At 48.5% G+C, this 116,224-nt stretch overlaps 1 protein-coding gene across 1 annotated transcript; it reads right to left on the bottom strand.

Annotated features, from left to right (window-relative positions):
* Positions 1 to 22,501: 22,501 nt before the first annotated feature.
* On the bottom strand, positions 22,502 to 115,861 carry PDIA5 (protein disulfide isomerase family A member 5). The gene is made up of 17 exons (XM_072725135.1): positions 115,787 to 115,861; positions 95,915 to 96,041; positions 92,894 to 92,981; positions 82,830 to 82,913; positions 82,517 to 82,562; positions 78,156 to 78,248; positions 73,634 to 73,694; positions 65,444 to 65,511; positions 57,303 to 57,394; positions 57,137 to 57,208; positions 50,526 to 50,662; positions 37,847 to 37,917; positions 37,151 to 37,311; positions 34,041 to 34,171; positions 29,570 to 29,640; positions 23,089 to 23,223; positions 22,502 to 22,734 (listed from the first exon to the last, which is right to left on the bottom strand). Exons 1-17 carry the CDS (start codon positions 115,826 to 115,828, stop codon positions 22,654 to 22,656), a joined length of 1,560 nt encoding a protein of 519 aa, XP_072581236.1. The 5' UTR covers positions 115,829 to 115,861; the 3' UTR covers positions 22,502 to 22,653.
* Between the last annotated feature and the right edge of the window lie 363 nt (positions 115,862 to 116,224).

The following is a 116,224-nucleotide window of genomic DNA, read 5'->3' as shown; positions in this document are numbered from 1 at the left end:
AAATAGCAATCATAGTCATAATCATAATAAAATTTGAGATATTTTATTGTGAAAAAAAACTGAAAAAAAAACTGGGCAGAGAATCTGAATAAGTATTTTTCCAAAAAAAAACATACAGATGGCCAACAGACACATGAAAAGATGCTCAACCTCACTAATTACCAGGGAAATAGAAAACAAAACTGCAATGAGATATCACTTCACACTGGTCAGGATGGCCAGTATCAAAAAGACAAGAAATAACAAGAATTGGCAAGGATGCGGAGGAAATGGAACCCTCATGCACTGTTGGTGGGAATGTAAATTGGTGTAGTCACTGTGGAAAATAGGATAAAGGTTCCTTGAAAAATTAAAGATAGGATCCATATGATCCAGGAATTTGACTATTGGGTGTTTTCCCAAAGAAAATGAAAACATTAATTTGAAACATCTGGGTGGCTCAGTGGTTGAGCGTCTGCCTTTGGCCCGGGCGTGATCCTAGAGTCCTGGGATTGTGTCCCATGTCAGGCTCCCCGCAGGAGCCTGCTTCTCCCTCTGCCTATGTCTCTGCCTCTCTGTGTTTCTCATGAATAAATAAATAAAATCTTAACAAAAAAAAGAAAAGATCTATGCATCCCTATGTTTATTGTAGCATTATTTACAACAGCCAAGACATGGAAGCAGCCTGTGTCCATTGCCAGATGAATGGATAAAGCTGCCACAGACACACACACACACACACACACACACACACACACACACAGAGGAATATTACTCAGCTATAAAAAAGAATGAAATCTTGCTACCTGTGACAACATGGATGGAGCTAGATGGCAGAGAAGGACAAAAACTATATCACTTCACTTATGTGCAGAGTCTAAAAAACAAAACAAATGAATAAATAGACAAAAAGCAGAAACAGGCGGGGGGTGGGGGCGGGCACTGAGGGGGGCACTTGACGGGATGAGCACTGGGTGTTATTCTGTATGTTGGCAAATTGAACACCAATAAAAAATAAATTTATTGGGATCCCTGAGTGGCGCAGCGGTTTGGCGCCTGCCTTTGGCCCAGGGCACGATCCTGGAGACCCGGGATCGAATCCCACGTCAGGCTCCCGGTGCATGGAGCCTGCTTCTCCCTCTGCCTGTGTCTCTGCCTCTCTCTCTCCTTCTCTCTGTGTGTGTGACTATCATAAATAAATAAAAATTAAAAAAAAAAATAAATAAAATAAAATTAAAAAAAAAATAAATTTATTATTTAAAAAAAAAGCAGAAACAGATCCATAAATACAGAGATGGAATGATGGTTGCCAGAGGGGAGGGGGGATGGGGATTCGGGTGAAATGGGTGCAGGGGAGAGGGAGATAGAAGCTTCCAGTTCTGGAACGAACAAGTCACAGGATTAAAAAGCCGAGCCTGAAGAATAGAATCAGTGGTATTAGGATGGCATCATATGGTGACAGGTGGTGAGCTACGCTGCAGTGAGCAGAGCCTAACACAGAGTTGTCCAATCACTATGTCGCCCACCTGACACTAATGTAACATTGTGTGACAACTATACTTCAGTTTTAAAAAGTGTGTGGCTTAATGGAATTAAGTGATTTGGTGGTAGAGAGGTGCCCAATGATGAAGGTGAACAAAAAGAAAGAGGGTGATTGAAGCTGGTGGCAAAAAGGGTCATGGTGACAGAGAGGAGGACGTTGGTGGAGGTGGGCCTGGCAGGAGAGAGAGTCCTGGCGGCAAAGATGAGAAAACTGGGGACAGGGGGAAACAAGGATATGTGAAAAATAAATAAGCCTGGTGGCAGAGGAAATAGGACATGGGTAGGAGGGGAACAAAGGTTGGTCGGTAGGGGCCCATGGCAGCGAGGTGGCAAGGAGGACAGTGCCAGGTGCAGGGAGTGCATGGAGGGTGAAGTCGGATGCCTTGAGAGAAGCAGAGAGACGGGGGAGCGTGAAGAGGTCAGAGCTGAGATCAGTGCCATGCCCAAAGCTGATGACAGGCCAGTGTGCAGAGGGGCTCCCGTGGAGGGCTGCTGACTGCTCCCCCGGAGGCTGTGGGTGAGAGCCTGGGTGCTGGAATTAGAGAGGGTACAGTCACAGCAACTGTGGAGGGCGAGGAGGACCAGAGGGAGCACTCAGCCACTGACATGGGGCTGCCCTCATCAGAGCATTTGCCCCAGTGGCTGCAAGACACAGAGGAGAGAGCTGCACCAGGAGTGGGCTGAGTGAGGAGGGCCAGGCAGGCCTGCAGGCAAGGAGCACCAGAAACCAGCATCTCACCTCCCAACAGCCACTCTGAGAAATCCCCTCGTGTACAGAAGAGGACGTGCTCAAGAATGCGCACGTCAGCATTGCTTGTCAAAGCAAAAATAAACTTTAGTCATGCAATAAAACAGGTGGCAGTAGAATTTAAATGCATTAGAACCACATATATTAACAACGAGGAAAAACCTCCAAAAAAGGTAAATAAAAAAGTTATAAAAGGCTACTAAGGGTATGATCTCATTGATACAAAATTTCAAATCTGCAAAATATTATTGCTGTTTTGGATGCATATGGAAGTAGTAAAGGCATAAAGGCTTCCATGAGAGTGACACATAAGATGCAAAATAATGGTGATTTTAGGGATGGAAGGATGGATGGGAATTGGATCAGGAACTTGCCTTCAATTTTATTTGTAAGATCTAAAGCTGAGGAATGGACACAGTGGTGCTCTTTATATTCTTTTAGTCCCTTTTAATGTATCTGAAATACATTATTTTCTAAAGAAGAAATTCAGTGGCATGTGGTTTATTATTCTCTCTGCTTTTCTGGAATTTGAAGGCTTTTTTCAAATTAATAAAATCCTGTATTTTATTTTATTTTATTATTTTTTTTTCAAATTTATTTATGATAGTCACACACAGAGGGAGAAAGAGGCAGAGACACAGGCAGAGGGAGAAGCAGGCTCCATGCACCGGGAGCCTGATGTGGGATTCGATCCCGGGTCTCCAGGATCGTGCCCTGGGCCAAAGGAAGGCACTAAACCACTGCGCCACCCAGGGATCCCTAAAATCCTGTATTTTAATAATACTCTGCACAACTCCCCCTCTTTTGTCACCTGTATTTTACCACTCAAATGAATTGAGGGGAAGATGGAATGAGGCAGTGACATTATTTTGAAAGTAGTGAGCCAAGGCCTCCTCTACTGAGACTCAGAACTTGAAATAAATTAGGTTTGAGTCAGTCTGGAGTATTAATAGGATTTAATTATTTATAAGCTAAGTATCGTAAGGGTCCACGATCCTTAAAAGACCTAATCACATTTCAAAGGGCATTGAAAACCCTATAAATATAATAAAGGTGCATAGTCTAATCATCAGCTTGTTACCTGAAAGTCTGTGGAGGAAGTGGTTTACTTACTTACATTCTAGAAGCCAGCCCAGAGTTTGCACCAGATTTTTAATATCCATGGAAATGAAACAAAGATTTTACACACACACACACACACACACACACACACACACACACCATATTTGAAAAGGATATATACATATTTAACAACATATATCAGATACATTGGTGGGTGACTATCAGAGTGAATGGGTAGAAATAAAATAAAATCATATAAAACTAGAAAGGGGCCTTATGTGGAGTGATAATGATAATTTGCTATGAATCAGGAGTAAGATTAACCCAACTCTCAGGACTTAAGATTAAAAACAAAACAAAATGGAGATCCCTGGGTGGCTCAGTGGTTTAGCGCTTACCTTTGGTCCAGGGTGTGATCCTGGGGTCCCGGGATCAAGTCCCACGTCGGGCTCCCTGCATGGAGCCTGCTTCTCCCTCTGCCTGTGTCTCTGCCTCTCTCTGTCTCTGTATCTTTCATGAATAAATAAATAAAATCTTTAAAAAAAATAAAAATAAAAACAAAAGAAAACACCCCCCCCCCCAGCCTGGTTCCTTAACTGTAAGGTGCTTATGAATTAGTGGGGGAGATTTTTGCAATATAAACGTGATGGCTTATAAAATACAAAGAACTTCTGGATTCTTAGGAAGAGAGGCGGTATGCTAATCTCTCTAATTAGTAATTTGGTTACCAAACATTTTTTTTTTTCCAAAAGGGGAAAAAGACTATCATCCTGTGTTCAGGGGAAGGTATTTCGTAGAGTACACCCTTTTTCATGCACTCAACCCTTTTGAACTGTTGCACTTGGCTACAGTGAAGGACCAGTGAGTGCCGGTTGCAGAGAGAAGCCCATAGAGAGAGAAAAGAGAGCTCCGGTGAAGGGTGTCACATCCCTGGCATGGGCAAGCACAAGCCCTCTTTCATGTGGGAGGCAAAAGAACATAAAGGACATAAAGAACAAAAAGAACATAAATATCCAGATGCCACGTGTCACATGTAAGGACACGGGCCTCATGAACGTCTGATCCTACTTAGTATGTTACTAAACCCAAATTAATATCATGTGGCACCAACCCTGTTATGGGAGAATTTGAGGGGTTCTGTGTTAAAATGCAGTTTGTTTTAGATGAGACAGGATAGGCTTAAGATACTAAATAAAGGTCTTTATTTATCACTCATGTCACAATCTGGTGTCGGCGGGCTGCTCCCTTGGCAGCTCCTCTCCAAAGAGGGACTCAGGAATCTTGGCTCTTTCATCTCGAACACATGGCAAGTGGGGAAGAGAGAGCCAGAGGATCACACAGGTTTTAAGAGCCAAACTGAAGGGGGCTTACTTTGCTTCCCTATATTTCACGTGATAAAGGCCGCAGACATCCATACCTGGGAGAGAGGCTGGGAACGTCGTCTTCCTGAGGGCCCAAGAAGAGCAAACAGGATGAGGAATGCATTGTGCTGCCTCTACCAGACACCGGTATCAGGAAAATTCTTGACGGAGTAAAAAATTGCTAGCTTTTGATGCACGTGACCATAGTATGTGGCCACTTATTTAGAGAAACAACTAATCCCGACTTTTCACACTCATCTCAACAGCAAATCCAAGTATAAAAAGAGCAAAAATCCAGCCTAATTTCTCCCTCGTTGGGTAAAAGCTCAGTACAATTGTAGAATTTATGCTGACAGAAGAGATCTGATAGTGTTAAATAAATCTTCCATCCCATTAAGGTCTATTACTTTATATCTCCCAAAGTATTGTTTTTTGAATCTGAGGAGGTAATTTCATTTCAATGAAGGAGAAATTCGAATTCAATCATTTGGATGTGAGTTTTGAAAAGAAGAAAGGGAACAATTAATTGTACAGAGCAGCAAAACTAGGGATGCTCAGAGGGCTCAGTGGTTGAGCATCTGCCTTCGGCTCGGGGCATGATCCTGGGGTCCTGGGATTGAGTTCTGCATCAGGTTCCCTGCAGGGAGCCTGCTTCTCCCTCTGCCCCTGTCTGTGCGCCTCTCTCCGTGTCTCTCATGAACAAATAAATCTTTAAAAATACAAAAACAAACAAAAAGCAGCAAAACTTAAAAAAAAAAAAAAAAAAGCACTCTGCCTCTGAGCTGGCTTCCCTCTGGGCTCCACAAGCTCAGAGAAAAAAAAAAAAAAAAAAAAAAAACACAAAAACCAGTATTAGTAATTCAAAATGCCCAAAAACCCAAAAGGAGGCTTCTCTCAACATTTTCTGCAAAAGCCCTGGGAGTTGGGGAGATGCCCTCCTTGCCCTCCTCACTTACAATAGCTGACCGACCTGCAGGGAGAGGGCCTTGCAACTGAGCGTGGACGTTCTTAATTTTCTCTTGGCAGTGTGGGCCTCTTATCAGTACTGCCACTAGCATTACAGCCACCAAGGTTCTCCTCCTGTGACTCCTCTCACTAACCTGCAGTTACTGAGTTTTCCACAGGCCACGCACCGTGCTGTGCACTTACACAAACTTTCTATGTTGTTGCTTAAAACAGCCCAGGACGGAGAAATAATCATCATGTCTTGTGCGCAGAAGTGGTTGGGTGACTTGTCCAACATCGCACGACTAGGTAATAGCAGCCTTGAGCAAGGATAGTGGTCTGGTCCCTAAGGGAAGTGTTTAGCAGCTCTGCCTCACTGGCCCTCTGATAATACCTAGTTATTGATAGGAATACTGGTTAACACCAAAAATAGGAGACAAATGAAAATTACCTATCATTCTAGAGGTTACATCAAGAGGTAACTGTTATTAATTTATTGCTGTATTTCCTTTCATCCTTTCTTTGCACACCCTTGGGTCAAAATAGAGGTGACATTATTTCTTTTTCAACTGCTTTGTTGAAATATACTTCACATACCACATAAGTGGCCCATTTAACGCGTGCGGATTCATGGTTCTTAGTAGCTGCAAGGAGGTGTGCCATCATCACCACCACCTAATTTTAGATTATTTTCATCACTCCAAAAAGCAGCTCCATATCCACTCCCCCACGCTCTTACCTCCCAGCTCTGGGCAATCGCTAATGCACTTTCTATCCCTATGGATTTGCCTACTCTGGACACTTCATATAAATAGAATCATACAATATGTGGTCTTTTATGATGACTGGCTTGTATCACTTGGGATGGAGCTTTCTGAGTTGATCCATGCTGCAGCACTTACCAGAACCTCATTCCATGGAATAATATTCCATGGTATGTATATAGCACCTTTTCTTTATGCAACTCTTGATGGACAATTGGGCTCTTTGCTCTTCTTGGCTATTAAATACGGCTGTTTTAAAGATTCACATATAAGGTTTTGTGTGGATATACATTTTCATTTCTCCTAGGAGTGGAATTATTGGCTCACGTGACAACCCTGTTTAATGTTTTTGAGGAACTTCCAAATCGTTTTCCAAAGCAGGTGCACCATGTCACATTCCCACCAGGATGAATGAGTTTCTCTTGCTCCACATCCTCGCCAAAACTAGTTGTCTGTCTTTTCGATTATAGCCAGCCTAGTGGGTGTGAAGTTGTACCTCACTGTGCTTTCAATTTGCATTTCCCTAATGACTAGTAATATTGAGCATCTTCCATGTGTTTCTCGGCCATCTGTGTATCTTTGGAGAATGTCTATGTAAATCTTTTGTCTACTTGAAAGATCGGATTACTTGTCTTTTTATTGTTGAGTTATAAATTCATTGCATATTTTTGATACAAATCCCTCATAAGATATCTGATTTACAAATATTTTCTTCCACTCTGCAGTTGTCTTTTCACTTAAAAAAAATAAGATTTGATTAATTTATTTATGACAGAGTGAGCACGAGCGGGGTTAGCAGAGGGAGAAGGACAAGTGGACATGCAGCTCAAAGCGGGGCCTGACACAGGGCCCAATCCCACAATCCTGAGATCATGACCTCAACTGAAACCAAGAGTCGGTCGCTCAACCAACTGAGCCACCCAGCTGCCCCATCTTTCCACTTTCTCAGTAGTGTCCTTTGAAGAACAAGTTTTTAAATTAGATGAAATCCAATTTATCTATTTTCCCTTTGTTGCTTGTGATTTTCATGTCATATATAAGAAGGTCAAGGCTTTTTTTCTGAAAAAAGATTTATTTATTTATTCATGAGAGAGAGAGAAAGAGAGGGGAGGGGCTAAAGGAGAAGGAGAGAGAGAATCTCAAGCAGAATCTGAGCCAAGTGTGGAGCCCCACTCAGGGCATCATCCTAGGACCCTGAGATCACGACCTGAGCCAAAACCAAGAATGTGGTACTTAACCAAATGAGCCAACCAGACACCTCAGCCAATGCTTATTTTTAATAAAAAAAATTTTAAAAATAGGAATCATACTAGATTAAACATTTGTCTCCATACATATTTTTTACATTTTTCATTATGAGCATTTCATCTGTAATTTACCTAAGAATTTTCCCCAGAATTTTACTTTAAGGCTATACTATCTAATTTTATTAAGCCTTCAGAGAAATAGTGGAATTGGAGAATATGCTAGAAAAACATTGCAAAAAAACAAAAAAATAAAAAAAACACACACCAGCAAATCCCCAGTCCAAAATTTTAATAACATGTTCATTTTTAAAATAATATAATCACATCACAAAAATGCAGAAAGTAGAGGAAAAGAATAAAAGTGCCCACACTCTGATCACCCTAGTAACCCCATCATTATCATCTTCATGTACTTACTTCTGGTTCTTTTTTTTTTTTAGCATATCTTTGAAGAATTGCGGTCATACAGTATATATAAATTTGCATTCTGTTGTTAAATTTAGCATACCATAAGATTACCATGTTTCTCCCTAGTTTTCATAACTAGCATTTTATCAGCTGCAGAATATATCAAACGAATGTACCATAGTTCACATTAACTATTCTTTTATTAAATATTTGGTATTTTTCCACAAAATTCTCTCTCCTTTTTTTTTTTCTTCCGTATCATGAGTAATGCATAGGTGAATATTTTCTTTGCTTATAGCTGTTTCCATGCTTGGGGTTATTTCCTTGGGATACATTCCTAGAACTAGAATTGCTAAATTGAAAGTTATAATTTTCTCCATACATATTGCCAGATTACTTTCCAAAAGGTTTGATTCACTTTAAAATGCCGTCGGTGATGATTGATGATGGTGTTTTGGGTACCATCATTTAAAAAAATACTTCGTTAATTTAAGTGAAGAAAAAAAGCTCCTTGTTTTAATTTGCATTTCATTTTATAAGTGCTTAAATTCAACATCTTTTGTAGGTGCAACATCCTAGTTTTATTTCCTTTAATTATTATTGTGAGAAACATGGTCAGATCTGTCATATATTAAATATGTACCTATCTATAGCTATAGATATATGAATTTGAATATATAGCTCAGGGGATCTTTCAAATTTTATTTCGATAGTAAATTTATGTTTATAACTTTGTCATAGAGATACAACTCCAGTAAATTTCTTCTGTACCTGCTGAACCAGGGTCTGTATATAAGTGAGGTTTTGGGGTTTTTTTCCCCTAGGCAGAAGGGCAAGTGAGGTGAACAGATAGACTAGTAAAAAAACATATTCATTTAGGTAAGGTATTATCATGCCTTGATATTGCTCATGTTAAAATTTTATAGCCAAGTTCCCATCATTTTATAGACCTCTTTTAGTATGTAATTATTTTAAATATAGCTGATTATTTTAATTATCTCTAATTAAAAGCACTTTCACATATCAATGTGTATTCTAATAAAAAGGAACTCTGAATTTCTTTCCATTTTATAATACAGTCCCCTACTTCTCTCTTTAAAGTAATTTTATATGTAGGCAGTAAGTCTCAGGGAGTTCCTTTAGAAAAGCTATGAATTTTAAAACTAACACATTTTTATTTTATTATGCTACAAAAATAATGTTAAAGGACTTTTCACTAAGTGTTTTTGTGCCTTCAGTAAGTACTTTTCTTTTATCTGATTATTCACATGCTGCTTTCATGAATGTTAACTACTTATATTTGGGATTTTATTTCACAGTGAGAAGGTGGATTCACCATGTCCTAATTATCATTATTATTCTCTCACCCTGGTAGTCTTAGGAGACCACAAGAATGTGTCCTGTTATTTGCAGTTATGGTCAATCATCACCATTGAAATTAATGCACAATTGGGTCGAGTCATGAATATCCTGACTCAGATGCCTCTTTTGAAAAACTGGAGTTAAGGCTTTGGGGCAATTTCAAAATGTATTTTTTTCTTCACTGCTCTTTTAAAAAGTCCATCAGAAGTTTACAAAATAATGTCCATTTACTTACCACTTAACTTTGGATTTTTCCAAAATTTAGGAAGCTCTGATGGCAGGCATATATTTGAATCAAATGAAGGAAAGCACAACTTACTTAATGTGAAGGCTTTTGTTCCATTTCTCCTTCTCCATCATCATATTCATCCCTCCCTCTAGTTGGTTTCTTCTTTCTTTTCTTATTACTATTTTACCTTAATCTCATCAAGCTCTAAATTCCCACATTATTCCCTCCTTTTGGGTGCCCTTCTTTTTGTCTTCCCCTGTCCTTTCTTTGACCACCACCAAATATGTAGCTGCATCTCTAGTTAAGGAGACCTCATTTTTTTTATAACTTCTGGGTTTTTTTCTTAATATTTCTTAAGACATTTTCTTACTATTTGTCTTAATTTTTGTAGGTTTTCAAAGTAATTAATGCTCATTATAAAAACTGCAAAAACACAAAAAAAGTAAGGAGAAATGAAAACTTCCTGTTATTCCAACTTCCAAAAGTAACTACTATTTATTTATTGTTGTATTTACTTTGAGTCCTTTTTTTTTTTTTTAACACAAAACAAACCCAAAACCTGAATAAATCAGGATCAAAGAGGGGCAGAGGGAAAGGAAGAAGCAGGCTCCCCACTGAGCAGAAAACCCAAAGCGGCCTCGATCCCAGAACCCCAGGATCCAGATCTGAGCTGAAGGCAAATGCTTAATCAACTGAGCCACTGAGGTGCCCCTTTATTAGATACATCTTATATCTAGCTTTTCTCACTTAACATTTCATCATCAGTAACTTACATCTAATTTACCTAAAATTTGTAACACCTCATTGAAAAGAAATTGGAATATCTACGAAAGCAGGATAAAGGAAATGAAAATCACCCATAATTTTATCATCTAGATATAATCACTTTTAATATTTTGACTTACTTATTTCTATTCTCCTTTCCTAGCATATTCTTATGCATATTATTACAAAAACTGGATCATACTCTACATATAGTTTGTAAAATATTGAATTCATGCAAAAATTTCCAAACTACTCAATGGATACCCTTTGAGCACTGACCACATTCTGAGTGTTGGAGCAATATGGAAAAGTAGACATAAAATGTCTTTGCCCTCCCAGACCTTACATTCCAGTGAGGAAGAGAGACAACAAGCAAACAAATAATAATAGACATGACATCTCAAGAGACATGTGCTATCGAATATAAGAAAGCAAGGTAAGTGATGGAGACTAATGGGAAAGGAGCTGGCTCCTTTGCATGAGGTGGTGAGAGAGGAGGGCTCCCTGAAGAGATGATAGTTGAGCAGATTCCATAATTAATTAATTGATTAATTAATTAATGAAAATGTAGTATTTTTTTCTGGATGTTATTTCTGGTATATTTCAGCTTTTTAGGTGTTTTATTTGTGATTTCTCCTTTTCATTCTGAATAAACATTCATCTTTGTCACTGGTTTTGTATTCTTTTCCTTAAAGCGGCCCCCTAAATTGTATAAACCCTAAGCCTAACCCTAACCTTAACCCTAACTCCTAACCCTAACCCTAACCTCTAACCGTTACCCCTAACACTAACCTTAACCCCTAACCCCTAACCCTAAACCTAAACCTAACCCCTAACCCTAACCCTAACCCTAACCCTAACCCTAACCCTCACACATGGTGGATCCAGGGCCGGCAGCACCCTCTGTAAGGGAGTCTGGGAGATGTACCTCTTCACAATGGTTTTGGGCACTGACCCATCATCTCCGCCAGTGGTGGGTGGTCACTGGCTCGGCTGATCCAAAGCCCAGCGCCGCAGAGGAAAAGCCCAGAAGCAGATTCACAGTACAGGACTCTGGGCAGGTTTAGGATTTGGGGGCCCCAGGTACACCCAAAAGTGAGGCTGCAAACAAGAGGGTGGGTGTAATACACACAGCGCCAAAGGGACGCCCCCAGATTCCGCTGCCCCCTCATGTGGCTGCCCGGCCTTCCCTCTCACCCTGGCTGATGAGCTTGGTTTACTCCAATTCGTTTGCAGAGTTACGGCTATCAGCAATTTACCTTCTTCAGACCCCTCTTATTTCCCAACGTGTCAAAGACTTCTGAACCCCAGTGTCTGCTTGCATTCAGATAAGCCCCTCTACGCTTTCACATGTTAGTTTATTTCTTGATAGAAGAATTTTGAAGCCCAGACCAATTTCTTTCCTCGGTGCAGAAAGTGGAAGGTTTGCAAGCAGTCGGATGATGACAGGAATTAAAGTCTTCGTCTGCGGAGACTTCAACATCCTGTTAGAGGAGACATTTGCTTGGCAGTCTCCCAGCCTACTTGCCAGGCTGATCGCCCAGTGATGTGGCAACGTTTGAAATGTCAGGTTCTGCATGTCCTGCTCACTCTACGGTCTGCGCAAATAGAGTGGTGGTGTTACCATCACTTACTTGGCTTCCCTGGAGTCCTAGAGCCAAGGTATTTTAGCTGCATGGATCTGCACTGCATTGATAATGGGGACAGATTTACATATACAGCTTCCTAGTGAGTGTTGCTTTAGAATCAATTTTCAGGACACTTAAAGGTAGCAATAGACTACAAGCAACTTAATTACTTAATCATAATGAAAAATCTCCATCTTTGCAGAATAATCTCAGAAAAAATGTCTTTCCCTTGATTTTCCCAAATTCCCCTAGCCTTGCTTCCCTTATGTGTAAGCTTGGTCATGCACACGAGTGAAGCCTGCAGGACTCAACACACCGGTTCTGAACTTCAACTGTACATTAGAACAACCTAGAGATCCATTAACACACACCAATGCCGGGGACCCATTCCCGGAGATTCTGATTCAGTGGTTTTGGGGTGGGACCCTGGCCCTGAGAGTGTTGCAAGGTCTCCACACGATTAATCATGAGGCCAGGATTGAGAACCACTGTACCTGGGAAGAAGTGGGCAAGAACGTCAATCTATCCTTTTCCCAAGGAGTGAAGTAGCAGAAAATTCTGGAGATCTCAGAGAATTCAACCCTTGGGGTTACTGATTTCCAAAGATGAAATGCTGGTGGGATCTCTTCCTTCCTTTTCCTCATTGCGAGGGACTGAGAGCTCCAGAGAGGAGGGGGCGTCTGAGGTCCAGGGGGCATAACCCTCAGCTCAGGTCGTGAGGTGCTGTCATTGAAAGAATGCCTTTCCGCTAAACTGACATACTTGGAGGAGGAGATGAGGCTGGAAGGATGAAAACATTCCTGAAAATGCGTGTTGACTTTACAATTGGCAATGATCTCAGCGAAAAGAAAAGGAGGACACACGGGGAAGAACCCAGCAGGGGTTGTGCTAGGAGGCAGCTCAATCAGAAAGCAACAGGGAACAAAGAGGGCATATAAGGAGATCTGGAAGGGGTTCCTGGGAAACCCAGCCAGCCGACGTTTGCAACAAAGAGCTATGGACAAGACAAGGGGTTGCTGTAATGAAGTCAAGAGTGAGAGGTTTGAGGAAGGAAACCTGGGCTCACTGCTTGGATCCAACTGCATCATGTCGATGGATGAGGAAGAAAAGTGAAATGCCACAACTGTTGTCTGCTTACTCTGTCAAAAAGAACAATCACTGTTCTGAAAGGGATAGGATGATCTCTGATGATAAGGAACTGGGATCGAAGACAGAAAGTTTACCTGAAAAAAGACTTGCAAAACAGCCAGGGGAATTCTAAAACTAAAAAAGTAATTAGAATGGGATTTTAAAAAATAAAATGAAATGAAAATGGATAAGGTAGTGGGACGGGGCACTCAAATAGATTTTGAAATTTACTATTGATAAAATGTTATTTCGGTGGGGAAAAGATTTGTTCAAAACGGCGTTGGGGCAAATGGCTAGCCATTTTGGGGGAAAAAGGCTGGGTTTTGATTCTTTAAAATGAAATAAATTTGAGATGTCCTTTAAAATACCAGGAAAAATACAAATGAATGTATACAGTTGACCCCTGAGCAACATGGACTTGAACTGTGCAAATCCACTTAAACATGGACTTTGTTGATAAATATAGTACTGTGAAATGTTTTCTCTTCCTTATGATTTTAAAATATTTTTCTCTAGCTTTATTATTAAAGTACAGTATATAATGTATATAACGTATCAAATATTTGTGAATTGACTTAATATGTCTTCAGTAAGGCTTCTGGTCAATAGTAGGCTATTGGCAACTAAGTTTTTGGGGAGTTACAATTTACATGCAGAGTTTTGATTGCATGGGGGTTGGTGCCCCTAATCCTTACATTGTTCAAGGGCCAACTGTATGTGATCTTGGTGGAAATGAATTTTCTGAATCTGTGTTTCTACATACACGTACATATTCATGCATATATGTACACATATATGTGTACACACACACATAAAAAGCATACTATGTGTTCATTTATGAGCCAAAAAAAGAAAACAAATTTTTGGCAGGATACACATCAAACTTGACAGCAATCATTTTTGGAGCATGAAACTGGAAGACAATAAACAGTTTCTCTCTCTCTCCCTCTTTCTCTCAGTCTCTCTTTCTCTTTCTCTCTCTCTCCCTATATATGTTTTATATATATATATACACATATATATATACACAATTACACATATGTGTATATATAATTTGGTTATTTTTTAAAAAGATTTTATTTATTTATTCATGAAAGACACACAGAGAGAGGCAGAGACACAGGCAGAGGGAGAAGCAGGTTCCATGCAGGGAGCCTGATGTTGGACTTGATCCTGTAACCCTGGGATCATGCCCTGAGTCGAAGGCAGATGCTCAACCACTGAGCCATATAATTTGGTTATTAACTTAGTGTGCATATATAAAAATATATACATTTCAAAAAATATATTTCTCTATATAAACATACACATATACATATACACATACATATAAAAATATATAAATACATATACAAAAATATAGGCACACTAAGTTAATAACTAAATACGTATTTTATGTATAATATAAATATATCATATACATTTAATGTATTTTTAAGTATTAGGTATTAATTGATTTAGTTTTGCAGAGAAGATAGAGAAAATAAAGACAAATCTGTAAAAGGTCAACCCTGGTTGAGAGTTTGAAGAAGAGCACTTGCTTGCTCTAAATAATTTCAAATATTTTGGCCCAGACAAATCTCCCCATCGGGTCCTGAAAATATGTGAGACGTGGCGATGTCATAGTCCAGGAAAGGGAAGTCGTACTAAGCAGCATTATGCTGGTAAGTTCAGTAAAGACTAGTGGCTGTTGGAAAGGAAGCAATAGCCACTAGAAAGAAGCATCACGAACTGAAAGTCCTGTTGGTTATGGGGGAGAGAAAGGGCCCCTGCATTGCTTCTGAGCTCAGCTACTCACCACTGCTGTGAACTTGGACAAGTTGCCTCACCTCATCTGGCCTCCTGGAGCCTCGGCCTCTTCATCACAACACCATGGAAAGGTGTGAGCGCTGGATGAAATGGGGAAGCTAAAGATGTTTCCAAACTGTAAGGCGTTGTGCACAGATGAAGGCTTATTGTTCTTTCATAGGGTTATTAGATTGATTGAGCAGAGGAGTGTGGTAGACACAGTATTATCCAGACCTCAACAAAACATTTGATGACAGTTTTCATTGTATTTTTCAGGAAAAGCTGGAAAATTGGAGTTGGAGGCTGGGACAACTGGGTGGGTTAGGAACTAGTTAAATGGGGAGGATGCTGCCTATAGATGCTGAACTAACGGATTGACAGGAAATTTCTACTGGCCTGTTACAACATCCTAGGCTCTACTCTATCTTTCACATTTTAATTCTTATCAAATTTGCAAGTGACATGAAGTTAAGGATAGAAAGCTTGTCAGGGACAAAAACAGAATCTAAAACATCCTGGTAGGCTAAAACAAAGATGGATTTTCGAGATAAATGTAACCAGAATAATTTTGTCTTATAATTGTATCAAAAATATAATTTGCAAAGATCTTTAAAAATTATAATTTCCAGCATTAGCCAGAATTTTGTTTGTTTTTGTTTTTGTTTTTTTAAAACAGTTAATTTTATATACTCTTGGTAAGAGTACAAATAGGCATACCATGGAAGGAAAGTTGACAGTACCTATCACAGGTCTTAAAAATTTCATTTATGTGTGATTTTAAAAAAATTGGAAAATGGGGGTGCTCAGTTGATTGAGCATCTTACTCTTGATTTTGGCTCAAGCTGTGATCTTGGGGTAGTAGGATTGAGCCCTTGGGTAGGACTCTGTGCTCAGGGCAGTCTGCTTGTCCCGCTCCCTCTGCAAGCCCTCTCTATCTCATAGATAGATGATAGAGAGAGAGAGAGAGAGAGAACCTTTTAAAAAATTGGAAGACAGTATACCAACATATTGAATAACAGAGGAGTAGCAAGTCTGAGTGATTTAAATTTTCTCCTGCATGCTTTTCTGCATTTTTCAAAGTTTCTTGTAACACATGTACATGTATTACCTTGAAGATCAATGAAGGAAAAAATTCAGTGAAAATGAACTATCAGGGATTGGTCTTCTCTGTGAACAGTATGAAAAAGTTTTGATGGATTTGTTGACAGTGAGCCTGTAATCTTGTACTAGATTAGCCAAGATATGTCTTACAAGATCTGGAATGTGGGATTCATGGTGCTTTCCCCTTTGCTGGCCATTTCTCACCTGGACTTATTTGTTCAGTACTGGACACTACAATCAGAAATGGAGGTGCTGTGTGTTTGCAGAGTGCCTACTCATGCAGAGAAAAATGTATGTGGGTGTGTTTTCCTATTACTTGATCTAGTAGAAGTAGTGATCTCAGTCTGATCCAATAAGCTGAAAATTCTCTTTGGGTAACTGGAGGATGACTCCCTAGGCAAACTTCCAGAGTCTCCTTCCTCTACAAGGGTGCAGACAAACCTTCACTTTGCCCTCAAGACAGCCAAGGAGGGACCTAGATCCACAGCAGGTCCTGCAGATCCTTGCATCCCCTGCTGGTCAACACTTCTGAGGGGCAGCTGGGTCTGCTTTGGGGTATTCCGTGGCTGTTTGCCTCTGAAACCTGGGCTGCATGCACTCTCCTTCCTTCTCCAGTCCTGGCTGGGTACCTCCTCGTTCCTGCTGGTGCTGTGACCCCTTGAGGCTGGCCTGTGATCTCACTGAGGTGACTCCCTCTAGCAAACTTAGCCAGATTCAGCCAAGTTCTGTAGTCTGTGGGAGCACAGGGGCAACTCTGGGTCCTGGCTACACAGAAAGTATGACTGCCTAGAGAGAGTTAAACTCAGGCCCTCCCTGCTGAACTGGGTCGTTGAGTTTATATAATGAGGTCAGGCCTTTTTTTTTCCATGTATAATCTTTTTTTTTTTTTTCTTCCAGGGGCCGGGATGGGGAGCACTTTTTATTTTGATGAAATTTCAAACTTCTAAAAAGGTCACCTATACCCTTTGCCTAAGATTCACCCAGTTACTTAAATTTTGGGTCTTTGGCTTTATCTTTCTCTCTCTGTGTGTATATATATGTACATATCAATAAACAGATCTATGTATTTTTTTTCCCTGAATCATCTGAAAGGATACAATCCCAGAAAAAAATTTGATATAGGCAAGATATTCTAAAGTTTATATGGAAGGGGTGCTTGTGTATCTCAGTCAGTTAGGTGCTTGACTCTAGGTTTTGGGTCAGGTCATGAGGTTGTGTGATGGAGCCCCGCCTCAGGCTCTATGTTCAGTGGGGACTCTGCTTGAAGATTCTTTCCCTCTGCCCCTCTCCCCATGCACACTTGCTCTCTCTAAAAGTGATAAATAAATCTGAAAAAAATAAGTAAAATGTACATGGAAGAGGAACTGCAACAGCTAAAACAATTTTCAGAAAAAAAAGGTAATGCGAGAAATCATTCTACTTGATTTCAAGACTTACTGTATAACAAGTACATTATGTAAGCATAATATTATATAATTATATATATCATATATATTGTATATAATCAATAGGACAGAGAATCCAGAAATAGACCTCTGTAAATACAGCCAATTGCTTTTTGACAAAGGTGCAAAAGCAATGCAGTAGAGGAAAGATAGTTTATAGCAAATAGTGCTGAACAACTGGACATCCACAGACATAATCTAAGTCTCATCCCTTGTACAGAAATTAACTCAAAATAGATCATATATTTAAATGTAAAACTTAAGAAAAAAACATAGAATTAAAACTGTAGGACCTGGGGCTTGGTGATGAGTTCTTAAATATGACACCAAAAGCATGACCCATGAAAAAAATTAATTCTGTCAAAATTAAAAACTTTTGTTCTCTGAAAGATCCTGTTAAGATTAAAAAACATGCTACAGATGAGAGAAAATATTTATAAGTCACATATCTGGCAAAGGATTAGTATCTAGAATATATAAAGAACTTTCAAAATTCAACAGTAAAAAATAATCCAGTTAGAAAATGAACAAAAGACATGAACAGGCATCTCACAGAAGAGGCTATACAGATGGCAAATAAACACATGAAAAAATATCCAACAATACTAATTATTGGGGAAATGTACAGTAAGACCATGATGATATATTACTATACACCTATTAGAACAGCTGAAATTTAAAAAATAATGATAATACCAAATATTGGGCAGGATATGGAGAAACTGGATCTCTCATACATTGTTGGTAAGAAAGCAAATGGTACAACCACTCTGGAAAAGTTTGGCAATTTCCTTAAAAGCTAAACACATTCTTTTTTTTTTTTTTTAAGATTTTTATTTATTTACTCCTGAGAGACAGAGAGAGAGAAAGGCAGAGACACAGACAGAGGGAGAAGCAGGCTCCATGCAGGGAGCCCGACGTAGGACTTGATCCTGGGTCCCCAGGATCATGCCCTGGACTGAAGGCAGGTGCTAAATCGCTGAGCCACCCGGGCTGCCCGCTAAACACATTCTTAAGGTATGACCCAACAGTCATATTCCTGGGTATTTACTCCAGAGAAATAAAAATTTACATCTAAACAGAAGGCAGCTTTATTTGTAATGGTCTCAAACTGGAAACAACCAAAATGTCCCCTACTTAGTTAAACTGTGGTACATCCGACCATACCATGGAATACTATTGCTCAGCAAGAAAAAGGGACAAAATATTGACACCTACAATATGGATGGATCTCAAGGACGTTACACAGAATGAAAAAATCTATCTTAAGAGATTACTTATTGTATGATTCCCTTTATCTAACATTCTCCAAATGAGCAAAGTATATAGAGATGGAAAACAAGTTGCTGGCCGCCAGTGTTGGTGAAGAGAAAGAAGAGAGAACAGGTTTGAAGATAAAGGAACACAGAAGAAATCTCTGTAGTGACGGAATAGTTCTGCATTTTGAAAGTTGTTTGAAAAGTTATACACATGATTTTTGAAAGTTATACACATGATTAATGGCGTCAACATGTGGAATTTCAAGGGATCTTGAACAGCCAAAATAATCTTGAAAAAGAATGAGCACTGGGTGTTATTCTGTATGTTGGTAAATTGAACACCAATAAAAAATAAATTTATTATTAAAAAAAAGAAAAAAGAGAAAAGAAAAAAAAAGAAAAAGAATGAGTTAGAAGAATCTTCCTTACTAATTTCAAAACTTATTACAAATCTACAGTAATCCAAACTGTGGCTCTGGCATAAAGACAGACATAGAGACCAATGCAATAGACTAGAGAGCCCAGAAATAAACCCTCACATATATGGTGAAATGATTTTTGACTAGGGTACCAAGGCTATTCAATGAGGGAAGAATGGTGGTGGCGAAGCTGAATAGCCATATCTAGTTTCTAGCCAAACAATGAAGCTGGACCCTTACTTTACACTGAACTCAAAATGGATCAAAGTTCTAAACATAAGACCTAAAACTATAAAACTCTTAGAGGGAAATATAGGAGAAAAACTTTGGACATTGGATTTGGTAATGACTTGTTGTATATCACACAAAAAGCACAGGCAACAAAAGAAAAAAAAGTAAACTGGACTTTATCAAAATTAAAAACTTGTGTGCATCAAGGAACATTATTAAGAAAGTGGAAAGATAACCCACAGAATGCCAGAAAATATTTGCATATCACAGATCAGATAAGGGATTCATACCTAGAAGATATACAGAACTCCCGTAAGACACCAAAGACAAAAAACAAACAACCCATTTGGCAAATGGGCAAAAGACAAAAATGGCCAAAAAGCACTGAAAAGATGTTCAATAGTACTAATCATTAAGGAAATGCAAATCAAAATAACAATGAGATACCCCCCACACCCCCAACACACCACTTCTTAAACTCAGAGCATCACCTTCCTGTGCCCGGCATAGAAGTTTCTGGAAGCCAAACACCTCTTGAAAGGAAGGCAGTAGCATGGGAAGGATGAGAAGGGTTGGGGGACCAGCCCTGAAAGCTTCAGTTAGGCAGCGATGGGGAATCACTGGTGGGCGAGAGGTATGGGGGATGCAGAGTAAGGCGGGAAACTAAGGCAAACCAGTGGGGAGGGGAAACAGCAGCAGTAGCCCAAAGGAGAGATAGTGAGGTGAAGCTCATGCCAAAGCCCAGAAAGAAGATTAGGAACCAACTCTCTCCTAACCCACATACTTCCTGCAGAGAAATGAACTCCAAATGAAACAGTGTGGCCACAAGGAATGGAACTCACTAGATGCCATGATACTGGCTTCATCTGCACGGAGCTCCAGAATTGGAGAATAGGGTGAAGGGTGGGAGAGAGAGTGTGCAGACGAGGGTGGGGGTATGGAGTGCAGCTCTGTCCATAGAGGCCACGGCCCAAAGCTGAGGTGAACTTGCTCAGCTCATGCCCAAAGTCATGGCAAACACTAGACATTTTTTTTTTTAAGATTTTATTTATTTGAGAGAAAGAGAGAGTGCATGAGGGGGGTGAGGAGCAGAGGGAGAAGCAGACTCCTCATTGAGCAGGGAGCCCAATGTGGGGCTCGATCCCAGACTTGAGGATCATGACCTTAGCCAAAGGCAGACGCTTAACTGACTGAGCCACCCAGGTGCCCCAACACTAGACATTCGGCCAAAGCCTTGTAATTATCAAATCCTGCAAACAGAGAAGTGAAGAGGTTACCATTTCCCGGTGCTTTTGAGCCCTTCCCAAGAAGCCAGGCCAGGCACATCTGACCTTGGAGCTACGGGATGGACAAAGACAAAGCCGCACACCTTGACCATGAGGACAGTGGTCCTCAGTCAGGAAGTGGCTTTTGTCAGGTAGTGTTCTAAAGATGCAGTTAAAAAATTTTTTTGAAGACATAAGAAAATACGTTCCTCCCACAAAACCTCCAGATCACCATTAAGGAAAAGCATGTCTGTGCACACTCATGCTCCCAGGAGCCCCTTGCTCAAATGGGTGCACTACACAGGGTCAGGATGACGTGGCTTTTTGTGCAACAGCATGCAGTACCCAGCAGGAGCTCAGTACATGTGTTTAAATGTAAGCTTGCTTCTTTCAGGTTCACTCACCTGGGGCAAGACCAGGGCTACTGCTGAGGAAATGCGTGCTTAGAAAAAAAAAAAAAAAAAAAGCAAGGCTGAAGTGGCAGGGGGTGGACTGGGGAGCTAGGACCCTCCGATGTGGCCTAACGGAGCAGTGGCACCTGTCAGCACAGCCATGAGGGGCTCTGCGGTTCCTGACTATTGGTCCTCTCCTCAGTGGACCCAACAGCAGGAAGGACAGGGGCCACAGAGAGGGGGCTGGTCTTGGAAACAAAGCTGTTCCTGAAGGTCGAGTCGCCAACAAAACCACCCAAGTGAGCAGCTAAGCACTGCAGCCAGCTAAGGCAACCCCCCTCTGGACCGCCCAAATCCAAGGCCAGGATTATAACTAATCCCTGCTTATAACAAAAGTTGAGGCAGAGAGAGCGGGGCTGTCCTCCTCCCTGGGGAGAAGTACCAGTGAGTGGAAGGACAAGACCCATCCCAGGGTTCTCCGGCTCCGCTGGCACTGCCAGGCACAGGGCTGGTGCTAAGTCACCCAGCGATGCAGAAAGCACGACAGGTGCGAAAGCCGGTCAGGAGATGTCATGCAGGAAGGAGGCAGAGCAGGAACCTGGATGGGACCCATCCGTGGAGGACACGGAGGTGACATTCGGAGGTTACTGTGGTGGGGGGGACGGGGGCCTGACCCAGCACCTGCATGCCTACGGACAATATGCCACCCACGTCTGTCCCTTCCAGACAGAGTGCAGAGCAAGCAGCAGCCCAAAGCTCCCTCCCCTATCCCGTTCTAGATGCCCCCTTGAGCCTGGGCTTGACCACGGGGCTCATCCCCAAATTGGAGACTCAGCTTTCCTGTGACAGGACAGCAGGCAGGGACTGGAGAGAGGAAAAGAGAAGACAGGGGCGCCTGGGTGGCTCAGTGGTTGATCCCGGGGTCCTGGGATCGAGTCCCACCTCAGGCTCCCAGCAGGAAGCCTGCTTCTCCCTCTGCCTGTGTCTCTGCCTCTTTGCGTCTCTTATGAATAAATAAATAAATAAGATCTTAAAAAAAAAAAAAAAAAAGGAAGAGAGAAGACAGAAATAGTTGAAGAAAGAGAAACATGTAAATGAGTTCCAGGAAAACAGCCCAAACTGAACCAATCCAGAAAGACAAAGCCGCACACCCTGACGGTGTGCTAGTAGTACTTGAGCTAGTACTTGGTCGCCACCGTTAGCTTCAGCATCCCATTTTCCCTCATTATTGACACATATTTCCTCCCCAAAGCGGTCACTGCCAACAGGATATCCTGTGGTCTGCTCTCCCCTGGCCAAGGGGGCAGCGGCCCTGCCACCCTCCTCACGCCGACTGCTGCCCTCACGAGTCTGTCCGCCTCCCAGAAGATGCGGGACCACACGAGTGTCCATCTCCGTCAGTGCAAGCTCTGCGGAAACAGCCCACAACACCAAACAATTGGTTTACTTTTATTTCAAAATTGTACAAAATGGCCATAAGCGGCTATAAAAATTTTTGTTTTCAGAACACGTGGAAATTCAGAAAGAACAACAAAGCAGGTTATCATTTCACAGTGTAATGGAAAAGCTCTCTCTGAGGCAGGAATCACAACTCTTCCTTCTTCTTCCCCAGTCTCTCGTGGTCTCCTTCCCGGAGCGCTCGAATGAAACTGGTAAACCCCGATTCCTGTAGGGAAGGGGAAGGGGAAGAGGAGGAGAAAACAACTTCAGCCCTTAAGCGGATTTGCACCCTCCCTTGCCCCCCCCCCACCTCCTTCCCTACCCCTCCATGTGTTCACGCCTCCAGAAGGCCTGGGGGGCAGCTGGCCCTGTGGGGAGAGTCGGCCTGGCCAGAGGAGCCGTGGCCGACACCCTGGAATCCACCCAGGCTCCAAGCTGGGCCCTGGGACCACCTCTGGGGTGGCACATATTTCCAGCCAGGCCTGTAGCCCCTGCCTTCCCCGTCCCTCGGCTGCCCTTCTCAGTAGCCGTCTCCCGGCCCCCACAGAAAGCTCAGGGCGGACGCCTCTCCCCAGCTTACCGTCCGATCGCTGTCATACTTCTCTGCAAACTTCCCATAATGGTAGTAGTGGAACGTGGGGTAGGCCTTGACAGCCTCCTGCTGACACAGGTCCTGGTTCTTCTCTTTGACGCAGTCAACAGCAGCACAGGCAATCTGTGGGCCCCAAGAAAGGGTGGGTCAGCACAGGGGGCCCTCCCATGGGGGACTCGAGGCCCGGATCCTCTGTACTTCAGTGTCGTGGGCTTTCTCTGATTTTTCTCAATACCAAGGGTGAGCTGAACCAGAGCCTCCCCAGTTCAGAGCTCCACTGAGACTGGTGGTGCTGGTTTCCAATTCTCAAGGCAGATGGCCAAGGCTAGGGGACTCGGATGCGGTGCCCTCAGACCACCCTTGAAAATCAAGAGCGTGGTGGCCACAAAGGGAATCATGGCTTGAAAGCATCTGTAAACACCGCAGGTCTTGTGATGCTTTCCAGGAAGCATGGCCAGACTCGTTGGTTCATCGACTAACACTTCCTGAGCATCTGTCTGGGGGGACAGATGGGATCAAGGTTAAGAACAGGAGCTTTGTTTTTTTTTTTTTTAAAGGTTTTATTATTTATTCATGAGAGACACAGAGAGACAGGCAGAGAGAGACATAGGCAGAGGGAGAAGCAGGCCCTATGCAGGGAGCCCGATGTGGGACTCGATCCCCGGTCCCCAGGACCATGTCCTGGGCTGAAGGCAGACACTAAACCGCTGAGCCATCCAGGGATCCCCAAGAACAGGAGCTTTGAAGTCAAGTTTCCCCAAGTTGCAAATTTTGGCTTGGCAGCACATTAAGACTTACAGAAGATTACCTAGTTTCTTGGTGCCTCAATGTCCTCGTCTGTAAAATGGGGGTAATAACGATACCTAGGTGAGCGGGATATTGGGGAGACTGAACAAGAGAATCCAGGGGAGGTGACTGGGCACGGGACCTGGCACCTGGTTAGTAGTCGGGGAATATTAGCTGCTCTCATAATCACTCCTATGGGCCCCAGACACGAGCTCTGTCCCTCGCGGTAGGAGCTCAGCGTCTGGTCAGAGAGTCAGATAAAGAGACGATTCCCAGGCAGGATAGGAGGTGTGAGGCGCTGGAGTTGGTCCAGGGTGCCAAGGGGAGTGGCACAAAGGTGCTCTGCACGGTTTCCCACCGGAGCCGCGGCCTGAAGGGGAGTGCAGGCCGGAAACTGGGCGAGTTTAGCATGACGAAAGCAAACAGAGTTTTCGAGCAGAAGGAGCTTCCCAAATTGGCCACTGGCCTCTCCCCGCCCATCTAACGAATTCCGTATGCTGGCAGTTTCTCCTTATTATGTATTGTTCTTTCCAAGTAGGAGGGTAGAAAGCAGACATGGGGAACCTTCTTTCTGTTGAGGGTCACAAAGCAGCAGGGAAGGAGGGGGTGGGTGGGTGGCTTAGTGGCAATACACCACACACAAGCATTACGGAGGGGAGGGCAGACTGGTGAGAGGCGGCATCTGCCCGAGTGCGGCTCTGGCCAGGGGCACCGTGGTGACCTTGACAAAGTCCAGCCATTTAAGTGACTCCCATTCTTACTGCAGGAAGACAGTTAATAGACACGTAACAAGTGAGATCATTTTAGAGCCCAGTGAATGCTCTGAAGAAATTAAAAGAGGGTGATTCAGGAGGACGATAGCCAGAGGGGCTGCTTTATGGCCAAGGAGGCCTCTCCGAAGAGACAGTATCTGATCTGCGGCCTGAGCCAGGAGGAGGCAGCAGGTGCACGAAGGCCCGCGCAGAGAGCACTCGCCTAGAGGGACCAGGGCCCACGGAGGCACCCGACTGAATGACTGTCATGCTCGAAGTGGAAAATTATGAAATAGCGATGATTCACGTGGTTCTATGGCTACGGGTGATTCACACGTGGACGGAGGCTCCCTTTCCAGCAGAAGAGCGCCGCAGGCCACCCACGGTCACGTTTGCTGGTCACTGACCCCGTGCCCAGGTGAGCGGGGCCGCTGCTCTGCAGGCGGCAGGACAGAGTGAAGAGGGGGGGTGACCGCGCCTGCCCCCTCCCCGCCCTCACGCTTCCCTCCCACCGCCACCGCCGCCACACAGCGTCTGTACACGGGAGACTTCTTAGAGCAGAGTTTGCAAACTCGCTGCGCACAATCCATATCTGGCTCTCAGTCCTGTTCTATTTGGCCCACACAGAGTTTCAAAAGAAAAAAAAAAAAAAAAACCTGAATCAGCTGCCAACCTAGAAAAAGAGCCAGAAGATTTTATAGAAAAGTTTGGCTCTCCAGTTTCTCTTTAAAAGCCAGGTTTGATGGCATTTGCCCTGCATCCCGCAGGCGACGCATGGCAGGAGCAGAAGGGCAGCCGTCTCCTTCGGGCGGGGCCACCAGCCCCTTCGCCGCGGGGCCCCGCGGCTGCCGAGAACCCCAGCTCACCCTCGAAAACGCTTCCTGAATGACGTAGGAACACGAGGCAGAGGCCTCCCTGGCTGTCCTCAGCGGCCTGTCTCCTGCGTCCGGCCCGTGCGCCTCTGCCACGCCGAGCGAGCGCTCGGTGCGGGTTGCCCAGGCTGCTCTCCCTGCATCTGCTTTAAATCATGAATTTAATTTGTATACGTGCCCCGGAGCTGTGGGAAATACAGCGTATAGTTTTATAAACCGACTAAATTAAACATGTGTCCTTATTTTGAGTCCCCTAAACTAGCTGCCAGCCACGCACACACGGAGCGCTACTTCTGGCTGCAAAGGCTCCTCCACGCTCCCATTTCCACGGGCGGAGAGGAGTCAAGCACAGCTCTTTCTACAGGAAGCGGCTTAGATTCTGGAAAGGAGAGAGCAAATAAGCCTCTCCTCATCTGTCCCAACGTCTCCCGTCTAAACGCCTGCCCCCCCCCACCTTACCCAGTCCGGATTTACACCGACTGAACTACAGCACTGAGTGCACCCCATCGCTTCTAGACTTGCTCCACGGTAGCTGGTGTCCAGTCATGGCCCCTCAGCCACACGCTCGCCACTGGCACCCACAATTCTCATGTGCAGAGAGCCACAAGTAAGGCCAGTGACAGACGCGGCTTGAGGACATGTCCTCTGGCCTCCTTGACTTCTGGGTGGGACAATTCTATCCCTGGTGAGGTCTCCATAGCCTGAACCTAATTATCCCTGCACTCATCTGCCCATTCGTACACCTGCTCTGGCTCTCTCCTCCACCCCCTGAGGCTCTGGCCTGAGACCATGTCCCAAATAAACCCCTTACACATGAGTCCCAGAACTGAGTTTGCTGCCGGGAGACCCCTGACAATACCTGTTTATCTGGTTCTGAGCTGCCCCTTCCCAGCTGGACAACTGTGCGAGCATCTTTTCATCTCTTGAAGATTCAGTCTCTTCTTCTGTAAGACGGGAGATTAATACCACCTACTTGGTTGCGCTACTGTGAGGACAACACGACCTAATGCTCTCAAGCATCAGTGGAAGAGGAGTTTCCGGAAAATACCAAATGCTACGGTTTCTGCATTCAGTCAACATGTACAGAGGGCGCAGGTGTGTAGACTGGAGGGAATTCAAGGACAAATGAGGCCCCTACCCTCAGGGACTTTCCTTTCTGATGGACGGCCTTCCTTGTCCACACAAGGAAGTGCATGCACCGTGGCCGAAGTCCCAGCAGCTCCCTCTGCCTCAGGGCACCTGTCCTGCGAGGACCTTCACACCTGGATGACCTTCACGCCTGGGGACACCTGGATGTGCAGTGAGAGAGGAGCCCCACCCTGCCGGCCCGGTAGGTGCTGCCCTGACTTCTGCCTGCCCCCACCAGCCTTGCACCCCAGGCCCTGTCCTCCGTGGCCCCTTCCCTACTGTCATCTATTCCAACACTAGCAGCATGCAGCCCTCTCTCCACCCTGTGTGTCAACTGCTAAAGCTCCCAGTAAGCCCCGGGGAGGGGGTGGAGGCTCCCCCAGCTAAAATATGAGCTGCCTCATGCGGCTTTATTGATTCAGTAAAATAAATCTCTGCAGGAGCTAATATTGACTTTGGCTATGAAAATGGAAGTGAACAACCAACTGCATATTGATTGGGGAAGGAGCAGAGACTGGCTTCTGGGTGGAAAAAAATATATAATTCTGGCTAAGAGGGGACAGCACAGGGTGTCCAGAGAACTGGGAGTCAAGCCTCTGTTGTGGCTGTCAATGACCACTGCTGGGGGTCTCTGGGCAAGGGACACACAGCTCCTCTCCGGGCCTTGATCCCCCACGAGCAGGAGAGGGCTGGATGGGCCACCAGTCCCCGGACACCAGCCCATGGCCAGTACGAGAGGCAGCTCCTAAGAATTACAAATTCCTGGGGTGCCTGGGTGGCTCCATGGTTTTGATTTTGGCTCTGGTCATGAGCTCAGGGTCGTGAGATTGAGCACCGCGTCAGGCTCTGCACTGAGCATGGAGTCGACTTAGGATTCTCATTCTCTCTCTCTCCCTCTCCCTCTGTCCCTACCCTGATCTCTCTAAGAAAAAAAAAAAAGAAAGAAAAGAAAAAAATTATAAATTCCTGGAACCATCCCTAGACCTCTGATGTGACAGTTCTAGGATGGCACCCAGCAACTGTGGCACCGGTCACTTTATTGCCCCAGGCCGAGAGCAGATGCTTCCCTGTTGATACTGAGAGCCACCTCCAGGAACCCCAGGCCTGCCAACTGCCTGGCAGAGAGGGAAAGAGAATGCGTTCCTGGCAACAAGTGCGGGTGACCTCTGGCTTGGAATCAAGGGAGCTGGAAGGAGGGAAGAGGGGAAATAACAGACAGAGGGAATGACCGCTGGAAAAGGCCAGCAACAGGAGTGGCCCATGCTGGGACAATTAAGCAAAGGCATGTCAGTGTCTCAAAGAAGGAGGGGTCCCCTGTGGAAACGGAAGTCCCTGTGCATCAGCAGAGGGGAGAGAGGAGGAGGAGGCCCGGCCCGTGGCTGCCCACCAGGGGCACAGCCAGCCTGGCCCCGCTTGGACTGAGGCGATCCCTTCACAGACCCTGGAGCCACAGAGACCTGAGAGGCCGAGGGACAGGGAAACCCCACTCGTCAGCCACTGTCCTGTCTGTCCAGAGTTTTCCAGGTGAGAGTTGGTGGGAGTCAGTGCGGAACGATGCCAGGCCTGTGCTGGCTGCAGGGACGAAAGACTTCCCCACACCAACCACCTCTTGGACTGTGAGGGAGCCCTGCTGGGACTCGCCACAGGGGCCATGCTGAACCTCCCCAGACTGGCCCTGGTGGCAGAAAGGGTGGGTGGGGAAAGAGATGGAAGACAGGAAGGCCCTTCTTGCCATGCCCCTCTCGAGGCCAAGTGGCAGACAGAGGAGAAGAGGCTTCTGGTGCTTATGCTCCTTCCTGGTGGGTGAGGGGAGCCTTGAGGGCACAGCCAGAGTTCGTGGGTGATGACAGGGCATCCCCTGTCATTCCCCAGGGAAGAGTCCTGGGGTCTCAGTCCTGAGTTTGTCCTGCTCCCTATGCCTGTGCCCAGCCTGGTGCCCTCTGACCCGCTATCCCCGTACAGCGCTCACCTGCCATCACTGCCACACCCACAGGGCCAATGCCAGGGTGTCATAGTGGGTGCGTCCAGCCTGTCCTGGCTGCACCTAAGGATCTCACCCAGGAAAACAAGGCACCACAGCAGATAAGTGTGCAACTTTGGGTCTGGGTGTGTGTGAGCACCCATCTGAGGCCTGTCGGGGGACAGGTTCCTACAGCAGAGTCCCAGGCTGGGCAAGTCTTCATGATCATCTAGAGCAGCAGCCCGAACTAGAGAGAAGAGAGCTCAAGGCCTGGAGAGTCAAGATGACTTCTCCAAGCCACACAGTTCAGCAACAGTCAAGCTGCCCTGGGCCTGAATCCAGCGTCCCGGCCACACAACCCTTCGGCCCTGGAGTCACACATTGCCCTCACCTGGTAGCAGCCCATGCTGTCCTGGCTGCTGCAGCTGCCTGGGGGACGTGCCTGGGGTCCCCCTCCCCACCCTTTAATCCAATCTGCAGCTCTAGCTTGTTAATTTTATGCTTCATCAGTCGGCAGCTGCTGGAGCCTTTTAGGAGGGAAGAGGCTCTGCAGACAGAGCCTTGCTCTCCTCCACCTTGGCCGCCTCCTGTTGACTTCTGTTGGGTATTTTTTTATTTGTATTTTCAATTATATAAGTAATGCATGACCACAAACCCTACTGTAAAAAAGATTCAAGCACTAAAAATAATAATAATAATAAAATAAATGAAAATAAATAGATGACCCCTTTTACCAATCCCCTCTCCCAAGGAAGGGCTGTGACAGTTCAGCGTACCCCTTTTTAGATTCTACAGCCTAATTCCAGCATGCTCTATCCTGCCTTATGGAAACAATGTCCTGGTTCCCAGGGATTCCCTGATCTCAGCAGAGTCCATTCAGGAAGGGACCCGCGTGGAAGGGAGGATGGTAATAGGAGCTCGTGGCAGAGCAAGGTCAGAGGCAGGACAAGAGACGGAGACGGGTACCTTACCTTTCGGTCGTCCTTGAAGACGTCGGCGGTGGCGGTAAAGTGCGGGATGACCTTCTTACAGTGCGGGCACCCTGTGGGAGAGGGGAAGGATGGGAGGCTGCACGTCCAGGGGAGGCTGCAGAGCCAGGGGTCCTTCCTGGAGCTGACGGAGAAGCCTTTCCAGGAGCTTCCCTCCACCCAACAGACCATGGGGGTTCATCTGACCCCCACTGCTTGCACACCACACTGTCAGGGTCCACACATCAACCCTGCCGCTCAAACACTGCCCTGTGTGTCTGCTGTCAGCACAAGGGCTTCCTGGGAGTTCCTGAGCAGACATCGGGCCTGCTCTTGCCCAGGACCTCCCACCCCGCATCCTCCCATCACACACCGGGCCGAGGGGCTGGAGGTGGAGGAGACGTTCCTGTAGTCTTGCCCTCCCAGCTCCTTCCCCGGGTGGCTGCCCTGGGAGCTGGGGTAGAGGGGAGCTCTGGGCGTGGCAAAGGAGGCTGTGTGCTCAGCATTCTCGGAGCCTGTTACAAAGTCCCCTTCTCGTCTCCTAGGGACAATGGTGAATCTGTCCATGTCATGACTGAGAAAACAGGACTGGGGCAAGCGGAAGCAGGGGCAACCAGCCCCCCTCCTCCATCCACCGCCGAACCTCCACTGCTTGCGTTCTGCTAGCTTCTCCATTCCCAGCAAATCTCCAGCCCAGACCAAGCAGCCAAACCAAGCCCCTGGTCCTCATGCTGCCCTTCTACCCTCTGCTCTACAATCAACCTGAACCTTAGATCCAGGGGCGGGAGGGCTGAGGTCAGGCTAAGAGGAGGACAAGCTACAGGGAGTCCCCGATGCTTCTCAGAGCCTGGGTTCCTGACCGAGGGAAGAGGCCCATCAACTCCAGAGGCCCTGAGAGTGACAGTGGTGCTGTTGTCACCTGGCATCACAGGCCCCCTTTCAGCATTAGCTGATGCCAACCCGCCATTCCCCAGACACTGAGCGCAACTGCCAGGAGAACAGAACTGCTTTGAGGGAGGAGCTCCCTGACTGTGGTAATTAATTCTGATTAAAACACAGGTGGGCGAGGCCAAATGCCCCCACGGGAGAGCTGGTGAAGAGTCTGGCCAGCCAAGGCGTGGAACGGAAATGGTTTTCCTCATCTGCTTCCTCTCTCTTCAAAATAAGATAATAATGAGTGGCATTTCAGAGTTTTGTGAAGCCAAATCAAGGCTAAGCTACAACTTAAATATGAATTTAGCACTTGAGCCAGTTCCTGAGGTGGGTGCGACCACCCATCCGGCCTGGCTGGGAGCTGGACGGTGACGGGGAGGCGCAGTAAAGGGATTTTCCCAGCATCCACTGCAGGTGTAGAGAAGAGCCGGGCTGGTTATGGGCTCTATCACAGCCGAATGCAACAGAGCGCCTAGCATAGCCTCACTTGTGATAGATGCTAATGGATGATTTAATTGCCTCAATGGTAATTATATGAACACTTTACTCATCTGACCCAGCAGAGGGAAAAATAGCTCAAATTCATGAAAATTCCACACTATGAAGGAATGACGGTTCATACATTCCCAAACATTTAGAGGTCACAGAGTGCTGGTTGACAAGGCTTGTCAGAGCACCATCCCTGTTGCACCTACAAGTCCCTCGGGAGTGCGACATGGATGCCCCCTAAAGCATGAGGCTGGCTGGAAAATATGCTATCCCCCTCCCCCCCAATCTGGTATCACTTAATTTTTCCTTTTTAAGCTCTTTGCTTACTGAAAGTATAAAGGTAATTGTTAGCCTAGTGCAAATTCCCATTACCATCAATTTAAAGTATCTAGGTCTCAGATTAATCACCTCTTGGTGCATCTAATTTTATCATTATCCAAAAGAAAGAGCAAGGGAGGTGAATAACTGGAGGGGAGGTTGTTTTAAGAAAGGGCATGGGGCAGCCTGGGGGGCTCAGCGGTTGAGCACCACCTTGGGCCCGGGGCGTGATCCTGGAGACCCGGGATTGAGTCTCACGTTGGGCTCCCTGCATGGAGCCTGCTTCTCCCTCTGCCTGTGTCTCTGCCTCTCTCTGTATCTCTCATGAATAAATAAATAAAATCTTAAAAAAAAAAAAAAAAGGGCATGAAGATGTTTCCAAGAGGTGTCTGGTGGGCCAGAAGAGGCACGCTTTTTAAATTTGGGCTCTTTACAAAGGCACCACCTTTGTGTAGCAGGAAACCAGAGAAGCTTCCCAGAGTGGGGAGACCGAAACAAAGACCGAGGACAAGAGAGAAAATGCTAGAGACTCTGGCAAACCAGCCTAAGAAGGGGTCACCAGGACTGGGCCACTGAAAGCAAGGCTGGGGGCGGCAGCAGGGAGGGCTTGGAACTGGAGAGAACAGTGAAACAGGCAGAGGAAGATTTGTGTAGAAACTGGGGAAACAGGAGGTGGGAGGGGGTGGGGGAGAGGACATGTGGGGAGGTGGGAAGTGGGGCAGGGAGGCTGGAGCGGGGAGAGAAGAGAGACTAGGTTAGGGGGTTCGCTTTTGCTTCTACTGTATACCTACCTTTATCAGGTGTGTGACCTTCCTGTAGTATTAGGTTCTTTATATGCAAATAAGCACGAAGATGTATTGTTTCCTGCCGGAGCAGACTGCGAGGCTCTTGAGGCTAAGCAGGGACCAGGCCTCTTCCCCTTGTATCCTGGGCCCCAGATACCACCCAGCACACAGTGGTTCTGTGAGGGGGAGTTCGTTACCCAGGGGGTAGGAGTCCTGACCCCAGAGGCCTGGGGGAAAGAGCGGAGCATTTCTAGGGCAAAGTATGTTTGTATGTATGTATTTATTTTTAAAAGATTTTATTTATTTATTCATGAGAGAGAGAGAGAGAGGCAGAGAGAGGGAGAAGCAGGCTCCCTGCAGGGAGGCCAATGAGAGACTCGATCCAGGGTCTCCAGGATCACGGCCTGGGCTGAAGGCAGGTGCCAAGCTGCTGAGCCACCCAGACATCCCAGTCTGGATGTTCTAAAATCCACTCAGTAGCTGGTCAAGGACCTCAACTTCTGTGGCCAGGCTTTCCCTGCTACTGAGAAAGCGCCTCTTCTCTAAATTACGTCTGCAACAGAAAGAGCACCAGCCCAGGCTGCAGGGAGGCCTCTGTCCTATGCTGCCCTAAGGCCTCATGTAGGTCATGCATCCTCTGCTCTCGGTCCTACACACCGCACTCTGCCCAGATGGAAGACAGCTTCTTAGAACCCACTCAGCCTTCTAGGCATATTATGTTCTAAGGACAGATGAGACGGCGAGAAGCTCCACAAGAAAGAGCCCGAGTCCCACTCCCAGGTGGAGAAGAAAAGGCAAAAATCAGAGGGACACATTGGCTGCCAGGGGGGTGGAGGTCTGAGGCTGGGAACAGCCAGCAGGAGGCAGCCCCTCCCGGAAAGCAAGGGGGAGGAGAGACATTATGGATTATTGACACTTGAAAAGTGGGGCAGGAGAGGAGCCAACAGGAGGCCTGGCTACAAGCAAGCGGGTTTACGACTAGATGGAGTTGCCTGGCTTCTCCGCAGAGAGCTTTATTATCCCCACTCCATTAAGCTGAGCTATAACCTAGGGGAGGGAGACAAGGCCACCAGAAGAGTGGGGAATTCAGGAGCCTTCCCTTTTAAGTATCAATTAACTTCAAAACGGAGCACAAAAAACCCGAAGGTCATGAACATACATGTCACTTCCTCAACTTAAACTGATTAAAACGAGGATCGAGGAGGGGAAGCTAGCTCAGAAGAATGTGGTATGCTTTTCCCACAGCTTCAAACCCCATGGCCTCAAAGCCACGTGGGGAGGTCAGGGACGGGGCTGGGTTGGGGACGCTCAGGAAGATGAGAGCGGGGGCCAAAATGGGCTAGCTAAACTCCAAGGTGGTTTTTTTTTTTTTTTAAGATTTTATTTATTCATGAGAGATGCGGAGAGAGAGAGAGAGAGGCAGAGACACAGACGGAGGGAGAAGCAGGCTCCATGCAGGGAGCCCGATGTGGGACTCAATCCCGGGTCTCCAGGATCATGCCCTGGGCCGAAGGCAAGCACTCAACCGCTGAGCCACCCAGGCATCTCTAAACTCCAAGGTTTGAAGGCAAAATCAGTGCCCAGTGGGATGGAGGGAGCCCCGGGGTAGAAGGAAGTGGCAAGTAGGTGGCAGGCAGCCTAGAAGATTCCAGAGACATGAGGAGACTGAATAATTTTATGGCAGGTTCTTGCCACATATAGAAGCAGAGGGCTTTAGGACTGATGTGAGAACAGCTCCCCCAGAAAGAGGGAGACACCTTGACAGACCTGATAGAAGGAGGCCCTGGATTTTCAAGGACCTCGGCCTTGAATGACACCAGGAGAGCCTTGTTCACAGCAGAGATGGGCCAGAGTCCATGGGGCTGCCCTGGTCCCTGGGGAGGATCTTCTTGGTTTGGGCTGGCCCACCCCTTCACCTCACACCATGGTGAGCACCCCCAGCTACTTACAAGGGGCATAGAACATGACCAAGGTGTGCTTCTTCTTCTTCAGCGTCTCCCGGAAGCTGTCCCCTGCCAGGTGCAGCACGCTGGTCTGCTGCTCTTCCCAGGTGGGCTCTGGGGGTGGAGGGGCCTCAGGGCTGCAGGCGTGGGAGGGGGGAGAGGAGACAGTCATAAGGAGAGCCTTGCGTCCAGGCAAGCACTTCCACCCCAACACAGAGGAGCACGAGAAGAAATCACTTTGTATCCTTTCTAAAATGTAATTTAAAAGCTGAGTGTAGGCATGAACAAATCTGTACCATCAGCAGAGACTCTGGGTCCCTATGAGGAGTCTATCAGGAGGCCACTGTGTTAAGGTACAGAAGGCCTGAGCCCCTTGTCGGGCGGGACAGCCTCTCCAGGCGTCAGCGGTCATCTTGCCATGCATACAAAAGCTCCTGTGCCTGGGCTCCTGCCTCCCCAGGCTGGCCTGCAGTCACCCGCAGCACGCCACTTGTCTATGAGGCTGGGAACACCACCGGCCTCGCCCAACACTGCTCACCCTGCTCTGGGGTGACCAGCCTCAGTCAGCGTGTAGCCATCTGCTGTTCGTGCTCTGCTTAAGGATTCTTTCCGAGCTCCTAAAAGAATGACTATTTGTCTCTAGGCAAGACCTGTAACCTCTCTGAACTTAAGTTCCTTCATCAAGGAAACAGGAATGAAAACGCTGACCTTGGGGTGCCTGGGTGACTCAGGAGGTTGAGCTTCTGACTCTTGGTCTCGGCTCCGATCATTTACTCACCGGTAGTGAGACTGAGCCCCACGTCGGGCTCTCTGCTGGGCGGGGAGTCTGCTTGAGGAGTCTCTCCCTCTGCCTCTCCCCCACCCATACACACACGTGCACTCTCTCACTCTCAACTAAATAAATCTTAACAAAACAAACAAAAAAAAGCCCCTCTGACCTCAGAGGATCTGAGGATGAAATGGGCAACAGATAAAAAAAAAATCAATTGGCAAAGCCTGGGAAGGTATTCCCACTAATGTGGCGACACTGTCCGCTAGAGCGTCACAGAACAGCTGGCATCAATAACAGAAACAGCTTCCTTTCTCTGAGTATTGCCACACTACAACCATGCCAAGCAGGAGTCTACTTTAATTCTCTAGACAAGTCTTTGGGAAAGTGTTGTCTCCATTTGCAGATGGGAAACTGGGGTGTAGTGGGGTCAAGTAAATGGCCCGAGGTCATGATCTAAGCTCTCAGACTCCAAAGTCCATGCTTTTTACCCTAAAAGCTTTTCAGGCACTCAGCAGCAGGGATGGCGCACGGAAGGCACACAGGTCCTCGGTGCTCACTACCTGTGTCCAGGCCACCCCTGATTCCCCCAGCTCTCTAACCACAAGTGCAAGCACCAGGGACTTGCCTGAACCCCCACCCTGCTAATCCCCCCAGTGTACCAGCCCTGGCACCAGAAGCCTCCAGAAGGAGGCTAGAGAGGCAGGTGTGAATAGCAACCTGCTTCTCATGCCAAGAGGTCCAAAAGGGCGAGTACCTTGGCTCTTCTGGGAGTGAACCACTGAAGCTGCCCCCAGGGATGAATGGGACCAAGTAGGAGGCGCGGAGACCAGGACCTTGCCAGTGCCCTCACCTCTGCCCAGGAGTCTCTCCTAAACCCAGTGGTAACTTTGCTCCCTTTCTATAAGTGAGTTATTTCTCAAAACACCATGGCTGAGGGTTCCATTCCCACCTCCTAAATCAAAGCCTCAGGGACAGCAGCCCCAGAATCTGCACTTTAAACAAGCACCTGCAGACAAGGTGACACATACGCACACCCAAGTGTAAGCACAAATGTCCTATTAAATAACTCAATCTAGACGCTGCTATTTTGCATGACTCTCAGGTCACATTGTGACTCAAGCATGGGTTCTCACATGGGCATCATTATGCCACGTAGCAGGGACCTCTGCAAAGGCTGGAATAGGTCTTCTTTTGCTTTATCTTCCCCGCCCCTGTGCTGAAATGAGGAAATATTCTCAAATATTCAAGCAATATGTGCATGCGTGTGTGTGTGTGTGTGTGTGTGTGTGTGTGTGTGTCGGGGGAAGAGTGTGGACAGGACAATGTCTCCTTAACTACATCTTAACAATCTCTGCCTCTCAAGCAAGGCCTGGGGCTTCCTCCACTTCCCCGGGCACCTGTATGATGGTCCCCCTCTCTCATAGGACAGGGAGACGCTAAGAACTGCAGGTTCCAAAGACCGTGGGTGAGTAGGAAGTCCTTAGGCCAGTAATTAAGAGGCTACGCAGGTCCTCTGGACTTGTAGGCTGTTCCGGGCTGAGTTGCAGCCGCCCCATTCACATGTTGAAGTCCCAGCCCCCACGTTCCTTGGAATGTGACTGTATTCAGAGATGGGGGTCTTTAGAAAGATAATTAAGTTAAAAAGAGGTCCCTGGGGTGGGCCCTACCCTAATCTTACTGGTGTCCTTCCAAGAAGAGGAGGTTAGGACACAGATGCAGAGGGAAGACCATGTGAAGACACGGAGAGGAAGAAGACAGCCAAGGAGAGAAACCCCCTCTGCTGACATCTCATCTTGGACTTCTGGTCTGTGCAACTGTGAGGAAATAAACTTCTGCTGTTAAGGCCCTAATTCTGTGTCACCTGTTGTGGGAAGTCAGCAAACTACTACCCAGACTGAGGGAGCTCTCTGTGTTCGCAAGCCCGAACCACTGCAGGCTGCTTCACGGACACTACTGGTGGCCTAGTCAACCCCCAGCACGCCTGGGCCTGAAGGAGTCCAGCTCTGCGTGTCAAGAGCTGTGTGCGACCCTTGGCCATTCAAAGCAGAGGGAATAAAACACCACGATGAAGCCTGGGGCTGGGACGCAGGGAAAGGGGGTCCTCCGAGAAGAGAGACACGCCACCCGCTGGCACAGGTACCAGTGAAACTGCACCCGGGAGGGCTACCAGTGACATGCTGGATGAGGACATGTGGCCTGCACACCAGAGGTGGCCTTAGGACTGGGGAAGTCAAGTCTGCCTCGGCTCCCGTGGCCTGGAGCCAAGGCCAGTGGCCCCAAAGGGTTACTCTGTGTCCTCTAGGCCAGCTCCAGCGGCCACAAGTCCGGAGACCACCAAACTTACTTTCGCATCCACTCAATAAAGTTCTTCTTTGTTCTGAGCGCAGGCACTGCGTATTTCTCTCCGTTCTTAAAATACTTCAGTGTAGGAAACTCAGAGATGTGGAATCTCTCTGCCAGGGCCTTGTTGACAGTGGCATCGACAGCTGCAAGGACACCAGAGCTCTGGGATGGGGGAGAGGCCAACCATGCATGACAGCCTCAGATGTGGTGTTGGCAGAAGAGGAGCCCAGATGCCAGCCCCCAACCCACCCAGGACCCGCCAGCACTTCACTGGGGTGGTGGTGGGGGCGGCTGGCCCCCTAGGCTCATATATCCCAGGATATGTCCACTGGAATGTCTATTATTTCTCATTTGTGGGCTGAAATGGGACTTTTAAATCTGCCCCAGCAATCAGGCTGTGTGAACTACGGCTGTTCCCCACAGTTACGGTCCCAGAGATAAGAGGGTGAACTTGGGGGCTTCACCCCAGAGCCATGGCTGGCAGTGGGAACACGACCCTATAGTCTCTCTGCACCCCTTCATCCCTGGTAGGGGCCCGACCTATCAAAGACGTGTACTTGGGGACAATTTAGTACTGCAGACCTCCAGGGACCAGGACAGTGGCTGTGGAGCTTGCAGGGCAAAGTCACCGGGATGGTCCCTGTCATTGATTCTTTAAAGGAAAATGGCAAGGGGAGGTCAAGGAAAGGAAGCTTACGTCTGCTTCTCCATGGAGGACTTCCGCTGCATTCTCAAACTCTGGCTTCATTTTCTTACAGTGTCCACACCCTGTGGGGGGAAAAAGAAAAAATCAAGAGAAACCATCCCCATGGCACGGAGGCTCCAGTGAGGTCCCCCGCCTCTGGAAGACTGCTGGGCCCTGTTCCCAGACACCAGGGGTACCTGAGAGAAAAGAAGCACCAGCTCAGGGGAAAGAAATCTTTTCCCTAATCCACTCGGTGGGGGAAGGGGAAAGAGCGCAAGAGGCAAAAATGAAGTAACCACATAAAAAAATCCTGGGAACATATATAATAGGTCCTGTGTGCCAGGCACTGCTCTAAGACTCACGACAGCCCTACAAGGTATAAACCACATGATCTCCATTTTACAGATGAGAAAACTAAGACACGAGATGGTGGATGACTGGCTGAGGTTGCGTACACAGCCAGAGGTCGCAGAGCTAGGCGGAAAACCAGAGCCACGTGGCTGGAGGTCACGGCCACAGGCAGCGTGTGCTTCCTGCCACTATGGCTGTCATCACCCCACCCCAGGGCGGAAGGGGATCTGTGCCGTGACCGGGGAATAAGCCTTCACAGAAGCAAGAATACATTCTGGTTATCCCCGCACGGAAGGGCGCATGATAGGGTAGGCACAGGGATGTGACCGGTCATTTCCAAATGCCCTTCTCTTGGTATAAAGACCACTCTGTCCTCTCCTCACCACCACACAAATGCAGGAATGTCATGAATAATAAGACCCGATACACTGAAAAGCAAACAAGCACTTGGATAAGTGATGTCAGGACATTTGTACATGGCTTGCTTTCTTTCTTTGTTTAAAAGATTTTATTTATTTTTATTCATTAGAGACAGGGAGAGAGAGAGAGAGAGGTAGAGACACAGGCAGAGGGGAGCCCTCTCTCCTGCAGGGAGCCCGATGCGGGACTTGATCCCAGGACCCCAGGACCCCAGGACCACGACCCGAGCCAAAGGCAGACGCTCAACCACTGAGCCCCCCGGGTGCCCCTGTACGTGGCTTTCGTTTTAGGTGGACAGTACGTTCTGGCTTCTAATGCTGCAGGGCCGTGAAGCGAGGAGGTCCAGACTGGGTGAGGCTCGAGACGGCTTGAAAGGGGACGTTGGCGGTGTGGGGGCCAGGAAGGAAGCAGGCCAAGCAGAAGGCAGGGGCCAAGCTCAGCCTTCTCATGGCGGGCACTGCTGTGTGGAAGCCGACAGCACCGCAATGCTCACGACTGACTTGGGGCAAAGGGAGGCAGACAGACTCTCCAGGATTAGCCGAGGGGACCTCCCACAGCCTCCAGAAGCCACTGGAAGCCACGGAAATGGCTTCTGGCTCCTATGTGAGCACCCGGCCGAGGCAAGAGTTCCTATCTCCTCCAGGTCAGTCCTCAGTCCCGGTGCCACCAGGGACCACGTCCTTTCCACTCCTGCCCACTCCCAGCGTCCTCAGTCTGCTGACCCATCCCTTCTAGGGACAAGGGGTTGAACAGTGGCTATGCTGCACCCCACACCCCACAGTGACAGCAGAAACTGTACGTCATCATCCAGCTCCCAGGCCGGAGAGCTGTCCGCCCTGCCTCTGGACGGAGCACTCGGGCGACACGAGATGATCACGGGTGGAACCGTCCCTGATGGAGGCCGGCCCAGGGAGCAGCTACGATTCTCGGCTGCACCAGCCTGACGGTCCTTCTCAAATGGGCCCAAGGATGCGGGACAGCTTTGAGCTCGTGGTCTGACTGGAGCCCACTGAGGACCCCGTGAACCGTAGGGGTATCAAGGTCATCATGACTTTGAAACGCAAGAATGTCGTTTTCCAGAAGTAAACAAGTAGTCAAGTAGTGCTGTCACAAACCATCGGGTTACAAAGGGTGTTTTGTTTCGTTGTGGTAGGTTGGTTGTTTGGAACTGAAAATGTGTCCTCCCCAAAGAAACAATTTCACCCACAGATTCTAGGCAGATTCTCAGGAACGACCAGAGGCGCCCATTTCACAGAATGGGCCTGAAGCAGAGGAGCGTGCAGTGCCTCCCCCAGACGGAAAGCACGCGGCCTGCAGCCCGGCTCGGGACACCATGCAGGCCTGTCCCACACTCCCTGCAGGCGGTGGCGACCCGCCGCAGCACGAGGGAGGAATGTCTTCCTTGGCTCAGGCTGGGTCTCCGGGCCTTCCTGGATCACTGACACTCTGGAGAATTTAATAAAGCTGCTTCTCCCCTTCTCCCACACTGATGCATAAATAGTCCAAATTTATGTGTAACTTCATGGGGACCCAACCCCCTGACCGGCTCCCCGGTTAAAAGCCAAGGCAGACGAGGACCGACTCTGGGGCATTCACTTTCCCATGGGAGGTAGGACAGAGGCGCACAGTTGTCCCCACGGGTGTCCCTTTCACGCTGACCCATGTGTCAGGAGTAATGAGCTAATTTAGGGAAGATTCTACTGACATAACATAGAATATACTAAAATGAACTTTTTTTTTTTTTGGTTTTGGTTTTCACTAAAATCAAAGGAATAAGTCATTCTGTGGGAGCTTATGGTTGGGATGAAGGGGTTCTAGAACTCTAGGAGGGGGCTCCCCCTGGGTCTACATCCAGGCTGACAGCTCCCTGCAACCTGCCCCAGGAGACTTACCCCCATTCTCCTGCTGCTAGGCTGGCCTTCCCTGACTGACGGAGTAGAGGCTCACCTTACACGAAGGCAGGTCATGAAAAGGAAGCTCAGAGACAGTCCTGAGGCTGATCTGTCACCCAAGATTCAGCGTGCCCTGGAGAGGAGCAAGTGAGTGGCCTGAGTCAGACCCACTCAGCCCAGGAGGCCGCAGGGAGAACACCAGGGCAGGCCTAAAAAGACCTGGCCTCAAGGCCCAAGTGGCCTCCAGAGAAGGCAGGGGAGGCAGAGAGATGCAGCCCTGGCCTCTCCCCTAAACACCACATGCATGCTGCGCTCAGGCCGGTGCCAGCAGGGCCCGCCGACAAGGTGGGCGGTGGGAAGGAGTGGGGATGGGGGAGGAAAGACAAAGAAAAGCCAGCCATTGCCTCTGACACAAAACCACGATTTCTTTCCAAAATATCCCAGTCAATATGGCAGGACCCCTGAAGATGAGAAAATTCACCTTCATACCTTTATCAGGTTTTGGGCCTTTGAGGCCCTGCCCTGCTGAGGTGGCAAATAGACTCCGTATCACAGGCCAGCTTCCGCCAGCGGTGGGCCAGAGATGGACCCTGAGCTTGAGAGCTCGTTCGCTGGGAGGAAAGGTCTGTCATGGACAGAGGAGGGAGAGACAGAGGATATGCCACAGAGGTCCGGACTCTTTAGCTTGTGCTCATGCCTCTCTCCTGAACTTCCAGCCCAGGCTCCTGGGTCTCTCCTTAAAATCATAAAAGTACACGCTCTCTGTACTGCATCTCCACACCCTTTATTTAGCAGCCCAACGAGACTGGTAAGACAAAGCTCGTGAGAGCCAGAAATGGTAGCTCTGAGAGATGACGTGATAAACCTGGGGCCCCCATATGGGATTAAGGTGGACCTTCTGGGCTGGAGTTCCCATTGCTGTGTCCACACGAGCCCCCTCCCCTCACCCCTTCTCCAAAGTCCTTCTGTCCAGCAGCACCCGCTCCTCACCATCACCGCCGCCGCCCTGAAGGACCAGGCCTCTCCACAGAGTCCCTATCAAGCTCCGGCCCCTGCTCTGAGTCTTCCGTTCACTCCACCCCACCAAAACACCCACTCCTCTTCCACTCACAAAGTACTTCTTATTCATGCATCTGAGGCATTTAATTTTGGACTGCCTTGTGACTGTTCTATTGCTGTCTTCTGATATTTAGGAGCACCCGGGACATCTTTTCAAGACATAAATCTGATCAAACTCCCTTGGCTAAAACTTCGCAATGGCCTCCCGTCACAGGTAGATCTGAATCCCAACTCTCAGATGGCCACACCACCTGACTCTCCGACCGTCAACCTCAGCTCCGGTCACCTCCCTCCCGTTCCTCCATGCTGCAGCCTGCGGCCTTCGCTCTCCTCTATCAGACCAAGCTCGCATCCACCTCAGGGCTCTTCACGTACGGCTACCTGGAACACGATCTTTCCCCCAGGACTGGGGACGGCTGACCACTTCACGTCAGCAGGCCTGAGCTCCAATTTCGCTTCCATGGAGAAATTCTCTAACCATCGAACCCACAGGAGCCTCACACGTCATGCTCTCTTCCGCTATCCTGTTTATTGTCTCAACTGTACTCAACACAGTTGGACGAATCTGCTGATTTGAACCTGTCCATCGCGTCTGGAATGTGACCTCCCATAGGCTCGGCGGGCTGTGCAGCTCACCATCACATCCCTGGTACTGAGGAGGATACTCCACACACTTTTTGGATCAATTAACCTCATGGCTACATTGTTCAGGTTTGCACCTGTGCACATCAGCTTTTTTTAAATTTTATTTTTTTATTTTTTTTAATTTTTTATTTTTTTGCACATCAGCTTTAACCGGACTAAATTCTTTTGGGGCAATAGTCATGCCCCAAAAAGGGCATTGTATCTGAATAGTTGCCAGTTTGACCAAATCGTCCTATTCAGTATAACTGGCAGCCAAGCCAGTTACTGAGCACGTACCCTCCCCTCCCCACCACCACGTACACATTTCTGCTGCTCCTCACAAGGTCTGAAAAGCATCTCTGGACATCCCCAGCACCTGTGGATGTTGTTCTACAGCTTCTCATTCATACCGTAGAGCAGTCTTGGCTTTTGCTTACAGCATCAATTCCCTCTGCTCCCTGAACAAGATACGAAGGCTAAGCAATAAACTTCCATTAAGAGAGTTTATGACAAAGAGACTGGCCAGGGCCCCAAAGAGGAGAAAGGTCTGGCCAAGCAAACATCTCCCTTGCTGGCACCCACTTCCTCTAGAGACCGGGGTCATGGGTGGACTCCTGGGCCTGGCCTTCAGGATGTCCTGGGTGTGTGGGCTGCGGGACAGCCAGAGGAGGAGTTATAAAGCAGGAGCAGGACTCCAGCCCACTGCGTTTTAGTGTCCTGATTGTGATTTGATAGGCCATTAAGTTTTACTGCTAAACTTCCTTGTTGGGTTTTTATCATCTGTGTAAGTGCGCTTACGCTGATTTTCATGCCCTGGCACAGAGGCTGCATGTCAACTTCTCAAGCACTCTTTCCTGGCTATGGGAATGGGAGCCTCCCGTCAACCCCGAGCTTTCCAATGCCTTTGGATTACATTAATTACATGCATGGTTTTATTACAGGCCAGCTACAGAGCCTTTCCTGGATCCTGGAACCAGAATTTTCCAGGGGGCCAGGTTAATCTCAGCTCCCTTGTAGCTGAGGCTCAATAGGAGCCTGGATTTTCCTATCCCGATTTCTGCTGCCTTGCCTGGATGTTGGTTGAGGCTTTTCAGGGAAGTGGGGCTCCTACAGATGCTAGCAGAAACACTCAAGTTTTAACATTGTGATGAGCCCCCACCCCAACCCGCCGGAGACCTCAGGGCTCTTTCAAGGCTTCCAGCTGTCTACACAACAAAGCTGATTCGTAGACACTCACAGATAGTCTGGGGCAGATTCATACACTGATGGATGCCTCCATCTACCACATAGCCTTCTTTTTGTGCAAAAAGAGTTTTTTTTTTTTATTCCTTTATATTAGTGGAAAATGCAGATAACAAGCTTTTAAATTTTTTCTTCCAGGCTTCTATCCTAAGGAAATAATCTGACATGTGGACAAATATTTATGCATGAAACTGTTCTCTGCAGTGTGATTTATAATGCAGAAATACGGTAAACAACTCGAACCTTCAACATTATGGTTCCAGTTAAGTAATTTACGGTGCCATTATACAATGGAATATTATGTGACCACAAAAAGCATGCACAGAAAAGCATTTTTAGTAACATGAGAAAATACAAGATAATCTTTAAAAAAAATGTAAAGGAAAAACATGCATGAAGAAAAGGATTTAAAGAAATAAAATTGGGATGCCTGGGTGGCTCAGCGGTTGAGCATCTGCCTTCAGCTCAGGTCGTGACCCCAGACCACGGGATCGAGTCCCACATCGGGCTCCCTGAATGGAGCCTGCTTCTCCCTCTGCCTGTGTCTCTGCCTCTCTCTCTGTGTCTTTCATGAATAAATAAATAAAATCTTAAAAACATTAAAATAAATAAATAAATAAAATTAAATCCTTTCCTCCCATCTGGCACAATAGAATAAAGAATCCAGATAAATTAGAGAATGAGATGAAAAAACAAAAATATTAGAACAAAATGCAGGGCACTAGTGTTTTGGATTTCCCAAGCAAGCCATGAATCCCAGAGGTCAGGATGAAGAAAGGCAGGCCTCAGAGGTACAGGTTTTAATCTTGGCTCTACCCTTTTGGCTAAGTGACCTTTGGCCAGTTTCTCAACCTTTTAGTGCCTCTCTTTCCTAACCTGTAAACTGAGGATAAGCATGATCTCTACCTCATAGGATTTGTTGCGAATATTAAATTAGGACAGGGAGTGCTTAGAAGGAATGCCTGACCCATAGTAAGTGCTCCATAAATATTGTATTCACTATTTGACTACACAAAATGTAAAGCTTTTGTGCAACGAAAGGCACCATAAAGAAAGTTAACGTTGGCAAGAGACTACAAAGAGAGTATCTGGAACGCAGAAAACAGATAAAGATTACCGTTCGTAAGTAGAGAGCTCCAGCTCAAGAAGAAAAAGCCCCAGTGGAAAAATGGGCAAAGCATACAATAGGTGGTTTGCTGAAGAAATATGGAAGGCTGCCTAGCACATGAAAGGATGCTCAATTTCTCTGGAGGCCAGGGAGCTGTGGACAAGTTGCTCTTTTGCCCACCTTGGCAGACACATAAGAGGTTGACGGTGTCCGTGGCTGGTGAGGATGCAGGCTCTGACGCACACGGTCAGGAGTGCTGAAACCCTTCTGGAGGGCAGTTGGCAGTTTCATGGAAGCGCAAGCATGCTTATCCTGTGGCCCAGAGCTTCGGTTTCAGGAGGCAGTCATAAATATTTAGATATGTTCCCAAGTACATATGTTTACAAATGTTCATTGCATTGTTTGAACAATCAAAGACTGGCAGCAAATGTCTAGCAATGGGGAATGATTTGAAAATCTCAATTATTAAATACTATTTAACGGTTAAAAGATGGACGTAGATTTACACACCAACATCTACGTGTACATAAGAACATCTTCAAGACCCAATGGTAAGTGAAAGAAAGCAAGCCACGGAAAAAGAGACAAGAACTGATCCTATTTACATAAAAAAACCCAAAACCAAAACACTATTGTTTATGTAGAAGTACAGAAGAAGAAGGATGTGCCCACTGGTAGCAACGGGGTCAGTCGGGTCAGGAGACAGGGTGGGGAGCCGGGGTTTCACTGCTTGCACTACAGTCTTATGTATCCCTTGAACCTTGAACTGCCAATAACAAAAATGTCGTTAATATTATCCTCACAGGGGCACCTGGGTGGCTCAGGGCTTGAGCATCTGCCTTCAGCTCAGGTTGTGATCCCGGGGTCCTGGGATCGAGTCCCACATTGGGCTCACCATGGGGAGCCTGCTTCTCCCTCTGCCTGTGCCTCTGCCTTTCTCTGTGTCTCTCGTAGATAAATAAATAAAATAAGGAAAAATATTATCCTCACATTATTTGTGCAATTAAAAAATACAAGTGATAGTACAAAGGAGTTTTATGGCATGATGGTTACACAAATGTACATATATCAGAAAAATAAGTCAATTACCTATTTGTTAACTAAAAAAAAAAAAAATTAGGGGCACCTGGGTAGCTCAGTGGCTTAAGTGGTTGCCTTCAGCTTGAGTCATAATCCCAGGATTCTGGGTTCCCCCTCTTAGGGCTCCCTGCTCAACAGGGAGTCTGCTTCTCCCTCTCTCTTAGCCTCTCCCCCTGCTCATGCACATGCGCTCTCTTTCTCTCTCTGTCTCAAATAAAATCTTAAAAAAAAAAAAAGACAATTAAAAGGGTGGAAAAAAGAAACTAGAAAGAATGACACCAAAAAAGTGAAAAGTAGTTGCTTCTGGATAATGAGATTATAGGTAGTTTTTTCCCCATAGTCATTTATACTTCTCTGCACTTTCTAGATTTTCTACAAAGACCGTATTACTTGAGAATAAGACAGAAGGTAAGAAGCAGCAAATCTGGAGTCTGACAGGGATCTGCCACGGAATCCAGAGAGGCAGCCCAGCTCCTGGAAGGCAGGCCAGGCCCAGAAGCCTCCAGCACACGCTTCTAAGAACACATCTGGGCCTGCTGCCAAGGAAAGGGGGTGGATGGGGAAGGGGCGCCCTCCCTGGGAGCCCCTCTTTGTTCCTTCTACCATCCCCATATGAGTGACGCTCACTGAGGCTGTGTTATTACAGCACCGTGTCCTCCCCTGGCCTACTGCAGGCCTGGAGGTACAAGGAAAAGGAGGAGCGGTGGCTGTGACTGCAGCAAAACACGCAGTGACAAGAAGACGAGTGACAATGTATGGTCTGACTTTCCTCCTTCAGACGCTGCAGAACAAGACAAGAGGCTCCACGGAGCAGCAACAGTCAGCGTCCCGCTGTCACACCCCTTCTGGATACCGTTTTTGTCCACTGGGGGGCCGAGGACAGGCCCTGGGGCTGCAACCTCCCCCATCCATACCAGGCCCCCCAATCAGGGCCAAATGGACGACAAATGGGGAACGCTGAGCCGTGGAGGGCTGCCCCCAGGCTCTACCCTTGCACTGTGCCCTGCACACCCTCCTCTCAGAGCCCGCTGCTCACACTGAGACCGTCCCCTCCTAACCCCTACCCCCCAGAAGGCTCAGCCTGTGATGGAAGGCAAAGTCCACGGGGCAAGCCTGCCTGTAAACCTCAGCTGCCATCACTCCCTCGGTGTGACCGGGGCCACAACTGGAGCTCATGTGCGTGGAGGGGTCCCTGCCGTGCTGGGCCTGTGCTTGTTTGTTCAGTGATGACTCAGGCCTCGGAGGCAGAGGATGCAGAAGGGTCTGTGTGAGGTTTCTAGACCCATTCCAGCCAGAAGCGAAGGGGAAGGGAGGGAAGGTGAGGAGGCTGAGGGCGGACGTTAAGTGGCAGGAAAGCTGGAAAAGAGGGTAAAGAAGCAGACTGTTGGAGGTCTGATGACAGGCAACAACGAGGGGCCTGTGTGACTTTCCTGCCGAGAACCCAGGAGTGTAGCACCCCATGCGCCCCATCAAAGTTCTAGGCACGGAACCAAGTACTCTGCCTCTGGAACCTACAGGTGCCAGGGAACCCCACCCGGGGCAGGCACCAGTCTGGTGGAAAGCTGAAGACCCTTTTACTCCCTGGCCTTTCAGAGCAGAACCTTGAGCAACAGACATGGAGCATATACTCTGTGCACAGAAGGAACACTGTCAAGAGGGGCTGCGGCTCTTCCTGGGAGTATCAGGAATGTCAACTCTCTTCTGTGTATTTTCCCATATTATCCCTTTACAAAATGTACATGCATTCCTCTTTAATTGCCAGAAAGTCATAAAAATAAAGTCAGCTTTTCACTTTGAGCCCTATTTCAGTCTGTTGGCGTCTTTAAAAAATCTTAAATGCAAAAAAAAAAAAAAAATCTTAAATGCAATTGTTCGATATTTTAGCCAGCTATCCTTTTTCCAGCTCTAACCTTTGCAGATTTAGAAGTATGCCTTGTTTTTTTTTTATAGTTTTAACAAAACTGCTGAATAAAAAACAAGTACCACCCTCTCGACAGAAGCAAGCTGGGCTCATAGTCATTCAGCACCAAGGAGGTGCTGCAGTCAGGGTGGCCCCATCCCATCCCTTCTCCCCATCACAGTCAGGAAAACAGACACTTGCTTTTGATAAAAGACAGACATACTAATTCATCAACCTAGTAATCTTGTCACAAGAGACAAACTGAGTGTATGCAGCAATCCTTAGCAGAAACTATGGTCTTCTGTGTTGACAGATGCCGACTTGCTTTTCTAAGTCTCCAATATGGGCTGTTTCTAAACCACTCCCTGTTTGGTCTGGGATGGAAACCTTAATACTACTGTGATTTCCAGAATTCACCTTTTCTGCACTTTGAAAACCTGGGATAGCCCGGCCAGTCCCTGGCCTCCGGACATTTGTCCTTTTTCCCAGTCATTCAAATGCCACCAAAGCGGGTGGGTCCTCTGGAGCCCTCCAGCAAGCGGTGCACAGCTAGGCAGCCAGGAGCTCTCTGCTCCCAGCCATCCCCTCCTCGGTTCTGAATTCTCTCAAAAACCACACATGTTCCATCCCCTTCCAGGTGACAGGCCATGCATGCTCCCAGATAAGGAGGGCTTGCGTAGAGGGATTATTCGATGGGAGCCTAACAGGAAGCTCTACTTCATGCTTTTGCCCGCCAACCTGGCAGAAACAAAGCCACACATGGACACACATGCATAGCTGGGGGGGGGGGGGTGGCTGGTGGGCACCTCACCAGAGAATACAGACTCCCTCACAGGCAGACACCCTCAGAGGTCTCTGTTTGCTAAATCTGCAGCCAGAGCCCCTCCCCCACAGGGTTCTACATGGAGCAGGGTGGCTTTCAAAATATTTATTAATAATGACAAATGGGGGAAGACAAAAGCTGCCATCTGGTTTCCAGTTCTTTCTCTCACTTAGCTCTAAACACCTTCATCATTGGCTTGTTTTCTCATCCATTAAGCCCCTGCTCCGTGCCCACAGACGACCTTGGGTGGGGGAAGGGGGAAGTGATGAACAAGATCTTCTGGTCAGGGAGGGAAGAGCATGTGGTAGGGGTAGGAGGGGAAAAGAAAAGGAGGGACACTAGGCCCCGGACCCCGCAAGCATCGACTACTACAGCGGATTGCTCACAACCTATGACGACAAGAAAGAACACAGTCAAAACATCCCCATCTGTCTGGTGCACACTGTCTCTGGATAACATACAGGATTCATCAAAGGGGACACATGCTCTTCACGCTGCGAGGCCCAAACCACAAACCACTGCTCAAACCGCTCTGTACTGTGTCGGGCTGCAAGGACGGAGAGACAGGGGTGAAGCTCCCCAGGGAGATTGAAAACAGCCGCCACTCTCTGCCTGTACTCCTGCAACGGGGGTGTACACCCAGGATCTCCCCAGGGTGATCCCAACTCTACCTGCTGTGTAACTTCCTGCCACATTTGCTTCCATCAGCAGCTCCCGGATGGGCTGGGAGGACACATTTCAGCCAGGCAGACACTGCAGATTCTCAGGTCCCGCGAACCCTAGGGACATGAGGCCCTGGCAGGGCTGGGGGTGAAGTGCTCCTTGGGCCCCATCATGGCCCTTCATTGGGAGATTCTCTGAAACTTAGTTTTTTGCATGTTTTGTCAGTTTTCTGGAAATTCAGAAGAAGGGTCATAGGAATACTTTTACTTTGGATTCTCTTAAGAACCTGGCACTCATGAGAAAGGAGTTGCTGGGGAAATCTGTGGTAGTGATCGGCTTATGAGGAGCTCCCGACTAACCAAACCCATGGGATACTAAAAAGCAGGGGGTCGGGGGATGAGGGCAGACCAGGGGTGAGCAGTATAGCATTTAGGGAGCAGCGAACAATTTGTGCCGTTTCTGTGTGACAGTCCCCTTATCTGTAAAATGGGGCTAATCATCCTTGCCTTTCAGCACTGTGGGTAAGATGAAAGGAGGTGACCCTGTGGGGAGCCACTTTCTCACCAGAGGGTGATACCCAACTGTTGGCATGACTTAATACTGCATTGTCCTCACTGAATGTGCCTCCTTGGACTGGATGGTTATGGCGCTGATCCACCAAGTAGTTACTTCTTGCTTGTTTTTCTTCTTCACAATCTCTTCCCTGCCCTCACTAGGCCAGAGAGCTGGCACGAGGCTCTGAGAAGAGCACGCTCTCCCCAACACACGCACCTGTTCCAGGGTGCTGAGGACCCATCTTGTCCACCAATGGGGGTGGGCCCACTTTTCCTAGGACTTCTATGTCCTTGGGGCTGTCACCCCCTTGCTCACCTCCCTAGGAACAACCTTCTCCCTCTTGGAAACAAATTGTAATCAATTTTCTATTCTCCATGGGAATGGGGAAGATAGTGACCTAGAAAATTCTTGAGTTACAGGCCCTTCAGCCCTTATTGCAAACACCTTTTACAGCATTCACACATGTCCCTTCCTTGATCCACTGTGGTCACTTCAGGCTATGAAACTTCCCGGTGAAGCAGAAGGAAGGCATTCTAGATGCTGGGAGATCTCTGGCCCTGGCCTCACCGTGCCCTCTCAGCTGCTGGGCAAGATATAGGGCTCAATTTCCCCACCTAGATTAGGGGTGATTACTGTCCTACATGGTTATCTAAGGGCCCTTCCAGTCCTAATTCCTCCGATTCTGGGAAATTCGTTTGCATCTCCTGACTCGTGTAGACTTAGAAGAAGCCGCTCAGGCCCACCAGGTTGAGCTGAGGACACTGCAACTTGATCAGGACTTTGGTGCTGCTCCGACGGTGACGCAGGGTGGGCTGGGTGTGCCGTGAGGGCCGCGACCTCGCCCGGCCCCAGGGCGTCCTGGCACAGAGGAGGCATCCACCAGGCAAGAGCTCCCTGGACTCGCGTCCCAGAGCAGGGCCCGTCCTACGCTCAGGGAGGAGAGGATGTGGCGGGAGGAGCAAGGTTCCACTCACATGGGGCGTGGAACATGACGAGAACAGAGGAGTGTTCCTTCACAAACTGGTCAAAGTCTTCGTCGGTCAGGTGATAAACGGAGCCGCCCTCATCTGCCCAGGGAGTCTCGGGGACCTGGGGCTGTGGCGGCTGCGGACTGGAAGACCAAAAACAGGCAGAGCTCAGAGCAAGCCCGGGGCCTGAGCAGCCCTATGACATCCAGCCCCCTGGCAGTAGCCCCCACTGGCTCGCGTGGCTGCTGCAGGGGCTCACCAGAAACCCCTCAGTGGAGGAGCAGAGGCTGGGTGATCTGGCCCTGCCTGCCTCGTCGTCCCCACAGAGCCCCAGAGGGGCTTAGCTGAGTGTCTTACAAATAGCGGCTCTTAGCTAGAGCTCCCTAAGCAGCTCACGAAAACCTTCTTCCTCCCAGGAATCTGGGGGTTTGATAGCATCTCAAGCTCTTTCAAACTTTCAGCAACCTGGCAAGAACACATAGCAACAAAGAGCGACCTTTGGCAAAGCTGGCCGTTGTGTTGAGTAGCTCCCCACAGGCAAGGGCAGAGAGTCGGGAGAGGAAAGAACCGGATGGGGGCGGCAGGGGTACGCACAGCGAGAGGGAAGGAGAAAGGAGAGGCCGAGGGTCTGAGAAAGAGCAAATCCGGGCGAGGGAAGGGGCCGGGGCTGGGAAGGGGAGGCTGTCACACGGGTGGTGCAACGTGTTCACTGGCCAGCGTGGGAGGACAGTCATGATGAGGAAGACTGGGGCCAAGGGGTACAAGATCGGGGATGCTGTCACTTCAACAGCGTCTACACTACGTCACTTATCCTTTCTAGAAACCAGGAACAAAGTTATCTGGCTCTCCCAGAGGCAGCATGCTGCAGGGTCGGGCTTGGAGGCAGTCCAAATGCCCCCTCCCCATCTGCGAGCTGAAAACTTCAGGAAGCTGTCTTAGCTCCTGGGAGTCTGCTTCCACCCGGGACGACCGCATGCTGGTAAATGCGTCACCAGCTGTTCCAGGGAGAGGCGCGCAGGGGCCCTCTGTTGCTCCCGAGTGGAGGACAGGACTGCTGGTGACACAAGCTCCAGCTGCTTTGCTGCCACAAGCATCTTTGCCAGAGCACCTTAATTGCCACTTTGAAAAAACCCTTTAGGATGACAAATGGGAAAGACAACCATTGTTTCCTGCCTTGGAGAGCCTACAGTAGAAACCAAGTGTACAGTTCCAGCAGCCAGGGCTAGAAATCACGAGAGAGAGTATGGCCGACACATTGGGATCTGCTGTCCTCCTGCCGAGTGGCTAGCAGAGAGGGTAACCTGCCCCCACCCCATGGAGAACCCAGGTTCAATGTCAGCCACCCTGGGCCCAAGCAGAGGGAAGCAGCAAGAAGAGGGCAAACCATTTCCAGCCAGTGTACATCCCACATCAGATGGGGCTGGTGCCAAAATCATGCTTTGGAATGAGTCACGAGCCAGACGATAGTCCCAGACCAACACCAGGAGACCTAGGCTCCCATACTTGGCCTCCAAATACCACCAATTCCACTTCAGGGAATTTTCCTTTCCCATACAAATGCACACATGCAAAACTGTGTATGTTGAAGTATTCGTTGCAGATGATCTGTCATGGCAAAGCCTAGAAGCAACCTAGTGCTCGTTGGTCGGAAATGGTTACATAAGCTGCAGGCCGTCCACGATGGAGGCCGGGCAAGGTAAGGAATAACAAGAGAGCGCTCCAGGTGCTGACGTGGACAGACCACTGGGACTTACGGAACAGGCCACAATGTACTAATTTTTGCATAAAGTAGGGAGAGCTAAAAAATAGTCATCCCTATTTGCTTATATCTGCATATAGAAACTAATCAAAGTAGTTGCCTCTGGGGATAGGAGGTAGAACAGGATGAAGGACACAGGTGGAAGCGAGACTTTCTAATGCATCATTTTTAAGTATCTTTTACAGAATTATTTAATTATGTGAATGGAATCTGTTCAAAAATTAAAATAACTAGGGGCGGCCCGGGTGGCTCAGCGGTTTAGCGCCGCATTCAGCCCAGGGCCTGATCCTGGGGTCCTGGGATCGAGTCCTGCATCGGACTCCCTGTGTGGAGCCTGCTTCCCCCTCTGCCTGTGTCTCTGCCTCTCTCTCTCTCTGTGTCCCTCATGAATAAATAAATAAAACCGTTTTAAAAAATTAAAATAACTGTTAAACATCCTGTGAGAGCACAGAATGGGAGAGCGGTGGCTTAGATGCAGTACAGGAATATGAAAGTGCCTGAGAAACTTCTAGATAAAGACAGAGAACACAACTCTAAAACCACTAAAATAATAGGACAAGACTTAAAAAAAAAAAAAAAGAACCCACAGAGGCAAAAAGAACAGGAAAGAAGATAACAGTGAAGAGAGAAAAAGAGGTCAGTGCAATCAGAGAAGCTAGGAAACTGATCTAGCAAAACAGGGCAGAGACCTGAGGTGCAGGGGCCCGATGAACACTCGTAGCAAAGGCGAAGGCTCGGAAGGACCCCAGGGCACCACTCCTCGGAGCAGGGCTGGAGACAGGGCATATACCGAAAGCCTGAGCAGCTAGGCCCTCAGATCCTGGCCCTCGTGCTATCAGCCCGGTGAACAGGCCTCTCCCGCCCCGTAGACATGGTTTATTTTCTGGAAGGGACTGCAAAGCTGGGCATAGTGGTAAGAGGGCCACTGCAAAGGGCAGGACGGAGTAGGAGTCTGAAGCCAAGCACTCTTGCTGACTTCTGCCTTTTACCATCTGTCTCCTTGAAGACAGGGCCCCCCTGACCGCTGGACCTCCTGCATCTAATGGGCAGCACGCACCCGGTAAGTGCTTTCTGAATAAATGATGGAATGAGAGGAGAATGCTTAAAGGAAGTAGAGGTGGAGAAGGGAAGACAGGGGGGACACAACAGCTATCTTCAAATATTTCAGACTGCATCAGGAAGAGAAATAAACATTTATTTTCTACGGCTCTGAGGAAGAAAAGCAATGCGGACCAGTGGAAGTTCCAGAGAAACTTCAGTCACTGGAAGTTAAGAACCTTCTATCTACAACAGATAAGAGGGAGAGAGCCATGCTGGGAGTCAGAAGAGCTGAATTTGAGCCCTATTTCCTCCACTTAACCAGCTCTAGTGCTAGACAACCAACTAGACTTCAAACATCTACAGGACTGTGTATTTGGAGGCCCTTCTTCACCTCTCAGGTACATCGAGACAGATGATGCTCTGAAGTAAGATATTTGATAAATTTCTAAAGTACTACCTGAATGTTCCTAGATATCATTTAAAACTGAAATCAGGGACGCCTGGGTGGCTCAGTGGTTGAGCGTCTGCCTTTGGCTCAGGGCGTGATCCTGGAGTCCTGGGATTGAGTCCCGCATCAGGATCCCTGCGAGGAGCCTGCTTCTCCCTCTGTCTATGTCTCTGCCTCTCTTCCTGTGTCTCTCAGGAATAAATAACTAAAATCTTTAAAAAAATAAAATAAAATAAAAATAAAAATAAAACTGAAGTCAAAGAATTGTTCAAGCAGGAGTAGGTGACCCCAACATGAGTCAAGGCCCTGCTCTCTGAGGTGTTTCAGCAGGACTGAGAGAATCACATCTGTCCTAGAGGTAATGCAAACGTGACAAGGCTCACGGCTAGGGACAGATTTAGTGATGTTTCTATTCCCTTCCAATCCTGTGACTCTGATTTCCTGGGAAGTTCCCACAAATCAGACCCTTATCTGATGTACATGCCCGTGCCACAGAGAAGAAGATGCAATAAGCATTAGAAGTCAAGAAAACTTTGTGATCGCTTTTAGTTCACTTCTGGTTGGAATAAAAATATATAAGCAGAAACAGGTGGCTAGGTCAAAATGGACTACCGTGTATATCCCCTCTAGGTGCCAAGCCCAACTCAGCAGCATGAAACAGCAGCATGGAGCCTGCACGCCTGCCATGATCAACGCACCCACCCCAGAGTCCTTGCACACTGGGACCCCAATGTCTCTACCTGGCCTCATTCAGTGCCTAGGGACCAGCCACTCATGGCATGGGGTGGAGGTGGGGTGAGATCTGGGTTCTTCTCTCCTGGGCTTCTGAAAGTCATCCAGAGAGCTTATAGTAAGGCTGGATCCACTCTCATTCTTCTACACTCGGCCATACCTAAGCCCTGAGCAGCCAATGGGAAGGCCTGGGGAAGAGGTGCCGGGAAGCAGGAAATACGGGTACACTGCTAACCACCAGGATGTGGGACAAAGTCAGTAAGATTTAAAACACCTGACATAGGGGAAAGCCACACACAGAGCTGAGTACACGTGGGGGGCGGAGGGGGGGGGACTGGAAAGAAATTCACCAAAATATTACGACACATCATCTTTGGGTGGGGAGGGAGAAGAGCTTTTCCTTTTGTTTAAATATATTTTTAAGTTTTTGTATAATAGCATATCTCCCTTGAAGAGCCTTGGAATCAGAAAATATATATATATTTTAAATGAGGCCAGCTGGCAGCACAGTGACATTACTAGCTCTTGCTGGGGTGTGAGATGAGGGGGTTCACTGGGAGTCCTTCAAGAGGTGCTCACTACTCTTGCTGTGCTGGGGCGGGGGGCGGGGGGCTACAGTTTTGCCCTCAGAGGAGCCAGTGATCACTGGGGGTCAGACAGCTGGGCAGGGCTGCCCAGGGAGACCCATAGGCTGCGCCACACCCCCTTCCCTGGAGTCACCCCACCAACCTTCTCAGCCTGGAGACCAGGGATGAACCAGGAACTACCAACAAGGTTTCCTCCTCACGTGGGGTGAGAAGGAGAAAAGAGAAAGTACAAGTGGGGACGCACCAGACTGGGGCTGCCTCCAGCTCTCCACCCAGAGCAGCCTGGTGGAGGAGCTGGGGTGGGGATGGGTGGGGGGAGGGGGCAGTGCCAGGCTCCAGTGGGGAGATAATCACCTGTCTCAGAGACTCCACTGATGTGCTCCCCTGTGTAGGGTTAGCAAGCAATTCTCAACACTTAAAACAAAAAACAAAAACAAAAAAAAAACCCTTAACCTTATGCTTCCAAAAAGATACGAGTGCATTTTGAAACCAGAAAAGGTTAGAGAAGGGGGAGGGAGGCAGACAGATTTTATGCTCTGGTGACAAATGAGATTGCTATTTGTTGAAACCTTCTCCCAAAGCAGAGTAAGAGGTGTCTGGCTGGAGGAGAGGACATGCTGATTATCAAATGTAAAAGGAAGACAGGGGAGTGAAGGCTCAGGTTAAAACAATGAACACAGGAGAATGGCACCCTCACCCCCCTTCCTGGGCAGGAGCTGGAAATGAGGGAATAGATGGGGACAGAGATAAGAAAATGCTTCCAAGAAACAAAAGGCGCTGTGCAAACGGGATGCTACTGCTGTATCTTATCTCCTGGGGACCCATGGAACAGAAGACTGAGAGCTTCAACCCTTAGAATCTGACAGTTTGTTCCTTTGTTCGTTTGTGTGGGGGAGGGGTACAAAAAATTCATCCTCCTTCCCATTCTGAAAACACACATTTTCATCCTCCTTATCCTTGGATGACTAATTCCTTAACCTTGTCCCCCTCGGGTAATGACGTCAATGAAGATCCACCATGCTGGCAACTGGGGAAGGGGAAGGGATCTCCAACCGGACCTCAGGGGAGCTGCTGTCCAGGGCAGGAGCAAGCCTGGCCCTGCTACTTGTCCACTGCAGGAGCCTGGACAAGCCCCTTCTCCCTGTGCTCTGCTACCTTATTCATTAAGTAAGGCTAATAATGATGTCTTCCTTACAGGGCTGTGCTGAGGATTACGTGGGATCCACATAAAGGCTTTAGAACAGGGTCAGCCATGACGTGGAGCCCAAAAAATGCTAGCTGGTATTATTCCAAGAAATACACACACATAGCCACACATGGCAGTGACTGGTAAGTGCCACACTGATGACACGCAGAACTCAAAGCAAGCAGGGTAAGTGCTCAGCTGGGATGGCCCCAGGAGGCTGCCAGGAGAGGTGGCCCCTCCCCAGCTCCCATGGTGGGAGACAAGGTGGGGAGCCAGACTCCCCATCCAACACACCAGTCAGGGTCATGCCAGAGTCACATACCTAGCACAGTAGGGGTCCAGGTAAGGGGTGCTCTGGATCACGAGGATCTAACCACATTAGAACCAAGCATCACCTGGTTGCCATGAAGCAGCGTCTGTGGGGAGTGCACGTGAATGGCAAAGCACTCTGCAAATCTGAGGTATCAGAATATTTCTTAGGAGCTTCATAGCACCTAATTTAGTGTTGTGTTTGAAATAAGTGTTCAACTGACAATCCGATTTTCAGAAACACCTGCCGTGAGCCTCTCTCCAAACTGACATCCCAGATGAGAAATGTCCCTATCCATCGGATAGTAAAGGGGATAAAATGATTTGAAATACAGTCAACTGTGGTCAGAGTCACACCAAATCCTCCCGATTCCTATATCCTAAACCCACGAAGACCCAACCTCACCTGGAAGCAACCCAGAAAGCACGATGAGATCTTTCCCTTCCCGGTTCTCTTCCCCAGCCTCAGCCCCGGGACCAGGAGCCGCCCTGGGGTCTAGCTGAGCACCCCCCTCCCCTCCAGGCACACAGCCCTGAGGCGACCGTCCCACTTACTTCTTCAGCCATTCCACAATGTCCTCGGCCGTGGATCCATAGTTGTCATACTGGAACAGAAACCGTCCTTTCCTGTGAAACGTGGACAGACAAACGTGGGCTCAGCCAGGCATGCAAACGCCGTCACGGAGGGGAGTGAGCATCGGAAGGGAAGCAGGGGACTTACTCGAAATAGCAGATGGTGGGGTAGCCTCGCACATTATACTCCTCTTTGACGTTTTCAAATTCCGAGGGGTAGATGTTCATCCCAGCCAGCACCTGGGAGCAAAGGGAGAACTGGTCTATCCACACCCTGCCCCGCAGACAACCCCACAGGTCCATGCACAGCCCATCCATCTGTCCCACCAGAAACAGATGAAGGGTGACAGGCAGCCTTGGGCAGCAAGGCAAGCTAACCCAGCTTGGGAATGACTGAGAGCTCTGGAAGATGCTGGGTCTGGGCCAGGGGTTGCCCTCTGTATCAGAAGTTCCTTTCACTTGCCCTGTAGGGGGAGTCATCCCAGAGGGAACCCAGAGTTCTGAGGGCTGAGCAAGACACCTGGCCTTGCTACCAAGTTCCAACAGGTCCCAGAGTGGGGCTACTGCCTCCCAAGTACACATGATGCCTTCTCCCTGCCCATATCAACTAGGGTTGTACTATTCCTTTCTTAAGTGACGGGATCACCACTCGGCCCCTCCACAACGTCCTCATGGCCTGTCTTCAATCTGTCCACCTCGGCTTTCTGTGCAACGTTCTCAGACCTCACAGCTCATATGTGGCCAAGTAGAGAGTGTGGCTCTCGTGGCAATCCACCTGCCTGACTCTCCTCCCTCCAGATGGCTAGGTCCCCCACCTCTCCCCTCCTGTTTGTAACCATCACCTTCGGTCTGACTGGACCATCTCCAGAACCTGTTCTGGTTGCAGGGGTCCCTATACCTGACACCCCTAACTGGGAAAGGAGAATTTTAGTAGCTGTCTTACTAAATACTAAGAACAACCCAGAGTTACCTAAAACTCCTTCCCTGAAGCAGGAATCTTCTTGTCTAGCGCAGGATCAGGTGCTTGGAAAGAGGACCTTTTGAATCTCTTCTTACCAGAGAATGAAGACAGAGTGGCCAGATACAGAAAGAGTGCTCCACAAAGCAGGGCAGCATGGAGGAGAGGGGAAAGAGGTTCAAAGAGCCAAGAGCAGTTACAGAAGCAGAGAGAAGAAATCCGGGAAGCTATTTTGCTGAACAATATACAAGGAAACATAGGGAGAGGAAAAAGGAGAACCATCCTTTCAAGTGGACAACAGGCTTGATTCAGGAGACCATGTCCACTCAGCAATCGTGTGACCTTGGGCGAGTCACTCACTCTACGGAGGCTCCTTGTGCGGGAGACGTGGGTGATGAAAATAATCGTCGGCCTCTTAAAAGAACTGAATGAGGTGGACCCACGTCAGAGGATTCAGCACAAAACTGGTGTTCAATTAAGTTCTTGATTTCCTACCAATTCTCCTGGTGATGGATGCCACCTGTGCCTCTGGCAGCGCCTTCCCTAGAGGCACCTAAACCTCCCTTTCCAATTTTAGGTATCTAGCACAATGCCTGGCATACAGTAGGCACACAATAAATGCTTCCTAAATCACTGACTCCCCCCATCCCCCACATCTGTGGGATGCTGCAAAGAACACGGGGAGAATAAGCCTGAAATAGAACTTACCAGAAGCCCTGGGACCCTCTAAAAACCATTCTGTTCATTTCCCCAGACTGATTCAGCAGCCTGTTCCAGTAATAACTGTCTACTTTAAAGTTCTTTTTTTATTCTAATTGATCTCCCTAGTGTCGGTGTACATCTACCATGAGATTAATCTTCCACGTCCTCCTCTTTCCTTACATCACTTCCCTGCACAAAACCTTTCAATTCCACTGAATACTGGCTAGCATCTAATTCCGCATTCAAAGACAATAATGGTCCCTATCTTATTTTTGAATTCTTCTTTCTTACAGAATCCTTAATAGTGTACCTGCGAGGGTCTAGGTTTTTTATTCTCCCAGGAATGGGACAGTCTGAGACCCCTGCACAGGGTGGGAGTTGGGCCGCTTGTGTCTAAGACCCCTCGCAGGCGGGCAATATGCCACGGCGGCTAGGATCCCAGACCCGGGTGTCAGGATGCTGGGTTTGGGTCCTAACTTCCTACTCAGTCGATGGATTTCCTTCAACAAGTCAGTTGCCTGTGTGCCTCAGTTTCCTCATCGGGAGCCACTTCTTGTGATTGCCGTGAGGTAGTACAGGTAAAGTATCTACAGCACTCAAAATATGTTAGCTGTTAAGGTGCACAATAGGCAAACTATGGAAAGAGCCGAGACGTCCATCAACAATGAAGGGACAAAGAAGAGTGGTATCATACACAATGCAATGTTACTCAGCCATCAAAATAAATGAAGTCTTGCCATCTGCAATGACATGGATGGAACTGGAGGGTATCATGCTAAGCAAAATAAGTCAATCAGAGAAAGACAGTTATCATATGGTCTCACTCATACTCATACGTGGGATTTAAGGAACAAAACGGAGGAGCATAGGGGAAGGGAGGGAAAAATCAGAGAGGGAGACAAACCATAAGAGACTCTTAATCATAGGAAACAAACTGAGGGTTGCTGGGGTGGGAATAGGGATAGGGTAACTGGGTGATGGACTTTAAGGAGGGCACATGATATAATGAGCACTGGGTGTTCTATAAGACTGATGAGTCACTGACCTCTACCTCTGAAACCAATAATACATTATGTATTGAGTTTAAATTTAAAAACATATATTAATAAACAAAATATGTTAGCTATTTGCATTAATACTACTCTGAAGCTCTGCCCAAATTTCCAGCATATATGCTATGTTCCCCTGACCCTTACTTTGTATCTTCTAGTCCTTTTGCTTAGGATACTCACTCCCCGTGTCTCAATTTCTACCAAAGGTTTATTCATCCTTTATGGCAAAATCAAATCCCACCTTCCGGCACAGCCTTTCCAAACCGCCTCTGCGTATGATGAACTTTTAATTCTCTGAGTTTCTGTAGTACTCTTGTGCCTCCTGGGGGCATTTATTAATAAGATAAATATTTTTTAACTCTTTTAAAAAATATTTTATTTATTAATTTGAGAGAGAGAGAGAGAGAGAGCATGAGCAGGGGGAGGGGCAAAGGGAGAGGGAGAAGCAGACTCCCTGCTGAGCAGAGAGCTGGATATGGGGGCTCAATCCCAGGACCGTGAAATCATGACCTGAGGTGAAAGCAGATGCTTAACTGACTGAGCCACCCAGGTGCCTTGAAATAAATATTGTTTTGAACAACTATATACAAACACTTTTTGGTGTCTGTAAAGCCAAATGGGGCAAAACTGGTCTTACCCTAAAAGTTAAGGCCACAAGGCCTAACCTGGAGCCATATGTGCTGGTGCTGTTCGGTTGGCACGACATGCTCTGCCTCACGTTCTAATAGGAATAAGTATGGAAGCTTCACAGAGCTAATGCTCAAGGGAGGGTAAGATTTCCACAGACATGGAAGTGAGACCAAACAAGACGCAGCCCAAGAAGCAGGGAATATGCTGGCTTACAGGACTGTCCGACACAGAATTGGGCAGGAAGAGAAGGCTGGACAGGTTCATGAAGATCACTCTGGAAAAGGATTTAATCCCTAAGAAACCAGGACTTTATTCAGGAGATGCTGGAGGGTTTTCCAGCTGCAGTAGTTTTAAAGATTTTATTTATTTTATTTGAGAGAGAGAGAGAGAGAGAGGAGAGAGAGCATACGTGAGGGGAGGGGCAGAGGGAGAAGCAGACATCCTGCTGAGCAGGGAGCCTGAAGCGGGTCTCAGTCCCAGGACCCTGGGATCATGACCGGAGTCGAAATCAAGAGTCAAAATCCAGACACTCAACCAACTAAGCCACCCAGGGGCCCCTTTTTAAAAAAATATATACACATCAGGCTATCAGGGGCAAGTCATGGGTCAGGGAGAGAAGTCAGCAGTCTCTAGCAATCTCCCCGTGGGCTAACCAGGGCCTGACCCAGAATGATGGGCAGAGAGAGGATGAAGGATATGAGGGAGAGAGATTTATGATGAGGGCCCTGGCAAAACAGGCATGTAGGCAGAGGAGCCTGGGGTACTTGGGAAGAGTCATGAAAGTCAGCTGGCAGTCTGCTGGATGGAAAGATACTGAATTTTATTTTAGACATCTTGCATTTGGGACATGGGGAGAAAAACCCAGACCAAGATGTCAAGCAGGGAGTGTGATACATGGTATTGGAACTTAGGGACTCAGGCTCCATGGAACTACATTTTGTTGACACCGTGGAGGTAGATAAAGTCACGGACAGAGAGATCGCCACAACAAGGAAAGCACAGAGCCAAGCCCTTGCTCCACTGTGCTGATAAGAAAAGAGGCTGAAAAGAGGAGCCTCGGGAGCACCTACATTTAATGAGTGGAGAACAGTGAGTACAGAGCAGTGGAGGGGGTCAATCACGTGTGTCCGTAGGTTACAGAGCTCTTTCCACACACCAGCCGCTTGCTCTTCCCAACAACCCAGTGAGGTAGACAGGGTTTGTACCATCATCCCCATTTTAGAGCTAGGGAAATAGAGACTCCAAGGCTATTTGCCCAAGATCTCCCAGCTGGTTAGTAAGAGCCAGCGCCAGAGTCTGATCTGCCCAAGTCTGTGACCATGACTGCCTCATGTCATGGTGTTCACATCTAGATGGCCCATCACGGCCAAGGTTAACAAAAGACTCCGTGTGGACCTCAGCAGCTAGCAAAGCTGGGAAGAGAAGGCACTCTGACGGCAGCTCCGAGACAGGAAGCAGCAATGGCTGCTGACGAGGTTGCCAATTAGCAGCAGTGCATGGGACAGACACCGATGAGTCACCAGACATTAATGACAGCAAAAGAGAGGCAGATCTGAGCTTGGAAAATGGCAAAGGCTGAGCATCCCTGACCTGGCCTGGCTTCCATCTTAAAGACATCATCAAGTTGGATACCTCCCAAGAAATCTATAGGGGAGGAAGGTTTCTGATCCTTGCCACAGACGTGGCTAGCCAGAAAGGGATGCCAGAGATGAAGAGGAGACAGGAGCGGCTAGTCCAGCGTGGTTTCAGCAGTGCTGAGGGGGCAAGCTTCTGACTTCAGGGGACTAGTGGCCCATCTCTGCCCTGTGTGTGAGGACAGAAAGGAATCATGCGGGGCAGCCCCGGTGGCACAGCGGTTTAGCGCCGCCTACAGCCCAGGGTGTGATCCTGGAGACCCGGGATCGAGTCCCACATCAGGCTCCTTGCATGGAGCCTGCTTCTCCCTCTGCCTGTGTCTCTCTCTCTCTGTGTTTCTCGTGAATAAATAAATAAATAAATAAATAAATAAATAAATAAATAAATCTTAAAAAAAAAAAAAAAAGAAAGGAATCATGCTCCTGGCCACCCTCTTCCTGGGGAGCTGTGGCTGCAGGGGGGGCCCTGCAGCAGGGGGGCTGCGTGCGGCCAGACCTTTCCTCATTTATGGAGCTAGAAAAGGCTGGAACTTTGAAAAGGTGCTTTCCTAGGAGACAGAACAAAATGTATCCCAAGCAAGAAAACACAGAGGCAAGGAAATGAATGAATTCCCACAACACAGATGCCTTAGGCCATGGAACTAACACCTGGCCAAAGCTGGGCTTGACCAGCCAGGCTCTCCAGGCACCCAGACGATCCCACTGAGTTTTCTGTAATGTTGTCTAGGGAACTGACACTCTTTATGTCTCTGGACTTGAGCCCAAGCAGGAGAAGCAGGCGTGGGTTTTTTTGTTTGTTTTTTCCTTTTTTGGCAGCAGGTACCCTTAGAACAAGTAATCCTCAGGGCTAATCTTGAGAAAGAGCTTCATAGAGCTCTATGAGCCCAAGGTCAAAGGGAAAGCCCTCGTCCCACTAACAATCTTCCCATTTTATTTCTGTCCTTAATAACTGATACTCCGAATTCCTTTAAAAAGAGAAACATCGGGATCCCTGGGTGGCGCAGCAGTTTAGCGCCTGCCTTTGGCCCAGGGAGCGATCCTGGGGACCTGGGATCGAATCCCATGTCAGGCTCCCGGTGCATGGAGCCTGCTTCTCCCTCTGCCTGTGTCTCTGACTCTCTCTCTCTCTCTGTGTGTGACTATCATAAATTAAAAAAAAAAAAAAAAGAATATGTTAAATAAATAAATAATAAAATAAAAAATAAAAAAAATAAAAAGAGAAACATCAGGGGCGCCAGGGTGGCTCAGTTGGTTGAGAGTCTGACTCTTGGTTTCGGCTTGGGTCATGATCTCAGGGTGGTGGGATCCAGCCCTGTGTCAGGTTCAGCACTCAGAGAGGAATCTGCTTGAGATTTTCTCTCCCTCTGCCCCTCCTCCTGCTCATGCATGCTCTTTCTCTCAAAAATAAGTAAATCTTAAAAAAGAGAGAGAGGAACATTTTTTATGTAAATGCAGAGCTTAAAATAAAACGTGCCCAGGAGTGATAAGCCACATACTCATCCACCCATTTATCAGCACATATGTGGTACCACTATGAGTTTGGCCCTGTGCTTGTGTTGAAGAAACAGACAGGAACCAAACAGAGGCCCGGTGCTCAAGAAGCTCACACTACAGTGCCAAAATCATCTTACAATTAGTATCAACTGGTGAACAAAGTGATCTGGAATAAAAGCAAGGATGAGCATACCCGGCCATGCATGGCAGGGACAAGCTCTGTGGGAGCACAGGGGGGCCGGGAGGAACACTGAGTTTGGCAGGTAGATGAAGCACTGGCTGAGAATCTTCCAGAAGTTGCACAAGACTGGCACCAAGACCTCAGCTGCTTCGACGGGGGTGGCCAGGTACTTGTGATCTGGGCCTGGAGCTGTTTAACTACTTACTAGCACACCGCACAGGAGGTTGAGGGAGGAGTTTTCCAAGGGTATGCAAGTGTGGAGAGGGAGAACACTGGGTAATTAAGTCTTTTCTCCAGGCGAAATAATCGTGAAATATGCTATCTGTTGAGGCCCCAAAATGCAAAGTGAAACTTCTTCCCCCAAATGATGTACGTGTGCCCCAAGGCCAAACATCTCTAGGCAACTTGCTAAAAATTCATTAGTGAGAAACAAGCAGGACCTTGGTGTCACCTCAGAATGAGGTCAAAAGAGAAAGCAACGGTTCTCTGCAACCCGATGCTGTAGCCAGCGAGGCTAGTGGGGCTGTCACCATGCCCAGGTGCTGCCATGTAAACTTTTTAAATTGACTTTGAACTAATCACCAACTTAATTTGATCCGTAAATATCATGATTCAGTCTTAAGACCTCAGAACTCCCTTCGTGGGACTCTGGCCAGCCCCACCATGATGGCTCTCCTCCCCACAACCTTTCATAAAGGGTATGGATTTTCCCATGCTCCCTGGAGGAGCCAGCAATTCTTTTTGTGTTGCCGCCAACAAAAACAGCCTTCCCTTCCAAATCTCTGGGGCTCAGGGTTAAGTGCAAAGCTGGACAGACATATGACAGGGAAGAGACAAGGCTGGCAGGTGGGGGCCACACAGAGCTGACCAGAACCATCAGTCAGTGGTCCTCAGCTTGGTGAGGTTGGACTGCCCGGCTTCCCCTCCCCTTGCTGCACATCTTGGTTGCTCTTCCTTCCCCGAGCCCTGCTTTCTCAGTGGCTCCTCTCCCCACTCCTATCTCTGAAAGGTGGGCATCCCCGAGACAACCCTGCCTCCTGTCTGCTTCCCATCCCCACACACTCTGCACACCCTCCTTCAGAGAGTGCCTGCAAGCTCAGGTCTCCAGCTCCCCACCTGGACGACCTCTTTTCTGCTGTTGTTTCCACTGTCTTCCCATCCCACAGGCACCAGCTCCCTGGCAAGCCTGGCAGGAAACTGCCCATGAAGCCACCTGTGCTTTGGGCCTACCACTGGTCACCATGCCCCTTTCTTTGCCACTGGGCTTCCTGGCACCAGCAGCCTTGGCCCACTTTGGAGTCCAGCCCCAATCATTTTGGAGCCCTGATGGTTTGCTGATGGCCCCTGGCCACCCAACACCACCACCAAGAAACCAGGTGCTTCTTGCTGGTTTCCTGGCGATTTCATCATTGGCCTTAGTTGGACAAGCTCCAAATTCTCCTGGTCCCAGCAACCCTGCAGAGTTCTCACCATCCACCAAGGACAAGGCTGGATCATGTGCTCAAGGAGCAGGAGTAGCAGCAGGAGAGTAAGTCCTCGAAATTCTCAAGCCTGCCCTCCTCCCACCACCGACTCTCCAGGTGAGGGGGAGCAGCCCAGGAGCTGGCCAGCCCTGCCAGGCCCATGGGCCTTACTTACAAAGTGGCCTCGCAGCTGGGTCGCGGCCTTCTGGAAATGTGGCATTATCCTCTTGCACATGCTGCACCCTAATCACAGGCAGGAGAGAAAGCAGACTCGGTTACACTGGGGGCCAGGCCCCTATGCCCAGCCTTCCCTCCCTTCAGGCTGACCTCTGCCAGCAAACGATGATCCAGCCTGCAGGAGGGCAGGATTGCCCTAGGGCCTGGGAACACAGAAGCAAAAGGAGGCAGAGGCCCTGCCCTCCGAAGAGCTAACAATCTTGATGGTATAAAACAGGACACAGCCCAGCAGTCAGTCCCTCAATAAATGTGGGACTAAGCAAACATGACCAGGCTGGAGAAGCACAAAGCACAGAGTAATTTAGGGCTGATAATGAGTTCAAGAGGAATTCAGGGAACCAGAATAGGTGACAGGAAAGCACGGCTAACAGCCTCTCCTCCTGCCCAGTCAGAGGCTACAAATGAAATTGAATCAGATGCCATTAAGAAGAAAACCACAGATACAATGAGCTTTGGATTTCCATGCCCTGTTTCTTTTTTTTTTTTTTTTAATTAATTTTTATTGGTGTTCAATTTACCAACATACAGAAAAATACCCAGTGCTCATCCTGTCACCATGCCCTGTTTCTTACACCAACAAGAATAATGAGGCAGTGAGTGGAGATAGGTTGGTTCTGAAAGCACTGGCCCTGGCCTTGAGGGCGGAGCACCAGGCCAGGGTCAGCACACCTGAGTGCCTGTCTTCCCTTCATGCACTGCACAGCCCTGGACAGGTCACCACTGTTCTCTGGGCGATGGCTTCTCTGGCAAATGAGAAGGGTTGGAGCAGACAACCTTAGGCCCCCTCCAGCTCCGACACCAGAGGATCCTGTGATGTCTCTGGCTCCACCCAGTGTGGGGTTCTGTGGTCTCCCACAGTCGCACTCTTCTTCTGGGATGGTGAAGGCCCCCCCAAGCCTTGGGGAACACAGGGCCAAGACAACCAGGCAGGTCCCAAAGATCCACTACTACTTCAGAGTGACCCTGATCCAAAACCACCCCCGCCCCCGCATCAATCCAAGCAGGCCACACTTCAGCACTGATCCCACAGGGCACGTGCACCAGTTTCTTCAGACATAAGAAATTCTGACGTGACAGGCTGTTACTCTTTCTGACAGCTGCTCTGCTGCAAAAAGGCTTTGAGATGCACCTGAAGGCCGTGGACACCAAAGCTGCCTAGGAAGCCCATGTCAGACTGGATCTCATCTCAACGTGACACGGTGGGGAAAGGGCCACGCAGTGGTGGGCTGACAGGCTCTAATCCGCATTTAGCTAATGCCCTGACAGACTGTGGGCAGAGCAATAGAGATCAGAGAGGTGCTCTCACCCACCGGGTCGGATACAGACGCTGGAGAACCATGAGTGGGACCACTGGAATCTCCTCGGCACCAAGTCTACTGGACCAAATGTGACGCAGGCTACTCTGACATGGTCCCTCCCTGACATACCCCCTCGGCAGACAGATGGACACACGCTGTACACACACCAGCACATTAAGCCTGGGCTCAGGGAGACTCAGGGGGCTGGGAGCTGTTGCAAGGTCAGCACGCGGCATAAGCCCACAGCACCTGGCCTCCGAAGACAAGATGTACTTCTCTCCAGCAGCCTACACGGCACCATCCCCACAAGTGTCATGAAGACAGGAGCATGATATCTGTCAGGGGACACCGTCCCCACTGTGGGAATCCACAGAGGATGGAAACGGGGACAACAAGGCCAACACAGCCAGGTGCCCGTGTTCTGGACTGGATGCCACACAGCAGAGGAAGCAGCTCGACTGAGGAGTAGGAGACCCAGGTCTGCATCTCCCCCTGACGGTCCGCTGCCTGTGCATGCCTGGCACGTGGTCTGAGCCCCAGCTCGCCCACCTGTGGAGTGGAATGGAGCGCCCTGCAGGTTCACACTAAGCAGGGGAGACCGGAGCGCTTGCCCCTGGTGGGTCTGCAACGGTGAGGAAACCCCTCCACGGTGGGCAGGACGGTACTTGCAGGGGGAGATCACTGGGGCAGGACGGGGGCACTTGCATCCACCCACTCTTTACTTAGTGACTTGATGAGGTGGTGGGAGTCTGACTCTGACGCCCACTATGCCACGTTCATCAGTCAAGGAGCTGAATTTACAAACTGTCCCCACAGGGGCTGTGTCTCTCTTCAGGCTCTGCTGTCCCCAGCCAGCAGCAGCAAGATCCCCCACCCCCTCCAAACTCCCCGTGGGCAAAGCCCAGCAGTTCTGGGAGAAGAAGTTAGTGAGGTGAAGAGGTGATGGAAGAGTAATAGGAAGCTCCCGGCTGAGCCAGTTTCCAATTTAACTTCACCAAAAACAGAGCTGGTACTGTGATCTCTATCTGCATTTATCTTTCAACGGATTCGATTGAGAGGCAGAGGAAGAAATAAGACTAATTGTCACTGTCCAACCCTCAGAGTTAGAGCAGTCACCCTTTTATTTTCTCACTAATTCAGTCAACAAACATTTACGGAATAAGCAGTAGGTCCTGGATTCCTTGTCACAAGTAAAGCGTCCCACTGCCTGTGGGTTTACTCACCCCAAACATGATCAGAGTCCTAAAAGACTTCCCTCTTAGGGAATTGGTGTGTTTCCAGGAATAAGCTGAATTATGAAGCCATGAAGCCTGTGCGGACTAATATAATAAAGGTACAAGTTTGTGTCAATAAAAACAGCAATAAAAGAGTCCTGGGGTTACCTGGGACCCAGCAGGCCCTCCAGTCTGACCCCTCCACAAATTTGAACTTAACAGAGTTTTCTCCCTCCTTCCTCAACTACTAATTTCTCTGTAACAGTGACAAGGGATCTAACCTTTCCTACCCCAGCTTTCCATTATATAAAGACAGTAACTATACTCGCCTCTCTCCCTGCCTGCTGTGCTGAGGAGGGCACGCTGCCAGACAGCCTGGCGAGGGGCTGGGGAGAGATGGCACACACATTCTAGTGCAAACTGCTGGGGAACCACTCTTTGCAAGTGATCAACCAGTGTCATATACTGAAAGCCACATGGCTATACCATGATCCTGACTCGTGACACAAACTGTACACTGATACACACTCTTAGTCTCATTTAACCGATGCATTGAGTTCTGAAGGGTTCTGAGATAAACCACAGGAGGCCCTGTCCTCCAGGGGCTGGGTAGGCAGGGCAATTCCTGAAGCAACTCACAGCTGGGTAGTTAAGATCCCTCCAAAGGGAAAAAAAGGGGTGAAGCCAACCAGTGAGCCCTAATGAAGAGAATGACCCAGGGTTAAAGTGCAAACCATACTGAGCAGAGCCAGATCTAACAAGAAGTGGGACACTAGGGACTCTTTTCTGTTGGCAAGTAAGGAGTCTAAGAAGAGGCTGGGTTAGGCGGACACCCAGCAGTCAACAGAGGCAGGGGAGAGGCTATTGTCATGGTGAATAAACCATAGGCCCAAGTCAGGCGGAACCACCAGAACAGAGAAGGGCAGCCACCCAAGGAGGCATGATCACTTGGGTGTAAATGGGAGGGGTCTTTGCTCAAAGAATTTCTCAAGAAGGGAGATTCAAGGCAGGCTTTCAAGAGGAAACAGAACTGAAATGAGAAGTTACAACTCACATCACAGAAATGCAAAGGATCCTAAGAGACTAGAATGGACAATATGTCACCAATAAATTGGACAATTTAGAAGAAATATATAAATTCCTAGAAACATACAATCTTCTAAGACTAAATCAGTAAGAAATAGAAAACCTGAATAAACCAATTACTAGTAAGGAGATTGAATCAGTAATCAGAAATCTGCCAATAAACAAAAGTCCAGGACCAAATGGCTTCCCTGATGAATTCTCCTAAACATTCAAAGATTTGATACCTATCCTTCTCAAACTCTTGCAAAAAAATGAAGAGGAGGGGACTACTTCCAAACATATCTTATGAGGCCAAAATCACCCTGATACCAAAACCAGACAAGGACACTACAAAGATACAAAGAGAGAAAACTATAGGCCAATATCCTTGATGAACATAGATGTAAAAATCCTCAGCAAAATATTAGCAAAACTAATTCAACAATACATTGAAAAGATCATACAACACAAGTGAGATTTATTCTAGGGATGCAAGGATAGTTTAATATCTATAAATTAATCAACATGATATACCATGTCAACAAAGGATAAAAGTCATAAGATCATCAAAATAGATATAGAAAAAGCACTCAGTTAAACTCAACATCTATTTATGATAAAAACCCTCAACAAAGTGGGTATTGAGAAAACATACCTTAACATAATAAAGGTCATATATGACAAACCCACAGTTAACATCATACTCAATAGGAAAAAGCTAAAAGATTTTCCTCTACAATCAAGAACAAGACAAGTATGCCCACTCTTGCCACTTTTATTTGACATATTATTGGAAATTCCAGTTTAATAATTAATCAAGAAAAAGAAATGAAAGGCATCCAAATCATAAAGGAAGAAGTAACTACTTGCAGATAACGTGATACTATTTATGGAAAACCCTAAAAACTCCACCCCAAAACTACTAGAACTAATAAGTAAATTTAGTAAAGTCACAGGATAAAAAATCAATATACAGAAACCTGTGGCATTTCTGTACACTAATAACAATCAGATGGAGAAATAAAGAAAACAATCCCATTTAAGATTGTATCAAAAAGAATAATCTAGGAGTATATTTAACCAAGGAGGTAAAAGGCCTGTATGTATACTGAAAACTGTAAGATGCTGATAAAATAGAGGATGACACAAATAAATGAAAAGATATTCCACACTCATGTATTGGAAGAATTAATGTTAAAATGTCCACACTACCCAAAGCAAACTACAGATTCAAGGTAATCCCTATCAGAATTCCAGTGACATATTTCACAGAACTAGAACAAATAATTCTCAAACTTTTATGAGCTGTAACAGATCCCAAATAGTCAAAGTAATTATAAGAAAGAAGAACAAAGCTGGAAGTATCATGCTCCCTGATTTCAAACTAAATTACAAAGCTATAATACCCAAAACAGTACAGTACTGGCACGAAAACAGACACATAGATCAATGGAAAAGAATTGAGAGCTCAGAAATAAACCCACACATACATGGATAATTAACTTATAAGAAAGGAGCCCAGAACATATAGCAAAGAAAGAACAGTCCCCTCAAAAATGGTGTTGAGAAAACTGGTCAGCCATATGCAAAAGAATGAAACTAGACCACTATCTTGCACCATACAAAAAATTAACTCAAAATGGATTAGAGATTTGAATGTAAGACCAGAAACCATAAAATTCTTAGGAGAAAATGCAGGCAGTAGCTCTTACACATGAACATAGCTCCTTAGCTATGTTTTTGTGGCTCAGACTCCAAAGGCAAGGAAAAAAAAAGCAAAAACAGACAAATGGGACTGCTTCGAACTAAAAAGCTTCTGTACAGTGAAGGAAACCATCATCAAAATGAAAAGGCAACCAGCTGAATGGAGAACGTATCTGCAAATCAAATATCTGACAAGGGGTTAATATCTAAAGTACATAAAGAATCCATACAACTCAGCAACAACAACAACAAAAAACCTAGTTAAAAAATGGGCAGAGGATCTGAACAGACATTTCTCAAAAAAAGACATACAAATGGCCAACAGACAAAAGATGTTCAACATCACCAATCACCTGGGAAATGGGGATCAAAACCACAATGATATATCACCTCACACCTGTCAGAATGGGCTTTATCCAAAAGATAAGAAATAACAAATGTTGGCAAAGATGTGGAGAAATAGGAACCCAATAGTACACTGTTGGTAGGCATGTAAACTGGTATAGCCACTATGAAAACGGTATGGAGATTCCCAAAAAAATTAAGAACAGAACAATCATAGGATCCAGCTGTTCTACTACTGAGTATTTTTCCAAAGAATACAAAAACGTTAATTTGAAAAGACACGTGTACCCCTACGCTTACTGCAGCATTATTTACAATAGCCAATATATGAAAACAATGTACATATCCAACAATGGATGAGCGGATAAAGAAATGTGGGATATATACACAACAGTATACTACTCAGCAATAAAAAAAGAATGAACTCCTGCCACCTGCAACAACACGGATGGACCTTGAAGGCATTATGCTAAGTGAAATAAGTCAGAAGGACAAAGAAAAGAAACCATAATTTTACTTCCATGTGGAATCTAAGACAAAACAAAACAAAACAAAAACAAACTCACAGACACAGAGAACAGTTCAGTGGCTTACCAGAGGGGAAAGGGGCTTGGGAGTAAGTAAAGGGGGCACATTGTGGGGTGATGGATGGTAAACAGCCTTTTGGGGGATGATCACTTTGCTGTATACACAGATATCAAATTTTAATGTGATACACCTGAAACTTATATAACTAAAAAAAAAAACAAAAAAGGAAAAAGAAAATATGCCATATGCTATATGCCTTATGTCTTCCAGGTAGTGTGATATATAATTGATTTGGATACCTATACTGTGTCTTGTGTTTGAGGTTGCAATAAACATACCAATTCCAAAATGAAAAAAAAAAGAAAAACCCAAAAAACTAAGTAGAACCCTGATGCCATAGCCTCTGACACTCATCCAAGCCATGGGCAGGCCAGGGCTCCCATCACGCATGGCCCTCTCTCTCCAACCTTTGGGTCTTTGGTCTCCTGAAGCACATACGCAGTACAGAGAGTCACAGTTCTAGGGGCCTTATAGAGGCAATAATCCAAGGTTTTTCAATCTGTGGGTTGGGACCCATTAGACTACAGGGGTGCTCCAGGCAGAGTAGAGGCTTTGTAGAACACACCGTCAACTCCTCAACTCTGCTTAGCTTGAAACCAGCCACACACAATGTGTAAGCAAATGAACATGTCTATGATGCAACAAAAATTAACTTAACAAAAAAAGGTGGACAGTCCATGGGCCAGAGTTTGCAGACCCTTTATTATAGGGTTATGAAATAGTAGGAAAAACCAGTATCTTCTAAATAAAACAAAAGAGAAAAAGAAAATAGTGTGTCCTGCATCTGGCAGAGTGGATGGCAAGTAGTAAGGGTAGGTTTGATTTTGTAAAACTTGTTCAGTTTGACTTATTCAACTTATTTACTATAAGTATTTATAAGTCATACGTATACTTATAGTGCTAGGCTGCAAGGAAAAATGTTGTTACATGAATACAATGAAATACAGGCAAAAATTCTGAAAGCCACTGCTCTGATCCAAGCCCTTCTCTTATAGAAATGGAACCTGAGGGGCGGAGAGGGGAAGGATCTGACCAAGGTCACCCAGCTGATGGGTGGCACAGCTAGAATTAGAATTAGAATCTGGTTGTCATCTCAATGATCTTTCTGCTCTTCCTATGCCCTCTTGCCTTATCTAGAGACTGAACCAAAACATGAGGCCTTTTTCTCCCTGGCCCTGATCCCCCCACACCACCCAGGTGGCACGAGCAGAGGTGTGCAGGAGCCAGAGCTGGGCAAAGAGCTGCCCCAGGAGGCCAGCCAGGCTCTGGATGGTGAGGAGCAGCAGGAGCACCTCTGAGAGTTCGCTGAGACAGAGGCATGGCTCCCCCAGGCACACGGCTGCTCCAGGCACATGACTGCTCCAGGCACACGGCTCCACCAAGCACATGGCTCCCCCAAGCACACGGCTGCCCCAGGCACACGGCTGCTCCAGGCACACGGCTCCCCAGGCACACGGCTCCCCAGGCACACGGCTCCACCAAGCATATGGCTCCCCCAAGCACACGGCTCCCCCAGGCACACGACTCCCCAGGCACACGGCTCCCCAGGCACACAACTCCCCCAGGCACATGGCCCCCCAGACACACGGCTCCCCCAGGCACACGGCTCCCCCAGGCACACAACTGGCAGGAAAGGGCTTCGGGCCCAGGAGGTAGAGGGACGGGGGAACAGGAGACAGCGGGAGTACCTGGGAGAAGCTCAGGGTGAGGGCAGAAGGATGCTGATTCTAGTGAGAGAAAAACTGATGTGCGCAGCAGAAATGGAGGAGCACGAAGAAGAGGCAAAGAGGCACAGAGAGTGGGGTGAGGGACACAATTTGCATTTTAAGAGAGCTGGGGCTAGTTCCCAGTCCCCCTCCTCCCAACCCCCAGCTGCCCCTCCAAGAGTCTGAGCAGCTAACTCCGGTCACTCACAGGGGGCATAGAACATCATCAGGAGCGGCTTCTCTTCCTTTTTCAGGAGCCGTCTAAAGTCCTAAGGCACAAACAGAGAACACGGCAGGTCACATAACCAATAACAGGTCACAATAACCAATAATAGGGCAAGGAGGCAACATCCCCACAGGGGCCCTTGGCAAGAGAAGAAATGCCTTGGTCTGACCTGAAATTTGGGGCTTGCGGTCAGAGTTACGGCCGGTCAGATGCTGGACGATCCAGACAATCTATACCGTTGCCGCACATTACGGATGGGGAAACTGAGGCCCCAGCAGGGCACATGGCTTTCCCAAGGTCACTTAGTGTGATGAAGTAGTCAGGACCAGGCTACCAGCTTTACTTTCAGCTCTGCCTGAATAATTCAAAGACTGTAAGGAGCTGCTTGTGCCCCATGTGGCTCCACCAGGCTGCCCCTCCATGTGATCTATGGAGCAGTTTGGTTGTGGGAGGCTGGTTCTTATCCTGTAGCCCAACTTGGCCAGATGGGGATCTGCTCCCTACGGTAACACAGGGTTCACCCACACCCACTAATCTCTCTCCCCAGCCCTGCCACCACGGCCCATGTGCCAGGAGCATACAGATGAGGTGTGCCCCCGAGCCCCCGGGGATTATGAGCTAAATAGATCATTGGTATTTCTAAAACCTTAGAACAGTGCCTGGCGCGTTATTAGGCCATACACAATTATTTCTAAAATAAATACAATAAATGTAAACAGACAAATGGTCACAACAGTGCTAATGGAGAGACTTCTCCATGTAAAGCAAGGCTGGAGACCTTTCTTCCAACAAAAGTCAACGATGTTCGGGAAAAAGCAAATCTATCAAAGACTGCAGAGAAGCGCAATGATGGAGCATGTTTTGATTAAAATAATCTGCTTCTCTAACCAGTTTCCATAGAAGAAAATTAGAGGTTTTTCTCTTTTGAATAATAAGGAAAATAAAAGGAGATTACAAAAAGCAGTTTTCTGGCAGCAACAAGGCATTAGGTAAATAGATGAGGGTACATCCCGCACCCTGGAATACTAGTGCATCATTAAAAACAATGAAGAGGAATATTTAACGTCACAATAAGATATGCATGTTACATTAAGTGGGGGGGGGGGGAAGCAAGTTACAAAGCAGCATATAAAATGCAATGACACTTTTGTGAGTAAAAATATTTATGTATATGCACTATGTTGAAAGCCTGGAAGGCTAGAGAAAATACCAGCAGTGGTACCTCTCAATGGGAAGGGATAGCGTAACTATTTTTTTTTCTTTTATGCTTAAGCCGTGTTTTCTAAATTTTCAACAATGCATATGTATTACTTATAATTTTTCAGTTAGATAAAGTATTACAAATATTTTGCAGGCATTCAAAACATTTCATAATAAATTCTGAAAAGGTTCACTCTTGTTTACATAACTAGAATTACATAATTCTACTCACTGTAAGACAGAATTACTGACTAATAGCTTTGACCCTGACTACGGGGAGAAAATGCAAATGCTTTGAAAATGATCTGCTGAAATCCCTAGAGATAAAAATCTGGTAAAAGATCTGAAAAGAAAAGGTTTGTCTGAGCCTGTAGCAATTTGGTTTCATACCCCGGGTAGTAACAAATATTACATTACCTTCAAAGATGCTTAATTGCCTTCAAACAGTGTGGAGTTCTAAGCTTACAAGTACGAATCGGCAATTCCAACTTGAATTTGGAACTTTTAGGTATTTTATGTGGGGATTCTATCAGGAGAAAAGCAGGTATACCTTAGACTTCTACAGGAGAGAGAGCAGCACCACGTGTAACAAGAGTACTGCCTACAGATGTGAAAACAATTTTCCTTCTGTTTAATATTTCTAGTTATAGAAGAAGGATCTTTGGAGTTTAAGAAGTACATCTTAGGGGAGGGAGGCGGCAGGCAATCACTTTCCCAAAAGTTCAGAAATGTGCATTATCACAGAATCTAGTGGGCAGCAAAAGTGAGTCTAGGCTGCTTGTTTATTCATAACTACAAGCACAGATACCACCACATCCTGACATTTGCCCCTCTTCCTTTGTCCCCAACATCCTTTTTTAAAAAATTTTTTTAAGTAGGCTCCAGCTGGGCTTGAACTCAATGTGGGGCTTGAACTCACAGCCCTCGGATCAAGACTTGATCTCAAGACTCTTGAGATCAAGGGTCATATGTTTAATCAACTGAGCCACCTAGGCACCCCTGCTTTTCTTTTCTTTTTTTTTTTTTTTTTAAGATTTCATTTATTTATTCATGAGAGACACAGAGAGAGAGAGAGAGAGAGAGAGAGGCAGAGACACAGGCAGAGGGAGAAGGAGGCTCCATGCAGGGAGCCCGATTTGGGACTCGATCCCAGGTTTCCAGAATCACACCCTGGGCCTAAGGCAGCGCTAAACCACCGAGCCACCCGTGCTGCCCCCCTGCTTTTCACCTCCTGATGATACTGGCACTTTCTAGTCCAGAGAAATGTTGATGCCCAGCCCCTTAATTCAAATCGCCACAGACCTACTGGGTTAGGCCACAATGATCACACATGATCCCTCCCCAGGAAGTATAAATGGCATCCTTTTCTTTGGGGCTAACAAGCATCAAGGGTCAATAATTTTAAGTGAAAAGGGAAGAAAGGTAGAGGAAGATAAAAAGTACATTTTATGTTATCAAGATAAGAACAAACATTCTCCAGCTAGTATCACAAAAACAAATGACAAGCATTGGCGAGGATGTAGATAAAAAGGAACACTTGTGAACTGTTGGTGGGAATATAAATTGGTGCAGCCACTATGGAAACAGTACGGACATTCATCCAAAGATTAAAAATAGAAATTCCATATGATCCAGTAATTCCACTGCTGGGTATTTACCCAAAGAATATGAAAACACTAACTTGGAAAAATATATGGGATCCCTGAGTGGCTTAGCGGGTTTAGCGCCTGCCTTCGGCCTGGGGCATAATCCTGGAGTCCCAGGATCGAGTCCCACGTCGGGCTCCCTGCATGGAGCCTGCTTCTCCCTCTGCCTGTGTCTCTGCCTCTCTCTCTCTCTCTCTCTCTCTTTCTCTCTGTGTCTCTCATGAATGAATAAAATCTTTAAAAAAATAATAAAATTCTTAAAAAAAGAAAAAAGAAAAAATATATGCATCCCTACGTTTATTGCAGCATTATTTACAATAGCCAAGATATGGAAGCAACTCAAGCATCTATCAATAGTTAAATGCATAAAAATGTGACATGTGTGTGCATATATATATATATATATATAGTCTCTATACAACAATCTTTTTTTATGGCTGAATAATAATGGAGTATTATTCAGCCATAAAAAAAAGATCTTATCACTTGCAGCAACATGGATGGATCTAGAGGGTATAATGCTAAGTGAAATAAGTCAAGATAGAGAAAGACAAATATCATCTGATTCCACATATATGTCTAAAAAAAAACCAAAACAAATGTACAAAACCAACCAACCAGAGACAGACTGATGAATTTAGAGAACTGTTGGTTGCCAGAGGGAAGGAGGGTGGGGAGATACATGTAATAGGTGAAGGGGATTAAGAGGTATAAACTTCCAGTTATAAAATAGGTAAGTCACAGGGATGAAAAGTACAAGCATAGGCAATATAGTCAGTGATCCTGCGACAACTTAGTATGGTGACAGAGAGTAACCACACTTACCATGCTGAGCACTGCATAATACATAGAATTGTGGAATCACGGTTAAATATCTGAAACTAATATACATACTACTGTATGTCAACAGTATTTCACTTAGGAAAAAAAGGACAGTCTCCTTCCTTTTACAAACAGCACTGCTCGCCTCACAGACCACTGGGTAAATAACAAAGAAGGTCTTGCCCATCCTATATGAAGGCACAGCCAGGCAAGGTACACATACATGGATAAAGATGCACACTGAGGTAGGGGGAGCAGGGTTCGAAAGAAGGTGGATCAGGGTTGTATGGAGACTATAAATCAGAACTACCATTTGACCCTAACCCCCCCGCATCCTAGCCAAATCCAGAAATGAAAGCTTAAGAGGATAAATGACTTGTTCAAATTTATATTACTTAGAATTATAGAGACCTGACCCAAGTCTCCAGAAATCCCACCCAACCTCCGAGATTATTCTTAAAGAAAACAAAACAAAACCCACTTTTAAAAACACAAACACACACGCAGCCAATCCCAGCAATGACTGGGTTACATAATAAGGAAAGGACATTTAAATGGCTATTCCTGTGAGGAAAATCTAAACACGTTAAAATACATTAAATAAGGCAGTGAAGAATGGAGGACGCTCTCAGGCAGCCAGCCTGTGATCTCGTGTGGGTTCCTTCATGGAGCCAGGAAGAACAAATATGAGGGGCCTGGCAGCCCAGCTCCCTTGGAAGAAAGCACAACTCATCCCCCAAAACTCCCATTTCTCATTTCCTTGGGCATCTCTCCTAGGGAGAACCAGGTTGGGGGAGGCTTCCAGGGTCTACCAGAATTTATGGGGAACAAATTACCTTTTCACTGTCAATGTGGACAACATCTTTGGCTCCAGGATCTTCCTCCCACAGTGGGGGCCCTTTTGGATCCTTCAGAAAGGCCACTATGGACTGAGGAAAGAAACAGAGAAAGGAAAACTCGGTTTATATATATTCTTTAAAGATTTTATTTTTTTTTTCTTTTTTTTTAATTTTTTATTTATTTATGATAGTCACAGAGAGAGAGAGAGAGAGGCAGAGACACAGGCAGAGGGAGAAGCAGGCTCCATGCACCGGGAGCCCGATGTGGGACTAGATCCCGGGTCTCCGGGATCGCGCCCTGGGCCAAAGGCAGGCGCCAAACCGCTGTGCCACCCAGGGTTCCCTAAAGATTTTATTTAGTTATTTGACAGAGAGAGCACAAGCAGGGTAGACCCCAGGATCCCAGGATCACTACCTGAGCTGAAGGCAGACGCTTAATAGACTGAGCCCCCCAGACACCCCAGGAAAACTCATTTTAGCCAGGCAAAGAGGAAAGTGGGGAAACCAGGAACCTAAATGGTAGGGGGGCGCTGCCATCACTGGTGAGGGCCCTAAAAATGCACCCCCACCACCGCCACCAAAATTTTCAGCCGTGTGACACCTTACTCTGGTCAGCTGATCCACACCTCTGCTTCTTCATGGACAGAAAAGAGATTTGAGACAATTCACCAGCTTATTCAGTGAATTGCTTCGACTAGGTCTCATCTCCAGGAAGCTCTCTGGTCAATTTGAATAAAGGCCTTCAGTCCTGTCCAAGGGCTCCACCTTCATGCACCAAACCTGCCAATCGCACAAGCAGGTAAGCACACCTACTTGTCGCCTGCTCGGTATTTTGTGATGTAAACTGGTTTGGTAGCATGTCAAATCCTGCATGTTCTGTGGGGCTCAGGCCGGAGAGCCCCCGGGCAGGGTGCTCAACTCTGTGGCTGCCCGGTTGTTGTATTTCTCTCCCTGAAGACCCTCCTTCTAGAGGCTCAGGATGAAGATCTGATAAAGACCTTCAGGTTAAAGGGCTTAACTAGCCTTTGTCCTGTGGACAGCCGACACAAATCTCACTCCCTCTGGGGAAGATGCACGTGGGGCGGGAAACGGGGCCCATGTCCCTCCACTGCCCTCGGCCCCTGCCACACTTCACTGGTCTAGGACAGAAATGGCATTCCCTTCCCTCAGATAACCACTCTGGGAAACGGTGCTCCTAGTTTGTGAGGGCCAGGAAAGAGTACCAGAAACCAGTCAACCTCCATCCCTCCAACCTTGACCTCCATGTCAACACACAGAGCCCCTCAGTGTCCAATTTGATACAAGATTCTGTGACTTCTTGTCCACTTAATCAAGCTCCAATGAGCAGATGACAAAGTGTGATGGGAGGGAGGTAGGCTGAGGTGAGACAAGGAAACACCCTCTCAGCGAGGCTGTCCACTCAGCCCATCCCCTGGTCACACACACACAGGACCTCAGTGAGGCCTATTAAGTTCTGGAAACTTCTGTTTGGAAAATGCTACCATGGAAGAATGGGAGACAGGTAAGGTTTTGTAGAATTTCATTCAGGTAATGGTCCCTGTTTGTCCAAATGGAGCCAGGAAATGCCTCCTGGGAAGAGAAAAAGGGCCATTTCCACCATGGCAAAGGCAGACATGCCTCTCCTCTGTCCCTGTCAAAGCTTCACTGCGACAATATAAGCCAAAACGGAGCTGTCAGGGCCTCCTGAAACCTATGCTCACCCACAGCTGCAGAGGCACCTGCCCGCCTAGGCCATGTGAAAAAGATGCTTCCAGGTGTCCACCTGTTTCAGAAACACCTGGTGCAGGGGTTCTCAATGCAGGGCCCACGGCAGCCTTCAGGAGTCTGTGAGACCCCAGACTCATACGAAAGCCGTACTTTATAGGTTACTTTGCTTAGCATTTACATTTACTCACATGACAACATTTTGCACTTACTTTATGCAAACAGATTGTTTCTAGGGAGAAGATCCATGCCTTTCAGTAAATTCTCAGTGGGATTAGGAACCCGAAGTAGGTTAGGAACTACTGTTCTCAGGGGGCTCCCGTCCACATACCAGCATGAGCTGAGTTAAAGGCTGAGCACCGTCTCCCATTCCCCCACCACCAGCCCCTCCTCAGCATCAGGGTAAAAAGACACCTCTTCTAATGTAATAACTGAAATAATCATACTTGCTTTTCAGGTGAAGATTATTCTGATATTTAACTGAAGTTGAATAGTCCCATCCACAGGTTCTCTACAAATTAGCCTGACCGACAAGATCTTAGGTGGAAAAGTCTACAGGGAGCAGCATCTGGAATGCCTCACTCCCTCCCTCAGTCATCCTGTTCTGGGTGCTCGGAATCCCAGGGAAATGGCCCCACACTCACATCTTGGTTCTTGGGACATCTTGGTGGCTTGGGAAGCCACACTCACAGCTACACGGCCTTGGGAGACAGTCATCAGAGGGTCATCTGAATTTTGGTTTCCAGGCACCTCTGGTCCTCACCACTTACATGTAATAAGGATTTTGCTGCACAGACTGCTGACCAGCAAAAGGGCACTTACACAGGAAGTTCACCCTCTTTACTCTCATTTGTCTGGCCTCTGGCTTCTTTAGGGGCCACAGTGCAGTGACTATGACCGGGTCCCTGCCAAATCTTCCAGCATGACAGCAACAACAGCCAGAGCATGAGTCTGCGACCACGTGCCCAATCCTGCAAGGGACTCCTCTGTCTCTCTGGACATCAAGGCCCAGGGGGATCTCTGAGAAGAAAACCAACCTGTGACCAAAAATGGCTTTGTCTTGGCTGAATGAAGAGCAGAAGCCACCTGGCAGTCATGGGAAACACTATGCCACTTACTCTTGCCCTGGAGAACTCCAGGGACTCTACCCCAGTCCCTAATGGCCCTGTGGGCTTTGGGGACCCCAGGCCTAAGGATGTTCTCTTTCCACTAAAGACTCTGAGCCTGTCCAACCCTTACCCCTCCTCTCTAGCCTGTTGACGTGGAAACCACAGGAAGGATGCAGAGTGAGCAGATGCCACACACCTGGTCTTTGTAAGGGGGCAGACAGAGGCCAGGACCTGGCCTTCCCCACATAGGCAAGCTCAGCCTACCCGGGCTCTCTGCTCCTTCCCAGCTCCTACAGTTCTGAGCAACCGCTATTTCTTGCTCCACGATTCCAGGACAGACTATTCAGAGGGAGCCACTAAATGTACACTGAGCACAAGCTCCAAAACCAAGCAAAAAGGCCCCAATCCCACCTTCCATCACCACACAGCACTTCCCCCACCCTGCCCAGCCACACCTTGTTCCTGGGGAGCACTCAGGCCCTCCCAGGAAGGACTTCAGCTGACGTCTTAACACAGAATAAGAGGCTTAAGCAGCTCTAGTCGGCAGAATTTTCTCTAAGTGTCTAAGTGGGTGTTAGGATGAGTAATCAGGCTGAGTCTGTATAAGGTAAAAGCTGTAGCGACTTAAAAAAAGAACGAGTGCTGGTGGATAAACAGGAAACGACCAGGGAGCTGAGGAAGAAGGGCAGAAGAGCGGGGTGCTGACGGCTGTGCAGACAGATGGACAGACAGGAAAGAATGGAGCCGGGGAGACAGAGGAGCGTGGGGTCCAACCCAGCCTGCGGCAGAGCAGGAGAGTCTGAAAAAGTAGGTTCCGCCTATGCTGGGAACAGAAGAAACAGGCGGCCCCCAGCTGGGGCAGGGGAACGCCGCCTTGACCAGACACAGGAGAAGCCTGGTCTGATAGGCCGAATGGGTACGCCAAAGGGGGAGATTCCAAGGGCCAGAGAAGGATGCGGGGTGGGGCCGCTGCTTTGTGGTAACAGCACTTGCAGGTCACAGGTCCCCCACACCTTCTTCGTTGATGCTTTTCTCCATCTACTTCTAAATTGGATCTGTAGCTCGGTGACATCGGCGTGTCACCTGAAACAAGCTGCATCAGCTGACAGGTGCCAACCTGCCTGTGTCCCACTCTGGGCTAACCTGGGCACAGCAACCCCCACCCCCACCCCGCCGCCTCGGACAGCCAGTATAGACGCTACCTCAGAGTTGAGGGGGGGCTTCAGGCCAGGGCAGAGGGAGACCCAGGCCTCTGGAAGGGGAGAGACCCAACGTCAGGTGCCTCGCCGGATGACTGCTGATAGATTCACCCACTTATCTACAAGGCCGGTCATCCTCACTGTGTTAGCAGTTACAAACTTTTCCAGCTATTCTGCTGACACGTGCTCTGGAGATAAGAATCCCTCAGGTCATTTGGAAGAGCTATCTGCACAATCTGCCCTTCCTTCTCTCAGAGAGAACCTGCCAGGCTTTTGGCATCCGTTCAGACTCTACCTCTGCTGAGAATGAGGGAGGTAAATTTACCTTAAATGTCACAGCTCGGTTATATTCAGTATGAAATGCACCATCCCTGTCAAATGAGGAGAAAAAGGTGTTAACTTTAAGAATGGTTGTGAAGATACATACCTTTGGTTTCCTGCAGCATCTTAATAACATTCAGCTATTGAACACAGTTCAGGATTTAAAAGGAAAAAAAAAAAAAAGGAAACTGTAAACACAGGGAAAAAAAAAATCATTCTGAAATAAAATTAACCTAACTAAAAACCACCCTTCACAGGAATACCAATGAAAGCTCTCAGCACTTACTTGAAAATTGGAAATGCCCACGTGTACTTACTGGTAATGGAATAATTCAACCTTTTTGTCCTTTGGGCTCAGGTCAACTTTCATCTTCTTGCACAATTTTCTACTCTCGGCATCACTGAAAGACACGAATGTCGGGAACTGTTTGTTACCTGAGGTCCTCAGGAAGGTGTTGACAGAGTAAAACCTGCTGGTGCCCAATGAAAGCCTGGTATCTTGGAATTCTCAATAGCGGTAAGGCCCTGACTATAGACAGGCATTCAGAGACCCGGAGGAAGGGGAGTAGCCAAAAGGACACGGGTCAAGAGACACACAGACAAGGATGTATCACTACATGCGAGGGGCAACAGGGACAGCTCTGGACAAAGCAAGTCTCCAGAAGCCTAGTGAGTAGACAGCCCATTCTAAGAAGAACAAACTACAGTACAGATCTGCGGCTCCCCATCCTCGCAGCTCATCAGAATCACCTGGGGGTGTTTAAAAAAATACTGATTAACCCTTCCCTGATCATTACTTCAGACTCTCTGCCTAAGGCCCAAGCAAGTTTGGTTTTTTTTTTTTTAAAGCAGCTCAGTTTTTATTTTTTTTATTTATGATAGTCACAGAGAGAGAGAGAGGCAGAGACATAGGCAGAAGGAGAAGCAGGCTCCATGCACCGGGAGCCCGACGTGGGATTCGATCCCGGGTCTCCAGGATCGCGCCCTGGGCCAAAGGCAGGCGCTAAACCGCTGCGCCACCCAGGGATCCCAAGTTTGGGTTTTTTAAAGCTCAAATGTGTGCCACAGGCCACCTGCTATATGCCGTCTGACCAGGATAAGAGGAAAACATTCTACAATGCTGACGGGGATACGAAATCTGACCGGGTATTGACAAAAGCCAAAGGGAGAAAGGAGAAAGCTTCAGTGAAGTGCCGCGTCTGCAATATGTACACTCCTGCAATTCTCCTAATAAGAAATGTCTGTCTGGTGCCATTGACTGTTTACAGAGTGCTCGTGCCTAATCTCATCTAACTTGGTTTCCTTCCTGTTAGATCAATGGATCTCAAAACATGGTCCCCGGACCAGCAGCATCAGCACCACCCAAGTTAGAAATGCAAATTCTCAGCCCCATTCCCAAACCTACTGAATCACGACTCTGCGGGTACCTGAGCAACCACGTTTCGGGGAGCCCTCCCGGCGATCCTGCTGCTTGCCACTGTCCTGGCTCTGGCTCTTGCTCCTCACCTCAACCTCAACAAGGTTTGGCTTCCCCTGTGGCCTCCATCAGCCCCTCAGTGACCCCATCTGTCTCATGGCTTTCCTCATAACCTCACCATACTCGGCCAAGTCTGCCCAATGGCCAGCCAGGGGCAGCCAGCTACCCTGCCCGTGCAGGGCCCTCTCTCCGTATCACTGAGCATGGGCTCGGTGAGGGTATCTCAGCCACTGGTCTCCACTGGTCCCCTCTGACTAAACCACATGAGAAACTTTTCCTGCCAGGTATGACAGCCGCTTAAGGAAGTCCCTTCATCTCCCACCTGTTCACATACCTTGCCACCTTCTACAGCCATCGGCTTCACCACCTTCTACAGCCATCGGCTTCACCAGCCCCAGTACAGACAACTTAAACCATTCAGCTCAATTCTAAAAGCAACACTCATCAATGGACCAAGAAAGTCATGGAACAGCATTTTAAGTGTAACAATGCACTTTGCAAATTCAAGAAGCCTGTCTTACTGGAGAGGTATGTGTGGGTCAGAGAGGGGCCCACCTTCCTGCCCCCACCCCAACACAGGCCCAGGCTTTTCCCTCCCTGTTTAGTCCTACCTGGAGTAGCCACCACTGCAGCCACTGCAGCTTCTGGCCCCAGAGCCTGGCAAACAGCAGGGACTCAAAAGAAATGCATGATGAATTCCAAAAGGACAAACTAATAACTAGGAAATGGTTGCTCCCCCAAGATGGCGAGGGCACTTAGAGAAAGGGAATCTAGAGAGAAGGGATCAGCGGGGATGGGGAGGAGATCCATATGGGCCAGGAGGACACATCAGAAAGCCCCAGGAAAGGCAGCCCACGGAATCCAATTGCTGGAAACTCGTACCCTAAAGCCCAGCGGGGAAGCCATACCTGCCTCCACTGACAAGAGCTATTATTTGCCCTGCCCGCAGAGGCTCTGCGGTGAAGCCAGGCTGACAGGCAGTAGGTATGTTTGCAAATGACTGCATCTAAGGTGCCCTTTCCCTGCCTGAGCTAATTCCCCAGGAGAGAGGACTCCACTCGGGATGTTTACAACTGCTCACTTGGCGCTTGCCTTGTCCAGCTTTGTTCTGCTGCGCTCAACTGTTTCTGGGTGAGCACCTGCTGTTCATCCAGCTGCAACAAGAAATAGTGGCTGGGGCAGGAATCGATCTTGAGCATCCCAGGCCTCCTTCAGCCCCATCCTAGCACCCGGAAGGGGCACCCAACCAGCCTGCTCACACTGCCACACCCGAGCGGGCCGCTCAGACTTTGCAAGGCAGCCAACCGAGGGGAGAAGCGCCACCCCATGCTGGCTCTCTTCCATCCCACCTGGCTGCCAGCCTCTTCCTGTGACTTTTACGAAGCAGAGGGAGGAGGGACCGGGTTCAGAATCATTCCAACTCCAATCCCTGCCTTCATCTGCCAGAACCTGCTCCAAGGGAAAGTCTCGCTGCTACAGCTGTAGGTCCCTGGTGAGCTCAGGACAGGCCTGGGGCTAAGACTCCAAAGCAAGCGCCTCAGCTGAGTGGAGCTGGGAGGGCACAGAGGTTCTCCCGCCTGTTCCTCAGCATGGACCTCCAGCTGCAGGTCTGGCTCAGCCTGTAGCCCCCACTCCAGTTAAGTGAGTCACAGCTGTCTCTGCCACAGGATTCCTTGTTGCAGACTCAGCACAACCCGCTTCCCTCTTGGGGTTAGGACATTTTCCAAGGATTCCCTCTTCTCTCCTGCTCCAGACACACACACAAATACACAGACATCAATGCTTATAATCCTGGAGAGGTCTGTGAGGAGGTGGCTTTCTGGCCCATCTAAGCACCTCTGGCCCAGACCTCCCACAGGCCCGCACTCCCTTCTCCCGCTGTCTTTCTGTCCGCAGCAGTGCGTCTCCACATCTGACCGTGTCCACTGTCACCCCCATCAGAAATGTCTGCTCCGGGAAGGTGAGGGCTTTGTTTGGTTCAGAGCTGGTTCTGCAGGGTTAGAGGCAGCTGGCACATAGCAGGTGCTCTCTACGTAGCCTGAGCGAGTGAGTGAGTCAACGATGATGTCTTAAGGCTCTACACACCTCTGGCTTTCTGGGCTCTGTCTCCTGAACACCAGGAGTCCTGCCAGGTGACAATTCCTAATAGTACTTTCTCTGACTGGCTCCCCTTCCTCCTGTTTCTCTGAGTATGTGTGCGTATGCCTGTGCATGTGCACACACGCAGGTGCTAATTGTTCGGTACAGACAATAAAAGTTTTAGAGTTCAAGAAGGGAAGTGAAACTACCCAAGCTCAGGACCTTAAAAGGATCTGGGTTGGTAGATTAAGCACGACTAATTGATTTATTGGCTACCTCCCTCTCTACCTCCCTTCCACAGCCAGGGAGTGAGGCTATGGGGGAAAAAGGCAGGGAGACAAAGGCAGTGATCAGGGAAATGAGAGGCTTTGTTGGAAGGCAGAAGGAGGGAGGAAACCACCATGGATCCCAGAGAGTGGACTGCCATGCAAAGGCCCTTGCTGCCAGTCCCCTGACCGTGCGGCAAGAACCAGCCAGACTGTCTGCTAGGGAGGCTGGAACCCTGCCTTGGGTTCCATCGGCCTGTTTACTCACCCTGACCTGCTACATCCTATCCTGCCCCAACCACCTGGGCCCTTCTCTACACAGAATGTGGAGGGAAGATTCCAGGGGCCTATACACACTTCCCTCCCCACCCCCAGCCCAGGGAGACAAAGACTCACACACGTGTATTTGTACGAGCACGGCATGGCTGCTGCAGGTGCATGGGGCTGTGCTTTCAAGATCTTTGTGTACAGTCACGGTCATCCAAGAGGCTGGCCACTCCCACTCCAGGGAATTAGACCCACGGGTGAAAGCAAGGCGCTAGAGGCTCAGGGAGGGGAACCCTGCCTTTCCCAAGTCACAGCATATGGGACCAGAGGCTCCCTAAAGGAAAGGCCAGCTGCCAGCCAGAGGAACTGGTGGCTTCGAGATCTGGCTCTGTCATCAGCCAGCCTGTGACCTCTGGTGAGGCCCTTGGTTTCCCGAGGTGCAAAATGCAGGAGTTGTCCACATGAGGTGAACCGCACTTCCAATTCCCCTACAGCCTTCAGTACTACGAAAACATAAAGCAGGCTGCCTATATCGTGTAAGAGGCCAATCAGGAGCCAGACCACAGGACCGAGGATGGAGACTCAGAAAGAACTGAACCTCAGGCATCACCCTCCAGCCCCCAAACAGGGTCCTCGCTCAACTGGTGGGCAGCCACACACAGCAGGGCACGAGGCAGAGCAGACTTCTGGCCACGACATGCCTCTGGCTAACCTGGACTTTCTGGGTTCCGTTGTCCCATCAAAGCAGTAGTAAAATTTCTTTCTCGGGCAGCCCAGGTGGCTCAGCGGTTTAGCGCCGCCTTCAGCCCAGGGCATGATCCTGGGGTCCCAGGATCGAGTCCTACATTGGGCTCCCTGCATGGAGCCTGCTTCTCCCTCTGCCTGTGTCTCTGCCTCTCTCTCTGATGGACCCGTGGCCCCTGAGGGTGGACAGGTCAGGAAATGTAGGAAGGGCCTCACTCCTGAGACGTGAAGAAATGGGAGAGGACTAGGAGAGAGTGAGCAGGAAATGCTGTCAGAGTGACCGCTAGGTGCCACATCCCCAGGACAACCTGAAAGAACACAGCTGGAGGGCATGAGGCAAGAGACAGAGAACAGCCTGGAACAGCAGGGCCTTAAAGTTGGACCAGCCTTGGGGGTCACACAGCACCCTCGGATGAGAGACTTGGGACAACAGGGATCCTCCTGGGCTTGGCTGGTCTGTATGGAACCTACCTCCAGAAGACACAGAATGAAGGGACGCAGCACAGTTAATAAAAGGGACGGGAATAAGAGAGTGGGGCGTGTCCTCTCCTCGCCCTCAGGCCCCCCACAGCCCAGTGGTTCTCAGGCTGGGCTCCTCAGCAGGGACATGGCCCCCCAACGAGCACAGGACAACGTGTCCGGGAGGCATGTGAAGCCACAGCATAAACGTGGCACTTCTCCTGGAAATCTGCTTTGTCCCCTGGTAAGTAATGTTAAACATGCTACCTTCAAGAAGAAGCAAATGCTACATTCAAATAATTTTTAGGAGAAAACAGAAGACTTCAAAATATGTTATGCCTGCCCTGGAAGGCCTCAAGTCTTAGATCTGGGAAGCCAGCACTGCTCCGGGGGTACTAAGCAGATGGGAAGAAGACGGCTGGGAAAAAGGAAAATGTGGCTCGGTGATGACCTTAAACCCTCAGGAAAAGCAAGCAGTCTCGGCCCAGTGAGAATCAGCCTCGGGAATTAGCATACCAGGCACAGCTCCTGCCTGCTGGCTCCAGCTCCGCTGCCCCGACAGCAGCGCTCCGCGCCAAGGCCGAGCCCGATGCCAGGCTGCAGGGCACGAGGGGAATACCAACTCCCTCGCACACAGCGCACTTCACAGCCGGACAACCACCACCAGCCAGCTCGAGCGTGGCTGCTGAAGTCTGAGCCAGGAGGTAGAGTGAGGGGAAGGGAGAGCTGACAAATCCGTGGACAGAAGCCAGACACCCTACAGACACCTCACAGCAACAAGCTACAGGGCCTGGGCCCTGGGAGAAAAACCCACACAGGGGGGTGCGTGTGTCTGCAGTCACATGCGCATGGGGATGGAGGGAAGAGCCAGAAAATCAAGGAAAAGAGGAAAAGAAATACTCGGATACAGAAGAGAGGGGGAAGACCAAAAAAACTGGGGGAGGCAGGGATCCAGAGATGGGTAAGAGGCAGCAGACACTATTAGGGAAGAGGGGAGGGAACAAAGCAGGAGAGAGGACAGCAGCTCAGAGGAAGGACAGGAGAGACATAAGGAACAGACACTCAGAACGGGGGGGGGGGGGGGGGGGGTGACACAGAGAAAGACCCCCCCGCCCCCAAAGACTGCCACATACGTACACGGATACACACTACACACCAAACCTGGCAGCTTCCAGGGTTTTCTGAACCAGCCTATTCAGAGATGGAGAGCAAACTGGAAGATTCAACTCCACGGTGCACGCAAGTTTAAACTGAGGCCCAGAGAGGGGCAGTGACTTGCCAAAGGTCCCACAGCTACCAGCCATCAGTCTAGCCTCAAAGCCAGGCCCCATGACTGACAGTCCTCCAGGTCCCACTGCATCTCAAACTCCTCAAGGGTCAGAGCAAAACACCCCGCGCACTGAGGCTGACTCTCTCATGCTCAGAACTTTCTTCAGGGGCATCCTCTCAACAACCAAGGGATCCTCATCCAAGAAAGTGCCACTGAAGAAGGCACGCACCATTTCTCCCCCTCGGCTGCTTCCGGGAACGCCCTGAACGATCCTGCCCAGATGAAAAGTAACAGTAAAAATGGGGTCTCACGTCTAAGCCATGTTCTAGAAAGAACTCCCACTTACTGGCTCCTCACCACAGACCTGGAAAGGCAGCAGAATGTGTACTATTGTCCCATCTACAGATGAGGGAACGTCCAAGGACACCGGGCTAGTAAGAAGCAGAGCTGACCCTTCAATCCAGGCCTCTGCCATTATTCTGCGTATCTTCAGACACTTTACACCAGAGCACTGTCTCCTTGCCCTGGAATGCCCCCTGTTCCCTTCACCTGTCCTTTAAGGGAGAAAAGCAGAGTGGGCTCTTCCCTCGAGACCTCCTGGTCACCGCCCCCCCCCCCCCCAAGCCCTGGCATCCTCATCCTAGCCTCCAACACTCTGCTGGCAAGGCAGGAGGCTCAGCTGGAAAGGCTGAGAGATGGGGAACCTCAGGAGGGCCCATGCGAGGGGCGGCTGAGCACCTGCTATTGCACAGCAGACGCTGGCTCCGTCCTACCTCCTCACTCCACTGCAGACGGCAAGAGAACGTGTTCCCAAGAGCGCTTCCGCCCATCCCCTGGGCATCTCGTTCAGACGCATAAACACAGACTGAACACATTAAGGATGGAGTGAGAGCTGTCACCGCTGGGGCCCGGGGTAATGCGGCGGGTTCCCCTAATGGTTCACAGAGCACGTTCAGAAGTCCAGGAGCAGGAGTGGCCGAGCAGGAGGGCAGAAGCAGCCCATGCCCTGCGGGACAGGAGCCCTGAATTCAGTCCCTTGGGCTGCTCTGGGAAGATCTCACTGCACCCTGCCTCTGACTTCAAACCTGGACACAGATACTCCTGCTCCCGACACAATCCATTAGTGCTCCATCATCCATCTACTTATCTAAACTATTCTTTTTTTTTTTTAAGATTTTATTTATTTATTAGAGACAGAGAGAGAGAGAGACAGACAGGCAGAGGGAGAAGCAGGCTCCATGCAGGGAGCCCAATGCGGGACTCGATCCGGGGACTCCAGGATCAGGCCCTGGGCTGAAGGTGGCGCTAAACCGCTGAGCCACCTGGGCTGCCCTTATCTAAACTATTCTAAAAGCCAGGTAACATTTCGGTTTATACTTCCTCTTAGAGGGATGAACTGAGGGGTGACTACATGGAACGGTCTATCCTTTTGTCTTCAGGTTAACTCTTTAAGCTCCATGGTGCCCCCCTAGATTTTCAGGATTATTTCTCCCATTGGCACTTTCATGGACTCCAGACATCAGGTCTCCAAGCAAGCCCTGAATTCTAATGTTCTAACCGCGGCCCATTCAGCCCTGCCCCTGCTGAGAGCAGAGCAGCACTGCTGCCTCCATCCATACCCATCAGGAGGGGACCCCGGGCTGTGCGGGCTGTGCACAGGGCCCACACCACAGGGGGCTGCCTGCAGGGAAAGCCAGAGCACTTCAAAGACCAGGTACTCAAAGGTCTTTGCCCCAAATTATAACTCTACTTTCACTGTGATGCTTTTCTCAACCTTTCCAGGCAGAAAAAAGTGACAGCCCTCACACCCGTAGCCTCCATTGACTGCACTTCTCACGTGGACTGTAATCACTGGGTTTGGAGTCGGCTTCCTCCTTGCACACTGAGCTCCTGAGGATACTAAGCACTTAGGAATGTTGCAGGTGAAGGCAGCAACCACACCAAAGCTCTTCTTCCCATTTCTGCCACCTGCACGCCTAAGAACTTCCTGTGATGAGGCTCTATCAGACAGGCAGGAGTAGTGGCATCTCCAGATATGGAGCTTCCAAAGTGCCCCGGCCCCTCTAGAAGGCTCTGTCACTTTGCCCATCACACAGTGCACTCCTGGTAAAATGTGGGAGACTGAAGACAAACCTAGGAGACGAGGACACTCTTAGACCAGCTGTGAACTAGAACTGACCACTGGCCAGGACCTCACCAAGGGTCTGGTGAGAAATCTCCTCCACTAAACTGGTGTTTGAATAAACTAGGAGGTGCGAGGCCAGAGAGAGGGGTGCACACGTGCACACACACACACACGCCTACAGCAAACACCACTCAGCTGAGACTTCTCCTGGTCTCATTCAGCGCTTTGTCAAAATATCACTCTCTGTTCGATTCTCTCCAATCATGGGCAGGACGACCTTGAGGGCATCAACTTCTAAATCCGTGCATCCCAGAAGTTCACTCACAAAACGGCCATTTAGAATTCAGATTGAAGGGGAGGAAGGCAGCACTGGAGGGGGGCCCTAAAGTTCAGTTAACCCACAGGCTGGTGGCCGGGCTGTGGCTCAGGCAAGAACAGCTTCAGGAAAGGTTAAGAAGCCCTTTGTAGGCCATCCAGGAAAAGAACTTTTCCCACCGCAGAAACCATCTCTTCCCTGTACTAACAAAAATGTGGTATTTTCCTTCCCCCCTCCTTTTCCCAGGCCCATATCCCTGATAAACCCTAAGTCCAGGTGAGAGCTGGAGCTGGACACAGTGACCCTGGAGACACTTCCAGGCCTCAGTCAGAAGCGGATGTAAATGCTGATATCCACCAAGTCCACAGCGCCTTGTATCCAGTAGGTGCTCAAACATACAAGGGACAAACCTGCTCTCAGTTGCTGCTTTTCCTAAGCTCATTCACTGTCTACGTGCCTTCTGTACTTAGGCCAACCAATACCAAACCGGGAGCTAATTATATAACAAGGTGGTGTGGGTATGTGCACGCGCACACACACGGTGCACTAATCACAGAGAGACGTGGAAATCATTCCTAATGACTGACCGGAAAGGGAAGCTGAGCACACCCTGGACTCCAACTCCCACACTCAGAAGAATCGGAGGAATTCCATCAAGAGCCCCCTTCCCACACGGAGAAGGAGCCCCCGCCCCTTCCTACGGACACCTTCCCGTGGGCTGCTGTTTGATCCTAACACCTTAACACTGACGAGAAAGTCTCCGGGAGGAGGGAGGAGAAAGGGGAGGAGAAGGAGCGGGCTGTGCTGGCACCGGGATGGGACAGGCAGGGCGGGCAGGGGGACGCAGGTCAGAGGAGAGCGCTGGGAGGGCAAAGCCACCTGTCCAGCACTGATCCAGTGGAGCCACCTCAGCAGGCAGGCAGCAGCCCCTCCGACTAGCTGATTGCACCAGGGTTGTGCTGTGGGCACTGGTGACTTCTGTTAATGACCCGGGCTGGGTGTAAAGCCCATGGTTCTTGCGGCGGACCCCTCCCATGCAAGCCCACGAGGTGACCCTGAAAATAACCTTGCCTCTCTGGGCATCGAGTCCCCCTCTATAAAACAAGCCCCTCTGGGAAGAAAAAAAATCAAGTGACACAGGACAACAGAGTAACAAGTAAAAGCAATGTGGAAAAAGGGAAGAGGGGTGGGGCTGGAAGGAACAGGTGGGAGAGCCAGCACCGCCCCCTCTCCAGTCCATGGGTGACCCGGCAGGAAGGTGAGAGAGGCTTTCCCACAGCAATCTTTGGGTCACACCCCGTCCTCCCTACCCCACCCTCCAAATCCCCCCAAGGACGCCCTGCCCCCCAGCCCCACGCCCCGTGGCCCCAGGACATACCCACAGTCTACCCAGCAGATGGTGCCTTGTCCTTTCACTGCCTGGGCCACAGTGGATAATAACCTGAGATGACTTTCAGCTGCAGCCTCTGTAAAAAAATAAAAATAAAAATAAACATCTGTGCCCAAGCATACTAGGGCCACCCCTGCCATCCTCCCTTAGGGGCAAGGAAGGATGGAGACGCCATCCCGGAAGGGAGGTCCCGAGCACCAGTTAAAACACCAACCCTGGGATCAACAGTCCGTGAGAACTCTTCTCAGAAACCCCCTATTCCTGCCAGCCTCCGGACCCCTCCTCACAGACACGGAGCGCCCAACCCACCCCTCCTTTACGCCACACCTCACACCCTACTCTTCTGAGAATCTCTCAGCCAGATCCTCAACTCTCAGTAGAATCTCTGACTCATTACTTTACTCTGTCCCATTACTGGGACAAATTGGGAAAATTCTATAACCAAACGATTATAATTCTATAATGTAGGGAACAAGTTTGCCAATCCCACACTCCTCTGTCCTGGAGCCCAACCTGGGAGCAAGAGGAGGGACCAGATCCTTCCCTTTACCTGTGCATCACCTCCTCACCTCCACCGGGGCTCAGTACAACCTGGTGGTTAAATGAGGTTTATATGTGACACTAGTCTCAGGTGGACCAATGTCAAGCGTACCCAGTCATATTTCACAGCCCATTTGCCCAGAAGCGACAGAAGGGCCAGCCCAGTACCTGGAGGGTCAGCGGCAAAAACACGCACTATGTCTTGGGGCTGGGTGGAGTGAACACACAAAAAGGAAGTTTTTCATTGGTCCAGGCATTTGGGCAAAGCCCTGGAAGCTACAGGAGGAGGACAGGTCCTTGGGGATGGAGCCTCGTGGCCAGGATCTCAACACTGCCAGCTTGCGAGGGTGCTGCTGCAGAGCGGCTGTGGCCAGTGTGGTACCTTATCCCATCATACCTGTGCGCTCACCTGAAGGGCCGACCACGCAGACCCTGGTGGGGAGAGCAGGTCGGCTGCCTCCCCATTCAAAAACCATAAGGTACATTCCAAAGCCGAGCTGAAATGATGTCTGAATTATTTGCCTCCACAGATCTCCTTTTCTAGTGTGGATAATGGCAGCTGTTTGTGAATACACAGCATGCTGAGCCTTTCATGGAAGTGAACAAAAAGCATCTTTCTAGAGACCTGCACGGAGCCAGTCAAAGGGGGCGCTCCCAGGAACCCCCACCAGCACAGCTGGAGGAGGGAGCGCAGCAGAGGTGCGAGAAGCCATCGTTCCAGGGCTCATCCGGGCTCAGACCTGGCTCAGCGGGGCAGGGAGGGAGGCTGAAGTAGAGCTGCATGAAGTACCCCCTCCTAGGGGAAAGGGAGGCCCTGCTTGGGAGGATGGGAGTGGGAGAAAATCTAGTCACCGCACTGCTCCAAAAGCCCACTGAGGGTCACGTGTCTGGCTGCAGGCCGGGGCAAGGAGGTGGGAAGGTCCGGCCACCCAGCAGTGCAAGGCAGAGAGGAGCCCAGGAAGCCCCAGAAGCCCCAGAAGCCCCACTGCCAACAAACCAGCCAGTGGCTGGGTGAGGGGCAGAGGAGAAAGTATGAGTGATCCAGGCCCTGCGTCCTGCCCCACAACTACCATAATCATTTCCTGATCTGAGAGCCCTCCCGTCACTGCAGGATTAATATATTTCTTCCTACCCTCCAGCAGAGGAAACAAGGTAGGGCCAGCACAGAGGACCAGCTCTATCATCTACGGGCTGCTAGATCTCAGACGAGTCAGCTAGTCGCCATCTGCCTCAGTTTCCCCACTGGTAAACTGGACGCTATCTGACAACTTGTGGTGCCTCCCACACCAAATGCTCCAAACGGGAGCGTGTCCCAGGAATTCCCTGCAGAGTCTGTAAGATGATGAGCTTCTCTGACGGGACCTTCCCAGAGAAGGAACTGAGCGTGTTTCTGCACTGGCATCCACCCAGCTCCCCGAGCAACCAAAGGGGGTAGCCATGCTTATTCAGGGCCCTGCACCCCAGGCCTCAGGAGCAACTCTGCTGCTCCCTTGCCTCAATTTCCCCCTATTCCTGACAGCAGAGAAATGCTAGAAACATGCTAGCCTCCCAACAACCACCTCAGGAAGTATGTGCCAAGCCCTCAAAAGGGCAAGAAGTAGCAAGTGCCAGGGCGCTCAGAGGATGCAGGCTTCAGGGAAGACACACGTCCAAAACATCCATCAGCCCCTAGTGCCAATGAGTGTCGAGGATGAGCTGCCAGGGAGAACTGTGCCCGGAACTGGCCCAGCCACTGGCTGTTGCTTCTCCAGGGCACAGAAAACTTGGCATCCTTAGGAGCAGTGAAAACACTTAGCTCTGCTGGAACAACATCAACAGTCAGATGTTCAAAGTCGCAGCCAAGAGCTGAGCAAACCACTCTCCATCCACTATGCCCCTGCCAGCCTCAAGGTCAGCAGAGGCCAGCCACTGCTCCTACCCCCGCTCAAACTGCTCTGTCTGTTCCTGGAGCCCACTGCAAACTCACTCCCACGTTCTGACCCCAAAGGGGGACAGACGGGGACCAGGCAGGGCCAGGGCTGCCAGCCTGGGTGCATACTCCCAAGCCTGGGACCAATTCAGCTGGCGACAGGCCAACCCAGTCAGTTCATCAACAACTCTGGCGATGCATGCCCCATGCTGGCCGGCCCATACCTGGTCAGGAAACCACAACATCCAACCCCAGTGACCACCATCCTCCATCCCTCTTCACACACACCCTCTCCCTCGTGAGGTAGTGAGAGCCCCAGAGGCTCATCCTAAGAGAGAATGATTATAGGGAACTGAAACGGCCTCTCAGGGATCCAAAACAGACAGAGCAAACACCCCCTGGTGCCTCTGCCTCATCTGGGGAAAGCTGACAAGCCTGATGATCTTCAGGCCCTCCCTGAGTGGTTTCTAGTCCTCAGGTCTCTGCCTCCCACCTGTGCCCCGAACCCAAGCCATCCCATCCCCAAGGGATGACCCCTCAAGGCCAGGATGGGGACTCACCAGATTTGGAGTAAAGCACCAGCACATTATTCCGGGTCCTGAGAAGTTTTTTCAAGTCCTTGGGGTCAGAAATTCTCTCGATGAGTGAGGAGACCTTTGTGGAGGACAGCCACACTGGCAGGACCACCTGGGGATCAAGAAGCCAAGGTCCGTGAGCCCCAGCTTCCTGCCAGGCCCCAGGAAGAATGGGTGCCTATAGACATACTGTCTAGAACACACTTTACTTCAGAGGTATGAGGGCACACCAACTCTTCTCAGGACACTGTATCAACCTTTCTACCTTATCCCCTCTCCAAATCACCAACAACTTTCCTCCCGGACACTGCCCAGCCCATTCCCAGTCTCCAACTCACTACTCTTCTTCAGGCACTTTTATAAAGCTGTATGGGCTGCATATTACACAAGGATGCTGCATGGACATACCTGCCACCCACTCAATCCAGAACACTCTGGGAAGTCAATATCTGTACTCCACACTGACCCCATCACCATATACCAGAGCAATGTGAAAACTGCATCCCACCTAGACGCACTGAAGCACAAACCCACAGAGAAGTAAGATCACTTCTCATATTTAGGGTGAAAAGGTTTTCAGCTTTTCCCATTCAACTGATGATCTCAGGAGGTCAGTCAACAAGAAGAATGACACAAGTAATTCTTCCCAGAGAATCCTGAGAACATCAGACACTGGAAGGCCCAAGCACCTCTGCAGGCACAAAGAGGGGTGGGCTGGAAGCAGTCTAGGGGAGATGTGTTAAAAGTCTGAATAAGAAACAGTCACACAGCAGATGCCCTTACCCAGCCCACATTGCTGGCCAGCCTAGCTGGCAGTAAACACAGAACTACTATATGGAGAGGGTGATTAAGAAAAGCTCTGCTGGGATACACCAGACAGGCAGCGGAAGTATGGCCCTGAGGGAAAAAAAAAATAAGGGGAATAAGGGAAAGTCTACAAACTGAACCTTGAGATTACCCATCTCCATCAGCCCCCATCCCCCCAACATCTTCCTTCCCTTTTCCAGAATGCTGCCAGCCTTATCCCCCTAAGCAGGAGATTAGAGAATTTTTCTCTGAGAAGCAGAAGAAAAACAACCTAAGGATGGTGATTTTGAGATCTTCCAATGAAACAACTGAGTTCCCCCTGAAATGTCCACGGTGAAGCCCTCTCAGTAAACAAATGCCCTCTATCTCCTCCTCACACTCAGAGAGTCTCCAATGCATGTGCCAGTGTCTTGCTATTCAATACAGATAACCCAAGTTTACCAGATATTTAAGGAAAGCCCTCAACATAAAAACAGTGATGAAAATAATCTAAAAGAAAGATACTTAGAAGAAAAGGAAAAGAACAGAAAACAGCTAAACTATAATTATTATTCTCAGAGAAATGAAATGCTGCATCCATAAAACAAGAATACAATGCTACGAGAAAAGAATTGTCAAAGAGAATCAGGAAAAACTCTTGGGAAGTAAAACCATCACAGAAATAAAAAATTTCAATAGGTTGAAAGAGAATTTTTTAAAACTCCTAAAAAATAAAACATAAAAGCAAGAAATAAAAAATAGAAGAAAAATAAAAAAGATGGATCCATTAAGCGCAAGAACCAAATTAAAGTAACCAGAAAAAGAAGTAAAGAGAGGAAAAGAGATAATCAAAAATATACTTCAAGAAAATACCCCAGAATTGAAGAATATAAATCTCCAGTTGAGAGGGTCCTGCATGATGATTAAAAAAAAAAAAAGACTCTCACCAAAGTACACTGCTGACAAAGAGGAGATTCTGAAAATTTCAGAGGAAAAAAAAAAACAAAAACCCACCACATGCAAAAAGACCAGGTGTCAAAACTGGCCTAAGACTGCTCATCGGCAGAGCAGAGGACAATGAAGCGCAACATTATCTCCAACTGGAATTCTATATCCAGCCAAAAACTATCTGTCCATTGTGAGTACAGATTTACTTAGGCTTAAGAGCTTACCACCAATAGACCCTTTCTCAGAAAAATACTGGAAGTTATGCTCTATCAAGACCAGTAAAAAATGAGAAAGTCAATGGAACATAGGAAACAAAGGATCCCACAGAGAGAGGCAAGGAGAATTACCATATTAATGGTAAAGAGGAGTCCAGGACAAATATCCTGTAGTCTATAGAGCAACCAGCCCATAATGCAGGCAGGGTAAAGAGTTATGGGTGAATGTGGTCAATAAAAGGAGGCAACTGTGGATTATCTGATATGCTTGACTGTAGTAATCAGTTAAATAATCTGACCAAAGTTACACAGCTAATTAAATAACAGGGCCAGAACCTGAATCCTAGTCTATTTGACCTGATGCCATCTCAGTCCATTGCCTCTTGGCAGCTAGAAGTCTGGAGCTGCATCTTAGCTCTACCGTTCAGATGCCCAGCCAACATCACTCAACCTTCCACGGCTTAGTACCTTGCATCTGATGTGGAAATAATGATACCTCCCTCGTGGTACTACTGTGAGGATGAAATGGGGTGACTTATCGAACATGCGTTATAAATCATAAAGCACTCCAATAGATATCAGTTACCGTAATATATAATGCAATTTTCCATCTCAGCAGAGTAGAAGACAGAAATGTGGCCCTCTTCTAGTGTTTCTAAATATAATCTGCCATTGGAATTCAGAGGTTCCTTCTCCCCAGGGTAAAACTATCCAGGAGGAGGAATTGAGGAATTACTTCTTCATTCTGCCCTGCCAGAGCTGGGTACAATCCCTGAGGATCCACTGCCCTTATGTAACCCACCTGGAGAGCTCACCAAAAAGTTCATTCCATTATATTAGTACATGTTATTCTACTGCTCCCCGGGAGCTAATGGACTTCAGACTAAAAAGTCCATAGCTCAATGCACATGATTAAAGGAAAAAAAAGAAAAGAACCTGTTGGAAAAACACACTCATGCCATTCTGTTTTTTTTTTTAATTTTATCTAAATTCAATTAATTCACAGATAATGTATTATTGGTTTCAGCGGTAGAGGTCAGTGACTCATCAGTCTTAATATAATAGCCAGTGCTCATTACATCACATGCCCTCCTTACTGTCCATCGCCCAGTTACCCCAACCCCCTACCCCCTCACCTCCAGTGACCCTCAGTTTGTTTCCTATGATTAAGAGTTTCTTATGGTTTGTCTCCCTCTCTGATTTGGTCCTCTTTTATTTCTTCCTCTCTGTTTTTAATCCTCAGATAATATGGTCAGTCAGGAAAAACAACTGCCCTTGCCCAGTACCTTGGTACTTTGACCTGTAGACCAGCCCTCCTGAGACTGGCAGGCACCTACACTTCTGGAACTGGGGAGAAGGAAAGGAGATAGGATAGAGGACAGGCACAGTCCCTACCTGCCCAGGCAGGACAGCGGAATGCTGCTGGCCCACAGGGACGGCAAAGCGTCTACAGCAGAAACCTCAAGAGTCAAGTCTTATGACATACCCACAGCTTCCTTTCTGTAAAGCCCAGTAAATCCCTCCAATCATCTAACCAACAGCCACCTTCACAGTAAACAAACCGCTTTCCAGCCAGCCACCAGAGCCTCTGACCCAACGTTTACCCTCACATAGCAGAGAACTTAAGCTCACAGTGAGAAAGGCACTGAACTGACTTTGCTTGAACACTATCACCCAATATGATCCTAGGGTTTAAACTGGGCACTGCCCAAGGCCAGCCTGGTTTAGAACCCCTTATGGAGGTGTCTCCTCCCCTTACCCCCCAATCCTTACCACTAGTGCCTGGCCCGGGGACAGACCATCACCTTAGCTCACAACCACAGGGCAGCCCAGGAGGACGGCCCTGTCCTCCCTCCCCGAAGCCTCTCCTCCAGCCACTTAACATTCCTCCTTCTCCTCCACTTGTATCTTAACCTTTGCAGTGTGCACGCTCCTTCCTTTCCTTAAGATGCAGCTCCAGGGAGCCTCCGATGGCCTTGCCAAGCACCTTCCTGCAGACTTCATAAGTCACAACCCACAAACCCTGATAACAACAACAATAACAATGTTAATGATGCACAAACTCTCTGCTTCGTCAAGCCCTCAGGGGGAAGAGGGCAGCATTGAGAAAGTGCTTCAGAAGCCAGTCACCTGCCCAGCCAGCCTTGGAACTGTCCCTGGGTGTGGCAGGCTCCTTACATTCTAAGTCACTAGCTTGGGTGGTAGAGGAGAGGGGAAAAAATCCCCTTTGTCCACCACAACTCCTTCTGGCCTTTCCCAATGATTGATTTCTTTCTGTTCACCAACCCTCAGCTTTAACTGTGTTTACATCAGGGCTGAGCTGCCCCCAGGGGCTGGGCTGAGGCCCATGAAACTACTCCACACACACCCGGTGCAGAGCAAAACCCTGCTGGGAAGGACAGCTGCCCTTGTTGCTGCTGCAGGGGAATCCAGGCCCCCAGTGCCACCCGCAACCCTGTCCCAGTGCGTACCCCATCAGACCACCAGGCCCCTCCAGCAGAGTAGCAGGTGCCTCCACCCTCCGCCCCATCCCCACTCAGAGCACACAGCCCCTCCCCAGAGCCCAGAAGCCCTCACCCTGCCTCCACCACGGCCTGCTGGAGGCAACAGGTCTTCTCATCTTCCAGATGCCCTGAGGGCTCTCCTGCCACAAATCAGGCCCAGCCTAGAAGCCCACCCTCATCTTCCCCCTTTGAGGGATTCCCACCCCTCAGACACCACAGAAAGAGCATTGCTTCTGGAGCCAAGCAGAGCTGGGGTCAAACCCAGGTGCCATCACGTATAGCAACATGACCTGAGGTGCTAGCAGCCCCCTCCGGGTGCCATCTCCCCACTTACAAAGTTGGGAGGATAATACGGATACCTCCCTTGTGGGGCTGGCTGAGGATTAAACGAGGGGATAAAGTACACAGAGAACCTAACATAATGCTTGGCATACAGAAGTACATAATAATCATAATTATCTTTATTAGCACTATTAGTGAGACAAATCACAGATAGAGCAAGAACAACAGTGAAACAGGCACCACCTCTTCCTCTCCAGGGTCCTGGCTGCAATCAGAAAGCAGCACGTCCAGGCAGGAAGGAGTGTGCACGTACACACATTCACCATAATAAACCCTGAAATAATCACCCATCTGTGTGGCCGCACAGACCAAGAGGCCACACAGCACGTGCCAAACGCTCCTTACAGACTCCGCACCCATCTGCCCTTCATAAAACCCAACAAGTGGGTACCAGCCTCATCCCACAGATAAGGAAACTGAGGCTCAGAGAGGTTATATCACTTACCAGGGTCACACAGTAGGTAAGCGGCAGAGCTGGGACTAGACCTCGGGTCTCCCGGCTCCTGGCCAGAGGCGGTCTATTTCTCTCAACCCCACAAGCTCCCTGGACCCAAGCAGAAAAGGAGCACTTCCTTCCTACACAGGGCTCTTCAGAGAGGCTGCAAAAGCCTCAAACTTCCAGAATCCCATGGCGAGAAGGGATTTATAACCCTCTGCTTCCTGCAAGCCCAGAGTGTCCCGTTGTATGCCCCAGTTCTCAGGATGCTGGGGCAACTGGCCCAGATGTGCTGTTAATCAGAGGTCGTGTCCAGGAGCCTGTGCCCCTCCCGCCCTAACACACAGCACACACGAGCTCCTCTCTCTTCACTTACCCTCACCCACCACCCCCACCAGACTAATGAGATAAAGAGTGGTACAATTCTAGAAACTAATAGCGAGAACGCTCCTTGCCACATTATACCCTTGGCTTTAAAAAGCTCCAGATCTCTGGGGTGCGTGCCAGCACCCTCACGTTCTCTGCAGCAGGGGAGGCTGGCGTTACAGATTCACTACTCAATGCGGATCATGAAACCAGAGGTATTCAATTATGTAAAAGCAGCTTGCTAAAGGAGAAGGATTTGAAGACACAGAGTCTAGCATTTAGGGAAAAGGGTGGAGGTGGGACTTGACCCTTTCTTGCTCCGTCACCTGAAAAAAGATACCCTTCTTATGTTGGGAGCTGTGAAGAAACCGGTTTAATTCAGTGTAACCCACATTTTGCTCAAAATAGTTTTCAAATGTCAGAATCTAAAAGTCTAGACTCTCAAGAAGCTGGTGGTAAAGGGATACAGGAAAAATGTTAAAAACAGATGACCTGAACCCAAGGTCAGAGAACTCGAACTGGCTGAGAATGTAGAGGTGGAGGTTTGGTGGAAACAACTAGAAACCCAAGTTTTGCACTGGATTTACTGGTTGTGTGACCTTGGACAAGTCCTCTCTCTTCTCTAAGTCTCTGTAAAATGAAGGGGCTGAGAGTGAATTTTCCAAAGCCCTTTGCAGTGGTGACATTTTGTTAACTCCATCCTCATGACCACAACCAGTGAAGTACCACAAGGTAATTATACCTTGTGAAAAAAACTGTTGAGTTTCTCTGGGTATGTGGCCACCCACATTAAAAGCCACTCCTCTCAGTCTCCCTTGCAGGAAGTGCGGCTATGTGACGAAATTCCACCCCCCTGAAATACAAGCAGAAATGTTATGTGCAATTGTTCCTAATAGACATCTGGGTCTTCTTAGTCTCCTCCTCCCCATGCCAGATGGAATCTGGACGAGATGGCTGGAACTCAAGCTGCCATCTGGAGACAATGAGGAGAATGGACTTGTTAAAGATGTGTGGTAGTAAGATAGAAGGTACCTGGGCCCCTGACCCACAGGAGTATACACTGGCCCTAGAATATCCCTTTCTAGGCTTCAACATGAGTGAAATATATGATCTCTGTGAGGTACTATCATTCTGGTTGTCCTGGCACACATACTAATAGGTCTTGAGTACCTACTGGAACAAAAGCTTCAACTAGAAAGAAATATTAACACCTGCTCCAGTTGGGATAGTTCAAAGTGTCTAAGGCATTAAATCATGTATTATACTTCAGATAAATTGCTGTACGGAAAGAGACAAAGGACTATGAACAGCTTGATCTTCTGTGTTCTTCCCAATTACCCAAGCTTCATTATGCCTGTTCTCATCAGGTGGTCACTTGGTGACAACTACCCACAAATGAAAGAAAAACTAGCGAGTAGCTCTCCCTGCAACCTCAGCCCTTTACTACTCAGGGGCTCATGGCAGGAGACCAAAGGCCTTGCAGTTGGGCTGGTTGGTTTCCCTGATTTGTGACCCCTTTCAACATTCCTCACGTGCCCTCTCCAGCCTCCAGGCAGCCCTCCAGAGCCAAGGACTCAAAACGCCAGAGGCTGTCCAACACAGTGGGCTCACAAGGCTGTGAGAACTAAATATTTCTAAGTCCATGTCCTCTAGGCTACCATTTCACCCTGGACAGCGTCAGTCCTCTCCCATACCACTCTATCACACTCTGAGGGTGGCAAATACATTCCTTAAGATTCCTTTTTTTTTTTTTTTTTTTTTAAGATTTCATTTATTTATTCAGGAGAGACTCAGACAGAGAGAGGGGCAGAGACACAGGCAGAGGGAGAAGCAGGCTCCATGCAGGGAGCCCGATGCGGGACTTGATCCCGGGACCCTGAGCCGAGGCAGATGCTCAACCTCTGAGCCACCCAGGCGTCCCCCTTCTTAGGATTCTGTAGGTGAAATTCCCCAGTTCCTCACATGTGCCCTCAAGTCCCTCACCATCCTGAATGCCCTACCTTAGACACAGCTACGCTCATGACTCTCAGAGCTATCCCATGCCGGCAGCAGAGTTTTAGAGCTTGGAAAGAATAATGTGCTATTTTACTAGAATTTATTTTGGGAAATAAATACCTATGCTTTCATAATTCAAAATTCAGGAAATTAATCTCAACACAAACCTTGACTGGTAGGGCACAGTTGAAAAGAAAAAAAGTTGAAAAACATCATTAACAAATCTCTTAAATTATGGCGCCCAGATGTCATACAGTTCTGGCCAAAGTACAATTCTTTTGGAAAGCTATTTGGCACAATTTATCAAGTATCTTAAAAGTATTTATGCTCCTTGACTTGGTAATTCCACTTTTGGGAATCTGTCCTGAGGAAATTAGCAGAGGTTCTGACAGATGACTCACACGATCCTACTCATAAGAGTCAAAAACTGTAAACAACCTAAATACTCAAGAGCAGGGTAATGGTTATTTAGAGGAAACCACTCAAGAGAATAACACAGCCATTTAGATGATGTTTTTGAAGACTGTACAAAGGAAAAGTATTTGTTTTAACATTAAGTTTTGAAAAATAGAATTCAGGGTGGGCTTGGTGGCTCAGGCAGTTAAGCATCTGCCTTTGTCTCGGGTCATGATCTCGGGGTCCTGGGATCCAGCCCCGCATCAGGCTTTCTGTTCAGTGGGGAGTCTGCTTCTTCCTCTCCCTCTCCCCACTGCTCATGTGTACTCTCTCTCTCAATACATAAAATCTTTAAAAATAGAATAAAAAATAGAATTCAAATGTACACGGTATGATTAAAACTATATGCAAAATTATGCTCAGGAAAAGACTGGAAGAAAAAAATGCACCAAAGTGAAACTTTGTCCTTGGATAGATTTTATTCCTCTTCCTCTTTGTCTGTTTTTCTCATTCACCATAATAGGCATGTCCAACTTAAATCTTAAAAAAAAAAAAAAAAAAAGAAATTATCTCCATTTGGCTACCATTATGGAAATAATTAACAATCTCAAAGTATCACCCCACAAGCAAACATAACTCCACAGCGGAGAAGCCTGATGGAAACCTCCTTAACTAAGGGAGCAGCGCTAGCGACACCGGTAATGGGTAAAATTGACACCATACGCCTCGGGATATGATGCACTGAATGGAAATATCATCAAAAACCCAGTTGAAGGACATTCTTCAACATTATCAAGGTCATGAAAGACAAAGACTGAGAAACGGTCCAGATTAAAGGAGACTAAAGAGATACAACAACAATGAAATTCAATGTGTGATTCTGAACTGGGTTCTGGGCCAAATGCCACATTCCTGATTGTGATCATTGCACTGTAGTTATGTAAGAGAACATCCTTGCCTTTTAGCAAATACTGAAGATTTAGGGGGCAAAGGAGCATCATTACATCTGTGAACTTTACAAATGTTATGGGAGAATGTGATAAAACAAATGTGATAAAATGTTAATATGTATGGAATCTGGATAAAGAGCAGATGGGAATCCTTTGTAATCTTCTTGCAACTCCTCTGTAAGTCTGAAATTAGAAAAAAAAAAAAAAAAAAAAAAAAACCTTACCTAAAAAAAGAAAGAAAAAAAAAAGACCCAGAACGCAACCAAATACTGTCCCCACCTCTTCCTGACACCCTTGGCTGGCCAGCCAGCGCACTGGTGGTACTTTCCCCTGTTAGAAGAGTGCTTATCTGCCCTTCTTCCCTTCCAGCTGACTCTCTGCTCCTCTGTTCACCTGATGCTGTGGAATTTTTTTATAGGATCTATTATATGAAATCTGCAAAGCACTCTGCATGCAACACATACCTAGAATGGCTTTGATGAGAGAGAGAGAAAGAGAAACACAAAAGAACATTCATTTTTAAATATGGGTAATTTGTGCCCCTTAATAAGGCAAATTTTAAGCATCTGTCACCATCCACCAAGGCTAAATAACGCTCTTCACCAGAATGAAGGCCTCACCACAAACCAAGTTTGGGAATTTCACCACTGATACTTGCCAACGTGCAAATGTCTACTACCCAGCAGCCTTGGAAACAAACACAAGCACTGTGAGTCCCTGAATGGTGTGTGTGTATCAGACAGACAGACAGAGAGGGCCTGGCCCTGAGTTGCACACCTCTGAGTAGCTGCAGCTAAGAAGTTAAAGGTGCTTATTAAGAAAGAGAGAGGGGAAAAGCAAAAAAAAAAAAAAAAAGAAGAAGAAGAAGAAGAAGAAGAAGAAGAAGAAGAAGAAGAAGAAGAAGAAGAAGAAGAAGAGAGGAGGCGCCTGGGTGGCTCAGTTGGTCAAACGTCTGCCTTCGGCTCAGGAGCTCAGGTCATGATCTGAGATCCTGGGATCAAGACCGCATTGGGCTCCCTGCTGAGTGGGCAGTCAGCTTCTTCCTCTCCCCCTGCTATGCTCTCTCAAATAAATAAAATCTTTTCTTAAGGAGGAGGAGGAGGAGAAGGAGGAAGAGGAGAAGGAGGAGGAGGAGAAGAAGAAGAAGAAAGGCAGGCAGGCAGGCAGGGCAGACAGACATGGGCAAGCACTTGGCAAGGAACAGAACCCAAGAGAGAATTCTTCAGTCTCCAAATCCAGGGCCTAGGGATGAGCCCATGGTAAGGACAACAGCTCCGAGTACAGGGAGCTTACCCTGTGACCAGGGGCAGCTAAGCAATCCGCGTGCCTGCCGAATTCAATCATCTTGGCAAGGGAAGTCAGTAGGTACTTTTAGTAGATCTATTTTATATGCGAGGAAACTGAGACGAAGAGGAGCTAAGAAACTTGCTCAGCGTCACACAGCAGGTAGGTGACAGTGCTGTGGCTCAGAGCCCCGTCTCCCAGGCTCGGAGGTCGGGTGCCCTGGCTGCAGGAAGAGACCACAGATTCCTGGAGCCACACACACCTTACTGCTTGCTCTTCTAAATACAAAGCCAGCTGCATTTCTTCTATTTTGCTTTCTTTAAAAGCCACACCTTACATGGGGGCGACGCAGGACGCAGGACGCTTCTCCTCCCCTACATTCCCCACAGCGTGTGGCTGTCAACAAGGGACAATTCAGGGCCGGACAACTGATCCGAGAGCTTATAAAAACAGGTTTTCTTATCCTGAAATTGCAACTGCAGTGCATTTAACCAGGACTTAAGTCCCTCAAGCTTTTAATGTTTTTGAAAAACCTCTCCTAGCGCCAAGAGGGCTTTGGGCCGCTGCCAGCCTGGTGTGCCAGGCCTGCTAACAAGGAAGAGTGCGGTAGAGGGAACAGTGAATCAGGCAGCAGGGAGGGGGGAGGAGCAGGTAAATTCCCACTCCGGAAATCCGACTCTGCCTCAAAGCTCAGTTAATTGATAAGAAAATAACAATTCAAGTGCTCAAGATCCATGGTATACATCCAGGCTTTAATACATATTATTTCACTCAGTCCTCTGGAGTTGAGGGTTTAAACCAGTGTTTTCGACCCTTTGGGCTTCGGCCTGAGAGCCAAGTCACAAAATCAATTCAGTGGATTGCCACCAGCATTTTTTAAACGACATTAAATAGACAACAGCAGTACGTACCGCAGATAGCAAGACATCCGGTAAAACATTCATACCTGTTGTATTCGTGCACATATACACCTGGCTATAATGTAAAATGCACAGCCGTGCTTGCAGGAGTCCCACGCAGGAAATACACCTAAGAAGCTGTCATAAACAACCTGTGTGGGAGGTGGTGCTGTCCCCACTTTGGAGATGTGAAAACTGAGTCTCACAGAAGTGAAGGGACAGCCCTCAGGTGAAGCCCGAGACCTGCTCGACCTCTGAGCACAGTGAGTCAGCGTGCACACTCGGCGCCGGCTCCATCAAGCCCTCTCCACTCACTACAGCTCCACCAAACGAGACTGGAGGGCCAGCAGGTCTGCCTTCCCTTCCCCGTGCAGCCACTAAGCACCCCCAAAGGGTCAGAGCCTAAGCAGCCTGATGCATCCTTACCTGCAGCCCGCCCGCTGCAGCTCCCCACCCGCCCCCAGAGAAGAGCTCGGCAGGGCACCTGGAGGCAAGTGCAACCGCACCACGTCCCTCCCCAGAGCCTGTGGATCATGAATCATGACAGGGGCAAAACCGGGGTCCACACCACTCAGCCGGGAGCAACAGCCTTGGCTGGCCAGATACCATGCACCGGGCAAAACTAATGTCGGTAACTTGTAAACCTGCCTGGTTTGTATGCACAACAGCTCTAAGTACAGGGAAATAGATTCCTGGGGATTTGTCCCTGAAGGACATCATCCCGCAGATCTGGGGAGGCCAGGAATCCCACTGTACACATATTCCCTTGGGGTGATGCAGATCTACAGCCAGGCTGGGAAACCTCCGCCACCCATCCATCTCTGGACTCTACCTCATTCCCCTCTCCTTCACAGCCAGAATGTTCCATCTCCGCTTGCCTCCATCCATTCCTCAGCCCCCTCAGATCTTTGCCTACCACCACCACCACCGGGAAGGCTCTCAATGAGGATGAATCACAATGACTTCCACACAGACACCCTACACACACCTCCAGTTCTCCTCTGTCTCCAGCAGGACGCTCTTGGCCTCCCTTCCACCTCTTCAGCCACGCTTCCTAACCTCTTTGCAACCCCTGGTCCCCCCAACCTTTAAATGTTGAAGTTCCCCGGGGCTCACTTGCTCCACCTCTCTTCCCTCTCTGTGAGGGTCTGGCCCACCTCCTTCCAGAGCAGCACCCCTACATTAGCATATGCAGCCCAGACCTCCCATCTCGGCCACATCCTCACATCCTGCTCACTCAGTGGTTCTTAAACTGGGGTCACACACAATTCTCAAGTGTTAAAAACTGAAATCTCATACAAATAGATATTGAGCCTTTCAAAGTATTACTGAACTCTTAGTAAGGGGCTCACTAAGATAGCATAAAAAAAAAAAAAGGATATAACAAAAAAAAAAAAAAAAGACTTAAAAAAATCTTTCAAAAAAAAAAAGTTATAAGGGGATCCCTGGGTGGCTCAGCGGTTTAGCAGCTGCCTTTGGCCCAGGGCGCGATCCTGGAGTCCCGGGATCGAGTCCCAAGTTGGGCTCCGGGCATGGAGCCTGCTTCTCCTCCTGTGTCTCTGCCTCTCTCTCTCTCTCTCTCTATGTCTATCATAAATAAATAAATAAATAAATAAATAAATAAATAAATAAATAAATCTTTTTAAAAAAGTCATAAGAAATCAATATGCATATGGCTCATGGGGGGGCAGGGGGAGGTAAAGAATCCTGTTATAAGGCTGCTAAATGAGCTATCAAACTGGTTCATGTCTTACAGGGCAATCACCTCCCAGTCTCTCTTCTCTACCAAACAGAAATCATTTGCATCTTATCTACCAGCAGAGTACGGGTCCTAAAGAATAAAAAGCAAAGTTATATTCCCTAGCGCACCGGATGGCCCTCAGGTGCCCTTCTTAGACAACACTCTAATATGACATTAAAAAGACACTAAATCACCTTTCCTGTCCAAGTTTTCGAATAATTCTTTACACTGAGGTCTATGAACTTGGATGGGGAAAGAATTATATCTTTATTTTCACTAACCTCTAAATGAAATTAGAGCCTTACCTTTATTATTACAAATGTAGGTAACAAATTATAGTAGCACTAGCAGCGTCTCTGACTTTGCCACCAACAGAAATCATACGTATTTTTTTGCCCCCAGAAACCACATTTTTCTCATACAACAACAGGCAATAGGTGCAGATATCTTGAAACACTGTTTCTGCTCATCACTAAATTTTACAGAAAGCACCAAACCTGCCATGAGATCTTTCAAATGATGCATTTATGAATATATTTTTGTCACATATTTGTTATATCTTGATAACTGTATTTTAATATCATTGATTTGCTTTGTCATCCTATGCATTGTTTTAAACATTTAGAAATATTATTCTAAGAAAGGGTCCATAAGCCCTCAGAGAAGCCTTTCCTGGCTCCCTGCATTAGGTTAGGGGCCCGTATTGCACATTCTCTTATCACCTTATATTTCCTGTTTCTAGCACTTTACTACCTGGAGTAATAAATTAGTGGCTTTCCCACTGGGCTATGGGAGGAAGGGATGGTGTCCATCTTATTTATCATTATGTCCCTAATGCCTTAGCGTGGTATATCTAACTCATAGAAGCCTGTTAAGAAATATCTGTTTAAAAAAAAAAAAAAGAAAAAGAAAGGCCTGTGGGATAAATGAACACCTATGACACGCATAGCATGCAGATGCTTGTCCACATTCCTCAGAGATACAGAGCACGTGCCATACTCTGCCCAGGACCTAGCAACGTCAGACCCCTTGACAAAAGCAAACCCACTTGTCAATTGCAAGCCAGCCCTACTTGGCACAACAACAGAACTTTCCAGCCAACCCCACTTCTCAGCTGAGATGCAAGATCACCTCTATGTTTCAGCCCCAGCATAGGGCCCTCAACCTAGATCTCCATCAATACCTTCCAAAGTAAGGATTAGAAGCATCCGCTTGTGAGTTAAAGACATATGCTCATGCTAAGGGGCAGGGGGAATGGTAGGCTTCTTGGGGTGAGGGGATGCTCTACCCCAACTCCAGATAGCTTCAATGAAGTCAGGCACAGACTCATCGTCAGGCCATCTGGGAGCAGAGTACATCAAATGACCATGATCAGGATGACCTTGGAGAATAAGACACCAATTCTGACCCCACGGTCCATCTAAGTGTGTTTAACCCTCTACCACATGATTGCAAAGCTAATTAGAAGTGGTTTCATCAACATAAAATACGTGGAAATGCTCTGTAAACTCCAAAGCCCTCTACAAGTGTGTCCAGGGCTTTATAGTTCTCATCAACAGGGTGGCCAGAGGCTCCAGTCAGTGCTGGAGGATGGGCCAGGCAGTCCAGCATGGGGTGGGCATCACTGTCCCTCCCTTCTTCCACTGGGATCTAAGATGCTGGGTAAGAAAGAAGGGAAGGAAAAAGGGGAGGGTGGGAGGCAAAGAAACCATGGAAGTCCTAGTAACATAAGAGAACTTAGGCTCCTTATACCACAGGCATCACTCTCTGACCCACTGTCACTTAGCCTCCAAAACCTGCTGCCATCACCGCCGAATGAGACACAAGAGCCCCACAAAACAAAATCGCAAAGCTGGGGCAAATCCTCCAGGGAGGCACTGTGGTTAGTATCATCACTCTCAAAAGAAGATCCCCTGTCAGAAGAAAGGGGAGAGAAACCCAGAGCACCTAAATCTTTTGCCCCTCTGTAGCCCCCGCCTCCTCATCCGTAGGCTCTACAGGGGCCCACTGGGGAGAGGCAAGGAGAGTCCAGAGCCCCCAACTCCCAGCCTGAAGTCTCTGCTCACACGGGCTCTGGCCCTCCACTGCCACCTCCTCCTAACTGGCCTCCCTAGCACCTCTCCTTCCCAACTTGAGATAAATGCCATTTATGGGGCCCTCCCGGGTGCCGGCACCATGCTGGGTGCTTCCTGTGTTACTTCTGATGCTTTCAACTCTGCAAATGGTTATCATCGCGACCACTAACAAGCAAGAAAACCGAGGCAGGGCCCAAGGTCACACAGCTCCTGAACGTCAGGCTGGCTAAAAACCCATGTTCTATCCACTGCACCACACTTCATCTTGTAGACAACAGAGAAGAAAGTGAGAGGAAGAAAGTGTTGTTCTGAGAAAATTAATCCCAGTCTCTTCCATTCCAATCCAAGCCTACACTGTGGACTGACTGCTCTCGTTATTAAAAGGGCAGCTTTCATCATGTCTCTCCATTACCTAGAGAATCAAGTCCCAAAAGCTCTGCCAGTCATTTAAGGTTCTTTACAATCCACTTTTCTGATCTTACTCCCCCTCCCCAGACTCAAATCTCTCCTTCCATCCAGCCTGGCCCGTAACTCCTCATCGCCTGTATTTTTGTCTCAGACAGGTTCCTTTCTCTGCCTGCAACACTAGTTCCTTCAGCCAACTATGGACTGGGGATGACTACATGCCAGGTCCCGGGCTAGGTGCTGGGGACACAATGAGCAGAACAGAAAGGATGCCCATGGTCACAGAGCCCAGAGTCAGCTCTCGTTATGAGTGTGAGCTAGGACCCTTCTCTGGTGTCTAGGTGCCCCTCGGCCTGACCCCTGCCCAAATCCACAGCACTCCGTGTCTGCCACCCATTCGGCACTCAGCTATTCCTCCAACTTATGTGCCAGCTCTGTTTTAAAACTTCCTCTGTAACGTGTTTATTTCTGTGGGAGAAGTGCACTCCAGGTTCCAAGCAGCATTATAAATGGCAATTAGATCCCCAGGCCAGCCCACAAAAGCCCATTAAATATATAATGGTGTAGAACCTAAAATACGTGTACATTAAAAACTCTGCAGGAGACACCAGGGACAAACATCTCTTGCTTCCTGCACCTCCGCCCACTGTCCCACCAGGTGCTGAGTGTCAAGCCACCGTCAAGGGCAGAGGCCAGAGCAGGGACGTGGGAGGAGGGAAGCAGGTGGAAGACGTGAGTGGGGGGGCGGTGGGGAGGGGCTGGGATGGCAGAGATGAAGCAGGAAGAAACCTGATTTATAATTCAGGAGCCTGGCACCAATCCCAGCTCTGCCTTTACAAACACAGTGGCCTCGAGACCCTCCCTCTCAAAGCCTCACTTTTCTAAAATGAAAGAGCTGAGTTACACCAGTAGTTCTCAGACTTCTGAATCTCAGACTAGCAGGGATATATTTTTCAAATATATTTCATATTTTTTTTTAAATATTTTAAAATAGGGACACCTGGGTGGCTCAGCGGTTGAGCATCTGCCTTTGGCCCAAGGCCTGATCTTGGAGACCCGGGATCGAGTCCCACATCGGGCTCCCTGCATGGAGCCTGCTTCTCCCTCAGCCTGTGTCTCTGCCCCTCTCTCTCTCTGGTTCTCTCATGAATAAATAAATAAAACCTTTAAAAAAATAAATAAAATAAAATATTTTAAAATATATAACATACATTTTAAATATATAATGTATACTTGAAAATCAATTTTGTCAATACCTTCTAAAAAAAAAAAACAGAAAAAAAAAAACAGGATATACAATCATGACTTTAATTTTTCAAAAGGACACTGAACCCCGCCCTCCTCCAATATGACATCACATCCAAAAAATGGACAAGTCTTTAAACGGAAAATATCTGGATTCGTGGAAAAACCATTCACTGTTGGTACTTTTCCAATGTGTCTATGGACCTGTGAAAATTGTCACAGCCCAGCTTCGCTCCTCGGCCTGAAGTTGGAACCACGTGAGCTGGGTGACTTTGCATCCTTGCCAGCTCCAACAGGTCTCTGTTCTGAGGGCTGGAGGTAAGCTACACCACAATCAGCGTGGATGGTTTGGGGAAGGGGCCACCGCAGAGAGGAGCTGGGTTGGGCAGCAGGAAGAGGCAGTCCGCGGCAGGGGAGGGACAGGACAGCTCAGCCTCCCCGGGCAGAGGGCACAGACACCCAGCCAGGAGGGAGGTGCTGGAACTGACTCGTCCCAAGTGTTGACTGTGACTCTTTTCATCCCTGGATGCTTTATGGAAGGCTGAGAGGCCCCAAAGGAATCTTTTTTCCTTTATTAACTTTTTCTGATCAAAAAACTAATAATAGGGCAGCCCCAGTGGCTCAGCGGTTTAGCGCTGCCTTCAGCCTGGAGTCCTGGGATCGAGTCCCACGTCAGGCTCCCTGCATGGAGCCTGCTTCTCCCTCTGCCTGTGTCTCTGCCTCTCTCTCTCTCTCTCTCTCTCTCTCTCTCGTGTGTGTCTCTCATGAATAAATAAAATCTATAAAAAAAACTAATAATATTCATACAGAAAACTTGGGGAAACAGAAAAAAAAGGATAAGCAAAGAAGTAAACAAAAGTCACCCACAGCAGTGCCTTCCTGAACAATCGCCGTTGACATTCTGAGGCACCGCTAATTCCTCGACCGCTTATGTAGCTATCTTCAGTCACCCTGGGATTCATTTTATACCCTGCTTTTCCCCTAATTACCGCACGGAAGCACTTTGCCATGTCCCTAAATAGTCTTCATACGCATCATAAAATATTTTGATAATCACGGCATTCTAGTAAATATAAACATCACTTTCCAAGGCATGGACAGGACCAAAAGTCATTTAAACCATGCCATTACTGTTGGGCATCTATGCCATTTCCAAATTGTTGCTATTGTCAAAAATGTGGTAGGTATTTGCCACTGTCCATGAATCTCTGTAGACCCCTTTATACTACTTTATGTCCCCTGGGTCACAGCCTAGGGCTCCGCACATATCAGCTCTCAGTAAATATTGAGTGAACAAGGAAATCCAATACACTCCCAGGACCTGGGAGGCCCTTATCAGATGGACACGGAGTTTAACTTTACCGAGGCCCACCCTGGTGTCTACCAGCCACTCAGCAGTGACACAGCCTTGCTGACACCTGCTGAGCCAAGGTAGGGTGTGGGGAAAGGAGAACGTCAACTCCATGCTGCAGATTCCCAGTTCCATGCTGCAGATTCCCAGTTCGAGCGCTCTCAGCAAACCTACCCCCGCCCCCCCAAACCCCCCCGTGCTTCCAGGGGGAGGACCCAGCAGGCCTCAACAGCCTTACCAACTCCCCCCACACCCCCTCCACACCGTACAACCCACTGCCTCAAGAAGGCCAGGGCTGGCCTGCCCACCAAATTAATGTATGGCTCCCCTCCAGTGGAGGCTCCCAGCACTTCGGGTATCAGGGCTCGCTGTCCTGTCTTTATTTGCTCATGGGACTGACTCCCCGGCGCAAAGCAGGGCAGCACCGGAGGGCAGGGACACACTGTGCTTTGCTCTCCACCCCAAATCCAATCCAGTGCCAAACAACGTGGTTGATAAATAAATGTTTGCTGAATGAAACTTGTTTCCAGTCAGATTCCCAAGCCCTCTATTTTTACAGCAGGGAAGGTGGAAAAGAAGAAAAGAGAAGAGCAGGATATCCTAACACAGCCCAAGCGCAAAGACGTGATAGGGCTCCTGCTAGAGCTGGCCCCTCTGCACCGCCCTGCAGGACCCCCGGCCTAGAGACCAGCCCAGGCCAGCTGGCTCCAGAAAACAAAATGCAAACAGATCATCCACACATGGATGCAGGTGAAAGGGCGCTGTCCCACTCCACACTGGTTCTCTTCCGGAGGGAGAAAGGTCAGATCTAGAGGACAGGTGACTTGCTTTCCCACCCACTTCCAGACAACCAGAAAAATGCAGCGCCACTCTTCACTGGGGATCCCCAAAAGGCAGAGTACCCGGAAACAGAAATGTTTGAAAGTAACTAAATCCACACTCCGGTTTGTCTCCTCGTGTTGCCCAGCATCCTTGCCACACCCAAAAGAAAAAAAAAAAACAAATTGAAAAACCTGGGTTGGAGAGGGTGCTGCTAGCAGCAGAAAGTTTTTCCCTGGAACTTCAAGGAAAAAAAAAAAAGGAGCCAACTGTGCTAAAACAAGAGACCAGAAGTTACGGAGACATGTGGAAAGAAGCCACATTATCCCATTGCACGCCCACAGTAACACCTAGGCCAGGCCCGGGGAGCCCTGGGCACTGGGGACACACACACTCTGGCCTCTTCTAGGGATGCCCTGGAGCCACCACCCTGCACCACCCCCCAACCCCAAGAGTAGCAAACCCCTCTCAGAGAGTCCACCCCTCCCAGCACGCTGGCCCACCCCTTGCACATCCCAGCTCGAGTTGCAGCTGCAATTCCCAGAACTTCCTCCATGGGACCCCCCTCCATGTCCTTGGGGAGGGGGCGCCTTGACCGGCCCCATTTCATGGATGGGAAGACTAAGGCGGGTACGGTAAAGGATTCCCTTCCAACTTCAGCTAGAAAGTGCCCGAGGCTCAGGCTCGAGCCAGGGGCGGTCGGTGTAGCAGCAGGACCCCAGCCGGCGCGCCCAGCCTGGCCTGCACCCGGGGGGAGGGGGGGACCCCAGGCGCTGACCCGCAGGTCCCGGCTGCCCAGCGTGGGAGCCGCGGCCGCTCCGAGCGCGTCCCGGGCGCCAGGTGGGTCCGAAGCTCGGTTTCCTCGGTTTCCGGCCGCGCAGGTATCACCCCCTTCCCACCCGCACTCACACAGGTGCCGCCGCCCCACCCCGCGCCCGCCCTCGCCCCCGCCCCCGCTTGCAAGCACCCGGCGCCCGGGGCGCTCCGCCCGGAGGGCACGGGGAGGGCACGGGCAGGGCACGGGGGCCGCCCCCGCCCGGGACCCCGAGGCTCCCCGCAGCGCGGACCCCACCGCGGGGCGCCCCGGGCCGCAGCCTCACCCAGACGGCCAGCAGCAGCCCCGCCGGCCCGAGCCGCGCCATCCCCGCCGCCCCCGGCTCCGCGCTGCGCCCGGGCTCCCGCGCCCGCGCCTCGGTCGGTGCCAGCGCCGCTCCCGCCTCCCGGCCCCGCTGCCACGTCTGCCAGGGCATGCGCACCCGGCTGCGGAGGCGGCGGCTCGGGGCTGCTGGGAGTCGTAGTCCCGGAGAGCCGGGGGGGGGGGGGGGTGCCGGGGCGCAGGGGCTAGGGCCACAGCGCGGGAGGGCGAGCGATCCGCAGAGCTCGGGGCCGCCCGGGGGCTCGGCGGTCAGGGCCGCCTGCAGCCTGCAGACCGGGTGGCCCAGTGGTTAGGGAAGCCTGCAGACTGGGGGGCTCAGCGGTTAGGGCCGCCTGCAGCCTGCAGCCTGCAACCCGGGGGGCCCAGCGGTTAGCGCCGCCTG

Source organism: Vulpes vulpes, chromosome 1 (assembly GCF_048418805.1).
Source record: "Vulpes vulpes isolate BD-2025 chromosome 1, VulVul3, whole genome shotgun sequence".
NCBI lineage: Eukaryota > Metazoa > Chordata > Mammalia > Carnivora > Canidae > Vulpes > Vulpes vulpes.
This window is presented reverse-complemented; position numbering and strand designations above follow the sequence as displayed.

Bases quoted from the DNA above. Each gene is read 5' to 3' on its own strand.
- PDIA5 (XM_072725135.1), bottom strand. From the start codon at position 115,828: ATGGCGCGGCTCGGGCCGGCGGGGCTGCTGCTGGCCGTCTGG. The intron at 73,695-78,155 runs GTAATTTGTTCC...TTTGTGCCTTAG, and splicing joins TCCACATTGACAGTGAAAAG to GACTTTAGACGGCTCCTGAA. The intron at 37,312-37,846 runs GTAAGCTTCCTT...CCCCCATCCCAG, and splicing joins TCCTCCATGGAGAAGCAGAC to AGCTCTGGTGTCCTTGCAGC.